General features: G+C 43.4%; 1 protein-coding gene across 3 annotated transcripts; it reads right to left on the minus strand.

Moving 5' to 3' along the window:
* Nucleotides 1–15,423: 15,423 nt before the first annotated feature.
* Nucleotides 15,424–84,383, minus strand: UACA (uveal autoantigen with coiled-coil domains and ankyrin repeats). Of its 3 annotated transcripts, none has more exons than XM_032764333.2 (19): nucleotides 84,268–84,383; nucleotides 45,338–45,471; nucleotides 42,776–42,864; nucleotides 41,878–41,942; nucleotides 40,214–40,271; nucleotides 37,924–37,994; nucleotides 37,711–37,817; nucleotides 36,242–36,423; nucleotides 35,467–35,504; nucleotides 33,904–33,972; nucleotides 32,097–32,204; nucleotides 29,554–29,586; nucleotides 28,772–28,870; nucleotides 28,507–28,537; nucleotides 27,477–27,529; nucleotides 20,723–23,434; nucleotides 19,471–19,623; nucleotides 17,757–17,822; nucleotides 15,424–16,996 (listed from the first exon to the last, which is right to left on the minus strand). In XM_032764333.2, the coding sequence occupies exons 1-19, from the start codon at nucleotides 84,325–84,327 to the stop codon at nucleotides 16,925–16,927; spliced, it is 4,200 nt and encodes a 1,399-aa protein (XP_032620224.1). In that variant the 5' UTR covers nucleotides 84,328–84,383; the 3' UTR covers nucleotides 15,424–16,924. The 3 variants fall into 3 exon arrangements, with proteins under 3 accessions (XP_032620224.1, XP_032620223.1, XP_032620225.1); XM_032764332.2 differs by having other exon boundaries at nucleotides 33,904–33,990; XM_032764334.2 differs by lacking the exon at nucleotides 84,268–84,383 and adding an exon at nucleotides 50,563–50,981 and having other exon boundaries at nucleotides 33,904–33,990.
* Nucleotides 84,384–114,760: the final 30,377 nt, after the last annotated feature.

Genomic DNA, 114,760 nt, shown 5'->3' on the forward strand with positions numbered 1-114,760 from the left:
AACGGAGGGGCCATAAGTCTTGACAGAACCAAACTGAGGTCCCAGGAAGGGGCGGGGCGTCGCACATGCGGAAAAAGACGCTCCAGCCCCTTGAGGAACCTCGAGACCATAGGGTGGGAGAAAACGGAGTAAGCTCCTTCTCCGGGATGAAAGGTCGAGATGGCGGCTAGGTGTACCCGCAAAGATGAGAGTGTGAAACCCTACTGCTTGAGATGCCAGAGGTATTCTAATATTATGGGAATAGGAACCTGCGCAGGCCTGCTGTGCTTGACACCAGCAAAAGAACCGCTTCCACTTGGACAAGTACGTAGCCCTAGTGGAGGGTTTTCTGCTGCCCAGGAGTACTCATTGCACTGGGGTGGAGCAGCATAGCTCCGAGTGTCTCAACCACGTAGGAGCCACGCCGTGAGGTGGAGGGATTGCAAGTCGGGATGGAGAAGCCTGCCGTGGTCCTGGGTTATTAGATCCTGATGGAGAGGCAGAGGAACCGGGTTGGCTATCGAGTGGTCCAGCAATGTGGCGTACCAATGCTGGCGAGGCCATGCTGGGGCGATCAGAATCACTCGAGCCCTGTCCCTGCGAAGCTTTACAAGGACCTTGTGCACCAACGGAAAGGGTGGGAAGGTGTACAGCAGGTGGGTCGACCAAGACATGAGGAAGGTGTCCGATATCGAGCCCAGGGCGAGACCCTGAAAGGAGCAGAACCTGTGACACTTCCAGTTGCTGCGGGAGGCAAAGAGGTCTATGTGGGGAAAGCCCCACTTCTGGAAGAGAGAATGAGCTATGTCCGGTCGAAGTGACCACTCGTGGGCGAGAAATGACCTGCTGAGGCGGTCTGCTAACGTGTTCTGGACCCCTGGGAGGAAGGATGCCACCAGGTCTATAGAGTGGGCTATACAGAATTCCCACAGTCGGATCACCTCCTGACAAAGGGGGAGAGAGCGGGTTCCTCCCTGTTTGTTTATGCAGTGCATCGCGCTGGTGTTGTCCATGAGCACTAGAACACAACGGCCCTGCAAGTGGTGAAGAAAGGTCTGACAAGCGAGGTGGACTGCCTGTAGCTCCCGGATGTTTGTGTGTAATGACAACTCCTGGGCGGACTAGAGGCCTTGCGTGCGACAACCCACCATGTGAGCCCCCCAGCCCAGAGATGACGCGTCCATCGTTAGGGACGTAGATGGTTGTCTGGGGTGGAACGGCATGCCTGCACACACCAGAGAAGGGTTTTGCCACCAACGGAGGGAGCATAAGACACTCTGAGGAACCGTGACGACGATGTCTATGGTGTCCCTGTGTGGGCGGTAAACGGAGGCCAGCCAGATTTGAAGGGGGCAAAGGCGGAGTTTGGCGTGCTTGGTGACGAAAGTACAGGCAGCCATATGGCTAAGGAGGCTGAGGCAGGCCCGGGCTGAGGTCGTCGGGAAGGCCTGCAGGCTCTCTATGGCGGTGACTATTGCCTGAAACTGGCTCAGCGGGAGGTAGGCCGCTGCGAGCGTGGAGTCCAGGACACCTCCGATGAATTCTATTCTTTGAGTGGGCACGAGGATGGATTTGCCCATATTGACCATCAGGCCCAAACGTTCGAAGAGTTCCATGATGACGGCTACGTGAGCGGCGACCTGGGTCTCGGAGGTCCGGCGAATAAGCCAGTCATCTAGGTAAGGGAAGACACATATGCGCCGACGATGGAGGAAGGCGGCCACCACTGCCATGCACTTTGTGAAGACACGTGGGGCAGTGGAAAGGCCGAAAGGAAGGACCGTGAATTGGAAGCGATGATTTCGCACCATAAAACGTAGGTACCGTCTGTGTGGGGGGTAAATAGAGATATGAAAGTACGCATCCTTCATGTCGAGAGCAGAGAACCAGTCCCCCGGATCCAGGGATGGGATAATAGTCCCCCAAGGAAACCATTCGGAACTTCAACTTCTTTAAGACGACGTTGAGCCTGCAGAGGTCTAGGATGGGTCGAAGACCTCCTTTCGACTTGGGAATTAAGAAGTAATGGGAATAAAACCCCCTGCCCCTGAACCCCTGTGGTACCTCCTCTATGGCTCCAATTTCGAGAAGCATATGAATCTCCTGCCAGAGGAGATGCTCGTGAGAGGGGTCCCTGAAGAGGGACGGGGAGGGTGGGGGAGGGCGAAATAAACTGCAGATGGTAACCAAACTCCACCGTACATAGGACCCAATGATCTGAGGTTAGTCGGGTCCACGCCGGGAGGAAGGAGGAGAGACGGTTGGAGAACTGGATAGAATTCCGGGAAAGGACTGGTGCTCTGCTCTCAGTCGCACTTTCAAAAGTTTTGCTTTGGTCCTGACGGTGGCTTGGCGGAACTATTATTCTGGCCTCCCTGAGAACCGGACTGTCGTCTGCGGTTCACACGACCACGCCTTCTAGTAAAGTCCTGTCGAGGTCGTGGTGGGGGGTAGGGACGTTGAGGTTGGGCTCTGAAGGACCTGCGTTGGGTCTGCGGAGTATGCATCCCCAGGGAACGCATTATGACACGGTTGTCCTCGAGGGTCTGGAGCCTAGGGTCCGTTTTCTCCGAGAAAAGGCCCTGGCCTTCAGATGGAATGTCCTGAATTGTGTGTTGCAGTTCGGGGGGTAGGCCGGAAACCTGCAACCATGAAATTCTCCGCATTGCAACTCCCGACGCCACGGTCCTGGCCGCCGAATCCGCAGCGTCGAGAGAGGCCTGCAGGGAAGTCCAGGATATCTTCTTCCCTTCCTCGAGGAGGCTCTAGAACTCTGGACAGGAGTCCAGGGGGACCAGCTCGGTGAACTTGTCCATGGACTGCCAGGTGTTAAAATTGTACCTACTGAGAAGGGCCTGCTGGTTAGCTACTCGCAACTGTAGGCCCCCTGCGGAGTATACTTTGCGTCCAAGTAGGTCCATGCGTTTAGCCTCCCGCGATTTTGGGGCGGGGGCTTGCTGGCCATGGTGCTCCCTTGCGTTCACAGACTGGACGACCAGAGAACATGGAGGAGGATGGGTATAAAGATATTCGTACCCTTTAGATGGTACCATATATTTCCTCTCCATGCCTCTGGCCGTAGGAGGGATAGATGCTGGGGATTGCCAGATCGAGTCCGCTTTAGCCTGGATGGAGCGGATAAATGGCAGGGCTACACGAGTCGGGGCATCCGAAGAGAGAATGTCCACGACCGGGTCCTCCACCTCCGGGACTTCCTCCACCTGAAGGTTGATGCTCAACGCAACACGGCAGAGAAGGTCCTGGTTGGCTCGCAGGTCAATGGGGGGCGGGCCTGAGGTTGATGTACCCGCTACCGCCTCATCCAGTGAGGACGACGACGAGAGACCCGGGACCAGCGGTTCGAGCTGTGAGTCCTGGTCCAGAGGAGGGTCGGTTTCTGCGGCGGCCTGAGGGTCCTGTGTCGCGGCTGAAGCGTCCGTATCAGCCGGAGGACAACGACTAATGGTGGCCTCTGGTGTGCAACGGACCGACACGGCGGACCGCGACGTCACTGTAGGATCGCCCTGAGCTTGGTTGTACGCCCAAGGCGTCCAGAAGGACCACTGTGGTGTTGCTCCAAGCCCTGGGACTCCGGGAGGGCACGGGCCTGGGGGTTCACATCTCCATAGAGAGCACTACCTGCTCAGGACAAACCAGATGGGTGTCTCGATGGCCAGGGCAGAGCAGATAGTCCGTGAGGTGGGTACCGGACGTCATGCCCTGCCGGGGAGCGGTACCGGAAATCATACCGGTGCCGAGACGTGGACCGCGACCTGCGACCAGCGCGGTGCCGGGAGGTTGACCAGGACCAAAAGGAGCGGCAGTGTGATCAACTCCGCCGGGAACAGTGCTGGGAGCTAGACCGTCGTGCTGAATACCGGTCCGGAGAACGCGATCTGGACCGGTGCCGCGAGTACGACCGGTGTCGAGAGGGGGATCGGTACCGGGACTGCGAGCGGCGCCTGGATCTTGACCAGCGATAAGAGCGGGAGTGGTGCCGGGATCTCGATCACGAGCGGTGCCTGCCTGCTGCCTCGATAGACGGTGGTCTGACCATGGCAGGCTTTCCCACTGATGGGAGGACCCGCACCAGCGGTGCCGGGGGTTGAGGCAGGGTGGGCTCCGTAAGAGCAATCAGTTCCCTCGCCGTTGCGAAGGTCTCCGGCGTGGTGGGAACGACAAGCTCAACCGAGGCGCGTGCCGGGGAGCTGTCATGCACCGGACTCGACAGCTCGTCTGGCCAGAATCGACGGTGCGGAGACTACCGGTGCCGTGGCAGTTGTTGGTGCCAGACGGCTCGGTTTGGCGTGCTCAGACTGCGGTGCCAAGGTTGGAGCCGCAGGAGTCTTAGGCTTTTTAGCCCTCGGGGAAAGGGAACGGTGCCGGGCCGGCTTCGGTGCCGGAGATGGTTGGTGCCGGGGTGTTCTGATGGTGCCGATGGTCTCCGGTGCCGATGAAGCACTTCTCCCCGGTGCGGACTGCACGGCACTCGGTGCCGGAGCTGGAGGGGTGAGGGCCGCCTCCATCAGGAGCTGCTTCAAGCGAGAGTCCAGCTCCTTTTTAGTCCGCGGTTTGAAGGACTTACAGATACGGCACTTGTCCGTCAGATGGGATTCCCCCAGGCACTTCAGGCAGCGATCATGGGGGTCTCCCATTGGCATCGGCCGGTGACAGGCCGAGCACTGTTGGAAACCGGGTGAGCCAGGCATGAGCCTGGGCCCCGGGAGGGGTGAGGAGGGGTAAACCCCAGCCCTCTAACTAAATACACTAACTATACTAACAACTATTACTATTTAATAACTATAACTCTAACTAGAACTATAAATACAAGAAGTAGAAGAACAGGTGGAAAGCTAGGGAAGTGGAGGTCAGCTAAGCCGCGCTCCACTGTTCCAACGACCGACACGGGCGGTAAGAAGGAACTGAGGAGCAGACGGGTCAGCAGGGGTATATATCCGGTGCCGTAGTGGCGCCACGCCAGGGGGCACCAGCCGACCCGCCGGGTGTTGCTAGGGGAAAATTCTTCCAACGAACATGCACGCGGCGCGCACACCTACTTGGAATGGATATGAGCAAGCACTCGAAGAAGAACCAAGTGTTTAATGTGCTTGGGAAAGCTATAATCCAGCGCTCCATAAGAAACTGGAGTGCAGTTCTCATTTGAGCAAGTGCTGGGTACTACCTCATGTACAGGTACGTTGGCAATTAGCCTTCTTTCATTAGTTCTACAGAAATTCAGCCCCCTATTGTATTAAACTGCAAATCGACCTTTGGCCTGACAGTAGGTAATAAATCCATTTATTTGTTCCTGAACTGTCTAAAATAACCAAGCACCTTGGTGTTAACACATTCTTGTTTCCATATTCTAATATTATTCAATGTACTGAGAGTGGTTGCTTGGTGCAAAGCACATTTACACCTGGTAGTTTCAGGTAGAACAGCAGCAGCTGTGTTTATGAAGCGAGGCTATGGAAAATCCAGCCTCATTCAGTGTACAGTATAGCTCTTGCTATAGCACTGAACGCCTACAGAAAAATCCATATTCCAAACTCCCGCATACTAAGAATTCAGTTATAGCTACAAAGCTTCATTTAAATTACTTGAGGCATTTTAAAAGCTGAGGCCCTCATTCCTTCTCACACTTGGATTCAAAACTGAGCAAAATCTACGAAGGGCCACTGCCAGGATTCATATTTCTTTAAGCAGTTATAAAATGCAACGTAGAGTCCACACCAAACAAAAGTCCCTGAGAGGAGAGAGAAGGAAGGGGAGAGGGAGAGATTTTCCATTAGACCCACTTGTGGTGGAGTGGAAGGGCTAAGCTTTTGAGCTACACAGAGCTGTTCTTCAGGTCTGGAGAAGGAAGAAGTTCTTCTTGCACTTTTAGGTGAGCGCACACATCCCAAATGCGCCTCAGGAATTAGTCTGTGTGAGGAAGCAGATATTGCACAAAATGAAACCTTTGTTTCAATTTCCTCACTCTTTTCTCGGGCAAACGGTGCCAAAATACATTGCACAGAACAGGGAAGGGGCAGACCTGAGAATGCACCTTTTAACTTCCTTTTCAACAGATCAGACTCAGATCCTCGGCTTCTCTTTCACACCACTTTACCCTGGTCTCAGTGAAGCTGCTCCTGGGTTACCGAGATCAGAATACCCCCAGATCTCACTGCCAGATGCATAATACACGGTTACTTAGACAGCAGCCCACTAATGCTCTTTATTTTTGACAGCAGCAAAAATTTGGAGATAACCTGGATTATTTAGTGCAGAAGGGAAACTGTTGGGTGAAATCCCAGCCCTACTGATGTCCCTGGCAAAACTCCCAAGCACTGCAATAGGGCCAGGATGTCACCTATTGCTATCCCATTATAAATTAGCAGCCACAGAGCAGCACTCACTTCTATTATCTTGTTAGCTATGACAAAATTCTTGAATCACCCCTGGATACAAATTGCAGCCTTGGAGATTTTAATCTATGTTTCTGGGGCATGTAAAACAGCACCAGTTTCTCTCTGCCTTGGTGCCTCCCTGCTCATCTCTCTGGGGAGATGAGCTCTGCCTCCTGTTCCTCACATTCTTCTCCGTGCTCTTCAAGAACAGGCAGTTGCAGGGGTCACCACAGACCAGCCCATCTGGCGTGCGGTTACTCAGTTCATCAGGACAACGCAGGACAGTCCCATCTCCATGAGGGCACTGTCAAGTAAAAAGCCACAAATCAGGAAACATTTCTGAAGCTCCTGGTCTCCAGAGTGTTACAACTTGCACAGTGCAATGCACTGAGCTGATGCAGGTGGATTTGTTTTGCAATGGTGTGCTTTGGCAGTGTGTATTACATACTGTTAAATACATCTCTACCCTGATATAATGCCACCTGATATAACACGAATTTGGATATAACGGGGTAAAGCTCCAGGGAAGCAGGGCTGTGCATTCCGGCGGATCAAAGCAAGTTCAATATAACACAGTTTCACCTATAACATGGTAAGATTTTTTGGCTCCCGAAGACAATGCTATATCGGGGTAGAGGTGTACCAATAAGAGAGAGGTCTTAAAATCTTTGCATTATCTCAGCATCCACTAGTTGTCGACAGGAAGTACAATATTCTGGAGGCAATTTCGTGTATGAAAAATTGAGAGCATTAGGATGATGGACAAGAAATCTTTGCAACTTCATTTTTGATGGTTGAAAAATGGACTATTCTTTCAGATATCCAGACTTATTTTTCCCACAATATTTGTGGTTGGGAATGTTCAAGGTTTCATGGCTTTGCCAAATCTGCAGCAGCTTTTCCACTTCTCCATAAGACATGCTATCCAGCAGCACATTTATAAAGTTAATAATTCAGTTAACCAGCTTCTCTACTGCTGAAAATCAGTATAACAACTCAATTGACTTCTAGTGTGTGATAGTGTAACTATTGCTGAGAATATGCCCTGTGTTGTCTGTGCACATTCATGCTCATTGCAGGAGTTTGTGGGTAAACTGTGGGGAAAAAAACAATCCCTGTTTCAAGTCATTGTCAATTTGTTCTTGTGCTAAGAGCCGATATAATTCACATTGGCCTGCTCCCAAGCAGCACTAGACTCGCTGCACAGTTTTCAAGTCTAGAGAACAATGTTCTCTTCAGGACTCAAGACATCCATTGGAAGCTTTGACATGATGCTTCACAACCCAGCTGGCCGTTTCCCGTGCCTTACCTCACAGAGATGGCTCCTTGACAAGGTACAGCTTTCAACCTGGTAATGTTGAGTCGTTCCTATGCTATTTAACGCATAAGATACCAGCCACCCTATTTTTTCTTTAGAATTCGAACAGGTTTAAAGTGGTCTATTTCTTACAATTCCCTGGGCCTCTGTGCAACCACAGGAAGACACTTTTGCTATTTTTGCTCAATTTCTGCTGCTCCTAACACTCTCATGCCTATGGAGGGCTTTTACTCCAGTTCTCCCAAACCTAGCACATTTCTCTGCCCCTCTTCCCCATTGGCGAGAGAGATTTGAGGTATTTTCCTTTCTCACCTTCCCTTGCTTCCATCACAGCTGTCCCCACATCTGGGTATTTTCTGCAGAGTCCATTGGTTTCATAGTCCAACCTGCAAATCCCTCCGCTGGCCATACATTCAGCCAGAAACAGTCCCTTTTACTGCCTCCACTGCATGACTTCCTTGGTAAGGATTCTTGCTGTCAGGTATTAGGCATAAGGTCACTACCAGCTGCCCAATAACCAAGAGGATTCTTTGCCCAAGTCTGACTACCACGAGCAGTTGCTTGCAGCGTTGTTGTAGGTGTGGTGGTCTCAGGATATTACAGAAACAAGATGGGTGAGGTGATATCTTTTATTGGACCAACTTCTGTTGGTGAGAGAAGCTTTCGAGCTATACATTGAGCTCTTCTTCAGGTCTGGGAAAGGAACTGAGAGGGTCATAGCTAAATACAAGGTGTAACAGATTGTTTGCCATATGTAGTTTACACATATTGTAAAGTGAAGTCCTATGACAGAAGATGTCAGGCCACTTCACCAAAAGAAGTCAAGGCAATAAGAGATATTACCTCACCCACCCTATCATGAACAAGTCACTGCAGGCTCAACTTAATATATGCTCAGAATATAGTTTGTGACCCTGTTTGAGATGATGTAGTTAATAGTATCCTTATCTCCAATCTCAGGCCCATGCTTAGTGACTGTTTTGCAGGATCAGGCCCTAAAGTGGGAACTTCCTTACACCTAAAAATAGTTCTCCCTCCCATCATGTTTGACCCTCCATGCACTGGGAGCTGTTTTTAAAAGATGCTTCCCTGCAGTGAAACATCCCCATTGCATTATAATGCACCTTAGCTCCATTTTGTGCAGGTAACAGTTTTTAAAATGGTCTCCATCATACTTTACAAGCATTTAAGAAAAAAACACTACTTAATGAGGTGTAAAACTAGTTATTGTGAAATAAAACTTGCTTTTTATAATGTGTGCGTGGGGGAGGGGGGAATTAAATTTTCACGCCCTATTTTCTTTTAAAACTGTGTGCCTTTCCCATCCTGAATGTCCTCCATAAACCTAAAAATAAATCCTCTTCACAGCAGAGTGTTGGCTTGGAGGCCTATGATTCCCATAATAAAAAAGCCCTGCAGCGTAATGGTCCTTAAATGCTCAGCATCTTTTACACTTAATGTAAAATCCATCAGATCTAATAGCTGTGACTAAATTATATTCTACTTTTTTTTCTATTAAAAGTTAATTTTCTGAGTTGACAGAGCAATACAAGCATTGAATTATTCAGAAAGCAACAACCTCTAACCTTTTCTGAATTCAGAGATATTCCCAAGCCAGCTATCCCCCAAAAAACCTTTTGCCTACCCACTTAAAAACAAGAGAGCCAGTATGGATAACATTATGCCAACAATCAATTATAAGCTGCATTACTTAGTGGTCTTGCTTTCACTAGTTCATGGAACAGATCACAATGCATAGCGCCCCTAAGACGCTCCCTCAGACTTCTGGGTTTCTACAGGTATGTTAGCAACAAGAAAATCAGGGACAGTGTGGGATCCTTACTGAATGGTGGAGGCAACCTAGTGACAGATGATGTGGAAAAAGCTGAAGTACTCAATGCTTTTTTTGCCTCGGTCTTCACAGACGAGGTGAGTTCCCAAACTGCTGCACTGGGCAGCACAGCATGGCGAGGAGGTGAGCAGCCTGCAGTGGTGAAAGACCAGGTTAAGGACTATTTAGAAAAGCTGGACTGGCACAAGTCCTTGGGTCCAGATCCCTCAGGGTGCTGAGGGAGTTGGCTGATGTGATTGCAGAGCCATTGGCCATTATCTTTGAAAACTCGTGGCGATCCAGGGAAGTCATGGACAATTGGAAAAAGGCAAATATAAAGCTCATCTTTAAAAAATGGAAGGATAATCTGGGGAACTACAGACTGGTCAGCCTCATCTCCATCCCTGGAAAAAATCATGGAGTAAGTCCTCAAGGAAATCATTTTGAAGCACTTGGATGAGAGGAAGGTGACTAGGAACAGCCAGCATGGATTCACCAAGGCCTAGTCAGACCTGACCAACCTGATTGCCTTCTATGATGAGATAACTGGCTCTGTGGATATGTGGAAAGTACTGGACGTGATATATCTTGACTTTAGCAAAGTTTTTGATATGGTCTCCCACATTATTCTTGCCTGCAAGTTAAATAAGTTTGGTTTGGATGAATGGACTATTAGGTGGACAGAAATCTGGCTAGATCATTGGGCTCAACGGGTAGTAATCAACGGCTCCATGTCTAGTTGGCAGCCGGTATCAAGCGGAGTGCCCCAGGGGTCAGTCCTGGGACCAGTTTTGTTCAACATCTTCATTAATGATCTGGATGATTGGATTAATTGCACCCTGAGCAAGTTTGTGGAAGACACTAAGCTGGGGTGGGGAGGTAGATATGCTGGAGGGTAGGGATAGGATACAGAATGACCTAGACAAATTGAAGGATTGGGCCAAAAGAATCTGATGAGGTTCAACAAGGACAAGCGCAGAGTCCTGCACTCAGGACAGAAGAATCCCATGCACCGCTAGAGGCTAGGGACCGACTGGCTAAGTGGCAGTTCCGCAGAAAAGGACCTGGGAATTACAGTGGATGAGAAGCTTGATATGAGTCAACAGTGTGACCTTGTTGCCAAGAAGGCTAACGGCATACTGGGCTGCATTACTAGGAGCATCGCAGCAGACCGAGGGAAGTGATTATTCCCCTCTGTTCAGCACTGGTGAAGCCACATCTGGAGTATTGAGTCCAGTTTTGGGACCCCCCCCCCCCGCTACAGGAAGGATGTGGACAAATTGGAGAGAGTCCAGTGGAGGGCAATGAAAATGATGGGGGGCTGGGGCACATGACTTATGAGGAGAGGCGGAGGGACCTGGGCTTATTTAGTCTGCAGAAGAGAAGAGTGAGGGGGGATTTGATAGCAGCCTTCAACTATCTGAAGGGGGGCTCCAAAGAGGAGGGAGCTCAGCTGTCCTCAGTGGTAGCAGATGACAGAACAAGGAGTAATGGTCTCAAGTTGCAGTGGGAGAGGTTTAGGTTGGATATTAGGAAACATCTCACTAGGAGGATGGTGAAGCACCGGAATGGGTTCCTAGGGAGGTGGTGGAATCTCCTTCCTTAGCAGTTTTTAAGGTCAGACTTGACAAATCCCTGGCTGGGATGCTTTATTTGGGGTTGGTCCTGCTTTGAGCAGGGGGTTGAACTAGATGACCTCCTGTGGTCTCTTCAAACCCTGATATTTTATGATTCTTGGGTATTTATTTGCATCTGACATTTGTGACCTTCCATTTTGCTTGAATTTATCATCAATGCTTGTTCACAAAGGCCATGAATGAAAATGTCCTTTAATTCACAGGTGATGCTGCGCTTGATTATGCGGAACACATGCATTATCACTACAGTGGGAGCCTTGCAAGTAAACAAGCCAGATTTACTCTCTACTTTTCATGAGTTACTTAAACCAAAAATCAGACAACATCCAAATGAACTGTGCTTATTTCAATAGTCCTGGGTCTGGAGAGCCCCATTTTTGGGGGTTTCCTTACAGTCAAATATTAGGATTTAAATTTTATGAAAAATTTAATTTCTTGCAGCACAGCTGTATAGTGTAATCACAAGAGAAAAGCTACATTAAAACTCAAGGGAAGACAACAGCTCAAGAGATTCTTTTGGATTACACAGCATTTGGAATTTTCACTTACTACACATTTGAAACCAAATTCAGATTTACTTTCCTTTTAACTTGAAAGAGACATGGGTGGGTGGATGGGTGCACACGGGGGTGTGTGTGTGTAAGATACGCAGCTTCAGCTACAAGAATAGCATAGCTGAAGTCAACGTATCTTATTTTGACTTACCTCACGGCATGGGATAGACAGCTGCAGCCCCTCCGTCAACTCCGCTACCGCCACTCGCCCTGGTGGAGTTCCAGAATCGATGGGAGCGCATTCAGGGATTGATGTATCGCGTCTAGACGAGACACGATATGTCCATCCCCGATAGATCGATCGCTACCTGCTGATCCGGCAGGTAGTCTGGACATACCCTCAGACTTACTACCACTTCCAGGACACTGGACATGTCTGTCTACTGTCCAGCTAGTACTGTACTGCAAGTGGGAATCACAACATTACGCACTTGGTGTTAAATGCGGCTGAAAATTTTAGCAGTGCTCATTCATTCCAAGATTCACAGTGAGTTCAAAAGTACTCCTCAGGAAGGGGCTCACCCTCTGACATGCTACTGGGGTATTATTTACACTGTACACAGGATGCATAATTGTGACCACATCAGTACAAAAAAGTCAATGGAGCTGAATTGCTATGAGATCAGAATCAGGACCAGTTAGGAACACAGCTACAATAAAGAGGGCACAGTTCAAGGCAAAAGGAGGTATTGCCCAAATCCACCCTCAACCAAGATGCTGCAGTCTAGGGAGATCAGACACTCAGGTTAAAGGGAGAATAAATTTCTTTAGGATGGAAGTGGGAGAGCTTGCCCTCTGGAATGACGGAACACTCTGATAAACTATTGTAGCTGCAACAAGAATTCCAGATTTCCTAGATCCCGTGCACTGACAATGCCTCTTTCTTGGACCAGAAAACCCACTACCAAAATTCTTAGAGAAAGCTATTCTTGTAGTATTTGTGGTCCAACAAGCATCAAAGAGTACCAGAAGTCCAGCAAGAATGCTGTTGTGATATCCCCACCCAATTGTGCAGACCCAAAAGGTTCAGATAAGCATCCAAACCTGGTTAAGTTGTTTACTTGTTTCAGATAGCACCAACTCAATGTTTATCGCTAATAATAAAGATGTGACGATACTAAAAAAAATTTCAGATTTTTATTTTCTAGCCCCAGTCCTATGGTAGGGGTTAGACATTCCTGTCACATGGCACGGAATAGCAGCTACCAATTCCCCTCAACCTGTCACAGTACATCTTCTAAAGCTGACTGTATGCAAGTTTTTCTATTTACATGTTCACAGGAAAGCTGTGGACAAATTGCAGGAAGTCCAGAGAAGAGCAACAAAAATGATTTAAAGGTCTAGAAAACATGACCTATGAGGGAAGATTGTAAAAATTGGGTTTGTTTAGTCTGAAGAAGAGAAGACAGAGCTACGTAACAGTTTTCAAGTACATAAAAGGTTGTTACAAGGACGAGGGAGAAAAATTGTTGTTCTTAACCTCTGAAGATAGGACAAGAGGCAATGGGCTTAAATTGCAGCAAGGGAGGTTTAGGTTGGACATTAGGAAAAACTTCCTAACTGTCAGAGTGGTTAAGCACTGGAATAAATTGCCTAGGGAGGTTGTGGAATCTCTGTCATTGGGGATTTTTAAGAGCAGGTTAGACAAACACGTGTCAGGGATGGTCTAGACAATACTTAGTCCTCTCGAGTGCAGGGGACCAGACTAGATGACCCCTCAAGGTCCCTTCCAGTTCTATGATTCTGTGTATGCCTTTTTCCAGACGACTCCTTTCACTTCAACCTTGACAGCTGCTGCAGCTGTCAAACCATGAACATTCCACAGTAGTGTCCCTACATGTGTTTCCTTGTCACTCCATCAGTAGAACCAACAACAATAGCAATTAAGTCGATCTTGAAAACTGGTTCACTAATATAAAAATGAGCAGTCTCACACTCATTGTGATTAATCATATTGATATCAAACAGTTCCACGTTACAAATATAAGTAGCAGGCTTAAACACTTGGTAGAAACATCAGATATTGCAAAAATTCTACAGCTCCAACTATTATGTCTGAAAGTTCATTGAACATTTCTGTCTTCTACTTTGCTGAACAAATTGCTGCTTGTCCATCTCCATACAATTTCAAGATTATATGATACTCTGATTTCTATGCTTCCATATTGCTGATACTAGAGTATACACGGACATTTCCAAGTTTCCACTGCATTGTAAATTTGAAGGGTGTGAGAGAATTAATATATTTCACTGTCATCTTAAATGTTATCTTATTTAGAAATGAAGATAGGAGTAAAAGACTCCCTCTGGAAACATCTATAGCAAGAGGGGAATCTGCTTGCTTCAGAAAAAAATGTAATGGATAGCCATTCAAAAGCTTTCAAATAACTGGCTGCAATGTGAAGTACGTAGTATGGTCAGAGATTAAATGATCAGAGAATGCATAAAGCCGATTACCGGTAAATCAGTGAAAACAGTTTCCAAATAAGGTCTGAGTAGCAAGTGTTGTAGATTAGCCGATACTCATAGTAAGGTTAACAGATAACAACTGCTGCTTGGAGGATGCTTAGCCACATAAAACCACATCATTTTTGGACCCAACTGGCAGTGTCTCTTTAAGACTCAAATGCAAGAGGTGTTTCGGTTCAGGTTGGAGATGTATTAGAAGAACTGAAGAAATGTTTTCACAATACTTGCTTATACTCCGTTCTGAGTCACTTCTGTAAAATCTCCAAAGTTCTAAGAGAAAACCATCATTTATTGCATTTAGTCACAAGATTCACTTTGCACTTCTCCCGTACTCATTTCCTTCATGGACCTGGCCGGAACAGATTATGGAAACTAATATGAAGCTAATATTTGGGGCTAGATATTGGTAGAGAGCCTTTCACGTCCAGGTCACTAGTTTCAATCCAGCCATTTTAGTAGTGCTCAGAAGTGAACACATGAAGGCTGTTCAGTTACCCACAGGAAGCGAGGCAGCAATCTTACGGGATATGTATCCATTTCACAAACTGCCCTCACAGCTGACACTTTTGTTGGCTGAAGCATCAGTAGTCCAGGAATGACTGGAGACAAACTGAACTGCTCAGTTTTGGAGGTAGAAAAGTTGGTAATCCCAGTACATGCCCTGGCAATACACACACATACACAATCTTTCCCAGTCAAAATGAAGACTAATATTCTCTTGTCCATAGACTATCGCCAATAAACCACAAGGTACTATACTGCTTTACCATTTACCAATGGACTGTTACAGTAAGATAAAACACTTTATTGATATGTAATACAAGAAAAAAATACATAAAACTTCCCCCAGTAAGGAAAAAATACAATACTAAAATAGGCCAGTATATTATTATATCAAAACAATCACATCTCTCCAACCAGAGCTTCAAGTAATGTGATTAGAAAAGAATTTCTAAAAACTAAAGTATACTTGGTGAACTCTCACATCTCACGGGACTCCAGGAAATTGAAGGAAAACAAGAGTGATCAGTTGTCATACTACAGCTAAATATATTAAACATGCATTTTCACAACAGTTTGTTTTAGAAGTGCCTGCGTCAACATCCTCTTTTCTATGTTTGGGGACTGCCATTTCAGTGATACAGCAGAAGGCCCACACTCAAGGGCAGAGAGACTAAACTCTGTTGGAAAACAAGAAGCTTAAAAGCTGCCAGGTACAGTTTGGGGGGTTTTATTTTAAACCCAGTTAGATCAAGCACTTACAGAATTTACTGTACAACCCTGAAAGGCTATTCACAGGAATACAGAGGCCGAATTCTGTTCAGTCTTGCCCTGAATCAGTGCCAGGGTGACAGCCTCTTATTTGCTAATTATGGGCAAATGCTTACTGAGAAGTGTAATGCTTGGTACTGAATGTAGTACAGAACTAGTGGGACTACTCCCAGCAGCAAGGAGCATTATATCCCATAAGTAGTATTTACAGGGTCGGACGCTACTCTGTTTATTCTGAGACACTAAAAAAACAGTAACTTTGGGGTTAGACTCTTGTTTCACTGCCATTTTCCTTGAAATATTCCCAATTTTTGTTTTTCCTTCCATAAAACGACGGTAGATATTTCTTTCTTTGGCATTATTGCACTTCCACTTAAAAAAATATGAAGCTCTGTTTTGTTTAACATGTGAATTCCAAATTAGATTTTGCTTTCTATGAATCTTACTATTTGCATCTTTCCCCATAAATAATCAAAAATGGATTATAGTACATATTTTACAGTGTTAATAAACCAGAAAAACCTCTTAAGCTTTTGCTGGAAAATGGTTGACCATTTGACTTGAACTAGATAATGTACAACTTTATCAAGTGTATTACGCAAACAATCCAGGTCCATTTTATGCATAATGAAGTTTGAAAAAGTACATAAGAATAAAAATTGGACTACTGCATTTGAGACTGACATGCTGTTCTACATTCATGATCTCCTTCCAGTCCTGCTGTTTCTTAGCCTATTGAAATCAGTGTTACAAAGCATTAATGAAAAAATATATCTTGTAAAAAAAGCATAAAAGTTAGTGTCTGATGGAAAAAACTGATTTGTACCTCTAGTAAAACACTAAGGCACTACATCTAAATTACTTAAATAAAAGAATGTAACCTGGCCAGCCAAGCTACAGTGTATACCTTGACACTATCTATCTTGTTCTGTAGCTGATCTACTGTCAATCTGCTGATCAATTTAATATGATCAAAAAGCACTCTTTTTAACCATTAAAAAAAATTCAAACAGTTACAGTACTTCAGCCACAGTCACTTTAGTTTAAGCTCACTGTCATTCACCCTTTGGGAATTAACAACAGGATCAATGTGGAGGTTTTGGATATCGGTTTATTTATTCATTCTAAGATGGTCAATCCGACATTAAAAGAATGTAACTATTATGTCATAATTTTGACTGCCAGCTTGTATGCCAATTGTAAAATAAATTCGGCACAATTTATAATCCACATATTTGAAATGTCTAGTATGATCTAAAGGAGTTGTCCTATTGGTTCTGTTTTACAAGGGGTAAATGACTTCAGTTTCCTAATGTTTTTCATATTTGGAATAATTTTTTTCTGAGGGGAGGAGGTGGTGCATTCTTTTTACAGTTACCACGCCATAATGAGATAAAGGTCATGAAGGTTAATACATCTGTAATCACAGCACTCCTATGAGATGCAGCAGCCATGCTACAGCATTAAGCATATTAACAAACAAGCCCCTGTCTCATTCGAATGATCTGGAGTAAGGCAGCTTGAACATCTTCATCCATGTGGCCCTGTACATGGGGAAAAAAAAAAAAAAAAGATTTTTTAAAAGACAGACTGCATTATTCATGACTAAAATTAAAACAAATACTCTCCCAAAATGAATGCATGGTCAATCACCATCTCACAGGTAAAACTGAATTTAATTAACCTTATTAATGACTGTGTCTGCAGAGTTAATTTCCAACTTTGCAGCACAGTGGCAAATTTCCTGTTTGAAATCACTGTTTTGATTTAGAGATGTTGCTGTTCATATCTTCTGGACTGCCTTGCAGCTTCCTGCCATTATCTACAGTACTCAGCAAGCTGAACCATGTTATTGTGACTTGCTGCAGCCAGTAATCATAGGGAAGTTTTACTGGTCTTTGCATAAATTCATATTCCCTATTCAAAAGGAACAGGAGAGTTGAAAGTTCCCAACACTCATACAACTCCTCCACTGCACTATTTGGGATAGGGATATGTATTGACAGCACTGTATTATCCCCCTTAAAGTGGGTCACCACTGTATGTTGTCTAGATGTCCATAAAAATGACAAGTAGATGAAGGCAAACACTAAATTTAACATGCTGTGCTCTTTTGCTTCTCAGTTTCCTTCTGGAGAAATACCAAGTACCCCAAAAAGCCTTTTAAAATATTTTAATGGGCATACAGGAAGCACTGACAGATATTACTCATTCACACACATTTATTTTGAAAGAATGTTTTCTAAAAAGAGACCTAACTCGTCAAAAAAGAGTAACTTCATTTTTATAGACCAGCTAACATACCTGCACAGCACTAAGAAGATGCGTCCGATAAATTGAAATTACTTCTTGGTGCTGTCTATCAGCATCCTGTATGTAGAAGGGCAGGGGAAAGAGGAGAGAAGAATGTCAGTATTTTCAACATCAATTCTTTGTATAATTACAGTTTTGCTTGTTTAAGTGTCACATGACCTTAGAATTTCAAGGTTAGTGTTTACGAAATCCTAACTGAAAAATAGAGCCTTTCAGCTTTAGCGTCAGCTTGAAGTGTTTTGCCTTGAAACAGGGCTTTCTCCACGTCAACCCAGGTTTACCAGCACCAATCTACTTGGACAAGAATAGAATTTGACTTCTGTTCAGAAGCCCCTAACCCAAGTCCCAGTTTAAACTCACTTTATCACACTACGTGGCAATGCTGCTCACAGTACCAGGAACATGATGCAATTCTATGTAGATTTACACATGTATGTAACTTTGCTCTCATGAGTAGTTCCACTGAAGTCAACAGTGCTACTACACCCATGAACAAAGATACATGTATGTATATTTATACTAAAGCCCTAGCACTTACTACCATGAACTCCTGCGAGGCTATTTACAGGACTACTCACAACAGTAAGTAGCACATTGAAATAAGCGTTTGCAGGCTTGGACACGGCACCTGGGAGGACACCTCCCAGCACAGGTACACACGCAGTAACTCCACCAGAATTAGTGAGCTAAAAATACCAGCACAGAGGCTCGTGCTAACCACTTGAGTACAATCCAGCCCAACCCTCCCGCTTGCATACTCAGGCCGCTAGCCCAACCCACCACCTTTGCCATTGCGGCCCCACTGCTGTTTCTAGCAGGTTAGCTCAAACCGAGCTAGCACATATCAGTGGTATCAGAACTAGGAAGCGCCCTCCTAGCTTCTCACAACCCTGACATTGTTAATCCCTTGGGACAGAGCCTACCACCCTGTGTGTTAGACTGCATAGAATACACTGTTGGCATGTGCAGTAGGCAACATTACTGCAGCACCTGCACACAGGACTTATTCAATGATTTTGGATTAATACTGCAGTAAGAGAACACTTCATTTGGACAGGCTTTTCCAAAAGACACTCTTACTTCCTCACGGGCACAAATTTTTTTGAGATGAGGCGACCACAGCTGCATGCAGCATTAAAGATGTGGGCATACCATGGATTTATATAGAGGCATTATGGTACTCTGTCTCTATTATTTATCCCTTTCTTAATGATTCCTAACATTCTGTTCGCTTTTTTGCCTGCCGCTGCACGAGTGGATGTTTTCAGAGAACTATCCACAATGACTCCAAGATCTCTTTCTTGAGTGCTAACAGCAATTTAGACCTCATCATTTAATAGATATAGGTGAGATGATGTTTTCCAATGTACATTACTTTGCATTTATCAACATTGAATTTCATCTGCCATTTTGTTACCCAGTCACCCAGTTTTGAGAGATCCTTTTGTAGCTCTTCATAGTCTGCCTGGGACTTAATTATATTGAAAAGTTTTGTATCATCTGCAAATTTTTCCACCTCACTGTTTACCCCTTTTTCCAGATCACATTAAACAATGCCATTCTTCTCCTCAGAGATCCTAGCTTCCTGCCCATTGTATTTCCCTGCTCCTAAACATATATTAAAGCTCATTCCACAACTTCTGACAGAAATAGTAACATGCCTTATGACTGAGCTCTGGAACAAAAGTTCTACATAAGTACTTACAGCCAGCTGCTGCTGCAGGGTTTTCACCTGGTGCTGGAGCATTTCAACTTGTTGGTTCTGTCTCTTTGAGGGAACCCCACAGGTGTATGTAAGCTGAGACAGGCCATTAAGAGCCTGCTTTAGTCGTTCTACATCATTGAGCAGCTCTGTTATCTTTAAGAGAAACACAAAGATTTTCTGAACATATTAATAGAGAATGTTACTTTGCAAGGTCAACTGAAGGTTAACAAGTGTATGAGGGCATCATCATATTGACTTCTCAATGTAGCCCATCAATCTAGGTTTACTAGAAAAGTTTGTAAGAGAAAGAGATATCTTTGACAAGATATCAGATACTGTTATTTTGCTCTTGGCTTCTTAGGATTCAGAAATCTGCAAGACATGGCCCATAGGTCAACCAGCCACTGAAAATAAGGCCCAGATTTCAAAGTAAGGCAGCCGCCTTATCTTTTTGTTGCAGGTGCAATGATTGAACACAAGCAAGACTGCCCTTAGGAAATTCATCCGTAAAGGAATCTAATTCTTCCGAGGAAGAGTGCACACAGTATACATATGTAACTACAGTATTACCCACTACTACTAGATATGAAATCCTAGTTCTTTGGATGCTATAAAGTGCATATAAACATTAATTCTGAAAGTTATAATGCTGTGCTCCTTAATCCTAGTATAACAATAATGCTTCCTGTTTTAAAACTAAAATACCTTCATTAGAAATGGTGCAGGCACAATTTGGAATCTTTAATATCATTAAGAAAATTGCAAGTCTTTTTCATCACATATTCATGATGCTTTAAATCTTCTTCCTTACATTGACTTCCCAATATCATTTGGTGTTAAACCAGCAAGCAGCAGTGTCAAAATGACAAGGCAACACACAATGGAAGCCAAGTATTTCTTCAGATTATTTAAAAAAAAAAAAAGTCTGCTAGTGGATGTAGTATGAATATTTTGAATTTGATAAGGTGCATTTAAAATCTGAAAATTCTAGTAAAACAGAAATTTGAATATTTCTGAGTTATGAATCACCACACTTCATTTACAAAAAATGGCAAAGTTTTTGGGGAATTAGATAGCACTTCACATAGCACACAAAACTGGTCCTCAGCTTTGCGAATTTGGCTCAAATTCAGATGCCTACATCTAGGCACGTAAGTGAGAGTCTGTTTAAGTAACTACATTTGAAAATTTGGCACCTTGGATCTAAACAGAGGCAGTTAATACTGTTAGATACTTGACACTTTCTCCCTACCTTGTTATCTTTTGCTTCCACTTGCTTTGCAGATTCCTGTATTCTTTTTTGCAAGTCAGTAATTGTTGTCAAAGATTTATCACATCTCTCTTTCTGGTCCTTAATTTCTTGTTCAATGCAGAAGCTTCTTGACTGCAACAATTCTTTTTCATCTTTTGCAGAAAGCTCTTCCTTTTTGGCTTGCAAAGCCTCTTCACACATTTCCTCATATTTTCTATTCAAGCTGGCCAAGTTTCCAGCTATGCTAGCAACCTGGGTCTCTAAGACACTTTTCATGGATTTATACTCCGACATATCAACTACTTCTTTGCTCTCCAGTTCAGTTAAAGCTTGTTTAGTATTTTGAATTTCACACTGGAGTTTAGAGATTTCCTCACTTTTTGCTTGGTTTTCTTCTACCTCCTTTTTCAAGCTAGTTTTGACTGCTACAATTTCTTTTTCAAATGCTTCTTTCATCTGTGCGTGTTCTGCCAAAGATATGGAGGAATTATGTAGATCTGCCAATTCCTGCTGTAGTTCTCTTACTTTTTCTAGTTCTCTGTCATAACATGCCTTCTTACTATTGAGGTCTTCTTTTAGGTCCTCTATCGTGTGGCCAAGTGTTCTCTTCAAGGCTTCAAACTGTTGCACTGGAACATAGTGACCCTGCATGCGAGTTTGCACAGCAAGGGCCTCAGAAATTTGTTTAGCACTCTCTTCTTGTAGCTTGTCTTTTTCATGTTTTATTTCTGTGTATTTTTGCAGTAATTCTCTCAACTGCTTATTCAGTTCTTCCATTTTGATGGTGAACATTTTTTCCATTTCATGTGATTTCTCAGCAAGAATGTAATTTTGTTGCAAGTCATTTTCGATAGACAAAATCCCATTCTTTAATTTCTCATTTTCCTGTTTGTATTTCTGTGTCTCCTCCTCCCATTCTCTGCATCTCTGTGCCTGTTCTACCAACTGCTTTTTTAGTTCTTTCACCGCGGCTTCAAAGTTTTGCTCTCTCTCTTCAAAGCTGGCAACTGGGGCATATTTTGACTTAATGCATTCTTGAATTGTGTCAAGTTCCTTCTTCTGGGCTTCAATTTCTGCATGCAACTGTAAGATTTCCTCTTGGCCTCTCTTATATTTAGCCAATGTCTCAGTGTTGTTGTCCTGTAACTTTTGCATGCTTTTATTTAAGGTAGACACCTCACTCTCATGATCTTTTACACTTATACACTCTGTTTGTATGTGACTCTGCAGGAGTCTCAACTTCTTTTTCAGAGTTCCATTCTCCTCATTTACTCTCATAAATTCTTGCTTTATATCTTCAGTTTTTTCCTTCAGATCTGACAATTCTCTATTAGTCTTTTCTAACGTGCTGTTCAAGACTGTTTTAATCTCCTCATGTGTTATGGCAGGTACATACTGATCATTCAGAGAGTCCCTCAGAGTTCTGTTTTCAGACACTAGTTTGGAGACTCTTGCTTGTTCAGCATCATATTTTTGATGAAGCTCAGCAAGCTGCCTTTTAAGTTCGACAATGGTGGATTTTAAGGCTGCCACTTCTTTTTCGTGCTTTTCTGGAGACAGGTACACAGCCTGGAAATGACTTACAGTCTCACTTAAACTAGTCTTTTCTACCATCAACTTCTCAGCTTGCGCTTTATTTTCATTGTACCTTTGCGTTACTTCAGCAAGTTTTTGGGTCAGACCCTCAATAGTCAGATCACTTGTTTTTTTCATTTCTTCATTCAGTTTCAAAGGCACATATTGGCTTTTAATCTCAGTTGTTAAAGTGTGTATTTGCTGCTTAAGCAGCTTGTTGTCCATGTGAACCCTTTCCACTTCCTTCTGCAATGTCTGATTCTTCGACAATTCAGAAATCGTCTTTTCCAGTTCTTCAGTTTTTCTCTCAAATCTGCCCCTCATTTGTTCATGTTCCTCTGGCCTCACATACTGAGAAAATTTAGCTTTCTGACTCTCAAGTTCCCTCTTTAAGAGCCGAAGCTCTGCCTGCAGTTTTTCATACTCTCTTTCCATCTCTACTAATTTCTTTGCTTTCTCATTCACTTCAGTTGATAATAAACTCTTCATATTTTCAAATTTCTCAACAGGTACAGAGAGGACTAACTTTGCTGCCATTTCTTTTAGCTGCCCTTGTACCTCCAAGACATTTCTCCCACTCTTCTCTCGCTCCATCTCTAACATACTGAGCTCCTTCTGCAACCTTTTGTTTTCCTCCACCAGCCTCCCCTCATCTCTCTTAAATTCCACAACTAACAATTCATTTTGCTTGATTTGGTTCCGCAGCTTGCCTACTTCTGCAGAAGCTCCTTCATATTTTGCTTTCATGTCTTTCAACTGATCCTTTAGATCTTCTGTTAACTTATTGCTTCCTGAAGCTGCTTCGTTAGTCAGGTGATCTTTCAGCACAAGAAAGTGGGTTTGCATTTGCTTTACTTTGCCTTCTGAGTCAAACATTCTTTTCTGCACATCTTTTAAAGCATCTTCCAATTGCTTTATCTGTCTGTCAGATTCCTCCTTGGTTCTTTCACACTCCGATGCCAAAGCTTTGCATTCAGCTACCTTATGAGACAGCTCGTTCTGAAGTTTGCTTATTTCTTCCTTTGCTGTGCCACAAGAGAGTCTCATGCTGTCTAGCTCACTCTTTAGAATTCCATTCTCGGAACTGGAAGATTGGCTAGATAGTGATAGTTCCAGTGGTCTCAGCATAGACTTGGTCTGCAGATCAATTGGCACAGAAATAGATATATGCTTAAGAACAGAAATTTGTTCAATTTACTCTTCATATTTTTTCATATATTACTTCTTTAACTATGCCCATCTAAAACATATAAGCTTTACCTCCATTGTATATTTCAGATTTACAAGCCGTTTATAATTTGTGAGCAGGAAAAATTAATGCAGGTAATTTAGACCAGGAGTCCAAAAGATATTTTTGGCTTATATAAACAGAACTATCAGTATTACAGAAAAACTATGCAACTTTCCTTGTAGCCATCACTCAAACATCTGAAGACGTTAGCGTATAAAATAAATGTAAGTGTACTGAATGTATGGACATTTTCCATCATTTAGAAACTGAGCCTACTCTCATAAGAGTCAGTGAAAAGATCCCCTTTGGGCTGTACCAGTGTTTCCCAAACTTGAGCCACCATTTGTTTAGGGAAAGTCCCTGGTGGGCCGGGCCGGTTTCTTTACCTGCTGCACCCACAGGTCCGGCTGATCGGGGCTCCCACTGGCCGCAGTTCGCTGCTCCAGGCCAATGGGAGCTGCCGGAAATGGCAGCCAGTACGTCCCTCAGCCCACGCCGCTTCCAGCAGCTCCCGTTGGCCTGGAGCAGTGAACCGCAGCCAGTGGGAGCTGCAATCAGCCGGACCTGCGGACACAGCAGGTAAACAAACCAGCCCAGCCCACCAGGGGTTTCCCTACACAAGCGGCGGCCCAAATTCGGGAAACACTGGGCTACACTATAAATTGAACTAGGCCCTAAAGGTGTAGTTTGTTTTAATTGGAATTCAATGGACAAATTAAACTCTTCTCAAGTTTAGCATAAAGGAGATAATCTGTGGAGAAGGGCAACTGACTGTACTTTAATGCTATGAAATGGTCTGCTCCAGTGTTGTCAAAAACTAGAAAAAAAAATTGCTTTTCGAATTGTATGCATAGATTCCAAGGTCAGAATGGACCATTGTGATCATCTGGTCCGATTTCCCATAGAACACAGGCCATAGAACTTCCCCATCCAATCTGGACTTTAAAATGGTCAGTGATGGAGAACCCACTACGACTCTTGGTTGGTAATAGTTAGTTACTCTCACTGTTAATTTTTCTAGTTTCATCTTCCAGCCATTGGATTGTGTTGTACCTTTCTCTGCCAGAGTCTAACACTATAAGGCGGATTTTCCTGATATTGATTAAATAATTAGACTTTCCCCTAGATCATCTCCAAATTTTCAACTTCATTCTTGAATAGTGGACATCAGAACTGGACACAGTATTCCAGAAGCTGGAGCATCAGTGCCACACACAGAGGTAAAATATTGTCCCTACTCCGACTTAGAAGTCTCCTGTTTATGCATCCAAGGATCACACTAGCCCTTTTGACCACAGCATTGTGCTAGGGGTTCATGTCCAGCTGATTGTCCACCACGACCCCAGAATCTTTTTCCCACGGTCACTGCCTCCCAGGATAGAGTCCCAAATCCCATAAGTATGGCCTACATGCTTTGTTCCTAGATGTCTGTATTCACATTTAGCCATATTAAAACACACACTGTACTCCACTTAGGAAGGAACAACTCGTTGCACACATACGAAACGGGAAATGCCTGCCTAGGAAGGAGTACTGCAGAAAGGGATCTGGGGGTCATATGGACCACAAACTAAATATGAGTCAAGAGTGTAACACTGTTGCAAAAAAAAGCAAACATCACTCTGGGATGAATTAGCAGGAGTGTTGTAAGCAAGACATGAGAAGTAATTCTTCTGCTCTGTCCTCTGGAACAATGGCCAAAGCATGAAGAGACATATGAATATTTAGCACATTTGGCATGTAAATATCTTGACATGCCAGGTACAACAGTGCCATGTGAATGCATTCTCACTTTCAGGTGACATTGTAAATAAGAAGCGAGCAGCATTATCTCCTGTACATGCAAACAAATTTGTTTCTCTTAGCAATTGGCTGAACAAGAAGCAGAACTGAGCGGGCTTGTAGGTGCTTATGTTTTACATTGTTTTGTTATTGAGTGCAGTTATGTTACAAAAAACCTACATTTGTAAGTTGCACTCTGGTGATAAAGAGATTGCACTACAGTACTTGTATGAGGTGAACTGAAAAATACTGTTTTTTTGTTTTATCATTTTTACAGTGCAAATATTTGTAATACAAAATAATATAAAGTGAGCAGTGTACACCTTGTATTCCGTGTTGTAACTGAAAATTATGTATTTGAAAAAGAAGAAAAACATCCACAAATATTTAATACATTTCAGTTGGTATTCTATTGTTTAACAGTGAAATTAATTGTGATTAATTTTTTAATCGTGATTAATTTGGAGTTAACTATGTAACTTAATTGCGATTAATCAGTAGCCCGACTTTCTATCTGCCATGGTGGTTAAGCAATGGAATAAATTGCATAGGGAGGTTGTGGAATCTCCATCATTGGAGATTTTTAAGAGCAGGTTAGACAAATGCCTGTCAGTAATGGTCTAGATCTGTGGTTCTTAACCTGTGCTGCACGCACCCCCTGGGAGTGCGAGATGCCCCTTCTGGGGGCACGAGACATGCCAGATTTTTTTTAGAAGGTAAATCATCGAAAACACAAAATTAAGCACAGGCACGTAAGTACAACTACTTTGTTTCATCAAACCTATGTATTTATTAACATTATACATTTTTTAATGATTACCGTAATATACAAACAAAAAGTATATCTAGGTTTAAAGGGTGTGAGAACATATTTTTTAGGTCTAAGTGATGCGAGAATATATTTTGATTTGTGATAAGGGGTGCGAGAACATCTTTTGAGAACCAAAGGGGTGCAGGCTGCAGTTAAGGTTAAGAACCACTGGTCTAGATGATAAACTTAGTCCTGCCATGAGTGCAGGGACTGGACTAGATGACCTGTCAAGATCCCCTCCAGTTCTATGATTCTATGACTGTTCACTTGAGCCCAAATTATCAGACGAACCAGATGTGTCATCTTCCTTATTTACCACTCCCCCAATTTTTCTCTCCTCTGAGAAGTTTCAGTAACAATAATATTTTCTTCCAGGTGGCTGATAAAGATGTTAAATAGTGCAGGGCCAAGACTTAATCCCTGCACGACTGTACTAGAAACACATCCACTCGGTGATTCCTCATTTACAATTACATTGAGACCTACCAGTTAGCCAGGTTTTTATCATTTCAATGTGTGCCGCATTGAGTTTGTCGTTCTAGTTTAAATCAAAATTTCATAGGGTACCATTTCATGGGGTACCAAGTCAAACACCTTACAGAAGTCTAATTATACTACAATCAACACTAGTACCTTAATCAACCATATTTTTAATCTCAAAAAAAAAATCCAGTTAGACAGGATCTATTTTCCATAACCACGTATCATCCTCCTTCAATTCTTTATCCATTCAGTCCCATATCAGCAGTATTAAACAGGCTCCATTTGAACTGAGCAACAATTTAAACAGCTATGCTATAAATTTCCTCTAGAGGGCACCAGCAGTTACAAAAACAGTTTAGTGAGATTAATTCAGTGACAGGTTTCAGAGGTAGCCGTGTTAGTCCGTATCCCTAAAAAGAACAGGAGTACTTGTGGCACCTTAGAGGCTAACAAATGTATTTGGACATAAGCTTTCGTGGGCTAAAACCCATTTTATCAGATGGAGTGGAAAATACAGTAGAAAGATATATACACTGGACCCTCGCTAGAACGTGCGCCAATGTAGCGCAAACTCGTATATAACGCAGTTGCGGCCATGGATCCCAAATTTAATCACTTCAGTTGCAATTCATTTTAACACGGTCCCTGCGTTAACACAGTACCACGCATGAATCCACATCCTGCCTTCTAGAGAGGGTCCAGTGTATATGCAGAGAACATGAAATAATTTACTGTTTATTATAGAACACATTTCTGTCGTACAACTGGACCTACTTCAAGCACTGTTTACATGCCCAGGAATACATACAGAAAGACACATCACAAATATACACACACACAATGTTAATATAGTCTCAAAAAGTAAACGTTACCTGTGATTCTGTAGCAAACACTTGACCCTGTTTAAGCAGCATATCTTCTTTCCCTAGATTACCATAGAACAAGAAACAAGATAAAAACCTCTTCTTTCAAAAAGTCATAGGACACCTTACTTCAATGGGTAGCCCCCACTGACTTGCATACAGGTTTATGACAGACCAATTTTTTTTTTTTTTTTTTTTTTTTTTTTTTTTAAACTACACAGATGTTAATGTTGTGCTCATCCAGATTAGTTGGTAATCAAACTTGAACATTAAAAGTATACCCAAACCAAAAGAGGGGTGGTGTGTGAGCTCAAAAGCTTAATACACACTAAAAAGCACTTGTAAATATGGATAGATAAGCTTGCACCAAAGCCTTTCAATCACTCACACAGAAACTCACATTTAAGAAGTATTCTACCAGCCATTCATACATAATAATTTACAAAACTAACACTGGACTTTTAATCTCTTTAAATTGGGTCAACAAATTTTTTAAAAAATAATCATTACTAAGAGCTCAGATTCTACAGCAACACACACCAATATAGATATCGAACAGAAAACCTGACTAAATCAAGAACTTAAGACAAGTGATCTTAGAAGTTGTTCGCAATCTTTGTATAGTTACAACATAACTATTCAAGTTGTCTTAATTATATTATATATATATATATATATATATATATATATTTTTTTTTTTTTATTTAAATGGGTTTAGCGATATTCACCCCTTATTATTACAGAATATGCAGGACTATCCCTGTCAGCTAGTCAGAGGATAAATGTTAGATCACTCTTTGCTGTGTTTGGGGCATGGGGAGTTAAATGAGATCTGGATATGTATTCAGGACAGGAACATCTACTCTCAAAGAATAAATTTGAGTGTACAGAAGTCAGACCTATAGGTTAATTCCAGTTACAATTGAAATTAGCATGAGACTAGAAAGAGAAAAAAGGGCAACAGTTTCACTTGAATTTTCTGAGATTGCATAATGCATTTAAAGAGAGAAATTCTAAAAATAAAATTAAACACTGTTACCAGAGTCGCTGCCAGAGCCCAGATAGTCACGCTGAAATGAAAAAAAACAGATTGCAGCAATTGACAAAAATAAAATATTCATTTTTTCTAATTTTACATATAGAATGAGATGCTAATATGGTACCTAATTTTCAGTTATAGTTTAATGGCATAAAATGACTTTCAGGACAATTATATTTTTGTTTTCAAGACTATAACTGGTATTATTGCCCCAATATTTATGAAAAAAAAATATATTTATTGCTTGAGTTGAACTACAACATACCTCATAGTGTCTAAGTTTAGATTTCAGAGCTTCAATACTTCTTAAGCTTTCTTCCTGCTGTTTTTCCTTGGCTGTTAAGAGTCTTCTCAGCTCATCTTTCTGAAGGACAAGAGATGGTTGTGTTTGAGATCAGCTATCCACCACTATATCCAGACCCACAAGCATTTAGAACACTTAAAATCCTGAGTTAAAGTTTCAGGGGATTCCCATTAGAGGTTAACATTCAGAATCCCTTGCTTTCCAATGCCATAGATTTCTCTCTGACACTAACATCTGTACATTTATTAAGTGAACATGTAAATGATGGCAGACACAAAACATCAATAACATGGCTGCATGCACCAGAAGTCTGCTGTGTTACTGAGAGTCACTATTTTAGTACTGAAAGATCTATAAAATGAGCAATATAATTCACAGATGCATTGGCATGCTTTATACAACATTCTTGTGACAAGATGTATGCTGGTGATGCCAGGAACCTAAACAAGTACAAGGCAACACTAAATGTATATCATTTTAGCTCTCATTAATCAAAAGCTATTGCCTTCACTGTACACAAGTGGAAAACATGGGAAGAACTCATATGGACAAAAATACAGCTGTGCAACTTTTGTATTAAAGGTGAATGTGTAGCATTTTAGTTTTAAAGAGGCAATCATTAAAACTGCTATCAAAATGTCAAAATAAAAGTAATATGATGAACTAAGGGAAGTATTTTACTCATGCTAAAATTAGTTAATACTAAAATTTAAGGTGGAGAGGTAAAAAATCAGTTTTCCTACCTCACTTTCAAGATCATCTGCAACCATTTGCTCCTAGAAGGCAACCAAAAATCCCACACCCCCCAAAGTCATTTCAGTTATATGTTAACAGGGGTTCATGTGTATTTGATAAAACAATCACTATATTTCAATCCAGAATGATATCTGCTACCAAGATCTTTCCCCTCCATTTTCCATATTGCTCTAATTTTTGGCAGGGAAGCACCTGCAGTCTGCCATATTCCAAATAAAAAAAAACAGGAATTAAATAATTTTGAAGTCTTAAAATGCATGCAAATTTGACAGATTGTGCTTCCAAATTGAAGTATGTATCCTTTCTTGAGTTATTTAACACATTCTCTCTTGATTTTGGCTGAAAATGAATGCTAGACAAGTTTCTCTTGGTGCTGCTGCTCAAAAGCAGTTAAAGGTTCACTTTGGGCTTGGCTACACTGGAGAGTTGCAGCACTGGTGATGGGGTTACAGCGCTGCAACTTACTCTGTGTCCACACTTGCAAGGCACAGCCAGTGCTGCAACTCCCTGGCTGCAGCGCTGGCTGTACACCTGGTCTGCTTGGGGTGTAACAATTGCAGCGCTGCTCGTCAAGTGTGGCCACCAAAAGCGCTTTTATTGGCCTCCAGGGTATTAAGAGGTATCCCAGAATTCCTGTCCACAACAAACGGAAGAATGGCTGAACTCCAAGCTCCCCGGAGCTACTTATCTAAAAAACAAACACAGCTGCTCTTTGCTCCAGCAAGCGAGCAGAGGCAGGGGAATTGCTTTGGAATGTTCACAGCTGTTTGCTTGAGGAGAAAGGGGAGTCCGTGTTGAGCAGCTGCTTATGTGGTCTGAAGGCTATTTAGGAGTGCATAATTTGCATTTAGTGAATAAGAGGGGTGGGGGAAGGGGTCAAAACTTTTAAAATGATTGAAGGTAGGTGCTGTGTATCTTCCAGTCCTCAGAACTTGCAAGGCAGGGAGCTGAGAACAGTGTCAGCTCCAAAAATCCACTCTGTCTCCCCGACACTCCCTGTCACACTTCACCCCACCCCCGTTTTGAAAAGCACGTTGCAGCCACTTGAACGCTGGGATAGCTGCCCACAATGCACCACTTCCAACAGCACTGCAAATGCTGCAAATGTGGCCACACTGCAGAGCTGGTAGCTGTCGGTGTGGCCACACTGCAGCGCTTTCCCTACACAGCTGTACGACCACAGCTGTAACTCCTAGCGCTGTACAGCTGTAAGTGTAGCCATACTCTCAGTTGTAATCATGACCATCACGTATGAACATACCAATTGATGCTTATAAACACATTAGAGCTGAGTTATGCATACACATGATGGGAGAATGTACACGCTTGATTTTTTGATTACGGCTGTTTATGTTTAAAAAGTACTTGTGAAGAAAGTGCAGAGGCAAAACCTGGCTCCCAGTAAACAAGAGGTTAACTCCAGCTTTATTTTCCTCCTCCATTTTGACAAGCTCTCAGAGTGCTGCAAAGAAAGAGGGGGATATACAATGCCTCTGGAAAGGGAGAGCTTCAGACTCACTTAGTGAGGGCTCGGGGAGTCCCAGGTTGGGAATCTTTGTTTCAATTTCTGCTGATTGAAGATTTGCGCCTGCTGAACGCTCCTGTTAATTACTACAGTTTCATGTCTGCTGAGTCACCCCCACCAGCTCTCAGTACTAAAATAGCAAAGCAATGACCTAGAAGCAATCTATTTACTAGTTAATGGATAATCACATTTGGGTTTTTTTCCAGCTGTTTTTAAATACAGAATAGAAGATACTATTAAAGGCAGAATATCTGTTTTTAGCCATGCATCTGAGATTAGTATTTGTTCTTAAAACTGTAAGATGAACCATCATGTGCTCCACAGTTCTGATTGTGATGTAAGGCTGTCGCTCATATTTAAGCATCAGTAAAACTACTTCTAACAGCAACATTTCATCACATTCTAGAAATGACCACAGTATCAAAAGGTCATCTGGTTATGGATATACTGTATTGCAGCAAAACCCAAATGACAGTGAGTCAACAAGAACAGCTCACAGGGAAGTAATAAAAAAATTACAGAGCTCAGTTGTGTATTCCCCCTCCCACCCTCCCGCTCACTGAGACAGGAATCTAAGCCACTCATTAAACTGAGAAAGTAAAATTGCTTTGTTAATCGTTTTTCAGGAAGTGAGAGTGACAGCCTTCCCACGTGCATTCCTTTCAAAACAAGCACTGGTTATTCATCAAAACATCACACTAAAATTCAAAGCAGGATTTGTTTTTTAAAGTTAAATGAAGTAATTCCGTTTCCCACAGATAGCTCTCTATAAAAGCAGAGAGGCTATTGGTTTCCTGATGGATTATTTGGTTTAAGAAAACTAGCAACCCACCAAAAAATCCCTGGCTCCTTTTTTAAATGTGCAGTTCACTGTGAATTGTTGAAATTTCCATTTCAAGACTTTAGACAAAGCCATTCTGATGTACTATGCCAACTTCAAAAGAATGGCTTCGTTATTCTAGTTAGATTGTTAGTTTTTAAACATTATACAAAATCTATTTTTACCTCATTCAGTTGTAGCTCTAATACACTGACTCTGTTTAAAAGTATTCTGTGTTCCTGTTGAATCTCTCTCAATCGGTTTTTCAAATCTTCATTTTCTGCTTCCAGTTCCTGAAACAAAGAAAATTTAGGCGTCTTAACTAATAATTATAATGGTCACTCAGAACACCAATGACTGTTTAACAAAATTCATAAAATATCTGTAGCCTCACTTTAGATAAGTTTACAGGTATAATGATTTAAAGTGCCTTCAGAGTCTCCACCACTAGAATGCTTGTCCCAGGATGGATGTGGTACAGTTTTTAATCTCTCTCTCTGTCCATACTCCAATGCTGACAGCATTTCAAGAGTTACTTTTATCTCCTGGTTGTCAACATATAAAAAACAACTTGTGCTAAAAAAAAAAGTTTGAAACCCAGCCACTGCATTTAAAGATGTAATCTAAAAGACACTTCATTGGCATGAGGCAGCATGATAGCCTTTTAACATGCTGTATGCCTGAAGCGCATCTAATGTAACCTTAATCACATCTTTTAAGCCAGAACAAATGCGTTCTGTCTTTTGTAAATAAAGTGCAATTCTACCAATTAGCATAGTACCCTTTATCAGAATGAAATACATACATGCTTTCTAAACTAAAATATGTTATTGGCCATTTAAATTTTTTATCCATTAAGAAAAGACCATTTTATAAATATTTAAAAATAAATAAATAAGGACCTATTTAAACTGACAGAAGCTAAAAGTTCAGAGTTAAGCTACCATTACAGTAACTTCTCACAATGCACATAGTAAGGTATTTTAACAGTAGAGTTGCTACAATAGGGTATGCATGATTGTCAATTTTGGGACCTATGATCTCAAGTCTTTCTGTTGTATACTAAAATATTTCATAATGGCAGCCTCAGGTTTAAATTGTCTAGTTTCCCTAGTTTAAAAAGTTATCCCTTCTATGTTATTTTACCTTTTTCAAATACTATACTGGCATACTAATAAGCTGAGGAAGGAAATGGCGTTGATTATTCTAGCAATTATAGCAAGCAAATTCATTTTCTAGTAAGACACCTACTAATATATTTTATTTTATTTCATTTCATATTTTCCTTAGTTCAGTGAAATGCTTAAAAGGTTGAAATAAAAGTTAGCTTATTACACTACCATTTATCAACATCTGAGTGCTCTTTAAAGAATCTACCTATTTTAACTAATAAAAGTCTCTGCAGAACATATTGTAAATTAGACACTACATATGACATAGGGCACAAAAGGGAGAAATAGCTCTAAAATGGCCTGCTCATAGTTATCAGGTGGAATAAGTAAGAGTATGTCTCAAATCATGAGGAAACACCAGGTAAATTTTGTAAGGCCTATTTCTTATTTTTACATTTACATTTTCTCTACAGTATACAAGAGTCAATTAAAAGCCAGTAATTCCCTCACTGTTGCCTCAGTCCTGAAAAGTAGTAGACACCTGCATCTCTCACTCTACAGGCAATACTCAACACCTAAGAGAAACAGCGTCTACATAAAGAGAAATGTTTAATAACTCAACGTTAGGCTGTGTGACTGAACTGATTAGCAGGTATTTTAAGTGGAAGACTTTTTAAAATAACTTTAGTTTTTTTTAAGACAGGCACCACACACTTGCAACATTGCATGTCAATAATGTTGAGAGCTGAAATATTGCATTCCTCTTATGGGAATAGACAATGTGATTTATAACCAAACTCTAATCTTTAATCAAACTTGTTGATTATCACATAAAATATATAAGCACAAACCCCTTCCTGCTCTTTTTATTCTGATTTACCTGCATGCTTAGCTGTTCTCTCTGATACTGCTTGAAGTTCACTTCTTGTGCATACAGCTGATTCCGTTTCTGTGACACATTAGTAACCTGTTATTTCAGCATTAAAGCATAAAATAGTAAATTTAAGCAAACTAAACTCATGCTCTTTCACTTTCTGGATACAACACGTAAGCCCAGTGTTTTCCAACTGAGATCAGTATTATACTTTGTTATATATCGCCCCCCCGCCGGGGGAGAAGGGGGGGGGTCAGCGTTATTACTAGTTCACACTTACTCTACTATGCTATATTTCGCAGAGAATAAAGATCAGATACATTTGTCAGGCAATCTAATCTACAGAGATAATTGTGGTAGCCTTATTTCAAATCCCCAAAGTAATATGCATATCATTTAAATATCAAGGCCCAGATTGTCATCGATAACCAACAAGCACTGAATGTAGCTGAAGAGGGATGTCACTTCCACAGCGGTGCCTATGTTCAATTACAGCTGCTTTGAGCCTACTCTAAACTATGCCAGCAGTCAGAGATCACCAGGCCATGCCACTTGTCTTCACCCCAGACACACTTATGAACATTAGACAAAAATGTTGTATGAGCCACTATTGTGATTTTATACCGCTGCAGCATTTCCCTTGCTAGGGAGTCTTCCATTAGCTCTCTAAACTGATTTAAGAGGTCTGAGAATCATGTTTCATATACATTCAGACTGTTAAAGAGCTAAGTTTCAAAATAACCACATACAAATTAAGAAAATCAGTACTTACGCTCGCAAAGATGCGCAGTATAATGATTTTCCATTACATGGACCATGCAATTTTAGTAAATAAAAATCAGGCTCCTGGACAACATGAAGTACTACTGAGCAAATATTTTAAAAGCGTGAGGGTAACTATGAGCAGGCATGGAAATGTTTCACACACTAGTTGTGCTATACTACTGGATTGATGGACAGCAAGTGGGGAAATATACAATAGCAACTGTTTTAAAAAGTTTAGAAAACAGTAATTTAACCAATGAATTACTTTTATTCATTTGCCCACTGGATGGAATTTAAAGCAGTGTTACAGTTTACTGCATGTTAATAAAAGTTAGAAACACCTGGGAGTCACATTCTGTATAAGCATTTCAGCATTAGCCAAAAAGGATCATTCAGATGGAACAAAAACTTAGAGAAAATATTACTGAGGATGGATTTAGAATAGAACTTTGATTCCTCCAGTGTCCTTCACAGAAGCAAAGTCATGAGCTTTGTGACAGTGCAGTAATGGTGTACACACAGCCACCAATAGCTCATATGCAGCTCAGGACAACAGAAAAGGTTTTATGGACAAAGAATTTGGCCAGAACAACAGGGATGTCCCTATTCATTCTGAGAAGTACTGTATCATAATACAGTGTTCTTTCCAGGCAGTCATCAGACATGGGCAAAAAGGACATGGGGGTCAACATCTTGCCAGAGAGAAACCTTTACAAGCATACAACACGCAGTGTCTGTAATGCTTATGAACATATGAGCTTTTGCAGTGACAGACATTTAGCATAGGAAAAAAAAAAATCTTACCTTGTATTCAGGCTGTCCTTTCTTCATAAGCTCCTTTGCTAAAAAGCAACAAAAGTTAGGTTTTTAATTTTTCTTTTTTTTAATATATATATATATATATATATATATATATATATATATATATATATATATATATATATACACACACACATATATACACACACATACACACACACTCTTAATTCAAGTTAGAAATTGATCTAACAGTGATATTAGAGGAAATATCTAATTACCAGTTTGCATTTCTGATTTGTTAACTGAAAGAATAATCAGAAATCCAAACAGTTTTACTACTGGAAAGATTGAATATTTCCCCTTTATCACTGATAATGCTATACCAATTTCAGGAGAGGTCTAAACAACTAGTCCTATTTAAAATGTATCATTTCCATTTCTGATTATTTTCCAACTGTAAAATATTTACATCATATACAGCGTTAGGTTTTGTAACATTACAATGGAGTATCCCAGGATTAGCTAAATTTAAATGTTCTCATTCTGAATAGAAGTGACAGTCTGTTCTCCAAGGTTAGCATGCCGTATACTGTGACAATATCACATCCTTATATTGAATAAACTTATTTCCAAAAAGACATTGTCCACAAAATGTTATTCAGATAATTTAAAAAAAAGAAACACATTATAATGCTTATATTAACACTATCTGCCCACTCAAGAACCAACACTCCCTGTAAGAGGAATAATAAGCAATAAAACAAAAAACCCAGAAGGAAAGAAAAGAAATCTCTCCCAAATACAGGAATGCTTTTCGTACCTTTGCTGGAATCCTCAATGGCAGTCTTTATTAGGGCCAAAATGTCAATATTGTCACCAATTCTGGCATAGTAAGAACAGTCATGACCAAGGGCATCAACCAAACTAATATCTGCACCATTTTTGAGCAAAACTTCGACTGCATCCTTGCAGCCATATTCACAGCCTAACATTAGAGCAGTCCTGGGGGCAGGGAGAAAGACCACACACAAACACCAGACATGTAAGGAGATAATTTGCAATTGGACAGCTTATTTAAAGTAGTAATCACTACTTTTTTATAAATTCAATTATAGAAGCCTGTGCTTAGAGAAAGAACCTTTCCTCAATGCATCTTCATGTAACTGGATTTTTCTATTTAACCAATACGTAAAGTATTATTTTACTAAAACCGCTGAGCTAAAATGCTTTATTCACAGAAAAATGAAAGTAAACCCAAGTCTTATTCTCCTCAAGAGACTCGTGATTTTCAAAACATAGGTTTATTATCCCATCCTTCATTTCAAGCTTTACTAAGTTCAGCACACAAGTTACAAATACCATAGAAAAAAAGGTATCAAAAGAGTCACATAAAAAACCTCAGACCAAATTCTGAAGGTGCCTGGAAACATGTAATCCCACCCAAACAAGTGCATATGCACCTTTCAAAAGTATTGTTGAAAGCTCCTATATTCTACCCAAGACAAGCCCCATGCCCACCCCTCAGCATAGTGTATTTATAATCCGACCAGAAATACCAAATACCTGGGGAAGAAGTGGCTGTGCATAAAACTCAGAGCACATATGTAAACGCATGAAGTAAAAATTACAAAAAAGTGATTTAGTAATTTTTACTCATGAGTAGGATGACCAGATAGCAAGTGTGAAAAATCGAGATGGGGGTAGGCGTAATAGGCACCTATATAAGAAAAAGCCCCAAATATCAGGATGGTCCCTATAAAACCAGGACGTCTGGTCACCCTATTTATGAGCCTTAATGGGATCTGGGTGCTTTTAAAAATGTGACCTGGGGAGGAGCAGCAGACAGGCGACACAGGACACCATGAAGGGATATGTTGTGAGGATGAATTTTCTCACAAGTGCCTGAGTTCAGAGAAGAGGTAATCCCTTTCACTTGGGTCTTTCAGCTGTCAACTCTACTTCTCTCCAGTTCACTATAAGCACCAGTTTACATTCTCCACACAAGTCAATAGTCTTTCAGCTACATAAACCAGGAATACGTACACTGAAAAATAGAAGATTATTACGGAAATTATGGACTTTGTTTGTGGAAATAGGCATTTTGTGAATGCTGTCTCATTTATATTATTTGAATTGGCTAATCAACATTTGAAGTTAAGTCTTAATTTAGTATATTTTTCAGCTGTACAGTTTAACAAGTTTATTTTACAACTTGCAAGCCTGAAAGCTGAGAGAGCCCTGTTTAAGAATACAAATACGTTGCCAACATATCCCAGTGGAATGTATTACCTGTTTTGTTTGTCTCTGGCATTCAGATCAGCTCCCCTGTCGATCAGAAGCTGACATACTGTTGGACGACACATCTGAGTGGCCAGCACTAGGGGTGTCCTCCCATCCTGGAAAACAGGAAAAATTGGGAAAGGGCACATTCTCAAAGAGGAAAAAAACAGCATTCCATTAGATTCCAAAGAGAAGGAAGGATAGCAATAACTAGTGACTTACTCCATCTTTGGCATTCACTGAGGCACCATGATCACACAGTAGCTGAATACTAGAGGAACAGTCCGACATAGCTTTGGGGAACAAAGAAAAGAAAGAGGGGTTTAAGTGTCTGAGAAGAGCCTTCCATGGAGTCCCAAGTATGCCTAGGATTCCACTTTTAAGCCTTCATCTTCCAAGCTCCACTGTGCAGCCACCATTCCTCCAGCTCAGCAGGTCCAGAAAGGAATCAAACTTGTTGCTGCCTTTTAATTTGCCACAGGAGTTGCTGAACAGCATGAGTCACTTCCCCATATACACTCCTTACCGTGAGCTAAGCACTCCTTGAACGCTGCTCATAGCCTATGGAGCTCATATTTTATTCTATGCAGGATATCAAACAAGATGCTTGTACTTTATTCTATGCAGGACATCACAGATAAATATGAATTCAGTAATTGACCATAGTGCTGTGCTTTTGAATTGACTCTAAGGAAAGTGACAGTTATATTCTTCAGCACATATCTAAAAGTTTACAGTGGAAGAAAAGTTCACCTGCAGGAACAAACATTCCTGTACTAGCAGCAGAGAATCCTGTGGCACCTTATAGACTAACAGATGTTTTGGAGCATGAGCTTTCGTGGGTGAATACCCACTTCGTAAGATGCATGTCTATACGGTGCCACAGGATTCTCTGCTGCTTTTACAGATCCAGACTAACACGGCTACCCCTCTGATACTATTCCTGTACTAAAATTCTAAACAACTGGCCTTAGCCTTATACTGGAGGTGGCATCTTAATTAGAAAGCAGTGTCATTTGTGGCAGTGTCTGTGCAAGATCCCTCCAGAATACCATAACCCAGCTTCCAGTCTCCAATACACTGTTTCTGAGGAAAGTCAAATTCAGACACACACACACACACAGAAGAGTATCAGAGGGGTACCTGTGTTAGTCTGGATCTGTACAAAAAGTGACAAAGTCCTGTGGCACCTTATAGAACAGAAGTATTGGAGCATGAGCTTTCGTGGGTGAATACCCACTTTGTCGGATGCATGTCGTGGAAATTTCCAGAGGCAAGTATAAATATGCAGGAAATTTCCACGACATGCATACGACGAAGTGGGTATTCACCCACGAAAGCTTATGCTCCAATACATCTGTAATTCTATAGGGTGCCACAGAACTCATCATCACTTTTTACAAAAAGAAGAGTGTCTTATGCTTTAGGATTCAGTGAACTTTGGTGCTATGCTCTTGAAAGCATGTGCAGTTTGCAATGAACACACAATCATAGTTCAAAATGTTAAGGAGGGGCACAGAGTTTTGCAAGGATTTAGACTGATCCAGACTAACCTAACCTATCTTATGCTATGTCTACACTACGCAGCTTTTAGCAACACAGCGATGCTGCTACAGCCGCGCTGCTAAAAGGTGCGCAGTGTAGCTGCTGTTTGTCAGCAGGAGAGCTCTCCTGCCGACAAAAGACTTCCACCCTCAACGAGGGGGTAGCATTGTTGGCAGGAGAGTGGTCCTTCCAACAAAGCACTGTCCACACCAGTACTTTTCCTTGACAACTTTTTTTTTTGTGGAGGGGAAGGGGAAACATCTCTACATGACAAAACTTTTGTTGTTCACTTGCCATTGTAGGGAAAACCTTCGCCTACTAACATCGTACACCTTGTTCAGAGCTTCGTCTTTTGCCATAATGTTAAAATTTCAGTGAAAAACTCATTTGTTGTATGCAGTTTTCTAATGTCTTTTGTTCTTGTTTCTAAACTGATTGATGATCTGTCAAAGGCACATTTTCCTCTATGAGGACAAAGTCTATGACAATTCCAAAGTTTTAAGAAGTATCAGAGGGGTAGCCGTGTTAGTCTGGATCTGTAAAAGCAACAGAGAATCCTGTGGCGTCTTATAGACTAACAGACGTTTTGGAGCAGGAGCTTTCGTGGGTGAATACCACTTCGTCAGATGCATGGAGGCACAGAGGCAGATACAGTTTTAGCTAAGAAGCAGGAGATATTTCAACCAAAGAGTTTCTCTCAAAATTTTAGGCACCTGGAAAAGAACTCATGTATGAGTGTTTCTCAACTCTATATATATTAGTGAGTGAATAAGAAGAAAAAAATCAGATAAATATTTTCTACCACAGGTTTAATAAGGTCAATTGAAGGGGAAAAAATAAACTATACCAATTTCTTCTACAGTAGATACATTATGATAGAGTATCCTTTTCAGTGAGAACCTCTTAAAATGAACTGAATAAATAGCTACATGCAGCAGTTCCTGGAATGGCAAAAAACGCTGCTTACCAGCATCATGAAGAGCAGTTCTACCATGAAGATCCAGATTTTCAGTTGGACAATTGTACTGTTAAAAGAATAATTCTTAATTACTAGATATGTATCAATTAAGATTTAGTTCCAATATTTATAATGCACAAGTCACTCAGGCTTAAAAGAACTAGAAACATTTAAACTAGGGCTATCAATTAATCGCAGTTAACTCACGTGATTAACTCACAAATTAATTGCAATTATTTGCAGTTTTAAGTGCACTGTTAAATAGAATACAGTGTTCCCTCTAATTGTTTATGTCCATGTGTGGAATGAATTTTGTTATGTGCACCAACATGGAGGTGATGTGTGACATATCACCTTCATATTGGTGCACACAATACAATTCATGTGGTGGGGCTGAGGGGTTTGGAGTGTTGGGAGGGGGCTCAGGGCTGAGGCAGAGGGTTGGGTCAGGGAGGGAGTGAGTGCTCCAGCTAGGGGTGAAGGCTCTGGGGTTGGGCCAGAAGAGAGAGAGTGAGGGCTCGGGGTGGAGCTGGGGATGAGAGGTTTGGGGTGTGAAAGGGGGCTAAGGGTTGGGGCAGAGGGCTGGAGTGCAGGGAGGAGTGAGGGCTCTGACTGGGTGTGCAGGCTCTGGGGTGAAGCTGGGGATGAGGGGTTCAGAGTGTGGGAGGGGGCTCAGGGATGGGGCAGAGCATTGGGTGCAGGGGGTGAGTGCCCCAGCTAAGGGTGAAGGCTCTGGGGTGGGGCCGGGAATGAGGGGTTTGGGGTGTGGCAGGGAGCTCAAGGCTGGGGCAGAGGGGGGAGGGGAGAGAGAGAGAGAGAAAAAAACTCCTCCCAGCCCTCTCTCAATGCAGCAGCTTGGGGACAGGCACCTCTCCCCAGCCGCAGCAGCTCTGGGCGGGCCGGGCGGGCGGGCTCCTCTCCCCTGGCTGCAGCAAGTCTGAGCAAAGGGCGGGCGTCTCTCCCCGCTGTGGCCAGTCCGTGCCGGGGGAGAGGCATCTCTCCCCGCCGCAGCCGTTAATAGGCAGCCATGCGGCTTACAGGAACTCAGGTAGAATACCAAGTGAAATTTATTAAATACTTTATGTTTTTCTACATTTTTAAATATGATTTCAATTACAAAACAGAATACGAAGTGTACAGTGCTCACTTTGTATTACTTTATTACAAATATTTGCACTGTAAAAATTATAAACAAAATAGTATTAAATTCACCTCATACAAGTACTGTAGTGCAATCTCTTTATCGTGAAAGTGCAACTTGCAAAAGTAGATTTTTTGGTTACATAACTGAACTTGAAAACAAAACAATGTAAAACTTTGCTACAAGCCCACTCAGTCCTACTTCTTATTCAGCCAATCACTAAGAAAAACAAGTCTGTTTACATTTACAGGAGATAATGCTGTCCACTTCTTATTTACAATGTCACTTGAAAGCGAGAAGAGGCATTTGCATGGTACTTCTGTAGCTAGCATTGCAAGGTATTTACATGCCAGATGTGCTAAAGGTTCATGTCACCAAAAGGAGAATTTATGGGGCAGGTGCAATGCCACAAACAATTTTATAGTTAGTTAAAAAAAATTAAAAGTAAACAGCATCTCCTGAAGAACACATACTTCCCTTTTATGTCTACATGTAAAATGTGGCACAAAGATTGATTTACTGTCTTCAATACCTGTAATAACTTTTGCAAACAAAGAGCATGTCCATATTTTGCAGCAAGATGCAACGCATTTCTCCCTATGGATTAAATACACATAAAAGCATTAAATTGGGAACTACAGTAGGACTATCAGTATGAACATGCAATAAAATATACCATGAAAACATCTCATATGTTTCCCTTGTATCCAGATACTTCACTATTCATAATGCAATATTGTAATTTATAAAGAACAAGAAATTTGACACAGATAAAATAACTAACCAGATTTTTGTTTATTTCTTCTTTTCACCATCTTCCTAGTTTTCATATGCCCCCATTTCTCACTACTAAATTCAGACCCTTGATAGAACTTCAGGGTTATGAAAATCCCATGAGATTTCCAGGTTGGTTTCTGGACGAAAAGCAATTCAGAGAAGCATCTGCATGGTTTTACATACTACTCAGAATCAAACCTTTTGAAATTCTCCCAGCACTTTTTCCAAACTCCATAAACCATGCTGTTCCCATACATATTTTAAAATTTTATGTATTAAGATTAACTTAGCTAGAATAGCTAATGTAGACTAGTCCATATTTAGAGGAGCCAGACTACTGAAAATCATTTCAAGACTCTTTTGAGTTAAACTTTTCTATTGCCTGGAAATTTGCTCAATTTGGAGAACCTAAACTATATCCAACACAGAATCAGACACTCTGAAGCCTGTACTCTATGCCATGTTTCTAGCCATGAGGAAGCAAAGAATTTCAAGCAGATATTCAACACGTGCTCAAGTCTACATCTACTTTAGCCTGTTCCATACTACAGGACAAGTTATAAGCATTTAATGTAGATTTTGTTTTGGGATAGAAATCAGACCTATGCCAAGGGTTTTTGAAAATGTCACCCTCAAATTTTAAGGAAACATACCTGCAGCATCACTGGCTACGATATCAACCCCATGTACAAGAATGGTATTCAAACAGTCCAGGTTTCCTTTTGATGCTACGACATGAAATCTAAGGGGGGAAAAAAGATACTATGCATTTCTTGGCTTAAACAGACTAGTTTTGCATGGAAGAAAGAAAAAAGGGTAACAGAGGCAGAGTTCACAATAAAAACAGTTGTACAGTGAAGTGTCACGTAGGTTAAAACCAGATTTCACTCATGCAGTTCAAGCTTGGAAAGTCTAGTGTTGTAGCATGTCCTGAACCAATTCAAGGGGGTGAGGGTGGAAGAGGAGGAAGCATCATTTCTTTCAATAAAGCCAGTACACTACTTTTATGTCTGTGGCAGAGAATGAGTACAATATTGATAAGCTTTCCCTTTCCAAATCATGATTCAAATTTACTAGGATCTAACATTAGCATAGTCACTTCCGTTTGAAATTGTAGCCGCATGGATTTCTGTTAACTTTTGTGAACATACCTTGAGGAAGGATGGTCATGCTAACTGTTGTAAGAACCAGCTCAAACTTCTCCTATCAATCCAAATTTTAAAGACGGAGGATAACTTCTGGTAAAGCGCAATTCCTCATTCTCCTCTCTCCACATAATCTAACATTTCCCTCTATATTTACTGTCTAGTTCCCCTGCTTTTCAACTGGTTGCATCTCTCATTCTGATCAACTCTAGCTCCAGTTTTACTTGTGTATTTGCTAATGCACTCTGGGATTTGAGAAGTACAGAAAAGATACAGGGTAGCATCGGGGCCCCAAAAGCAGTGCTGCTGGATCCCACTATTTTTAATGCGGAGGGGACTGCAGAAAGATAGGGTACTGCATAGGCTTGGAAATTCCCTCAAAAGTTTATTACAGATGCTTCAATCCAGAGGAGCTATTGGGTTTTGTCCACCTATTACAACCATGGTTGTAGTTCAGTTTTTCTATTTGTAACCAGCATCCCTCCTATTTCAGATAGAAGGTAGATACACAATACAATTCCAGCAGACTCTTCCATAAAATACTTATGCCCATTATTTACTCATACGTGGAATTAGTTACAAAAAGCCAGGACTGGCTCCTATGCATTGGTGCATAAATATGCTAAGAGATCACCACACCTCAAGTAGGAGTAAACCATATCAGCCTACACTCATATTTCCACTGAACCAGAGTAACTACTGGAATATAAGCGATCATGGAAAAACACAAGGAGGACAAAGAATGTCTAAGAATTAAAGAATGGATGCTTGTAAGGTACAATATCCAAAAGCCACTTGTACTTCTACTTTTTTGGTGTACCTGGCAGTTTTGATACAAGATGATTCAAGAACCTGAAATGGTTAGCGAAATCAGGCAGATGATAATATCACAGTGTAATCTTTGGCTAAGTTTGATGGCTATAGGAATGTTCCACCCAAACATGCATATTTCTTTTACCTACTACTATTACCTACCACTGCTGTTGAACAACCTAGAAATACAGTCAACACTGGTAATTTGAGACAAAATGGTTGGCAGTAATATCTGGAGAATGCTTTTCAAATCTTATTTTGAGTTTAGTTTTGAAGAGTCTAAAAATACTAACTGTAATTTCCTATAACATCCATTATGAAAAGAATTAAATTCGTAAACCCAAAACGGGTTTAGGAAACATTTTAGATGACACACACAGTAGGGATGTGTTTAGATTTAGGGGGAAGGTGTTCATTTTAAAGAAATTTAATATAAAATACTCCACATACTATTACATACAAACAAGAAAAGCCAGTTACCTATATAGATTCAGTTTGTGCAATGGGAAAGAAATAAAAGTGACAGCCAGCCACTTCTGGACTCGCTAGATCTCTTACTCTTTCTTCTGGCTTCATGGGCAGGCCTCTATCATGCCGTGGACTCCTGAATTCATGGAATCAACAGATTTCTGTTGAGTAGATTTTCCTTATCTTTCCCTAACCTCCTGCTTTCAAATCTCTTTTCAAGCCTACCTCTCGCTATACGGTAGAGTACTCCACTCTTACCTAAATCAATCCCCTACAAGCCCCTCAACCACTCACAGTGCCCAATATAACTTCCTTCAGATTATCACCATCTCAATTTTGCTACCCTAGGCTCTACTGATTTGCACCTTTTCGCCTTTCCAGTTCACACAATAGGACTTCACACATCTCTTCGAGGGACGGATGTCGATGAGAATGCATTCCTATTTCCTCAGTACTGCTAAATGAACCTCATTAACAGGAGGCTGACAGCCTTCAGAGCAATGGTATGTGGCTAGATGAAGTGCGAATTTCTATCTAGGATGGTACAGTGGGGAGCTTATTTTAGTAAAGTATGGAATTTGTGTACACTCTTCTTTTGCTTAAAATCTTCTACCTCTAATAGATATGTAATTCTGGAGCTCTAATTCTGTAATCTGCTGTTTGTTTCAGATGGGGAAGAGTAATACACAGCATCAGTAAAAATGTGATATAATGAAGAAAGATTTACAGTCTAAACAAATTTCACTATTTATGCCATCATCCTCTACTACATTCTTGGGAATTACTTACGCAGATCTCCCTTCCACATCCAGTTTAGTAGGATTGACTCCCTTTTTGGCAAGAATAGATGAAATTTTTTCCACATCTCCCCTTTCAGCTGCTTTCATCAACCGATCATCATATTTGCTCCAATCTGTATTCAGCTGCATAAAGACAGAAGTAAAAAAACCACCACCACAAATGAGTGAACTGCATAATGTGAACCCATTAAGATTAATTTTTTTTATGATGGTAATCTCATAATTTGTTCCATTCCCAGGCAAGAAATCATCATTAAATTACAGTTTAATTTGTCAGTATCTACTATAGACACAGAGCAGCATGTATACCTAAAAACCCTACCAAAAACCATGCTCCTGCACACAGTTCTCCCACTGGGGAAGGCATAAGAGAAAAACCACGACAGATATGTAAACACACTGCTTAATTCACTACGGGAAGATGCCCACATCCTACAGTGATGAGGACATTACAAGAACTATATAGAATAGAATATCACATACTTAAGAGGAAAAAGCCCCCTTAGAATTCTGTAGACTTCTCTAAAGACCCACGTGCTATGAAGTCCAGAAACAAAACAAAAAAACTTGCATTAAAAGCATAAAATCCAAGTATGGAAACAACCATAGGACATAAGGTTAAAGAAACATAACTCTGCCTCTGCCCACTGCCAACTTTCCAGCCTACATTCTACTTAAGTGCAAGATGAAGACATTTTACTAAAGGATATTTGATAAGGACAAAGTTTGCAGCCAGCAGCTATCAAAACCCTAAATTCACTTTAGGGTTTGACTCCACACACAAAGCACAGAGCCCACATCTTTGATTTCACATACACATCTAGGATATGAAATCATAACCCAATATCACTCAGCACAGTGAGGATGCAAATTGAGTAGCATTTGGACCAGTTCTTAATAGGTTAATGCCCCAGAAAAGTTAGCTTAGATTCCATGCCAAGTCTCAAATCAGGAGACTAGTTTTACATTTGAAAAATACATATAAGGGTAGTCACATAACAAGGATTTTGCAATGGCATGGAGGGGCCATATGAAAGTTTACATACCGATTGTCATCTTTATGAAGGAGTGTCACGGTATAATTCCCAAATCTGAACCTTAGCGTCCAAAATATGAGTACCAGCATAAATCCTCTAAGCTTAATTACCAGCTTAGTTCCTGTAGAGCTGCTACCAATCAGGACTTAGGGTAGAGCTCCTGATAAGCTCTGGTCTCCCCAAAACCTTCCCTGGAGACCCCCAAGACCCAGATTCCCTGAGTCTGACAACAAAGGGGAATAAACCATTCCCTTCCCCTTCCCCCTCTGTCCTTTCTCCCACCAATTCCCTGGTGAGTGCAGACTCCCTTCCCTGGAGTCTTATACAAGATAACCAAAAGATCAATTAAATTCTAAAAAAGAGGAAAACTTTAAAAGAAGGAAAAACATAAAAATTGTCTCTAATCAAGATGAAATATTACAGGGTGTTTTAGCTTATAAAAATGGATAAACAGCCTTATCCAGAAAAAATACAATTTAAAATATTTCCAGTAAACTACACATTTGCACATAAAGAAAACCAAATAAAAAGACTATACTATCTTTCTACCTTTGTACTTACAAAATTGGAATGTTTTATATCTGCTTTATCTGTGTTATATCTGCTTATTCCATGGCTAAAACTCACCACAGGATTGCCAGGAAGTGGTGCTGGTGTAAGTAGCTGCTTTTATCTTACACACTCCTTCAAGTTGTGTTTCCCAGTACACTCCTCTCCTGCACCTTGGAGAAGTAACTTATACTTGCAATATACACAACTGAATGCCCAACTGATGCAAATTACACTATTTATGGGCAACTTACACGTCCAACACACATTTACTTCAGCACCAAGATTCCCATCTGAGTTCCATTCCTTGTTCAATTTGGCCCATTAAAATAGAACACGAAGTAGTAATGGCTGAACTAAAGAACCACCAGTTACTTAACTTTCCAATTTCAAAATAAAAAGCTGATGCTGGAAACAAGCAAGAGAAGATCAGGTTCCCTGTGCAGCTCTCTCCTATTAACAGTGATATTTTAGCTTTCCTCAAGCAGTCTGGGAATGAGGAAGTTCACAGAGTTATTTCAAATTGCCTGCAGAGTACTTGGCTATGCAGATTTTGTAAAGAAGGCGAGCATTTTGGACAACAAAGTAATTCACCCACCAATATTAGTCAAACACTCATCAAAACCAAAATACACCAAAAGAGAGACACCCAACCCAAAAATTTAGAGTTTCAGCACACTTGGTCTAAAACAGAGGTCAGCAACCTATGGCACGCGAGCCACTGAGCCGATTTCTGATGGCACGCAGGGCAGGCTGGCACTCAGCCCACCACTGGCCCCTTACCAGCCGGGGTCCTGCTGGCGGTCCCACTCAGCACCCACTGCTGGCCTGGGGGAAGGAACCCCAGGTTGGTGGCGGGCTGACACCCCAGCTGGCAAGGAGCCAGCAGCCGAAACCCTGGAGTGGCGGCAGGCCAAGCTGCACAGCCCGCCACTGCTCTGAGGTTTCCACTGCCAGCTCCTGCCAGCCACAGTCCTGCTGCCAGTCCCACTCAGCACCTGCTGCTGGCCTGGGGGAAGGAACCCCAGGCTGGCAGCAGGCTGAGACCCAAGCTGGCAGAAACCAGTGGTGGAAACCCCCAGAGCAGTGGCGGGCTAAGCCACTCAGCCAGCCTCCGCTCTGGGGTTCTGGCTGCTGGCCCCTCCTTCGCAGCCTCACTTACCTTGCTTCCAGTAGGAGTTCCATGACAGGCCACCTGCCAGACAGGGTCCAGGCTTCTGGCCCTGCTCAGTCCTACCAGCTTCCAGCTCCACTCACCTCAGCTGCCCATCTGGGGTTCCAGCCGCTGACCTCCTGCCAGCCGGTTATCACCTTATAGCTCAGAAGCCTGTGTGCAGCTTAAAGTATCTAAATAGGTGCCACCAGGCACTGTAAAACTCAGCAAGGAAAAGCAAGGGCAAGGATCACACTACACTAATAAGATCTGCATTTTAATTTAATTTTAAATAAAGCTTTGAAACCCTTGTTTACTTTAGATAACAGTAGTTTGGTTATATACAGACTTACAGAGAGACCTTCTAAAAAACATTCAAATGTATTACCTGCACGCGAAGCCTTAGAGTGTATACATGAAGACTCAGCACATCACTGCTGAAAGGTTGCCGACCCCGGTCTAAAAGATCTGACATGCCAAAATATATTAGGAGTCTATCCCAATAAGTAAAACCCACTTCCATTTCTGACCTATATGCCTCCAAATCACTTTGTCCAAATTGCCCTTTTCATTCCAGAAAAATTCCACTTGGAGCTAAAATCCTGCATGCAATATTTCAGACTGATCAGTGAAGTTGCTGGCAGAAGGAGGTGAGAGGCGAAAAAAATCAGGATTGTAATGGAATGTTAGCTGCAAGTTTGGCTCCACAGAGACTAGCTTCTCTATGTAATTCACTAAAAACAACAGAGCTATTTCCAGCTCCTGCAGGTCAATACAAGTTTTAAAGTTCTTGATTTAGTGAGAACCACATTTGCTATCAAACCAGCATTCAGGAAACCTAACCAAATTTCCAAAGAAAAAGAGAGGCTGAATCATTTTTATGTTTTGGCCGATAAAAACATTGCAAACTGATATTGTTAAGGCAACATTTAAATTTATGCACTCTAAGAAATATATTTTGTTCCAGTCTTAAGTTGTTCAAAACATTAATCTATGATTTCTGGATCTTTAATCAGGAAAGCCTGGTCAGTCTTTATATGTACATGAAGGAAAACAAGAAAAAGGTATATAAAACAAGAATACATATTCGTGTAAAAAATGGGTTTTAAAAAAACAAGTTAAATCTTGGGCAGAAAAAAAAACTGTTAGAATTCTAAAAACTTTGCCTCATTAGGGAACATTGGTCTTTCCAAGTATGTTTAATAAAGTAGCACATAGATAATCCATACAAGACGACAGCTGTCTCTAGTAACCTCTTCAGCAATGCTTATGCACTATAGCAAGGTCTCATTTTGCTGTTTGAAGAAGTGACACTTATTCTGCGAATGCCTTACAGTGGAGCTGCAAACATGATTGGAACCTCTATTCTGTATCGTAATTACTAAACATCCTACCAACAACAGGTACGATTAGTACTTTAAATACCAAATAAGTAGAAGTAAACAACTGTCAAATGAAGTGTGTTTGGAATGTGTTCCACACCCTTGCTTTTGTTGTTCATTGACTTATTAAAATCTATTTTAGAATTTCTCTCCCAGTCCACCCAAATTAGCTACATTTTACTGTATTACAACATCTTTGCCTTTTTGGTGTTCCATGAAAGCCAGTCATTGCTTCCATACTAAACTCACATGTGCACTAGTCCTGGAGAGGGTAAGTTGTTTTGCTATGAAAATTGGCAGTTTTTCTTGTCACTCCAAATTTCTTTGCATGTGTAAGTTTACATACTTTAAAGACTACATATGGAGCATCCTCTTGCTGCCTGTAAATACTCTAATAGAGTAGTTTTCAAGTTGTGGTCCGTGGGCCCACAGGGGACTGCAAACTACGTCTTAAGATTTCCAAAGGGGTCAAATCTCCATTTGACTTTTTTAGGAGTCCACAAGTGAAAAAAGGCTGAAAACCACTGCTCTAATATGTTCACTGTGTTAGGTTCAAAGGGAATTCAATAAAATGTTTTGCATGCAGATAGATGCTTCAAATTGTCAAAGATCTTCAGACTTAACCTTCAAACTCTTACAGATGTAAGTGTGAACAAATTCAAACACTTCAATGAATCTCCTTTTAAAATGAGAAAAATACTCCAAATGAAACAACTATGTTATGTCGTTATACCCATAATTAAGATCTTCACAAATTTAGAATATAAGAAAAAGTTTAGTATCAAGTCCTAAGAAAACAATGTACAATATAAAGGTTAGTGATTTCTGCTCAAATTTTCAATTATGTCAATTTACTATGGTCCACTAAACCAAGTAATCATCAATTAAGAAGTGGTTCACAGCATTGTTTTTTTATTTTAGCCTTTTTATAGTAGAAACTGCCAACAAGAAACAAACACTATTATAGTGGCTACAGACATAACTGATGCTAAAAAAAAGAAGTAAGGAACAGCTTGAATATTTACAAAATTTAAACTTATGCAGACAGGGTTACTAAAAAAACTTCCATTAATAAGAAATACAAGATACCTACTGTGTTTCTAGCAGCACGGGAAAACCAACAACTCATCATAGAACTTGCAACTCCTTGTTGTCAGCAACAAATAATTTACCTCACATCAGTTACAAACTGCAGCAGTTTACAAGGCAAGCACCCAACCAGAAGTCAAAACAGGCTGCTCTAAGCAATATATTATTTGTTCTGCCCTACATTCATTTTGTTCCATCCTTCGCTTAGCTTGGATCCCCAACTATATTTTCTCCATCTTCAGGATCTTCTTCAGACTTCATAACTCTTACAAAATTAAGTCTTTTCCCTTAAAGACGGCCCAGGGACAGCCTAAGACAGGTAAAGGGGTTCCTTATTTTGCTTAGGCTGTCCCTCTCTGGCACCTCACATGAAAACCCTACATACAGCTTTTGTTTCTGCAGCCTCTGTGCTGCAGCCCAGACTGCCACAGTGACTGACTCTCAGTAATATTCCCCAGATCTGAAATATCCTGTAAACAATATGCAGACAGTCTCACATCAGCCCAGTTCTATTTTTTGATTGTCCAGTACTCGATAGCTGAGTGATAGAAAGGAATAGCTAATAATACATTTTATGCATGCTCATCCTGTGAGTAATACATTTTATGCTTATGGCTAGCAAATGAGACAAGCATGTGTTAAACTACCACCATGGTGCCACATTTTGCAGATGTGCGAACGTTCACCTTAAAGAAACAAACATGTTAGTCAAATTAACTTTTGACTGACACTATACTTAGGGTCACCGTTATCACTGTTAAACAGGATGTTACAAATAATAGCAGGAACAGACTTAGCTATTCCCCAAACACTGAAAGCTGGAATCAGCTTTATGATCATCTGACTTTAGAAAAGGTTACGACTACATAGAACACAGACTGGGTGATTCTATTTTGACAAAAATGTATCCGATTTTAATTTAGAAAAAGCACATGCCTTTGCCTTAAAAAAAAAATTCTCCTTTTACAAGTATGAATCCCCTTCTGAATACAACCAGGTTTCAGCTTACTGCTGCTGCCAGTCTGTCTCCCCAACATGTGAAATGAGAGGAGCCACAGAGGCTGTCAAGCCATTAAATAGACAGTGTAATGATTAACAGTATTGAAGATGTAGGGTCCTCTTTCACACATTTTAAATTTAACAGTGGAAATCTCCTAAACACCATATTTAGTGGACTAGGTCAACATTAAGCACAGGAGTACTTGAGGCACCTTAGAGACTAAAATTTATTTCAGCATGAGGTTTCGTGAGCTACATCTCACTTCTTCGGATGCATAGAATGGAACACATAGACAGGAGATATTTACACATACAGAGAACATGAAAAAGTGAAAGTATGCACACCAACAGGAAGAGTCTAGTCAATTGAGATGAGCTATCGTCGTCGTCAGTAGGAAAAAAAAAACTTTTGAAGTGATAATTAAGATGACCCATAGAAGGTGTGAGGAGAACTTAACATAGGGAAATAGATTCAGTTAGTGTAATGATCCAACCATTCCTAGTCAGAGGCAAGCAGATCTCTGCACTGTCTCATCCATAGGCGCGGTTCCTGGCCAATGGGAGCTATGAAGCCGGTGCTTGGGGCGGGGGCAGGTGCAGGGGCAACCAGGGGGCTCCACACACTAGGAGCCAGAGTGGGGGACATGCCACTGCCTCTGGGAGCTGTGCGGAGCCATGGCAGGCAAGGAGCCTGCCTTAACCCCGCTGCGCCGCCAACTGGACTTTTAATGGCCTGCTCAGCGGTGCTGACCAGAGCTGCCAGGGTCCCTTTTCAACCGGGCATTTCCAGTCGAAAACCAACAAGTAGCAACCCTGTGTCCCATAAGAAGAGAAACAGGGACATGGTGGCATGGAGGCAACTGCATTGGACTGGCTAGTCAGCAATGGAAGGAAATATTGCAACCACCTCATTTCCTGTTAGTTTCTAAAATGTTATTGGAACAGCCCTGCCACGGGGACATACTAATTAATTTTATCTTAGCTTATGCAGTGCCCTTCAAGGGAAGAGAGGCCTAAATAAACTGAAGGGAAAGAAGGCCAAAGAAAGTTCTGGAAGCACGAGTGAGAGCTAAGATCTCACGCTGTTCACTCTGTTCCAAAACATAGCAGAGTATAGGATGCTAATTACTGAGCTGATGTTCAACAGCTTTACAGTGACATTATGCACTTGTGGATGTTCTAATTACATAATCAGCAGGAGAGAGACCATATGACAGGGCAGTTTGATGGCAGCTGTCCATTCAGAGTAAGAGGCATCAGCGTGACAGCTCCAGAAAATGGAGGAGGACTGGGGCAGGGGTGAGGGGAATGGATGTCTACTTTCATTCTAGCGCTTTAAGATTTTTACTGCAAGTATAGTGCCCTAATGTTAGATGTACTGATACACCAATTTGGAGCAGCATGCAAGGATGGAATGCTAATATGGTGAGATCATGGTTAAAAGGATGGTAGATTTAGTATTTTGTTGTGTTTATTGTCCCTTCTCCCATGTATTATAATAAACTAAAGCATTCCAATTTAAGAGACCTGCAAAGGAATCAAGTCACAAGGGAAAAAATTTGGCCAGCCAGCACCATAGTACTAAAAGCTAACCTTAAGGGAGCTTTAAGAAAAACAACATCCATAGTGCACTTTGTGCAGCTTCCCACAAAGAGTTTTTAAAGTACGTGCCAATGGTGTCCCCGCCTTTCACTCCCCACATCCTCCCCCACTTCAAGAAACACTCCCAATACACACGCCTTATAGAAATAAAGGAGATTGTTAGGAACCAGCTGTTAGGATTTTAAAAAATAAAAATTAAACAAAACAAAAAAAAAAAAACAGCAAGGCTTCTCACTCCAGTATGTCTGATCCTTTAATGCAGCTCATGTACTTTATCCAAGTAGCTAAAATGTCTCCGCTGATGTCCAAATATTTTTAAACAACGCAGTCTTATACAAGGATCCAACATTTACTCTATAAAAAGATCTAAATAAATCAGTATGAGTGAACACCAGAGGCCTTAACTGGCTTTGACCGAAAAGATTAATTGATTTGCCTTTCTACATTTGGATTTGGTTAAATACAAAAACAAAAGTTATCTAAAGCTCTGGCATAACAATATGGTCTTTAAATGAGTAACAGCTGCCAAATCCCCGTTAGCTTTATACTTGGAAAAAAGCCTTGTTTTGAAAGGAAAAAAAAAATTATTATCTGTTCTCAAACTCAGTAAGTAAAACTCTTATTGGGAACACAGACAAGTAGAGAGTGCTTTTGAAAAATCCCACTCACCTATACTGGGGGTAGCCTCCTCCCTCATTCCAGGCATGGAAATGTCATTGATGTCAATACAAGTTTTGACTGGAATGACTTCCCTGTACACACACATTGTTTACAGCATAAGGACGCAATGAAGATCTGGAAAACATATGCCCAGGAATTCAAACAGTCTTTTGGGGGTTTGTTTGTGTGTTTAAAATCCACACGCAACAGGTATAAAATAGAAAAACAAAAATGTTTAGTTTATGTGATCTTCACTCTGCTTAGAGCTTTTGCTACTAACAGTATGTTTAAAAAAAAAAAAAAAAAAGTCTATTGCTGAACCACTCTCAAACCCTTAATATACAAAAGCAGTACATAGACTTGAAAGAGCATTTTGACTGTTCTGTTTTTACAAAAACAAGTACATGATTTTGCAGCTGCTACTACATAGCCCAAGGACATATCTATAAAGATTAAAACAAGGTGTATAATCAGCACTATCTTTTCTTCCTTTCTGCCCACAATTTCAAACCTGTAATTGCAGAGTTTAAACAGAAATTTTTCCCCCAGGGACGCAAAACATATATTTAAACTCAAAGGAGAAACATTGACATGGCAAATTGCAAGATAATGTTTTCATCCTATTTAATCTGTAAACAGGCCCTTCTGGTTTAGCTTATGGCTGGAAGTAAACAGGCTGGTTTATGAAAAACAGACAATTCAGCTTTGCATTTCACGATTAAGGCATGCATCCACAGTGTAGCAATTACTACTTCAATTCAAAATTAACTGTTTTTAGGCTGTTCTAGCACATAAACATTGCATTCTGATCCCATTTAATCACGTAAACACGAGTTCAATAGTGCCAAACACAAGTTAGTCACAAAAAAAAAAAACAGTTTACTTCAACAGAGTTCAACATTGTTTTTTGTTTTAATAGGTGATCTCAGAAAGCACAACTTTGCCAGTTAACCTTTATAAAAGTCAACTGGTCAGGGGGTAGTTGGAGCAGATAATTTTTTAGCAAGATCTTCACTCTCACTCACTCATGCCCGTCACCCCAATCGGGGTATGGGCCGCCAACCACAGATCTCCAGAGTCCTCTATCCTGGGCCATTCGCTCTAGCTGGTTCCAGGTATAGCCCATTTTTTTGCTATCAGCCTGAAGGTCGCGTCGCCAGGTGTTTCTTGGACGGCCTCTTTTCCGCTTGCCTTGGGGGTTCCACCGCAGTGCCTGTCTGGTGATGTTAGTTGGCTGCTTGCGTAGTGTATGTCCTATCCAACCCCACCTTCTCCTTCTGATTTCTTCCTCTGCTGGGGTTGACGGTCCTCTCCAAGAGGTGGACATGTTACTGATGGTGTCCTGCCAGCGGATCAGGAGCATCGCTTCTGAGGCAGCTATTAAATGAAGGTCGGATCGGATCTCTCCTGGTGGTTGTGTTTGTTGTCTCCAGGTTTCGCTCGCTATTACAGTAGGACGTGATTCACACTGGAGTTGAAACAGTTGAATTTGTGATTGCCAAGACAGCTCTCTGGAGCTCCAGAGTCTTGAGCTCGTGAGAAGGCTGCTCTTGCCTACCCAATACCATTACTTTGATGTCTGCGTCTGTGCCACCCGCTGGTGTCGATAATCTGCTCCTAGGTAGGGAGTGAAAGGACGCACTTCTCCAAGGGCTTCCATTCCAGTGTGACTGGGTCGTTGCTGGATGGAAATTAATCTGCAGGATCTTTGGTCTTCGTCCTTGTGAATTTAGGTGAGGCCAACCTGTGATGCACGTGGGCTCGCCACAGTTGTGGTTCATTCTCTGCATCCGCTCTTTACTGTGGCGAAAGGATGTGCAGATCGAAGCAACGAGTCCAGGTCATCAAGTCTGTCCACAACGTCCACTGGGATATCCATTCCGTACGCTCGTCAAAGTGGATGTCTTCATAATCCCAGCTCGATGACGATGCTCGAGGAGGGAAGGAAAGAGAGAAAAATGGAGTGTAAACAAGGCTCCTTGTCTGACTCCAGTTCGCACCTGGAAGCTAGTTAGTGATTCTGCCTCGCATGGATCTACTCTACAGTGTAATACCATCATACGAGATGATACAAAAATAAAACGATCGTGCTTAAGAGTTATCGGTGACCACTTTTGCTGAATGCCGTAGTGCTGAAGGAGCTTCCGAGGGTCTCCTCGATCCACGCTAATCGAACGCTTTCTCATAGAGTCAACAAAGTTGATTGTACACCCAACAAAAAAAAGACAAAGGGAGTTCCACTCCACAGACTGCGTCGACTAGATGCGAAGCATTGCTATCTGGTCCGATGCATGATCTGTTCAGCCGGAACCTGCGTGTTCATCTCGGTAACTGTGGAATCAACGGCATCCTTCATTCTCTCTAAGAGAAACTCATTTGAAGACCTTCCCTGCACCGACAGGAGTGTGGATTCCTCTATAATTGGCACAGTTGCTAAAGGTCTCTATTCTTGGGGATTTGATGAGATATCCCTCTTTCCAGGTCTGCCGGATCAACTACTTCCGTCCCATATCTATCAAAGACGGGGACAGCATTCCACTGGAGCATCCAGGTCATGCTTTCAGGGCTTCTGCTGGAGCATGTACAGGTCCAGCACCTTCTGTTTCTTCATCATGGTGATGAGCTTTTCTGATCTCTCTCTGGTTGCGTTTATCGCAATTAACTGGGAGGTCTTCGTTGCGCGTTTAAGTCTGGGGAATTTGGCTGGGTGCTGGTCTGTTCAAGGATTCCCCAAAGTGCTCCCGCCCACATTGCTGTTCCTCTGTTGTCATTCCTGTTATAGACTTTCCTTGTTCTCTGTCTTAACGGGACGGTCGGCTTGCGAACTTTCCGAGACAGTCGTGTAGTAATCATAGGTCATAGTTACGACTCGGTATGCTGGGCCTACTCTGTGAGCCATCCTGCTGTTGTCCTCCTATATTCCCCCGCTCCGCATCTTGACCGATCGCGTCTCATGTACTAGCTCATCCTGCCGCAGTGCGACGTCCCTGTCGCGCTCCTCCCGCCGGCCCGCGCGGCGCCCCTGGCTCGCCGCTGCCGAGCGTGCCCCTGGGCCAACTCCTTTGTCGCGTCCGTTCCGTCGGACGTGGCTTCGATGGCTCAGCCATCTGGTTGTTAGCTGTTGCGCCGCTATGCAGCTACTTAGTCCTCTCTGCTGTGTTGACTGCTGCCTTCTTCTTCTTTCTGGTCTTCCTACTTGGTCCTTTGGGGCCATCTGCCTCTCCCAGTCAGGAAAGGAGAGGGTTGGCTGGGCTAGCAAATCCACCCGTAAAAAATAATCCTGCTACAGAAAAACGCCGACAGAGACTGTTTACCCGGAAAAGAAGGGATCTTCAACTACGAAGCATCCATGATGCGGGTGGTTGAAAGCCGTGAGGACGCCTAAGGGCTGGATACCCTTCTTGCAACGGACAGGGAGTACCATAGGGCACTATGGAAGTGAGGCCATGTACGAGTCAGGAAAGACGGCGCAGGTTTTGCAGCAGAGAGAGAGCAACAACCTGACCCTATTAGGCATTAGCGAAACAAGATGACGCAAGCTGGACAGAGACGACTGTTGACAGAGAGCATGTTGTCTGTATTCCAGGACATGAAGAGAGGGACGCAACCCACACACAGGGAGCGAAGTAGGCTTCATGTCCAAGCGGCACAGAGAGCAACTGATTGGTTGGGCAAGCACATGGTCCCAGGGTCTCCAGCATCCTTCAGAACTAAAAATGAAGAGGATAAGAATGAATGTTGTTCAGTGCTACTGCCCAACTAAATGACAGCGCAAGAGGAGGACAAAGCTTATTTTTATCAACAGACTCCAGAAAATATTAGAATTCTCCAACAATAGACATCATCATCCTTAATGGAGTTTATGCCAAAATTGGACCTGACAACACAGGGATCACGAACAAGTCATGGGACACGCTCTCGGAGAGATGAGTGAGATGGAGAGAGATCTTGTTGGATTCTGTGTTGCCACTTAACCACCTGGCATAGGAATGGTATAGCATCTTTCCTCACATGCGAGACCACAAGGTACCTGGGTATCCACACAGCAGCACGACAGAAAATCAGATGACTCATGTCGCATTAAGCAGAGAAGTTCAGAAGATCCTTTGCGGACGTTAGAGTTAGAAAGAGGAGCGACACGCGTCCGACCATCACTTTAGTGGTGGCTAGATTGAGTGACAGCAGAACTGATGAGATACGTCAGACAGAAGAGTGAAAGTACAACGTCAGCCTCTGAAGGACCATAAGACCAAAGGAAGAAGTTTTGGACTGATGCTGAAGAATAAGTTTTCAGTATTACAGGATCGGTCTGAGGAAGAGGAAGACAGTGTACTAAACATATGGCAGAAAGTTAGAGAGACACTTAGGTTAGTATGCCAGGAAGTGCTTGGAATTAAGAAACACCAGCAGAAAGAGTGGATCACAGCAGAGACCTTGACCGAGCAAGACCTTCAAGTCTAAATAAACTATTAGCTTGTGATGCAAATTTTGGATTAAGTTAAAAATATACACATCTGATATTAAAATTGTAAACATTCTGAGTACATATAGGCGGGGATGTTTTGAAAGCAAACCAGTGCCAGATAAATCTACCTGGGTGTAACAATTTCCAACACTTTGTGTGTATAGACTATCTTTCATCTATAATTAACTGTTTGTAAAGGCCTTACAGACGAAGAGTGCTCTAAAAACCCATAAAGTAATTTAGATCATTACATCCAGGTAATTACAGTACTTCGCAGGAAGAGGACTCCTAGAGAAGATGACATCATTTGATGAGATTACCACAAGGAACAAGATGACCACAACCAGGTAATAGATATTTATTAAATATGTAGATTATATTTAAAGTTCTGGGTCTAATTAACCAATGTTTGTAATGGACCTTAGACCCAGAACTTAAAAGCTTGCTGCACAACTGCACGAATCTGGCAACTTTTAAGGAATCCCCATGATTTCCCTTGTCGTAAACCTGCACGTAAACCACATCCTCTACGGGTGTAGCTTGCAGTGGCACTGATTACACTGAGGCTTTACAGCGCTGTATCTTGCAGCGCTCAGGGGGGTTTTTTTTCACCCCTGAGCGCGAAAGTTGCAGCGCTGTAAAGTGCCAGTGTAGCTATACCCTTAAACTTGGCTTGTTTAACCTAACAAAAGACTGAGCAGAGATTATTACTCTCTATAAATACGTCAGAGGGATAAACACTAGTGAGAGAGAAGAGTTATTTAAGTTAAAAGCCAATTTTGGCACAAGAACAAATGGATATAAACTGGCATTTAATAAGTTTACGCTTGAAATTAGACACAGGTTTCTAACTATCGAAAAGTGGGAGCAAAAAACTTAACTTGTTTCAAGACTGAGCTTGATAAGTTTATGCAGGGTATGGTATGATGTTACCTACAACGGAATATGGCCCTTCCACAACTGATATTAACAAATGTCTCCAGTGGCTGGAGATGGGACACTAGAGGGGGACGGCTCTAGTTACTACAAAGAATTCTTTCACAGGCTTTCGGCCAGTGGGCCTCACCCTCATGCTCAGAGTCTAACTCAGTGCCATATTTTGGGGACAGGAAGGACTTTTCCCTCAGGTCAGACTGGCAGATACACTGGGGGGTTTTCAATCTTCCTCTGTAGAGTGGAGCCTGGGTCACTTGCTGGTTTAAACTGGAGTAAATGGTAAATTCTCTGTAACTTGAGGTCTTTCAATGGAGAGTTGAAAATTAGGAAACTGAATATACAATTAAATTCCACCTTGAATGGGAACCAGTAGGAACTGGTCAAAGAACTATAATAACCAACTTGTGCCTGAAGTCTTCTCCATCATTTTAAAGAAACGGAAAATTATCTAAAAATAAACTAGTGCAGACATGGTGATAAGAAATTGACATATAAACCAAATTAAAGGGTAAGAAAGAAAGTCCAGTATGATGCTTTTTGCATTATATAACAGCTTAAGTAGGTGGTAATTGGATTTTTAAGACACTTGTTTGCCAGTAGTTGAGAAAATGAAAACTATTCAGTCATCCCCTTAATCATTTACAGCTGAGAGCTGCCACTAATTTAAGCTTACTCCGCATATTACAGCTTCAGAGATAACATTCTCTCTCTCATTTCCCTGCAGCTTTGAAACATGTCCCTTCCTCTCCCCACTTTGTGCTGCTCAAGAATTCATTTACAGCATTTTTTTAATTTGATGAGGAGAGTGCAAAGATGACCAACAGTTTAAATAGCAACATTTTAAAAGAAGATGGAAAGTCTGCCCTACCAACTTTAGCAATGTCCCTTAGAATTAATGGGACCTTCAAAAAACAAACCTCCCCACTTGCTATTTCAACTAAGCAATGAATAAATGAAGGCCTGCCAGTAGAAGTCTTTGAAGGCATTCACAGTACATATGGTACCAAGAATGACGATTACTCTTGTAGTTCTGGAAAAAGAGAGACAGGATGTTAAGTTACCAGAGGTAGCAGAAAGGACACAGAGCTGCTGAGAATGTAGGGAATGACAATTACAAGGTGAGATCAACAATACAGTTAGTTATTTATAGACTATCCTTGTAGAAGGCTTAGAGCAGGGGTCTCCCACCTTTTTATGCATAAGATCACATTTTTAATTTAAAATCAACCCAGGATCTACCCCACCCCTTCCCCAAGGGCCTGTCCTTCCCCGAGGCCCTGTTCCGCTCACTCCATTCCCCCCTGCCCCCCCTCCCCCTCCTCCACCCTCACTCACTCTCACCAGGCTAGGGCAGGGGGTTGGGGTGTGGGCTCTGGGCTGGGACTAAAGGGTTTGGAGTGTGGGAGGGGGATGTCTATGGGGAGTCAGCACTGGTCCTGGGGACCTACAAGTCTCATTTTCATGAAGGACTAAGAGAGCCCGTGCCCAGGAAGCTTCCCTAACACACCAATGGAAGAGATAGTGCTGACTCAGGTCTCTGAGCCGAGTCTCAGGAAACTTAAAAACACACAGGTCTAGTGTGGTGCAACCCAAACACACCAGCCTAGTGAGTGTCAAGCAGGGGAGCTTGGCCAAGACTATGACAGAGTGCAAGGCTGATCAGACTGTGGGGTGCACCATGTGGGTGGGTCTCTTCTCTCCATTTCCCATTCCCTTCCAACAAGACTCTTCTGGTATTAGCCTATGTCATAAGTAGATAGGTAAGGTAAGGGTTAATTTTCTTTTACTGTAAAAGGGTTACAAAGGGAACCAAACACCTGACCAGAGGACCAATCAGGAAACCGGATTTTCAAAAGTAAGGGTGGGAACCTCTGGAGGTTTTGTTTTGTTTTGGTTGGCTTGTTGGTCTTTTTGTTTTCCTCGGCTGTGAGTAAACAAGCTTTTCTTCTAACTCCATCTTCTTTCAAATCTCTTCCCTAAACATCTGTGAGTACAAAAGGAACAGTAATCGGCTGTGATGTGCTTTGATTTGTATTTACATGTGTGTGTACTGCTGGACTGGTTTAAATGGGGCTCTCTTTAAATCAGACTGTTTATTCATATTTTCTATAAGCAAGAGCCTGTATTGATCTCTTAATGCAGTATTACTGTTTTGTAATTTTCTTTCTTTTATACAAATTTTCTTTTAAAACTTGTGGGAGTTTCTTTCCTAGTGAGGCAAAGGGATAGAAATTTCTGTACCAGGTATCTGTCTCCCTCATGGGAAGACAGAGAGGGGCAGGGAGCATTACATTCTGTGGTGACTTTCCTATGTTCCAGGGCAGAACAGGCCAGGGAAAGAGAGAAAGAATCAACCTGTTCTCTTGTGTTTGAGGTTTTTTCTCTAGTTACTGCTACGAGACCAGGAGGGGTGAATCTCCGGGTGTGTTAAGCTGGGACTAGCTTTGAATGCTAGCCTCGGGAGAGGTAAATAGCTCTCTTGGTTTTGCATTCAGGTTAAGTATAGCATCGCCCAGCTCACCCAGGGAAAAGGGGAGGGAGCTGGGGTGAAAATAGGGAGACCCAGGGGTCTGGCTTGGGGGTCCTCCGACGAAAGTTGGGGAGGCCAGAGAGGGGGGTCCCCCAAGGGAATTTGGGGAACCCAGGCTGATAGTAGCCTCAATACTATCTGGTGGCAGCGAAATAAGATCCAAGCTGGGTATAAGCTTGGGGGAGATTCACAGTAAACACTCAGATGTTGAACTCTAAGTCCAGATTTGAGACAGACGTTTACCACAGCCTACATTCCAGGAGACATGTGCCAGGCTTTACTCTCTCTCACTACTGTTAGAATCATTCAAAATCACCAAGTCAGAGTTCTAAGACTGAGCAAGCACATGAATCCTCATCCGCAAGGACACAAGTCAAATCTGCAAGAAAAGCTCTTTCAGACTGCCAGCTGCCTCCATGATACAGCAAAGGAGATCCCAAGAGTCCTAGATGAAAAAGTGTGGGTTTTGGACACTAAGTGAGGAAAGTGATAGCTGTGTCCATGGAGAGAAAAGCTGTCTGCTAGTTTTGATAGCTCTGCCTTGCACACAAAGGATATGTAATGGGATCTGTAACAGGCTGCTAGGTTCTATAAACATTGTTTTTCCTTTAAATCATTCCAGAAGAAAAACTACCCCTCTCTAAATAAAACTATTGTTTAAGGAAATGTGTTACAATCTTCAGAGATTGTGGCTTGCCAAGCCCATTTCCATTTGTTGTTGGGGTATTACAGCACAGGGTTTTTTGCACTGAGCAGTGCTGCTTATCTACTGGGAAACTTCCAGACATGCCAACACATACGAATTAATCGCAAGAGATGCAATTTCTAAGTAAATTAAGCTTGATTCGTGATCCCATGAGTCATGATCCTAAAGAGAAAAAAAGCAGCAGCACTATAAACAATGCCTGATGATATTCAGCAGCAAGAAGGATCTAAATTCTGAAGCAAGACCCTGTTTTCTGTAGCTCTCCAATTCAGCAGACAGATTCTGTAGCATTTTTGGGTACATTTTTTAAAATGGACATTTTATTGAGTGAAATAACAAACCACCAGAAAAGGCAGTCACTATAGTACCCAGTTATTTTGATTTCAAATTCAATTTTGTTTACTGTACCATGATCTCTTCAGTTTTCCCCCATAGATCATTGTTAACACACCACAGGTACATTGCAGAAATTGGAGTACCAGGTGGGCAAGACATAAGGGGCTTTTGGCCTTTGGGAAGAACTGTGGGAGAAGCCCATTAATCCATATTACAGAACAGAATAAGAACTATACAGAAGAGGATGTGTCTACTACAACAGTCACTGGCGAAATAATTAGCAGTGTTGACATTTGAGGTTTCAGGACTAGCTCACACCCCTTACTGCTATTGGCAACGCCATCTGCAGACTAAAGGCAACAAAACCACTCAAGACATCAGCTGCTATAGCGAATTCTGCAACAAGGGGTGAATTTTGCAGCAGGTTCCGGAACACAGAGGGTGTGGGTCACATATAAAGCACATGGACAGTGTTTCAGTCTTTTTTTTTCTTTAAATAAAGCCTTTTCTAATATCAGCTTCAAACTAAAAATCTCATCACACTCCTCCCTTTTTACAACTTGTTGCTAGTATCTATGAGAAATAAATGGTATTTGTTTACATCCTCTTACTTCCTCCTATTTGCTGGCCCAGACTTGCACGCATCAGGGGCTTGGTAGCAGCTCGTCGGCTTCTCTGCCAGCTCCTTCTGGCATAAGTTTCAGTCAGCACAGAGAACCCTTTATTTAAGGAAGATGGGCAACACCAATGCAATGAGCTGATTGTACTCAACTTTCTCATTAGACTTGATATGAAAGCCAGGTAAGTATAAATATCCAAATGCACTGTAGGTTGACATTAGTACATGTTAGTACTTGATGATATGAGTAAACAGCTGTATTTTCCATTTAAGCAAGGATTAGTTGGCATTTCTTCCCTTCCTATACTAGATGTAGCATATCATATACTCTTACCTGTCCCATTCTCTTGATCAGTTATTTAAAGCCTATAGATTGTCATTTTCACCATTGGTCCCTGTGTTTTCACCCACAGGCTATATGCATTACACTTATATAAATGTTTAAAAAAATTCTACAGCATCCAAAATAATGGAACTCTACAAAAGTACCTGCAAAATGAAAACCACTGATGTCACCTTCTCTTTCCAGTAGACAATTGGTTGGATTTGTTCTTACCAGAAGTCAGCTCACATATTGCCAAGATTGCAGCAGTTCTCAAACTGTGGGTCAGGACCCCAAAGTGAGTTGTGACCCCAGGACTGGCTCAGATTTGCTGGGGCCCAAGGCAGAAGCCAAAGCCGAAGCCTGAGGACTTCAGCTCTAGGCAGCAGTGCTCAGGTTGCAGGCCCCCTGCCTGGGGCTGAAGCCCTTTGGCTTCAGTACCCCACTCTCGGGCAATGGGGTTTGGCTCTCCCCCATCCAGGGCGGCAAGATTCAGGCAGGCTCAGGCTTCGGTCTGCACTCCTGGGGTCATGTAGTAATTTTTGTTGTCAGAAAGGGGTCATGGTGCAATGAAGTTTGCGAACCCCTGCAATATTGTATGTGAGAGGGGAAAGGGATGGAACACAAGAGAAGCAGATTATGGCAGACCTGATCTTTCAGTATCAGCAATCAGTTTATACTATGAACAGGGCAATAAACTGCATGCTTTGCAAAGGTCAGAGTACGTTTGTATATATTCACAGGCGAGTCTTTCCAGTGTCAATTTTATTCAAAGGCAGAGAAATTATAATGAAAAGTTTGGTTTAAAAAACTCTTGCATGGGCTGAAAAGATTAAAGAGGAATGGGTTGGACTGAGATTGTCATGAGAACTGACACTGGAAACAGGTTTCAAATACTCCTATTTCACCAGCTGTTCTGTCATAGTACAGAACAGTGTCAGCTAGTTCCCTTCCCTACCCCCACAATGGTAAAGAGACTCACAGGCCTGCTGCATTTTCACACCAAACTATTTTAATGAAGAATTGACATTTATAGTGGAGTTCTAGACTGGAATGTTTTAAACGTAGATCTCCACCCTGTAATTAATATTGATGAGTTAAGACATCTGCTAATGGCTAGATAAGACATGTAAGATGTTCACTATTTGTTTTTTCTTTCAGCTAAGAACTTATACATAACAGCATTCCCTGCTTGAGAGAACACTAAAGCTTCAAGGCAGACTAGTAAGAGAATGCTTACATTGGAATAAAAACCCTTCAGTTGCCCTAGATCAGTTAACGCCAGCTCACAGGCTGAAAAACTGCTGTGTAGATGTCTGGGCTCGGGCTGGGGCTCAAGCTCTGGGACCCTGAGAGGGATTCTATGTTGTTTGGGATTAATTGAAGGAGAGTAATATAATTATTAATCGAGTCCTACATCAGCCAATCAATTATCCTAACCAGAATCAATGTCAGACTGACAAGCCTATAACCGGGTCATCCCATTTACTTTTTTAAATATTGACATTAACATTAGTTTTCTTCCCATCTTCTGAGACTTCCCCAGTGTTTCAAGATTATTGAAAAAAGTGTCTTGGATACAAATTATCTGGACCCGCGGATTTAAAAAATGTTAAATAGAAGCTACTAAAGTTACATCTTCCTCAGATACAAGTGGAATTGAAAGAGCTTTCTGACCATCTGATACAACTATATCATCTGTTTTCCCCCCAAATACAGAACAGAAATATTTACGGAACACTTTCTTTTCTGCATTATTATTGATAATACTACCATTTCCATCTAAGAGTGGACCAACATCATTGTTAGGATTCTTTTTGTTCTTAATATACTTAAAACTCCTTATGGTCTTTAACTCTGCCGGCCATAGCTTTCTCCTCATAACCCCTTCTTTCCTTTATCAATTTTCTACAATTCCTAGTTTCTGATTTATAGTCACTCCAACAACTTCCATTGTCCTCCATTTGTTATAGCTGCCTCCACTTCCACTCCAAACCACGGCAGTTCTTCCACCAATATGGCCTTCTTCCTCAATTGTGGCTTTTAGGGCATCGAGCAAAGTGTTCTTAAATAACTCCCCCTTACTCATTTTTTTTTTTTTAATTAAATTCTTCCTCCCAGCTAGCTCATGATTGTTTTCAGCTTTGTGAAACTGACCATTTTAATGCAACAAATCTCTCTCTCTGAGGTCCAGATTTTATTCTGTTTGCACATTATAAAAGTGATCAAGTCACGATCACTTGTACATACGCTACCATAAATTTTTAGTTCTGTGATCAGTTCCTTAAACTGTCTAGATTTAGTGCACGACTGGACCTTGTAAGAGTCTATCTAGGGCTGTCAAGAGATCAAACAAATTAATCATGCATTCAAACAAATTAATTGCATGATTAATCGCACTGTTAAAGAATAACAGAATACCATTTATTTAAATAGTTTTGGATATTTTCTACATTTTCAAATAAATTGATTTCAGTTACAACACAGAATAAAGTGTACTGTGCTTACTTTATATTTCTTTGATTACAAGTATGTGCACTGTAAAAAAATTGTTTTTTTCGATTCCCCTAATACAAGTACTGTAGTGCGATCTCAATCTAATTTACAAATGTAGAATTATATTAAAAAACTGCACTCAAAAACAAAACAATGTAAAACTTTAGAGCCTACAAGTCCACACAGTCCTACTTGTTCAGCTAATTGCTAAAACAAACAAGTTTGTTTACATTTACAGGAGATTATCCTGGCTGCTTATTATTTACAATGTCACTCTGAAAGTGAGAACAGGCATTCGCATGGCACTGTTGTAGCTGGCACTGCAAGGTATTTACATGCCAGGTATGCTAAATATTCATATGCCCCTTCATGCTTCAGCCACCATTTGTTACATACCTTCACTCAAAAACAAAAAAGACAAACAATCTACATGTGTAAGCCGCACTTACACGATAAAGAGATTGCACCATGGTCCTTGTATGAGGTGAATTAATTTTTTAATTCACCTCATACAAGGACCATGGTGCAATCTCTTTATCGTGTAAGTGCAGCTTACAAATGTAGATTGTTTGCCATTTTTACAGTGCATATATTTGTAATAAAAAATATAAAGTGAACACTGTCAATTTGTATACTGTAAAAGCAGCAAAGAATGACATGCATCCGATGAAGTGGGTATTCACCCATGAAAGCTCATGCTCCAAAACGTCTGTTAGTCTATAAGATGCCACAGGATTCTTTGCTGCTTTTACAGATCCAGACTAACACGGCTACCCCTCTGATATTTGTATACTGTGTTGCAATTGAAATCAATGTATTTTAAAATGTAGATAAATCAAAAATATTTAATAAATTTCAATTGGTATTCTATTGTTTAACAGTGTGATTAAAAGTGTGATTAATTTTTTTATCATGATTAATTTTTCTGAATTATTCATGTGAGTTAACTGCGATTAATCTAGGTCCCTAATTATCTCTCTTCTGGATGAAAGCAGATGGGAGGCCTTTATATCCTGTAAAGAAGATCAGAGAATCAAGTCCTTCTTGGCCAGAATTACTAATACTGTTTCTCTCCTGATCTTCTGTAGCATTCTGGTGAGGAGAGAAAAAGGGAGGGAAGGCACATAATAGTCCCCTTTGGCCATCTTTGCAACAAGGCAGAACTTTGGCTCGGTGAACCCACTGGTAAGAGAATAAAATCTTGTGATTTGCGGGGAGACACATTGAGCAATAGATCTAGGACGAAATTTCTTTACCAACAGAAAAATACCTCCAGGTGTAGTTCTAATTCTGGATGATCTAACTTTGGCCTGCTGAGCCAGTCGGCAACAACATTCAATTTGCTGTGGATGGGAAGGGAACAAATTGACTGCAGATTGTCCTTACCCAAGACATCAGGAAGCGACCTTCTCTTTGAAGAACAGTAGATCACATTCCCTTTGTAGATGAATGACATGGCTGAAGTATTGTCTGTCATGACCAGCACCTGAGGTAAATCCAGATATGGGAGCAGAACATTGAGACCACACTGGATTGCCCTGAGCTCTCGCCCGTACGTGAGGTCAAGGACTGTCAAGAAATGACTGCAGAATCCTCAAGAGAGATACCTTTGTGAGGGGTGGATAAGAGATTGTTTAGGCAGGGATAAGAAGAAGCTCTGTAGTAGCCTCATGTGAGCACAAACTCCCTAAGAATATCCACATGGAGACCACTGGTCCTAGAAGAGACAGAAGCATATGAATTGGAACTCCCCTTGAAAGGTTGATTGTTTTGATAAGATTCCCCCCCTTCTCCTGTCTTTCCTGCAATAAACTATTGAGTAGATTACAATGACCAACCCCATTCAGATTGGGAATACAGAGAGCTCTAATTAACTTTCACAAAACATTGCTCTGCAGCATGCTTATTGCTCAGTGCTAGAGCGTAAAACTGACCCTAGATGAGGCTTGGATAAGGTGGTCACCCCAGGAAGGTGACAAAGACCGCTTCCTTTTGACAGCTACTAGTCACACTACCACAGCCCTGTTGCTAAACTATAGGGCAAGGACCTGTACTGGCAATGTACTCCGAGAGCAAAGCTTAGGAAGCAACTGTAAGACTGTTGAACTGGGATATGAACACAAGTATCCTTCACATCTATAGAAGTCATGCAGCCCCCTCCATTGATGGACACCTTCAAATCCGCACTAGTTGACATCTTGATTTTTGTTAAATGGATGTTTGATACTTTCAGGAAGTGCACTGTAGCTTTCTGGGCTTGTTTTAGATTGTTTAACTAGGAATAATATGGACTAAGACCTTTTCTCCTTTGAAGAGGAGGGACAGGTTCAATTGCTCCCATTAACAGGAGATCCAGAATGGCTATCTGCATACCACGACTCCTCCACCAACACAAGCTCTTAGGCATGATTTCTTTTAAAAAAAATTTGAGAGAGACCATATCTGCAATACAGCCCACCAATGTTGGCATTACTTGTAAGAGCATGCAAGTGCACTCAGGTATCAGATGACAAAATTCTTTTGTCTGATGCCCTAGGTAGTTGGCATGATGCCCTCAATAGCTTTCATGTCTGAAAGTGCAGGCTGAGGTGATGCTTGCCTAGACTTGGTTGCCGGTGAAGAGCCTGTATAGTAAGAAGGCCACTTTCAGGTAAAAAAAATTTCCTAACTAGAAATTACAAGAACTTGCCAACCAGGAAAAAAAGGCATATTCATCTTCGGTAGTGACACCAAGATCACTTTTGACTGGTGCACACCAAGTACTGTTCTGGCCTTGCAGAACGGAGGCAGAGGTATAAGAAAAATGGTGGGCCAGGATGCCCCTCACTGCCTGCCAGTTCTTCTGCATCGGAACTGCTGTCAACTTATCACTCCATAGCCAGCTGCCGGGGGAAGGAGGTGGGGGCAGTATTGAGGCAGGATAATCTGCACCAGAAGCTGGGAGCAATAACCAGGACATTAAAGCCTGACGACAACTTGGAATGACAGCCCAATAGTGAAGTCATGGCAATCTGAAGTGGCAGCTGAAGATGACAGCCTGATGTTTTCCCAGTCTTTAGGTGTGGCAGGAAATCCCTGTCCTGCTATTACACACTCCCAGGTTATATTAGGAGGTATATATAGCCATAGCTTGACTAAGGCAGCTGTAGCTCTCAAATGTAGCTCACAATACACAGTACAGTTTTCCTGAAAGTCTGTTCTCTGTGCACATGGTTTTTTGTTTCTTTAATAATTTTATTATTTTAGTTTTTAGCTCTGATTTGGAGTGTTGACCCCTAAGCAAAGAGAACTCCTATTGTGATGTATGTACGCGTAGAGGAAACAGCACACATCTCTGGCATGGTCTTTTCAACACTGAATTGCCAATGCTGCACTCTGTGAGAGTGTGCAGTTACTGAAGAATGCCTGCCCCGTTGCACTCCATAAAGATAAACGGGAATCAGATGCTGAGAATTAAACTCTGTAAATCTGCAGAATGCAGATAAAGGAAACAGATTTCACTTTGTGCCTCCTAGGGCACACACACCCTGCAATAAAAAGCCCACAGCTGCGACTCTTAGAGCCTGGGTCAATTGACAGGCTCACAGGGCTCAAACTGTGGGGGGGTGGAAAAAAAATGCAGTGTAGACATTCAGGATCAAGCTAGAGCCTGGGCTCTGAGACCCACCCCTCTCATGGGATTTCAGAGCCTGGGCTCCAGCCCCAGCCTGAACATCCACACTGCAATTTTCAACCCTGCAGCCTCAGCCTGCTGGTCACAGCTGTGCTGCAGGTCTTTTATTGCTATGTAGACATACCCTTAGAGCAGTGGTTCCCAAACTGGTGTTTGGGAAATGTTACAGGGGTTCTCGGGAAAAAATTCTCTAATGGCGGACAGAGCTGTCCCTAGGGATCCCAAGCACCACAGGGCCAGCAGCCCAGAGCCCCGGGGACTTCCAAGAGCTATGCAGATCAAAGCAGGCATATTATCACACTGAGGAGACTTAAACTTCAAGACTCCTTTTAAGAAATGGAAAGGGAGGTGGATTTTTTTTGTTGTTTTTAAAATTAAGGGCTGCTAGTATTGTTTTTAAATTATTATGAAGAACAAGTTTAAGCTTTGTGTAACGTGTTCTTTGCCTAGACTGCTCAAGACCTGAATGCTTGTGCAGGAGATACTCTTTGCGTTAGCTTCTTAAATACCTTCCTGCTGTTTCACAACTGATACTCCTTGATGAAACCTAGGAGCCTTGTCTTATAGCAGGCTTAATCAAAGTGATACAAGCTACGAAAGTGAGATCTTGGAAGAGTGTTGCTGTTTTCATAAGGTAATAAAATACTGTAATGATAAATATAGTGTGTAATAAGCATGTCTCAAAAAACAATTTTATACTTTCAAGATCACTGCTTTTATACTTTATCCTCAAGTAAGGGAGAAAATCCCTGGAAATATTCATTTTTAGGAGGGGGTTCCAGAGACTTGACATTTTAGCGAAAGGGGTTTGCGGGTTGTTAAAGTTTGGAAACCACTGCCATAAAGGAACCCTTGAGTCAGACTCTTCAGAAGATGGAAGCGATTGGGGCACCAGAACCTATGTAAAAGTGGGGGTGCTCCCAGCACTGGAACTGAGGCCCCGCACCCTGACCAGGCCAGAAGCTGGGCCATGGGAAGAGTAGCTCAGGGAGCCCGGAGGTGGAGGAGGGACCCTGGGATTACTTTTTTAAGCAGATTTTGTGCCTTGAGAAAAAGAGGGGAGTTGTGTGGGACTTGGCCCACGCTTTGTTCAGGTGAGATTCCTGGACATGGCCTGGAGGTAGGCTGATCCTAGGCCAGGGGCTCTAGTCATACAAAGGGAGTCTGTGGCCATTTTGTCGCACTGGGAGGCAAGACAGGGCTGACCCTGCTGGCAGAGAATTGCTGTGAGCTGCTGCAGAGCTGAAGGGGATGCATGCCGCAGAACAGAGCAAGGGGCTGGGTCTGAGCACAGGTTCCCAGGCTCTCTCCTTGCTCTGTCCCTGGATCCCTGTCATTAGCTCCCTGGCACCACCAGTGCAGGGGAAGGTCCAGACAGCTGCCCCATGGGGGTGTGAATGCAGGCTCTAGGGGTTAGATGGAAAGCTCCCCCGGCCCTTTGACACTGTGCTTCAACCTACGCTCCCCCACATGGGGAGGGGAGGGAGCAGCTGCGCTCATCTGTGCCAGGATGAGAGGATTTTGCTGCTGAGGTGCTGCCACTGCTTCCTGGGGGCTCTCCTGCTTGGGAAGGGAGGCTGTGAGAAACCATGCCACATCTGAGCACTTGAGGCACCAGGGTCTTCACAGATCTCCAAGGAGGCAATTAATCAGCAGGAGGCAGCGCAGGAGACATCTGATTTTCCCCCTTCTCTGCCATGCTGCATTCCACATGGTTGAACAGAGGGTGTCAGAGTACCAGCCACTGAGGAGTAAGGGAATCCTCTGGCAGGAGAGGCAGACCTTCATAGCCAGGAGATTTTAAGCCTTCTCCCTCCCCCTTCTTTAAAGTTAGTTCTCCAGCAGGGACTCTGCCTGCCTAAAGCTGGAGAGGCAGATGAAATCTGAGGATCTCAGAGGTGGAGCAACACACCTCAGCTACTGCCGATTGACAGGTTTGGTCCATCTCCCAGACTGCATAGCACAGATTAAGAGTTATTTTCAATACGTCCATCAATAGATGATACTTCAGTTATGTATTTAGAAATATATATAAAAAAAATTCCCCTCTCACCCCTATGGGTGGTATGTGTCTTCCTCAACCTCAGGTCCTCTACCAGAGGCCTGGGAGTTTGAGGGTTCTGCGCAGTATCTTAGCTGTTCCTACCACTGCACTGCGTGTATGTGTGTGTGTGTGTGTGTGTATATATATATATATATATATATATATATATATATACACACACACACACACACACACACACACACGAGTCTCAGCTACAGAATACAGACTGAATCATTTAGGCTCTGTGAAGAGAGACGTTACCAGGACTTTCAACATAGCCTGGAAGCAAACAAATATTTGTTGAATGTTTTACATAAAAATGTGAAGTGCTTATTAAGGATCAAACTGTGGCCACACCAGGGAGTAAGAGGTGTAAGGCTCTCTTGCGCCAGCTACCCATACTGCAGGGAGGAGAACAGGCTCTGCAGAGCTGTTATGTCTCCTCTACTAACCCAGAAATGGAAGGAGGGATGGAAAGTGGGCAGAGCCCCCAACATAACAGCTATGCTGGTGTGCTGTGTACTTCTCCCAGCGCCAGGTACAAGCCTGGCCAAAAGCACATCCTCATGAAGCAGACGGAAACCAGGAGGCAGAGTAGGGGGACCAAATGCTAACTGTAAAATATCAGGACTGCTGCGGGGGGGCACCTTTTTAATTGTTACACTCACCCGTCCAGGTCTTCGGCGGAGGGTCCTTCAGTTGCTGACGGTGTTCGGTGGAGGGCAATAAGTCTTGCCACCAAAGACAGAAGCACCCACTGCTGAAATGCCGCCAGAGACCATCAGCGACTCTGATGTAGCTGCGCCACTGTGGCATGTCTGGGGAAGACACTCTAGGCCGATGGGGGAGAGCTCTCCCGTTGGCATAATTACTCCACCTCCACGAGAGGCAGAAGCTGTGTCAGCAGGAGGGCATCTCCTGCCAACATAGCACTAGTTAGGTTGCTGTAACCTGCATCGTTCAGGGGGTGGCTTTTTCACACCTCTGAACGATGTACATTATATCAACATAAGCAATAGTGTAGACCTGCCCTCAGGCCTGATCTTTACTAAAAAGTTAGTGACCTATCTACATCATTCAGGGGTGTGGAAAATCCACACCCAAGTGATGTAGTTAAGCCAACCTAATCCCCGGCATAGGAAGTGCTAGACTGACTGAAAAATTCTTACATTGGCCTAGGTACTTGCCTCTTGGGGGGACAGATTACCTGCGCCAACAGGAGAACCCCTGACGTCAACACAGGTAGTGTCTACATTCAACTGCTACAGCCGTGCCATTGCAGGGTTTCAAGCATAGACAAACCTCCAGTCTGAAATGAAAATTCTCAGACAGATGTTAGGTAGTATGATTCCACATATTGAAAGAGGAGCAGTTGAAAATACTGCATAGAATTTAACAATCTGATTTTATTATTTCCCCGGTCACCAAAGGCAGCCGTGTAGTGGGTAGAGTACATACTCAAGGAGGAACTATCATGTTGTAGGGTTGGCTCTGCTACTGACTCCCTCTGTGACCCCATTCACCCACCAAGAACAGAACATCTGGGGGCAACACTTTCCTGCCTCAACTTTTGCAAGGACTACTTTGTTTATAAAAGCTCCTTATGAATGTCAACTATTATGTAATTTAGAGAAGAGTTCCAACAAACTGGAAGCACTTTGCCAATCCTAGTCAAAAAGCTCCGATAAACAATACTATGTGCTTACTGAGTAAGCATGCAGAAGAGTTACCAATGATATTTTACAATGAGTTTTTGCTTACCAGTTGATTTAATTTGTTTCTCTTCTGGAGCTCCTGAAATCCATAAGTATTTTATTAAAATAAGCACTCCCTCCACTAAGCTTCTCAATTATAATCCACCTCTAAAGATGTATTAGAATCTACAGTATTCCCTACAACATGCATATCTTGTCTAACTATGTTGCATGTTTCTGATTTAAACTAAACACTTGACTACAGGAGTCGTCTTCCTCCATTTGTGCCATCTCAAGTACCAGGACAGCACTCATGATAAATCTGTTTAATTGAATGAGAAGAGATAGAGGGTTTATTTTTTGATTGTGCAGAAGGTTAGTATATCAGCCACAACATATTACAGCAGTGTTTGTTCTTTTGTTTTAAAAAAAAATTGTCTGTTTTGACAGAAGACAACATGGTGGACCTACATTAGCCCAGCATTTCTCACATGCGGCCACGAGGGGTTTTTCTTGCAGCCACAGCCTCCTGGACCGTGGTGGGGCTGGTGGTAAAGTAGTGGCCCCTCCCTTCCCTGTTGCTACTGGATGTACCACCTTGGTGTTGGTTGCTGGGCCACCAGCAGGAGTTGGACCCTGCCCTCCTCTGGAAAGAGAACACTGGAGGAGCAGGCAGCCCATGATTTTCCCCACCTTCCCAGGGGCGGTGGGCCATGGGGCTTCAGGCTCTAGTCCCCTGCTGCTTCCCTGGCCCCCCCCCCACCCATCCCCCCCATCTCTGGCCTTCGCTGCCTCCCCTAACCCCGCATCCAGGGCTTAATTTGTCCCTAGGCTTACCAGGGCTGAGTAAGTCTGCTGTGAAAAGTGAGACTTGTATGTTTGTTAATATCACTTTTCACAACAGACTTACTAGCTAGCAGTAAATAATTACAATGATTTGGACATGTGTATGTGCATTTGTTTTTCCTAAAGCTAATTACCATATATACTCGATCATTAGCCAAATATTTTTGGTAAAAAAGTGACACATCAAAGAGCGGGCATTGTCTTATAAAATGGTCAACACCAAAATTTGATTTTAAACTCTAAGGAATCATTGAATTGAATATCTAATACATTGTTGTTTTGTTTACCTGAAGCGTCTGCAGGCATAGAGCCCCTCAGCTCCCGCGCCACTTCCTGCAGCTCCCACTGGATGGGAATGGTGAACTGCGGCCAAAGGGAGCTGAGGGGCTCCATGCCTGCAAACACACTAGGTAAACAAGACATCCAGACCTGCCAGCAGCTTATCCTGACAGGCCAAGAGCCAAAATTTGCCACCCCTGAAATAAAGGGTTAGCTTATAAAAGGGTCATACAGTTTTTGCTATTTTTACCTAACCATCTTGGGGGACCAGCTGTAATAAGCCTCTTCCCAAATCTGGACCTTAGCGTCCAAAATCTGGGAGCTTAGCATGAACCTCCAAGCTTAATTACCAGCTTGGATCTTATCTCGCTGCCACCATCCGAAATTTCCAGGGTTTTGGCCCCCTCTGGTCTCCCCAAACCTTCCCTGGAGAGACCCCCAAAGACCCGAAGCTCTGAGTCTTAACCGGAAGGGAAATACTCCACTTCCCTCCACTTCCCTCTCCCACCCAGACTTTCCTCTCTGGGCTAACTTGAGAGTATTGATGCATCTCTTTTACATCACAATACAAGAAGCCCTGTCCCCTCTCTCCACAAAGGAGACACAACTCAAACACAAGGAAACAGAGAAGATTTTCTCTCTCTTTCCCCTCCCCACCAATTCCTGGTGCTGCCGAGCTTATCCTGAGAGAAAAAATCAACAAGACTTAAAAAAGAAAACTTTATATAAAAAAGAAAGAAAAAGACATCAAATTTTATCTGTATCAAGATGACAATAATAACAGGATCAATTGCTTAAAAAAAAAAAATGAACAAACAGTATGATTCAAAAAAGATATCCAATTTGAAACATTCCAGCAAGTTACACACATGTAAATACACCCAAAACAACATAAAAGCCTGTATTGTTTTTCAACCTGTACTTACAAGTTGGAAACAGAAGATAAGACGATAGAAAGAACCTTCTCATAGCTGAGAGACAAACAAAAAGACCCAGAGTCCAAAAATTCCCTCCCTGACTTTGAAAAATCCAGTTTCCTGATTGGTCCTCTGGTTAGGTGTTTGGTTCCCTTTGTTAACCCTTTACAGGTAAAGAAACATTAACCCTTAGCTATCTGTTTATGACACCAGCTTATAAACAAACGGGCTAATGAACGAGTATATATAGTAAGTATTTTAGGGAAAAGTGTGAGAGTGGCCACCAATGGCCCCACTCTGAGGCCACCAAAAAATCTGTCCTGAGAACCCCAGCTTTAGCCTGTGTCTACCCTGAACTTTTCCTCAGGATTTCTTACCACTGCCTGCAACAATGGGAGCACTAGTGTTGAATGCTCATGAGCATGTTAATCACCATGTTTTCAACACATGCTTTCAACAAGCAGGGTTAGACAACACAAAAGGTTAAAATGCTGATGGCCAGCCCCTTACCTACACTCTAGCTTTCAAAGAGAACAGCAGCAGAAACTTGAATTTAAAAAGGCCACAGAGAACAATGTTTTGCCCAAACTAAAAACATGATTTTCAAGCATGGTTCTACCGTTTATTTTTTCACTCTACAACGGCAGAAATAAACCATGCTATAACACATTATTGTTATACCCATGTATTAAACGTAGTTATTTTTATAGTGTAGACAGGACCTCAGACAGATGCATGTCATTGCTAATTGACTAGCTAATCCAGAGGGTTACAACACACTTCAGTTCTGATAAGAATACAAGAGTGATTGCACTCAGTCATTTTACTATCAGCCGTAGATAAAGGGGAGTTCCACTCCTTACATAAAAAAATGTGGAGGAAAAATCATTTATATAATAGAGTACAGCAACGTCCTCAGAACTTGCTTTACATACATATAACTTTAGGAACATTTAGCTATCACTAACTACAGAGGTTGCTCAGACTACAGTTTAATAATGGGTTATTTGGATTAATGCACAAAAGGTACTGCTTGGAAACCTATTTTAGTACAAATAAGATGGGCTCTTTCACAAACCTAATTTCAGACAATAACCACCATAACAAAATCTTTGGCACAGACTTGAGAACTGCTCCCTCCAGGCCTCTTTCAGGATTCTGCTTATTCTGTATATTTAAATATGAAGGTGAGGAGAGAGCCATTTTTAAAATGTCAGCCTAAAACCCATCAGCCAGCAAATTTTTAAACTAACAGTCTATCCCCCAGCCCATTCATTTTGCATCATCAAAACACCATGAGCTGCTTAATGTTTTTCAGTGCATCAAAAAGCTTGTTCTAAGAATAAACATTTTAATTATACACAAAGCTTTTCATGATTTTTTTTAATAAACAAAAGTCAATCTGTACAAGCATCCAATCACTAGTTGTTCTAACTTTTCAGTTCAGCTTTCAGGAACACAGGTTTTTTTAAAACACATATGCCTGACAGAAGTATGAGAATTATTCACGATACAGTATCAATTAACTAAAACTAGGATAACAGAGAGGAGATATTTCCCATTTTAATCTAGTGAAGGATGATCAGACCTGGTTCAGTTTTGAGTACCACCTTTGGGATAAGAAACCACATCTTATAAAAGAGAATTATATTTTGCCAAGTATATGTATTACAAGCTTCACCCCTCTATTCCATTTTGGAGTAAACATGCCACAATTTCTCAGAAATTATCAGAACCAATGATCAATAACAAAACTGTAGGCACTTAATTCTTAGCAGTACATATAGTAAGATCTGTGATAGTGTTTGGACAACTGGACTAAAGGTTGACAGGAGTTTACTATATCAGATTGGACCACACATCCACTTATTCCAGTATTCTGTGTCTAGCAATGACCCATGCCTAATGATTCTGAGGAAGACCAAAAAAAGGCTCAGTGCACTAAGGCCACGTCTACACTACGGGATAATATTGAATTAGCTAAAATCGGTTTTATAAAACTGATATTATAAATTCGATTTCATGCGGCCACACTAGGCACAGTAATTCGTTGTTGTGCGTCCATGCTACCGAGCTAACGTCGATTTCTGAAGCGTTGCCATTGTGTACACTTCCGTAGAATCCCATAGTTCCGCAGTCTCCCCCGCCCCTTGGAATTCAGGTTAATCTTAATTGTCGCGGGGGTTCTGGTAAATGTCATCAGTCATTCCTTGCTCCGGAAAACATCACTGACAATCCTTTCGCGCCATTTTTCCTAGGATTGCCCTGCAGACCCTATAGCACGGCAACCATGGAGCCCGTTCAGCCTTTTTTTTTTCCGGCACCGTATGTGTACTGGATCAGCGGACAGAGAGTGATACTCCACACTACATAGCAGCATTCACTTGCTTTTGCAATGAATAGCAGAGATGGTTACCGGTCGTTCGTAACCGTACTGCGGAGTAAACTGCAATGAACGACGGTTATCTCTCCCTCTCTGTACGTCCGCTGCTATCACGAGTCTGCGCCCTGCTCAAAAATTTTTGAAAGCACAATTGGATTGATTCACTTGGGACTGAGTCAATCCCTCCCTTATGGTTATCTAAAATAGAGTCCATCCTGCCTAGATATAAGAGGCAAGTGATTAAGAACCATGTATCAGAAGCACAGCTGCTCCGTGTTCATATTCACGGGGTCCCCTTGCAACACCGCCCCATTGCTTCCTCTCCCAACTTCTGCTTACCGTAGGCAGTAGTCCCCCCACATTTGTTTCTGAAGTTATAAGAATCAGGAAAAAAGAAACAAGAATTGGAGGCAGCCCCCAGGGCTATGACGTCCAGGACAGTACGGATATCTTTTCTTCACGACTGAAGAGGGGGGGGGCTGAAGCCCCATTACTATGATGAAGATGCTTATTACCGTTGCTGTGCTATCTACTGGGAGTAACCAGGAATTCATTCCCTCATGATATTATTTGGCATTATAGGCACGGGGTTTCGAGGATGGTGGGCAGTCCTACAGCAACGTCTACCACGGGTGAGGGAGAGGGAGAGGCGGATCTGTCTTCATGCTGTAGCATCGCGTCTACCAGCAGCATTCAGTAACACTAGGGAATTAAGAAGTCAAGAATGATTTCTTTCCCTTTTCTTCATGTGGTGGGGGAGGGGAACTGAGAAGCTGTTCCCCTGAACCACGCCGACACTGTTTGAACTACAGACATTGGGGCTCAGCCAAGAATGCCAAATACTTCTCGAGACTGGGGGACTGTGGATAGCTGGAGTCCTCAGTACCCCTCCCTCCATGGATCCATTTTGAGGTTCTGGTCTCCGTTACGTTGTCACGCAGCGCTGTGTAACTTGGAGACTTTTTTCAAACGCTTTGGCATTTCGTGTTCTGTAACGGAGCTCTGATACAACAGATTTGTCTCCCCATACAGCGATCAGGTCTAGTATCTCCTGTACGGTCCATGCATGCTGGAGCTCTTTTTGGATTTGAGACTGCATCGCCACCCTTGCTGATCAGAGCTCCACGCTGGGCAAGCAGGAAATGTAATTAAAAAGTTCGCGGGGCTTTTCCTGTTTACCTGCCCGTTGCATCAGAGTCAGATTGCTGACCAGAGCGGTCAGTGGTGCACTGTGGGATACCGCCCAGAGGCCAATAACGTCGATTTCCGTCCACACTAACTGTACTCCGAATTGTTAATATCGAATTTAGCGCTACTCCTCTCGTCGGGGTGGAGTACAGAAATCGATTTAAAGAGTCCTTTATATCGATAAAGGGCGTTGTAGTGTGGACAGGTTAAATCGATTTAACGCTCTTTAAATCGATTTAAACGCGTAGTGTAGACCAGGCCTAAGACAATAGTGGAGTTACATAGCAAGGTGGGAATTTTTTTCCTGACTCCTCTAGACAAGAACACAAACAAAAAAACATACTTATCTCATTTTGGACAGCGACCAGTGTCAGTGGTCATATAATTATCCATCCACTTCTTTTTCAACATTCTATGTAGAATATAAATCTTGATCACCCTCAGTAATGAATTCTCAGACTGTGCAACGTAACAAAGTAACATTTCTTTTTGCAATATTTCTTTTTACGAGTTCTGAACATAATCAAAATTAAACTGTTTCTCCCCTCACCCCCACAAAAAAATATTTTCTCCAGTGTTACAGAATGAGTTGAAGTAATTTCTTTTTAATATGCCCTTTATTTGGAATCTCTCAGAGTCCCCTCAAATTCTTCTCCTTTAAATAACGCAGGTTATTGAAATTTCAAATCTGCAGATTTCAATAGTTTCTACTCATCTTTGATGTCCTCCGCTAGACATTCTCAGCCTCCATTAAACCTTTCAAGTGCAGCAGATAACTGGAACCAGATGTGGACTTACCACCACTCAATGGATATAATTTAAATAGTTTATCTTAAGAACATACAGGATGCTTGGACATGTTTAACTGCCATTGCACGATGTCAGTGACCTTTCCAAAGGATCTCCTACAGCTTTTCTCCCCTGAAACTCCAGAGCCCATCAGTATGCATGTGAAGGTTATGCTATTTTTGTCAACAAGCATTACTTTACATTTGTACAAGTTAAGCTGCATTTGCCATCCACACAGCCCTATTGGGCAATGTGTTTAAAGCTTCTGTTTTTAAATTCATTTTTAGGAAGTTGTCCACTCATTTCTAGCATATCAATACAGATTATTTAGAATTGACAGGCATGTGGAAGTGTTTCCAAAAATACAATGCTAAAGGGATATTTAAGTCAGCCCTGTTGAGATATTTTCAATAAATATTAGTTTTCCACCTAGAATATAGTGGCTAGGTCTCAATATATCACACTATTTTAGCCACAATATAAAGTAAGTTTTACAAGACTGAACAAAAATATTTAATGAAGCATTATAAATATATGAATTGTGGAAATAAATCTGCAACATAACATAATAGCAAAAGATAGCCTTAATGTATTGGGAAGTCATATAAACAATACTGACCAGATCTGATGCAGATAGTACAACTAATAGAAAGACAACTTAACTCTAAAGAGAAAGTTTTAGTTGCTAGTGGCTATAGTACTTCTAAACTACATGATTTAATGAAAAAAATCATTTGTCTGACAAACCTCTTCTGAAACTGCATAATAAAGTATTCAGATTCTGGCTCAGTCAACAGATGCTAAAACAATAAAAAAAATATTTACGGAGCCTATGCAAGAGATTGTCTTATTTTTCACTTTAAATACAGCAAAACTAGACTGGAGGACTGTGAGGTCAAAGCTTGCTCCATGCTTTCCATTATGAAAGACATTAAATTATTACACTAGCGCAACAACATTCCTCCTTGTTTCCTACCCACTACCCAGTCCTCCCACTTTATTTCTCCCTTTTCCCTCCCACACTAAGCTTTATGACTACCATGCTCCTCCTTATCCATACAAACTCTCCTTCCCTTCTAACCAACCTCCTCCAGCATTCAACTCATTAACAATCCCCTCGCCTTTCTTCTCAAAGTGTTGTGCACAGTCCCAGTGAGAAATATGACATGCACAAGTGCTTATATTTGTAGAGCACACTAAAATCATAAAATCTGTTTATGATGCTGTAATCACTATTAGCATATGAGAACAAGAAATCTGAATACCAGAAAAAACTTTCAATCCCAAACTTTGACAAATAAAGAAACTTGATGGAATGAACTAATACACAATCTCTTTATCACCTCTAATTCAGAGATGATTCAGCAGCCATTGCTGTTTGATACACAACTAATCTTTTTCTTTTCATTTGTTCCAAAGTGAGGATGAGTATCTTCACTGAACACCTAGTGTAACTTGCAAGAATGCAATACCTCAACAGTAACTGGACCACCCAAAGACATTTACAGCATCAGTACATGTTGGAATCTCAAGAATGTAGAATATTCAGGGCTGAATGCTGCTGTGACCACCTCTAACATGAGCAACTGACATCTATAAGGTGACATACATCTTGAGACTATTGATGAATAAGGCACTTTTCTTGATAAGAGGTGGCGGAGGGTGCACTAAGCCCTCAATTTATGTAGAATTTAGCTTTCTATTTTAAGAAGTTTCTAGACCCTACAGTTGCAAAGTTAACCTCTCAAATGTGAAACACAGCAGCACCATTCACCTGCATCTGATCTGAGACTATTCATGTGACTGAATGGGCTGCTTAAAGCTTTCCCAAGCAGCAACAGCCTCAAGAAGTTAACAAGACTGGATAACATCAGTTATTCAAAACTTTGTAGACAGCAGAGTAATTGACACTAATTCTGTCAATTTCACTCTGCTACTGCTTGAGAAAGTTATGAAAAGCACCAGAGCCATGCAGAGGCTACTTATGAAGAACTACCTTCCAAAAATATAGAAGCTGTGGGAGAATTTTCCTGGAGAAAAAGGCTCAGGAAACAAGGGGTTTGAAAAGAAGTACCTTTCTGCCTTCCAGGGGCTAGATAAGGGGGTGGGAGCTTAGAATTTATTGGACACCTACTAGACAAAATCAAAAAAAAAAAAAAAAACAAAGAGAGAGCTCCCAAGATGGATCCTGGGACAGCATCTCAGCAGGATTTCCACTATCTTCCCTCCCACAGCAGTTAGGAACAGGGCCTGGAATTCTCCAAGGCATTTCCCTTTACTTGTATTCACAGCCACCCACACAAAGTCTTTCCATAGTAAACTTACAAGCTAGAGTTTGGTATGTACCTGGTAAATATTTCGAGGTCTGATTAACTCAAAATTACACACCAAGTTAATAACAACTAGTACCCACAACACACCTCAATTTTGTGGCATACTGACACCCAGCAAAAACTCATGCTGTACACCATATCATCAGCATCTCCTCCCATCTACATTTGACAATGAATTTCATTTCTGCATGCGAACAGCCATTTCACATCACTCAGTTCCTTCTCAGAAAGTTAGTTTCTGCTCAGTCCTGATCCTCAAAGTTTCAAAATCTCAGCAAAAGCAATTTACTGTCATACACAAAAATAATCTCAACTTTACAAAAATATCTTGTTGAGGTAAATGAATCGCATTTATTTGAATTGGGAGAGTACTTGACCAAAATCCTGTATCTTCATATTTTCCCTCCAAATCAGTTACTGAATACCAATGCTGCGATTTACTAAAGCATTTCTTAACATTTAAGTATCACCATGTTAGACTTGCTCTGAAAAAGCAAAGAATACTATTGTAACAAATGACTTCTGATGACTACCAATAGACAGTGCAAGTCTATACACTGTACGCCAAGCTTAAAGACACTTCTGAACTTATTTATTTTGTAACAACGTTAAACGTGGTACTGTGATACAGAGAAGAATTAGCATTATACCAAACAGGCTTCCAGAGCACCGTTCTACAAACATGAGGGCTGTATTTCAGAGTATTTCTACGCCTCTTTCCAATAAGCCACATTTCCAAGCGTACAGTAGAACACTCTCAAACTGAGGGCTTAGTGCACCCCCCGCCACCTCTTATCAAGAAAAGTGCCTTATTCATCAATAGTCTCAAGACCTATGTCACCTTATAGATGTGACCACCTCTAACATGAGCAACCGACAGCAGCTTTCAGCCCTAAATTTCAAGTTTCTTTATTTGTCAGATAAAAACCCATTTACAGTGCACGTACGCTGTTTAAGAAACTATACAGTGATCTTTAAGAGAAGTGACAGAATACAACAGGCTGGCTCTGGAGAGCTGGGATGGATAGGGAATTCCATCACACACACCCTCACAGCCCAGCCCTCCCCGTGGTGCCCCACAACCCACACTCCTCCTGCCAAGCCCCAGCTCAGCCCTCTCCCCATTGCCCCGCAACCCCCCACACAGCCCAGTCCGCCCAACTTCCCTGCAAGTCCTCCCGTAACACCCCCACAGCCCAGCACAGCCCTCCCCCCACTGCCCCGCGACCCCCACCACGCCTGCACAGCTCCCCATGCCAAGGACCCGCCCCACTCCGTCCCTCACTGCCGCGACCCCCCCCCCACTGCCGTCCCCTCACTGGCCTGGCCGACCCCCACACACCCAGCACAGCCCCGCCCAACTGCCCTGTGAGCTCCCCATGCTCCTCCACCCAAGCCCCAGCCAGCCTCCCCCACTTGCCGCGACCCCCCCCATGCCGTCCCCTCACTTGCCCGCGACTCCCCCCCACTGCCGTCCCCTCACTGGCCTGCGACCCCCACCCACAGCCAGCACAGCCCCTCCCCAACTGCCCTGTGATCCCCCATGCTCCTCTACCCAAGCCCCAGCCAGCCTCCCCCACTGGCCCGCGACCCCTTCCCCCACTGCCGTCCCTCACTGCCCACGCCCCCCCCCCACTGCCGTCCCCTCACTGGCCTGCGATCCCACCCCCAGCCAGCACAGCCCCGCCCAACTTGCCCTGTGAGGTCCCCCTCATGCTCCTCTACCCAAGCCCAGACCACGCCTCCCCCACTGACCCCGCGCCCCCCCACTGCCGTCCCCTCCTGCCCCGCCCTCCCCCCTCACAGTCCAAGCCTCGGCCCGCGCAGCCCCCAGCCCAGGTCACGGCCCCCACGCGCGCACGGGGGGGGAGGCTCCGCCCGCCGGGACTCACCGCTCCCCCGCCCACCGACACTTCGTGCTGCTTCTTCAGCCGGGACTTGAGGCTCTTCATGGCGCGGCCGCGACTCGTTCTGCCGCCCAGCGGGACCGAGCCAGACTCGCCAGCTGCAGCGGGGCCGCCCCTCCGCCCGCCGCACCCAATCACCGGCCGCCGGCGCGGGCGCGCTCGCCAATGGGAACGGAGCTCAGAGCTCGGGGGCGGGACTTCCCCTTGGAAAAAGGGTCTGCGAGCCTCACCTGGGCGGGGGCGGGGCTGCGCACCTGGTTGCTCAGAGCCCCGCCCCCTGGGCAGCAACCGGCGCAGGGCCGAGCGCGGCCGCCAGGGGGCCCCCGCAGCAGCTCCCCAGCACTCACTGGGGTGGGGGGGCTGCTCCCTGCAGTACCTGGGGGGAGGGAGGTATAGATATATGTATAGGCCCAACAGCGCCTGCATGGGGTGCCCCAGCAGCCCCCACCCCAGAAAACCCCCTTCCAGGGGGTACATCCTAGACACCCCCACCCCAGAATTACCCTTTGTGCCTGGGGGCAGCTCTGCCAGCATCACACACCCATGGGCTGGGAACTTGGCATGGGGGGCTGGGGCATACAGGAGAGCTCAGCTCTGGTACACTCATAACCCCCCTTGCTGCCAAGGACTTTGTATGGTCAAGGAAGTCAATAAGCAGCGAGAGGCATAAAAAATGAGGGTTCTCCCTGATTCAAGGCTGATTCTTTTAAACTCGGCTTTGTGCTCTTGCAAGGCCCACTGAGGACAGCAGGAGCCTTTCCAATGACGTTCCAGGGAAGCCAATCAGGGCAAATATGAGCCATAATTTGCCTAAAATAACAAGCCGAACAACAGCACTACCACCCAAGAATCCTAAACATGATGAAAGAGAACGCTGGGTCCCCACGCACCCCCTTTACATTTAGTTCCTCAGAAACAGAATCAGGGAGGGTGTTTTGGGGCGGGTTTTTCTGGCACAGCTTTGTTCAGCATGAAGTCTATTTCACATCTCTCTCAACCCATCACGCCTGGTAGGACTGTGCCAACTATAACAATTGTGATCGATGTTCACTTTTGTAAAACCTTGGTCATACCAAATAGAAATGTGGGGTCTGGCTCAACCTGACGGTGCCCTGTTAGATAGATAGACATCACAGTGTGTGACAACCCTCACTGCTCCCAAAATCTCCCAAACCGTTTCTTAATCCATTTGAATACACCTTTTATTCTATTATTCAGATATCTTCGCAGATAGTCAATCTGTTTGTGCCAAACAAGCATTTGCTTGGCTGAAAGAGTAGGTGATTGTCTTTGGAGATACCTATACACAAATGAATTAATGTTTTACTCAACTGGATTAAAGAACACAGAGAATTATGGAAGAGTGATGCCCACACATTGGACGTTTATTGATTGTATGCTGTTTTAGGTTAGAGCAGGGGTCAGCAACCTTTCAGAAGTGGTGTGCCAGGTCATTGTTCACTCTGATTTAAGGTTTCGTGTGCCAGTAATACATTTTAACATTTTTAGAAGGTCTTTTTCTATAAGTCTATAATACATAACTAAACTATTGTTGTATGTAAAGTAAATAAGGTTTTTAAAATGTTTAAGAAGCTTAATTTAAAATTAAATTAAAATACAGAGCCCTCCAGGACCCCGGCAGCATGAGTGCCACTGCAAATCGGCTTGTGTGCCGCCTTTGGCACGCATGCCATAAGTTGCCTACCCCTGGGTTAGAAGAGTAGAATCTTCAGGAGACACACCCGACATATATAGCAGCATCCTATTCAATGAAATAAAGCTTTGTCACTTTTTTGGTAACATTATTGAAAGGCAATTCTAATGTTCATGTCTAGCCCTATCTTACAGGAATCCACTCCAGACTTTGTACAAAGTTTAAACTCCTCTTGGAACTTGAGCACTTCAGGCCAAATGGCAGATTTTCAGTCTTTGCCTTTCTTCTTAGGCACTCACAGTTTCTCCTCACCTCTGTCCCTGTCCCTTTCTTTTAGAAACCAACATTCTGTCTTTTATGGACGTCTCTAGTCCTGTGCTGCCTGAGATTGTCACAAACACAAAGACCCTGCTTTTCTTCATTGCCACTCTGTGAGTCAGCCAGCCAAAGGCACTTGTGCAATAAAAGAGCCATAGCTTTCCTTTGTACTCTTGTCTGCACAGACATTTCCCATGGCTGCTACCATCAGTCATGAGAGTCCCGGTGCTGCAAGCTACTGGCTGCTGCCAGTTATAAGCACCTCATCTCACCCTGCTCACAACACATCTACATTTGATGTGATGGTAAAAATGCCAGCTGCAACTGATAGCCCTTCTGTACTAGAGCTCCTAACGTTGCTACGTCAGTGGAGATGAAAAGATATCAACAGTAATGGAATAATGTTATGGTGATGAAGGCCACATAAGTACAGTACCTGCATAAACAGACAATGAAAAAGAGCCCCTCATGGTCACTCTTGAATCCAATCTTCCACAGCATGCAGCCTAGTCTCAAACTAGCAAAATTTCTGCCCCATGCTAAAATGCGTCAGAATAAATCAAGCAGCTTTTGAGTTGTTGTATAAAACACTTCCAAGAGGCTGCTCTGAGAAACAGATGGATTCTCAGTCCCAACCTCACAAGATTTTTAGCTTCAGAAGTGTCAGTGCTACAAAATAGCAAAAACAAAATTTATACTGACATTTAGGGCCAGGCTAGCTCTTAGGTAGGCTCCTCCCACTGACACAACTTTATTCCATTTCAGTGGAGTTACTTCTGAGTCACAGCAGCCTACAGGAGACCATGTTAAAACAAATATATAAGTACTAGGGCTGTTGTTTATAGTTAACTCACGCGTATTAACTCAAAAAAATTAATCACGATTAATCACAGTTTAAACTGCACTGTTAGACAATAGAATACCAATTGAAATGTATTAAATATTTTGGATGTTTTTCTACATTTCATATATATTGTATTCGGTGTTGTAACTGAAATCAAAGTGTATATTATTTTTATTACAAATATTTAAACTCTAAAAATGATAAACAAAAGAAAAAGTATTTTTCAATTCACCTCATACTAGTACTGTAGTGCAATCTCTTGATCATGAAAGTGCAGTTTATAAATGTCCTTTTTTTTGTTACATCACTGCACTCAAAAACAAAACAATGTAAAACTTCAGAGCCTACAAGTCCACTCAGTCCTACTTCTTGTTCAGCCAATCACTAAGACAAACAAGTTTGTTTACACTTACAGGAGATAATGCTGCCCGCTTCTTATTTGCAATGTCACCTGAAAGTGAGAACAGGCATTTGCATGGCATTTTTGTAGCTGGCACTGCAAGGTATTGATGTGCCTGATATGCTAAACATTTGTATGCCTTTTCATGCTTTCTATCTCTGCAACCTATTGAGTTATCATGCGGTGAACTCTTGCTTTCACTCTACCAGCAGGTCCATCTCTATCACCTGACACCCCGCTGCTTTGAGAAGCACTTTTAGAGCATAAGAATGGCCCTACTGGATCAGACCAAGGGTTCATCTAGCCCAGTATCCTGTCTTCCAACAGTGGCCAGTGCCTGGTGCCCCAGAGGGAATGAACAGAGCACGTAATCATCAAGTGATCCACCCTGTTGCTCATTCCCAGCATCCTGGCTAATAATCATTGATGGACCTATCCTCCACGATTTTATCTAGTTCTTTTTTTAACCCGGTTATGGTCTTGGCATTCACAACATCCTCTGGCAAGGAGTTCCACAGGTTGACTGTGCATCATGTGAAGAAATACTTCCTTTTATTTCACACGCTCTCCTCAGCCATCCCTTACAAGCTCCCATCCAGAACACAGAAAGCCATCACCCTGTCCTCCACCCAGTCCCTCCTCAGAACTCACTTCTGCTGGAATGCAGACCGTAGAGTCCAACCTGCTAATAGCTGGGCAAATGGAGAGCTGTGATCACTACCAATGGGTGGAGACCAATCGAAGATTGCACATTTGTTATCCAGTCCTCCTCACTCCATCCTCCTTGTTTTTTTCCTCCACCTGTGTCCTCTGGTCTTTCACACTGTAAGTTCTTTGGGACAGCAGCTAACACAGTGAGGCCTTTACTGCTATATAAATGATAAATAACAATCTTGTGTAACTTATGCCTTGTCTACACTAGCAAACCTACCTGCTGCTGACAACAGTTGCCAGCCATGGGAATTGCTGAGCTAGTACTGAACACTGGGTCACAGTTTTGGGGTAACTGCACTTCTAACCCCTTCGTGGCTCCCCAACTCAGGTCTCAGGCCTCTTTCTCAGGGTGAAAACTCATGTCCCTCTCCCTCCAGAGCAGGAGTTTAGTCTGCAATTCCTTTTTTAATTCACTGTCTAATAGACTGTCCCAGCAGGTCTGACTTTAGCCCAGCATCTGCAGCTCTACTCTCTCCCAGAAGCTAGGATAGGGGGACCAGTGACTACTAGCCTTCACAAAGCATCAGGCATTTATTTAAGACAAAAGCATTACAGAGAAAACACATCATAAAACAATTAGCGGTCAGCACACATGCTAGCTTAGTGAGTGTCACTCATCTGCCACATGGAGACCCTAGAAGGTTTCAAAAGACCTTCAAATCCTTCCAGCAGGATTTTGCCCTCTGTATTAAAGTTTCCACTCAATTCATGGATGAAGGGAGGGCCACTTTTGAGACTTTTCAGGCTGACTGTATACCATTCCTTCGTTGTCAGCTGTCTCTTGAACCCGGCCAAAACTAGTCTATATAATCCCACCAGGGGGTGGTACTTCTGTAGAGCGGTTTACCTGCCAGGGATTTCTTGTATTAATTAACCCCTCACTGAGTGAGTTAGTTAGTTTCTGCAGGAAGCTCTGTAATTGTAACCCTCCCCTGCTGAGCCAGCAATGCTTAGCTCATAACAATACAGAGACATGGTGGGTGAGATGATATCTTCTGGGTCTGTTGACGAGAGAGACAAGCTTTCAGTCTACAGAGAGTTCCTCGTCAGGTCTGAAAGAAGACCATTACTAACAAATTAGCATTATATCACTCCAGCTGAACAAGAGCTGCTGTGCAGTGGTGGATAATGCATGGGCCCACAAGGCCCATGCCCCCTAGAGGCCCCAGCCAATTTGAGGGGGCTCCAGGAGCTCCAGAATCTGTGTAGAAGTAGGAGGCCACTGGTGCCAGAACTGAGACCCTGCCCCCCTGCTCCTCCTCTTCCCTAAGATCCTGCCCCTAGTCTAGGGCAGAAGCCAGAGCCGAGCCATGGTAAGAGTTGCCCAGGGAGTCTGGGCCGCTGTGGGAGCCCCAGACCCTCCATGTGTCCTGGCCAGGAGGCTGGGGGGCCCGAGATCAGCCCCTGGCCTGTGTACCCGCTCCCCAGGGCACAGTGCCCAGAGCAGGTGGAGGGTCTGGGGCTCCCCACAGTGGCCCATTTACCATGTGGCTTTTACCATGGCCTGGCCAGGAGGCCGGGCCTCAGGGGAAGAGGAGGAGCAGGGGCGGGGCTAAGGGCTACTTCACCCTACCTCCTCAAAGAGGCTGACACCACTAGCAGAGACTGTGCTTCATGGCAGATGATCTTATCAGCTCCGTGGTCATGAAGCGCAGACCCTGTTGCTGACACTCCACACCTGCCCAAGGCTACTACGCCCATGTTAAAAAGTGGGTGGCACTCCTGGTCCTCCTGGGCTCCCGGAATGTGGGGGACCCCAATGTATGCCCCAGATTTACAGCCATTTTCAATACTACCGTGCCTGTGATGTTCTTAGGCACCCATTTAGGGGCCATGTTTCTCAACCATGGGTTTCTGCTCTTGAGGGAAGCACACAAGGAAATAATGACCAAGCAAACCAGGGAGTTGGGTGGCACTACGCTCACCCACTGAACCAGAAGGCTGGGAGAGGGGAAGGGTGTTAATGTGTCTAGCTGCTATAGTGACTGACCTTGGGGGGAGGAGAGGAGAAGGAGAGGGCTTCCACTCTGAGGTTACCTCTCCCCATTTCATTGTCCATGTAAACCCACCTTCCAGCCACTGGGCATGCAGAAAGAAGCACAAAGAAACACAAAGAAGGTGATGGAAATGATACATAAGAATGTCCGTACTGGGTCAGACCAAAAGTCCATCTAGCCCAGTATTCTGTCTACCGACAGTGGGCAATGCCAAGTGCCCCAAAGGGAATGAACAGAACAAGTAATCATCAAGTGATCTATTCCCAGCCCATTCCCAGCTTCTGACAAACAGATGCTAGGGACACCATCCCTGTCCATTCTGGCTAATAGCCACTGGTGGACAAATCCTTCTTTTTTGAACCCTGTTATAGTCTTGGCCTTCACAACATGCTCTGGCAAGGAGTTCCACAAGTTGACTGTATGTTGTATGAAGAAATACTTTCTTTTTGTTTGTTTTAAACCTGCTGGTCCCTAATGTGTGTGCTCCCCACACCTTTCACAGCTGATTGTTACCTACCCTTTCATTGTGCACCTCAACCACGTTCAGTTCTGTGATCTCAGATGGGTGGGAACATATTTTGATGAACATCACCACATGGATTGTGTTCACAGGCCCTTCTCCAGGACTAGCTTTGCTCAATGTTGACCTGTGGAAAGGCAAGCTATGAGCCAGCTTCCACAGAACTTTATCTGGCAAAAGCAGGGCTATGGTTTCTTATTATTATCATTACATGCATATCACTGTAGCGTCTAGAAGAAACAACCAGGAATGGAGCCGTAGTGTGGCAAGCACTGTACCTAGCCAGAACAGGAGACAGTCCCTGCCTCAAAGAGCCTCCAGAGTCCAACAGACAAAGCGGGGAAGGGGAAAGAGGCACAGAGATGGCAATTGTCTTGTCCATGGTAGGTCAGGGCTGAGAATAGAACCCAGCTCTCCTGGTTCCTGGGCCAGTGCATCATGATGTGATACTGTTCATGCTAAATAAGAAGAAAATTACCTACAAGTAAACCCCATTCTTTAGAGAACAGGATTCCCCTCCACACACACACACATCGGCTGCTGGTTTGCAAAAACTGCTGACTATCAGCAATCTGTTAAAAGAAATTTACAGTTTGTCTTTGTACAAAATTGCAGCTGATTATCTGCATGCAGCCTGCAGCCTTCTCCACAGAAAAATATGTCTTAATTCACACTCAACTCCTGGATCAGAACCAAGAATGCATTGTGGGACATGGCAGAGCCAGACCTAGAAATGGGCGCGAGTGCACTGCCCTCACAAATTGACATATCTATTAGAAAATCAACACAATTAATCAGTTTCTGGCTTCGGATACAGACAAAGGCAGAGTCCTCTGCTACCAGCAATAACACAGACCAGCTTCTGTCAGACACTGAGAGCCCTGTAACATGGGAATGCTTTCTGACTGGCTGCCACACTGGAAGCTGTTTGTGACACAGTTGTTCTCAGGCAAGAAAAACATTGATGCACTCCACTCAAGCTCCACCCACACGTAACACCAGCCTGAGATGCCCAGCACATTGGACTGTGTGCATCTGCATAACATGATCCTCCTTCTTTCTTGCATGCTCTGAGCAGAAGTTAACAGTGATGTTTATACTAGCATCAATAGGCTCCAGAATTAACAACTCTCACAGTCATTGTCTCAGGCTCTTTGTAAAGAGCATTGTGCTGGCCTCCAGCTAGTTCACATTTTGATAGTTTTCGTCACACCCATTCCAAAGATTTTAAAAAGAAGCTTAGAATCTGGAGTGCAAGATAATGGGCACCAAGGAAGAGAATCGATTTGCCAACCCTCCACAAACTGGCCAAGTTTGTTCCTCGCATTTTAAATGTTTAGTGTTCTGGATAATGCAATTTGGACTATATCTAAGCCTGATTCAACTACGCATAGCAATTGCTTCCTCTTACTATAAACCTTTGCCTGGAGACCATGATTTTGACTTCATACATCAGATGCAGGGGAATTAGTTTTTTAGCTCTTGTCCCAAGTTTACTGGGTAGTAACGCAAGCATGAGTAGGCACTGAACTACGTGATGATGGAGCGCTGGCAACCGCCAATCCACAAATACCATAGCTAATTTTATACCTGCTCTAATTCTTCCATGCTAGGAATTCAGGTCAGATATATGGTGACCTAAAATTATAGCAGGTTGCAGACATGATACTTATCATGTTAAAAGTAGAAATATGCCAATGGCTGCAATGTCCCTATCCCTTTTCCCTGGCCTATTTCAACATGGGGTTAGTGGTAACATACCAGACACAGCTACAGTGCATCTACTACTTTTTCCATTATACAGTATTTTCTTACGTTACTGATGCACTGAAATACAAACAAGACATTGCACAGGGCTTTGTAACCTGAGCTGGTGCACTCTGTGACACGCTGCATCAGAAATTTGAGGACTGCTTCTTAAAGAGCTTTGGGCTAGTTTAGGGATCAAAATACCCACACTACCTAGAGTATAAGTGTCAGCTGGATGGAACCCCAGTGCGGGCTGCTGCTCAAGTTTAGAAAGCAGGTGGCAGCTGAAAGAGACTGGAGGAAGGAGGCCAAAATCTACAGGAAAGAATCTGAAAAAGTCTGGTCAGCTAGACTCTGACTCATGTTTATTTGATTTTTTCCCATACATCTAAAAGCAGGGGACTATTGGTAAGAGCTGGAGACAGGCATATTGTGCCCTGCTCTGAAGTGTTTACTACTGCCCGTTCACTCTTCAGCTTCTCCAGCGGGGCAAACTGTGCAAAGTGCATTGAGTTGTGGGTGGTTGGGAACTGCCAAACTTAGTAAAGGCAAACTAGGCTACTGCAAAACACAGGTCTGGAGAGGGAAAAGGGATATGACCTTCTAGATAGAGCACGGAACTGGGACTCGGGACCCTTGGCTCTGACACTAACCTACAGGGTGACCTTAGGCTAGTCACTGCCCCATCCTGTGCCTCAGTTTCCTTGTCTGTAAAATGGGGATAATAATAATGACCTCCTTCTCAAGTGCTTTGAAAGCAACGAAAACAGTCAGCTGTTACTGTTTTTAAAAACTGTCTTTATTTAGCGAGTGTTAACAGGTTTACAAATCCTAAATGTAAATATCAGCGACAATACAATGATCATTACGCCAGTGAGTTTTCCTTCTAGAGGAACAGTCCACAGTACTATAATCATAAGAACATAAGAAAGGCAATACCGGGTTAGACCAAAGGTCCATCTAGCCCAGTATCCTGTCTACCGACAGTGGCCAATGCCTGATGCCCCAGAGGGAGTGAACCTAACAGGCAATGATCAAGTGATCCCTCTCCTGCTATCCATCTCCACCCTCTGACAAAGAGAGGCTAGGGACACCATTCCTTACCCATCCTGGCTAATAGCCATTTATGGACTTAAACACCATGAATTTATCCAGTTCCCTTTTAAACACTGTTATAGTCCTAGCCTTCACAACCTCCTCAGGTAAGGAGTTCCACAAGTTGACTGTGTGCTGTGTGAAGAAGAAAGTCCTTTTATTTGTTTTAAACCTGCTGCCTATTCATTTCATTTCGTGACCCCAAGTTCTTGTATCAGACCCCTAGTTCTTGGATTAATGACCCCTAGTTCTTGTCATTGGCTCTCGCCAGTTCTCAGGGTGTTTCCATGTCGCAGAGTGAGCATCTTTACACTGCAAGGTATTATTACACAGCCACTTCGCATATTTCTTCCTGTGCCCCATTCACGCCCACATGCAGGCCCTTCACCTTCACCACATCACCAGCCAAAGTCAGCCACCCACACACACCATGAGATGGGTTTAAAAAAATAATGAGAATTTAAAACCTAATAAATAAGAGCTGCTTATTATTTGCCTTCTGGAGTCTTGAGCTTTTCTTTATGCTGCTTCCAGGACACGTTTTTACGGCTTTTCTCTGGAGGGCTAGAATTTAATTTTAACAAAAAATGAATGGGGAGAGTCTGATACATCACCTGCCTCCAGGACCTTTCTGGAAAACCACCCAAATGTCATGAGACTTGTAGTAAGATGGCAGGTGAGAGCTGGCAGTACCACCTCCCTCGGGTGCGCCCGTGAACAAAGCAGCAGGTCACACACTTTCTGACAAGTTTGGGACACTCACAGTCACTGCTTCAGTTTCACAGTGAGGTGAACTCACCATGATCCACCCTTGGCTTGACCTAGGCTGTTTGGAAAAACTCCAGTGCCTTTTCCTCACCGTGTTTTTACCTTGGGATAACTTATGCGTGGGAGTGACCCTGATGTAAAAAACACACCTTATTTAGCAGGAAAGACAAGGCCTGAGAGTAAGCAACAGGTGAGCACTGCGTAGGCACCCAGCAGCCTGTGGTGGAGTCGGGTGGAAGAAGGAGGAGTTCGAACTGCCCCAGCATTTCCTCCCAAGTTTCTCCCCAAGGCTGAAGCTGTGTGTGGGACAGAGACTCCTAAGCGATGGCCAAGCTGTCTCAGCATGTTTGGGGCGGGGGTTGAGTGGCCAGCCCTGAGCCAGGGTGGTGGCAAAGTAGGACACAGAGACAGACAGGGATGGGACGGAGGCATGTTTCAGGTGAGGCCCTGAAGGTGAGACAGTCTATGGAGCGGCTTGATTGACTTAGGTATCTAGGGTGAACATAGGACTCTGCCCTTCACTCACGCTCTGAATGAGACCTGGTGTACACTGGGCCTGGTGTACACTGAGGAGTTTCTGGAGCTCCCTCACTGAGGCCTTTCCCACCACCCTGACATCTCATCCTGCTCAGAGCAGCTGCAGCAGCAGAGCGCTGGGAAAGACAGGAGACTTGCAGAAAATCCTCCATGAGGGTCCCAATTTTCCTTGGATGGCTTGAGAGCCAGGAAAGTATGTCACCTAGCAACAGTCATGCAAAGGGTAACGGATTGCTACAAATGCTTGATTTTGTTTAAGAAATAAAACATAGCGGGTTTGAATCCCCTAAAACACATCAGCTGTGTCTGGTGTTTTCTATACAGTTTCCCTAGACTTTTTGTAAAGTTGTCCATAGTTTTCTACAATGTTGGTGGGCCCTCAATGATACAACAGTACAAATAAAGTAATACAAAATGTTCTGCACTTTTCTAGTACCTGAAACTGAAGGATTGCAAAGTGCTCTGGGACCATTAGGGAACAGAGCCTTCCAACATGGCTGGGAAAACAGGTAAGTATTATCATCCTCTTCCATTTTGTAAATGGGGAAACTGAGGCAAAGTGACTAGCCCAAGGTCACCCAGGAAGGTCTGCAGTAGAGCTGGGAAGATAAGCCAGGTCTCCTGAATCCCAGCCAAGTGCTTTAACGAGACCATCCTTCCCCTGCGATTTAACGGAATTAAATGGGGAGGGAATGAGGAGCAAATCCAAACAAAGCTGCTCTCTGTCCAGAGAAGAAGTAAACGTTCGTCTCTTCTGCACTGTGTGTGTGCGGGGGGCGGGCGGGGGGGAGATGGGGGAGCTTTTCCAGATTTAGGGAGGGAATTTCAAAAGCACAAATGCCAGCCAGTTGTCTTATTGTCACGTGTGCCTTTGGAAATCTCCCTCTTCATTTTTATTTTTGATGAATTCCCACAAACTCTGCAGGGCAGGGACCATGCGTCCATGTATGCACAAGGCCTAACATAATGGGGGGTCGCTCCTGTTTCAGGCTTCATGGTGCAAATATTTAATGATAAATATAACAATAATAATGAAATATGCACCCGAATAATTTTTTGTTTTAATAACTTCTGCACCATCAGAAAAGGAAAAAAAGATCCTCAGCTATCAATTGCTGTTTATTCATAATTTAGGGAAGTCTAGATTCAAACAGGTTCATAAAATAATATTTGATAAACAATTCTTAATAATAATTTTAATGTTTCATTTTAAAGCCTCATTGAGAATTACAGCACATTGAATTCTCTGCAAAGCCATTCACACACGCACACCTCTTAATCCTGAAGTGATATTTTTTAACAGTTACTTTTCTTTTCAGTAAATGTAGATGATTAAAGATAGGTTTTTCCCTAGCTGTTTCCTAGGGTGGGAGGGTGGAAGAAATCACTGATTAGTGACAGACAGTTCAAACTGAATCCTTCTGCATCCCCACGCATGAGAGCTGGACTGGATGGGACACACTGCCATACTTCTATAAGAGAAGGCTACCATGTACCATTGCAATGGGCTGGAGCAGCTTTGTGAGCATGTTCAATGGCTAACGGGGACCCACTGTCCTAGCCGATCCTCCCCTGACATTGCTCTTGGTTATAGCCCACCAGAGGCTCACCTAAGTGGGAGCCTGAAGAAGAGCTCTGAGGAGCTGTCTTTCTTTCACCTGCAGAAATGGGTCCAATACAAGCTATCACCTGGCCCAGCTTGCCTGTGTCCTGGCACCCCCGGCTACCACAGCACTGTCAACAAAAAGTTAAAATGAACAAGAGCCACTTTGCTCCCGGAGCCCTGCACAACTCTGAAATGCAGGGGTTGTGCAGGGTGTCCATCCGCCTCTGGCATGAGCCATAAGGCACGCAAATCCCTAATGCGGCTGCAGCTTGCAGGGGAAGAGCAGTGTCTCATGGCCTGTCACTAAGGCAACGTCTCCCTTTGGGAGTCAGTGTCCACAATATTCATTTCACTATTCACCAATGCCCAAATCCTCCTACACACACCAAGTCCCACGTAGCCAGGCTTGGTACTAGCCTAGAGGAGTTGGGAACCCTCCCCCCAGGCCTCAGGATGCCAGTGAAGTCACTCCATGGCTGATCTGTCCCTCTGATGGCCCACACCATTCCTGCTTCTGTGGGCACAACGTTCCGTGGATCTGTAGAGGGGCAGATCTCCCCTCTCCATCCAGTGCACTCAGGAGCTGTCTCTGCTGCGCAGGGAGCTAGACTCTTCAAAGCACCATCTGCAGGTGCTATACAAATCCTGGCAGACCCCTCTTGCCAAGCAGAACTGCATGGGATCTATGTATACTAGGCCTTCAGTAGCCACACTGGAGGCCATGGCCCTAGAGCTTGCAGGCCCAGCCCCCAGCAACTCACTGCTGAAATCACAGGAGAGTTACAGAAAGAAAAGTCACTGTGTAGACCTTTAAGGGCCAAATTCTGTTCACTGTCCCTAGCTAGCCTCATGCCACAAAACTCTGTCCATCAGAGGTGGTCTCTGCCACTGTGGAGAGATCAGGCCAGGACTCTGCATCTTGCTCCAGGGAGCAGCTTTCTCTTCTGCCAGCCTTGCAATGCTTTGCCACAGAACAGTAAACAGGAGCAGGCTGCAATAAGAACCCGGCAGGACAGCGCTTTCCATCTTTTTCCTGCCATCTGGTGGCTACTAAGCCAATGACATGCTGGTGTGCATGTAAAATGCTAGTGAACTAATGAAGTCGTTTCTCAGATGCACCCAGCCCAGCAGCAATGGCTCTCTGCTTTCTTAGCTCACCTAATTTAATCAGATGAGGAACCGTGCGGCACATGTGATGTTTGTGGAAGGGAGGCAGAGCTGGCACAGGTGCAGGTACATACTGCATGCAGGTATGCAGGTCACTTGGGGTCAGGTTTTCAATTAGCTCCCAGGTAGGTGGGCACCTAACTAAGATCCAGATTTTCAAAAGTGCTCAGCCCCCAGCAGCTCCCTCATGGGAAGATTTTCAGAAGCTCAGAACCCAACACATCGAGTTGTTTTGAAAATCTGGACCTTTATTTTGGTGCCTACATGGGAGACAAGCTCTTAAACTTCCGTCCCTTACTCTAGCCTTGATGAATGACATTGCACTTGGAGCCACATCACATGAATCAGGAACTAGCAGTGAATTGGGGGGCAGGGGGAAGGGAGAAATTTGGGGAAGCCCCTTGTTCACAGGGCTTGCAGGGCTACAAAGAAGAATCTCTGCTGGTACTTTTTAATAAAAAGGGGACGTTTCTAGACTTTTCCTTGTGATTTAACCTTGAAAATATAAATGGGTGCAAACGAATTGCTAGGGTTGTACTGAATAAGATGGTGGGCTCCATTTCTGCAGCCCTGGGTGACCAGAAGTCCTGATTTTATAGGGACAGTCCCAATTTTTGGGTCTTTCTTATATAGGCTCCTATTACCCCCCACCCCGTCCAGATTTTTCACACTTGCTGTCTAGTCACCCTACCGCAACCAGAAGCTGCAGGGAACCTAAAGATTCCTCCAAAACACCCTCATAATGTAAATTCCCCAAACCCAGTTGATAGTGATAGGTGTTGTTTTGTAGATAAAGCTGGTTACAATGCTGGGCTCTGTTTCCATGGAGTACTTGGTGATAAAGAGGAGACAGTGGTTCCGAAACCTAATTACCCTGATTAAGCGAGAAAGCGTGGACAATAAAAGCCTCTTGTTTCTAAGGAAACGTGAAAGAATTTCCAGCTCATCTCTTCTATTCCCACACCAAATAACCAGGTTGAACTGAGCTACATGAGCGGGTGACAGATAATGAGCTGTCAGAAGCACCATCCCTGTTGAGAGAGGGATCCATTCTCACACATCTAGCAGCCATCTCTTTCACTTCTTAATCCGTTCCCTTGTGCCCCACAGGAAGCCCTCCATCGCTTGCTCCTTCTCTCTGCACAGAGGGAGGCGGGATGGGTGAGGTTAACTATTGAGCCTTTCTAAGCCATTTGCCTCTGGCTAGCTCTAGCTGCCAGGCATTCCTAGAAGTTAGAGGGCAGGTGCTGGCTACCATGTCCTTTGTGATGGAGGTCAGGTCAGAGGGCATCTCAATGAGCCAGCTCGTGCTCTGTATCAGGATAGGCTCAGTTCCCACTCCTTCTCGGGTGACAGGAAACCACCAGTGGCCCCTGGGACCATGAGCTGTTAATAACACCACACGCTGCCATCCGACTAGCAAAGCCCTAGAAACACCCTATGAGATGGCTAAGCAAAAATACTAGTGAAATCTGTACATGGATCTTCTGCGCACAAGGGGCATGTGAAATCATTCTGTAACTGCAGGGCCAGCAGTGGGATCTCATGCATCAAATGCAGCATGAGCCAAGCCAGAGGAAGCAGTAAAGATTGTGCAAAATGGAAACTGAGAGTCATACACCAAAGACTAGACAAGAACAAAAATGAAACCTGCTGCAGGCCAGAGCTGAGATAGAGCAAAGAGTCCTGTGGCACCTTATAGACTAACAGAGCTGAGACAGGAGCCAGAGACAAAGGATGGGAGTCAAGAAGCAGTTTGCACATTACGCTCAACACAGCCCTTAGTGTTCAAGAAAGTAGTTTGTGAAGCGTGGAGAGAGGCACCAGAGACTGAGTGGCCAGCGTAGTATGTCATGCTGCACTTCACTCTGCACAGATCTGGCAGGAGCCTGATGCACCTCTCTGTCTGGCATAACATGTTACATGTAATTCTTCCTGTCCACTGCATAGCCACATCCAACATCCTGCTGACATGGCTCAGGAAGGGGAGACGAGAGGAAAGATGGCTCACTGGTTCAAGGTTCCCTGCTTTGCCACCCGCTTCCTGTGTGACCGCGGTCATGTCACTTTGCCTCTCTATAAGAACAGGCAAACAACTGCAAGGAGCCGGCGCGGAATTGCAGACCCTTCACCTGCCCTCAGCCGACCAAGCTCAGTTAGATTGGCTTCCCTCTTCAGATACAGGAACAGAACCATTTTACATTCTCCTAACCAGTCCAGAGCCACCTCTGTGTCTGAAGGACTCTCATTCTTCTTCACCAAGTCTAACCAGCCTTTTCCAAACTAACTTGCAATGCTCCCTATGTGAGCCGGCTGGAAGTATTAAGGCTACTTAGCTCTGTCCTGCTGCATTGTCTCCTAAGGACCTGTAAGTGTGTGCTGTTAGGCAACTATCAGAAAGGGTGTCTCCTCTCTTCCCTGGAGGCTACCCAGACACCCCCCCGAGAGTGAAATATCCATCCCAGCGCTGCCCCTTAGGAGAGACACACCACAGCAGTGGCAGACCCAGACACTGTATTATCAGGCACCAGAAAGCACCCTCGCATTTGTTACACCCAGTGTTTGTTGGAATGAGGAATATTACACCTTATCCAGCAGCTACTAGCCAGCAATACTGGGCAGAAATCTGTCAGGAATGAATACTACTGTTGGGACTGAAACAACTTAGAACAAGCTGGCATGACCGCCAAGAAGCAGATTCTATTTTGGGCTTTTACTGATATGTTTTTCAAAAGTTTTTTCTTTAAAAGTAAGGGTTTTTAAACCCTCTAATTTTACATTTAAATAACTGTGGGTTTAACATATTTGCTTGTCCATTTACCTACCAAGATTCTAAAAACAACATCATTCAGAAGCAAACGATGCATTAAGCAATATTTTGCCCACCAGTAATGGAATATAAAATTCACTGAGCCCAAGGCAGTGGTTGCTATGGGAATCTGCAAAGATACACAGCTTCACCGAGGCAACCCCATTGTGAGCAATCTCAGTGTTTTGTTGTGGAAAGGCTGCCTAGTTTTATTCCAGAGAAAGTGAGTTAATAACATCCCTTTCGATTGCACCATGGGACCAGCTCGCTTTTCATGGAACATTCCAGGCAAAGGACGACATCTGGCTCTATGGCCTCCATCCTGCAGTTAGATCCACGGGGCTAGATCCCACCTCCCGCCCCATGCCTGGGCCATGCTCCATTAATACCAGTGTGACCCCCAGCACAGGTAGATAGATTCGTATTAGCTCCGCTGGGCCTAGCACACTAAAAATAGCAGTGTGCAGGGAGTTTGGTGTGCATGGGAGGGCATTACCTTCCCCTCCAACCCAAACCACAAGCCTCGGGCAGGGAGCCTGTGCGCGCAATGTAATGAGTTCTGCGGAGTAGACAGGAAACGCTGCTGCCAGCTTGTGCCCCTGACCAGGGCCAGCTCTACCATTTTTGCCGCCCCAAGCAAAAAAAAGAAAAACCTCTAGGACTGCTACCACCCCAAGAATGGCCAGAATGCCGCCCCTTAGCACGTGCAGCCCCAGGCACGGGCTTCCTCCACTGGTGCCTGGAGCCGGCCCTGCCCCTGACACAAGGAGTGCGAATCTTGTTTATTAACAGAGGGATTAGTCTTCAAGGTGCCACCAGACTCCTCTTTGTTTTTTTAGAGGGATTAACGGGTGATTAAGATAAGGAAGGGCTGTTAGGATGTTTCCTAAAGTTAAATGATCTGTTCCAAGCTTGATGAACTGCAAAAAAGTAAGCAGCCTTAAATGATTGAAAGTAATAGAAGATTTTTCTACAGTTATTTCAATTGCTTTATTCAAGAGGTAGTAACAAAGTTACTAATAGCTTTTTTTGAGGAGACAACTGGTTTTTTAGGCACAGAAATGCAGCAGATCTAATCTACCTGGATGTCAGTAAAGCATCTGGGAGAGCTCCAAACGAGAAATCATTAGTTCAATTGGGGAAGATACGGATTAATATGAGAACTTTTCACAGGCAAATATTTTAAACCAAACACCAACAAAATTCCACATTTTAAAGATGAGAAAAAGATTTCTGAGGTATCTCAGGTCCACTGCAGGCAGAAAAGGAAAACAAACGGGCACAGGAGCTCTGGGCAGCTCTTCCTCTTGAAAGAAAGTTGGAGGGTCAAATCTTCTAGTACTTAATCAAGTACAACTTCTATTGCCATCAGCGCCTCTACTCATAGATATTAACATCACATGTGTGGTCAGTAACTATACACTTCATCCTTAAATATCTGCACCATCTTCCCCAGAGTCACACAGCTTATCTGCATTGGCTCAGGGACTGGATTGTCTGGCAGATTCTGAACAGTGCTGAGCGCACAGATGGTGCCCGGTGAATAATACAAATCATGACAATAATCATCAACTTCATAGACTATGTGGATGCAATTTCTGTTCTTTGTTCTGGAATTGGCCTGAACACAGCTCAAACCCCAAGAATTTGATGTATAATCAATCTGATACTCACATGGCACTCTCTCATTCCTTCCTTTTCTCAAACTCAGAACAAAAAATGACAAAACAAAATAGTTTTCGGTTACAATATAAAATTGCACAGCAGGCATTGCTGTACAGCCCAGCCTGGGGCAGAATTTGCGGTTACGTGATCTTCTCTCATCTGACTCTTTCTTTCTTCATCCTTCCTGCCTCTGTGCTGCTTTTCACACTCTCAACCATGACATCCTTCCCAATTGCCTGGGACGAACTGCTGGAGTCTCAGAGAACCGGACGCCTTGGTTTTGCTCCCACGTGAGTCCTCTTTTTTTACAGCATGCAGCAGAGAAAATGGATAAGGAGCTAACCCTGAGAGAGCTGGGTTCTACTCCATCCCTATGGACTTCCTGCAGGACTTCAGGTCAGTGCCTTAGGGACAGAGTTTCAAAGGTTTTTAGGCACCCAAAGATGCAGCTAAGCATCTAGTGGGGTTTACAAAGCACTGAACCGTCTAGGCGATTTAAAATATCCCATGAGGTGCCTAAAAATGGTTGAAAAGCTGCCCTTTAGTCTGTGCCCCCCTCAGTGCCCCATCTGTACAATGGGTATAACAGATGCTCGACCTCACCAAGGGGCTGTGATGAGAGGTGCTCAGATACTATGGTGATGGGGCCAGTACCACACGTAGAGTGGGAACTTCTCTAATATCACTGCCAGCCCTTCCCTGGGGTCTGCCCACTTCTTTTCACCTACCTCCCCTCACATCTCCCTCTTTTCTGAATGTAAACTTGGCTCAGAGGCTCAGCTGTATTTCTTCTGAGTCCCCTGTGTTCTCGCTCCAACACCCCCCTACACACACACCCACAGAGGGATTCCTGTTTTACAAGTTTATCTAAAGCCTTCCAGAGCCTTAATTTAATTACCATCCCTTTCTTATCTTAGCTTCTAGACTGATTCTTACCCGCATATTTATACCTGCCTCTGGAAATTTCTACCACATGCGTCTGACGAAGTGGGTATTCACCCACAAAAGCTTTTACTCCAATACTTCTGTTAGTCTATAAGGTGCCACAGGACTGTCACTTTTTACAGATCCAGACTAACACAGCTACCCCTCTGATACTTTCTTATCTTAGTCACCCTGCCTCTGTTTGTAAACAAAACACCAACTCCCTGCCCTGCACCAACAAGCTGGGAGAAGCACCTCTCCACAGAACTCACATTAACCCTAACCCTAGCATATAGCCAGTGGCACGCTGGTCATGAATGTCATTGTGTGATCTATGTATGGGTGGTGTACACACAGTTACGTAGTGGTGCTGGAAATACCTTCTTAAAATAAATTGTGGAACCAGCTGATAATTAAGTCTGTCCTAGTGGAAGGAATGTGGATTTACCAGTTTCCAGGGATCAAGCCAACAGGCGGATGAGAAAACAGCATGGCTTGATTACAAGCCAAGAACAATGAAAGGATATTTGCCTGTAAGGTAAACAAAGCGATCACGCCAATTGAGAAAGCAAATTGACCAGAAGATGAAGAAGTGGCTTGGCACCTGCACCCCAAAGAACAAGCAACCAGGGAGAAAAACTTTTATCAAAGAATACATGTCAAAGATTTTCTGGACCATAAAAGGAAAGAGAGGCAACTCCTTCGTTATCCATCACTTTGGGAACAAAAAGACCAACACCCTCTGGTTCTGTGATTGGAGGATCCTCCTGCCTGAGGGGCTGGAGATGCCGATAGCTTGATGTAAGTGAGAAAGCTGCACAGGCAAAGACTGTAGCTTGCTAAAGTTCAAGCGAGATTTTGTTTTGTTTGTAACCAGACATGTCTCCTTCTCTTGCTCAGTATCACTTAATCTATGTTCTTTGTTAAGAAATTTATGCTTAGTTTTACTCTGAACCATCTCAGTGCTGTGTATGAAAGTAAGTGGGGTCTTCAGGTAGACTAACAGGTTGGGGTGTGCACAGTCTCTTTGGACGCAGCAGACATGGTCATTCCTGTGGCTGTTTAGTGATAAAAGCTGGATACTGCAGAGATTCGTCTCTGGGGAACTGGGGTGCACTCAACATCACTGCAAGGCAAGTTATGGCTGGCGGAGCCTCAAGGAGTTTGCTGGTGAGGTGGATGGAGTGGTGTGGCTAGGAGCTGACAAAATTTAAGCGCCAGCAAAGCTCTCTCTTGCTCAGGCAGAGAGGTAACACAGCAGCTTACGGTTCTGGCCTCTCTGAGGAGAGCATCATCACTGCTGCTTGACAGTGCTAGCCCAAGTCTGTCTCCCATGCTGGGAATCACACCTCCCAGCTGCAGTGCAAACTGAAGAGGTGCTCTGTGTAAGCTGGAAAGCTCATCTCTCTCCCCAACAGAAGTCGGTCCAGTAACAGACATTACCTTAGTCACCTTGTGTCTCTAATATCCTGGGACCAACAAAGCTACCAACACCGCACACACCGCATATGGAGCAGTGCCACACTCTTGAGTTCCATCCCCCCACCTGGGAGGCAGCATGTTCCTTCAGAGGCTCTCTGCATCTCTAATATCTCTTTTAAAGCCCTTGGACACTGAATACCCTGACCTGAGCAGGGACACACTGCCAAAAAGGTCCTTAAAAGTTATTGTAACACCTGATTTTTAATTTCCTGAGAATAGCCGTTAGCCTCGTTTACAATCAAAGAGGAGGATGCATTGCGAAATAAAAAGCATTTTTTAGATTTTTGTCATTCTGTTGCTCATCAAAAAGACCCACACACAATTATGGAATGAATGAACACAGCTTTGACATGACGATGTGCAGCAAGGAGAGCAATTGAGATTCTCCATGCAGCTTTCCTCTCTTCATTTCTATTGCCCCTCCAAGCTACTGTAGAACTTCAAAGATAAGAACACCAGAGTTAGGGACTGACCAGTCAACCAGACACCCTGGGGAACTGGAAGTAACCAACAGGCAGCAGCAGAGACCAAAAAAAGCAAATATTGTACTTTGCCTGTATTGCATCTTAATGGTAGGCACATCTGGGCTGCCCATCCACCCCCTACTCACCAAGGCATGGCATGGGGCAGTCACTTACAGGTAGGATGTTGTGAATGCTGTTTTCCCCTCTCCCTCCCCCTGGCTGGGAGGGGGACATAAGCTTACAAGCTCTGAGCCCTGGTTGCTACTGAAACCCAGCCTGGAGTATAAGCTGCAGATGCCGGAGCCTGATCTCCTTCCTGCATTCTGTGCTCTGGAGGAATGGCTCAGTTTTAAAGGGCCACAGCCTGCACTGCACGCCCACAGACACTGCGGTGCCCCCAGGTGCCTCACTCATCACCATTGCAGCCAGGGGCTAGAAACAGCTGCCTGTCCCCCTCCCTACCCACCAGGCAGCCACTGCAGAGCTGTGAGCTCCGCCCCAGGCAGTCCGCCCTGAGGAGCATCCCATTACGGCTTGTTCAGAGAGTTACGAACACCCTCCATTCCTGAGGCGTTCGTAGGTTCTGCTGTCCTGGGAAACTGGCTTGGGTTGACTCAGCTCTCTCTCTCTCGTGCGTGCACACACACACACACACACCCAGCTGTTGGGAATCTAGACTTCTCTCCCATCTATCTCTTTACTTCTCCTTGCTTACGCCCCATATCCAGAGCTATGCTCAGACTTTGAGTGTCTGAAGAAACCAGCCATTGCACAGGAAAGTGAAACTACAACCACTACCAAAGTAATATATAATAATGTCATTTTTTTAAACTAACCATGTTTTGGCTTGGTTTCTTATTCTATTCAAACATCTCCATCTAACCCTATAACTGACATGCCAACTGACTTTGGCTGAAGTTTCTGAATGTTTGAAGTAATGCTCCTCACAGATTGCTTTGAACCTAGAGACTAGGCTGGCTGCATGCAGAGAGACGGGCTTGTAGCACAGGAAAGAGAAAAATCTCAATGCCCAGTAGTGCAAGAGTTTTTACTGGCTCGCATGGAAGCATTGAGAAAGAGTGTGCAGATATTTAATAGAAAGCCAGGGAAGTTATAAAGCTTTATCAACTCTAGGGGCTTTGATTAAAAAATTGGAAACACCCACAGCTCTTCACAACCTCACTGAATAGCAGAGACTAGATCTAATGTGAGGGGGGGAAGATACATAGACACAAATCAGAGGGGTAGCTGTGTTTGTTGCTTTTTACAGATCCAGACTAAGAGTCCTGTGGCACCTTAAAGACTAACAGATGTATTGGAGCATGAGCTTTCATGGGTTCATGCATCTGACAAAGTGGGTATTCACCCACGAAAGCTCATGCTCCAATACCTCTGTTAGTCTATAAGGTGCCACAGGACTCTTTGCTGCTTTTCAAAGACACAAATGTTCATGGTGAGCCTTCCGGCCCCAGTGAGGATGTGGGTGGTCAGGAGATACCTGATCTTCCAGTTAGTCAGAGTGCAGGTGACCTGGCAACTACTGCAGCATCCATATCTCCATCTCAAATGGATGTAAACATGCACATTCCTGAAGAAAAGTATAGATCAGAGAAGAGTGTGGCGGAGGCGCAAGAAACAGCTGCTGCTAAATTTAGTTCCTTAAGTCTAGATGATCAAGGACTGTGGACCCACTTGAGCAGTAGCCTGCGGGACTTCCTTATACTGCATGGGCCACAGCAAGTGAAAAACTTCATGTTCCCCAAAGACAGTGAAAATAGAAGTTTCCATCCAAGACATTACAGGCATGAAATCACCAAAGGTGACAAAATGGAGAGGCCATGGCTTATGTACTCAAAAACCAAATGCTGCATACTGTTTTTGTTGCAAACTCTTCCAGTCTAATGTTCCAGTCACATTAGTTTCTACAGGAACAAAGGATTGGAAAAATCTGGCATGTCATGAGAAGGCAGCAAATCACCAGAGAGCATTCCATAGGTGGAAAGAGCTTGAGATGAGACTAAGGTTAAAGGCCACCATAGATGATCAGCATCAAGAGAAGATTGCATCAGAGTATCTTTATTGGCAAAATGTTCTGAAAAGGTTCGTTGCCATTGTGAGAATGCTTGCTACCCAAAACCTAGCACTGCGTGACACTTCAGGTCAGCTGTATGTGCCAAACAATGGAAACTTCCTTAAAATTGTGGAGCTGAGGGCTGAGTTTGATGCTGTACTCCAGGAGCATCTAAGAAGAGTCACCACCCAAGAAATGTACATAGACCACTACCTTGGAAAAACAATTCAAAATGAGATCACACAGTTACTGGCAACAAAAGTCAAACAGAAGATTGTGGCAGATCCAAAGTCAGCAAGATATTACTCTGTTATTCTGGACTGCACACCTGACATCAGCCATATAGAACAAATGATTTTAATGGTGCATTTTGTAACAACAACAGAACCTAGTGAAAATGTCCCTGCAATGGTGATTGTCAGAGAGCATTTTCTAGAATTTATTGACATTGATGATACTACAGGAGCTGATAGGACAAATATGCTGCTTAAAAAGCTGGAAGATACGGGAATTGCGATAGCTGACATGAGAAGTCAAGGCTACGATAATGGCGCCAACATGAGAGGAATGAACAGGAGTGCAGACACGGATCTGAGAGTTAAACCCTAGAGATTTTTTCATCCTATGCAGTTCTCATTCATTGAACTTGGTGGTCAGTGATGCAGCATCAACTTCTAGTGAGGCTGCTGAATTTTTTTAATGTAATTCAAAGCATCTATGTATTTTTCTCTGCATTAACTCATCGATGGCAAATTTTGAAGCAACATCTGGGAACAACCTCTCTGACACTGGAACTACTGAGTGCCATATGATGGGAAAGTTGAGTGGAGGTGATAAAGCCTAATAAACATCAAACTGGGAAGACAGATGATGCCATAATTGCCATTATGGAGGATAATGCTATGACAGGAACTGTTTGTGGGAGAACAGTGGCAGAGGGAAATGGAATCACCAGAAACGTACGTAACTTCAGATTTCTGTGTGGCTTAGTGTTGTGGCATGACATACTGTTTGAAATAAATGTTGTAAGCAAGAGACTCCGAGGTGTTGACCTTGATATGTCTGGAGCAATGGAACAAATGGACAAAGCAAAGTCATATCTATAGTCTTACCAGTTAGATGAGCGATTTCAAAACGTTCTGAAAAGTGCACAGAAGTTGGCAGAGGAACTTCACACTGAAGCTATTTTCCCACCCATTCAAGAATACAAGAGTCACTGAAGAAGAAGACATTTTGATTACGAGGCATGGGATAATCCCATAAGAGACCTCAAACAACAATTCAGAGCTGAATTCTTTAACCAGGTGCTAGATTGTGCAAGACAGTCAGTTGGAGAACATTTCACGCAGCTCAAGGAATACAGCGGTATATTTGGGATGGTGTATGATATTCCAAAACTCCTCTCTATACCTGAAGACCTACACCAGCAATGCAGGGCACTAGAGACAGTGTTGACACATGATGACGTGTGATGTGAATGCAACCATCTCAATAGAGCATGAGCTGGCCCAGGCTGTGGACCTTCAGGAAGCAGTTCAAATCTTTGCAACCAAGAAGGCACGGAAAGCACCACTTTGATTATTCAAACAGATAAAAATGCCAGTGTTTACTATGCAAACAAGAAAAGTTACATTTGCTGTTCAGGCGTTTGAAAGTTAAATGTTACTTACAATTTTTGAACAAGGCCTTTTAAGTTGTTAGTTCTCCTTTATTGGGGTAGGAAGCAGAGCAGCACCATGAGAGGAGTAGAACAGGGAAAAGGCAGAATTGAAACCTTGCAAAGTTTTGGCCCAAGCGAGGGGACATGAGGGCATCATTTGAGCTCCCCACCTCAGGTGCTAAAATGTTGTGGGCCGGCCCTGCTTGGGACCTGCTCAAAGTTAGGGCTCAAAGTTGCATTTCTGAAGAGAAACCAATGGGACTATTGCATGCACGTTGAGGAGAACTGAGATTTGGTTTGGAGCCTGGTCTGCAGAAATACACCTGTTGCTTACAACATCAGCACTCAGAGAACAGGAGTGGCCTTGTTCTGACTGCACTAACTGTGATGGGGCAAGGCCAGATGGCTACAGTAAAGTACTGAGAAACAGGTATGTTAGCCCCAGGCTAAACAAATCCCTAGTACCCTGGTAACCAAATGGCAGTTGCTCCAGGTTAATCAAGGCACCTGGAGCCAATTAAGATCTTTCTAGAAGGCAGTAGAGATAGCTAGTTTAATTAGAACACCTGCAGCCAATCAAGGCAGGCTAATCAGGGCACCTGGCTTTAAAAAGGAGCTCACTCCAGTCAGGCAGGGAGGAGCCAGAGGAGAAGGAGCGTGTGTGAGGAGCTGGGAGCAAGAAGGCAAGGAGCTGAGAGTGAGAGAGTATACTGCTGGAGGATTGAGGAGGACAAGCATTGTCAGACACCAGGAGGAAGGTCCTGTGGTGAGGATAAAGAAGGTGTTTGGAGGAGGCCATGGGGAAGTAGCCCAGGGAGTTGTAGCTGTCATGCAGCTGTTACAGGAGGCACTATAGACAGCTGCGATCCACAGGGCCCTGGGCTGGAACCCGGAGTAGAGGGCGGGCCTGGGTTCCCCCCAAACCTCCCAACTCCTGATCAGACACAAGAGGAGCTGACCCAGACTGTGGGTTCCACAAGAGGGGAAGATCACTGAGGTGAACAAATCCGCCAATAAGCGCCAATAAGCGCAGGAGGAACTTTGTCACATAACATGCTTCTTGGGTCAGGCACATTAGCAGCATTTCTCATATACAATTCACTAGCCAATTCATTTCATGTTAGTCATTAACATGAATAGGCAAGACTAGGTTTAGAATAATTGTCATATGGCACCAGAGCGCATCCAAAGCCCACTGAAGTCAATAAAAAGACTCTCATAGATTTTGATGGACTTTGGGCAAGTCCCTAGTAGGGTTTCCATGGTATGGCTTCTATTTCTTTATTCTCAGGGTTATGCTTCTTATCTCTCCACATGCAGGAAATACCCGCCTCCAGCCCCAGGTGACTGAGCTCAGTGGGCTCAAAATTGTGTCCCTCCAATTCATCCCTTCCCTAGCAATTTTTAACTCAATTTGCATCTTTAATTAAAGGTGCTGGACTGTTGGCTTCTGTAGACAACAGGTGTACCCTTAAGTGGCGTTGTTGTGCTTGTTGACAGTTATCAGACGGGAGTCTAGAAATCTGTTTGCCACAGAAAAACGCAGAAGTTGCTTTTTGACAGAGAATCTTTAGTTTTTATATTTTGTGAAAAATTAACACATACATTTTACTGAAAGTACCAGGGTCACTTATTCAAGGTGTGCAACCTGCCCCTCTTGTGGCTGAGTTTTCAATGCACTGTAAATTTACAAGCTAAATATACTCCAATATACTGCTTTTGGTGTACAGAGGTTACTCAATGGTGCATAGGGGTTTGTGTTTTGATGCATCTCAAATTTCACCTCAGCCTCCAGACGCAAGTAATTAAAGTTATGAAAAGTTGCTGAAAACTTTAAAAGTCCCCCTAAAGTCCATGTCACTGAGTTTGGCAAGGACAAATTTCACATTGATGGTAACATGCTGTTGTGTACTGTGTGCAGCAAGGCTGGAGATGACATTCAGAGGCCAACAATTGTAGAACATACAGAAAGCGCTAAACAAACTGAATGAAAAGAAACTAAAACAAGAGGCTGATAGAGCAGAACCATCGACAACAGCAAAGAAACAATGGACCGTGACTGGATCATTCTATGAACTATATTTTATTATAATGGATGGTACTGGTAGGCTTTGAACTTGCTTAAAAATTGTAAATATATGAATAAAACATTGTGATCAACTGACACCTATATACATTGTGGCTAGAGAAACTAAAATTCAGTGTTTCATTTTAATTGTGGATTTTTATGTTGTTTTTTTAATCAGAAAATTTTGGGGGCAGGTTATCATGGAAAACTAGGATCCCTGGTTATCAGCCAAGAGATGTCACTTATTCTACAGTATAGCTGGACAAAGACATGCACTAATTATTATTATTAATAAAAGAAAAGCAACAATTCCTTTTTGGCAGGCAATGGCCAAAAGCGTGTGAGTCTCTTAACACCCAGCTAAGCTGCAAAGGCAACATGCCGGGGAAGCCACAAAGGGAAGCAAAGAAGCTAACACAAGCCCAACACCACATACAAATCATCAGACAAGCCATGCACCCGGAGCACCAGTAGAGAGGAAACAAAAGAACTTCAGCCTCACCCACAAGGATGCCATGGTACACGAAGGGCAAGAAAGGCCAGATCAGCCCCCTGGGAACATCAGCAGCTCCAATCAGTCATCAGAGAGTGAGCGATGGGTGACAAACGAGGCAGCTGTTCCATGGCATTCCCACTGGGGGCACAGAACGATGGAAGTTCAGTGACCAGCCCGCTGGCTCCAGGGAAGCAGAGCTCTGTGGAATAGGACAATATGGAGAGGGCAGAGGAATAATTAGATTTCATACACAACCTTATTCGTTATGGCGTTTGGGAACTGAACCAGCATAACACAATGAGGAGTAAAAATAAAGCGGGGCTGCACCCAGCCCCACCGAAGGCAGGAAATCACCATCAGATTACAGTGAAGGAAGGAAAAAGGTGAAACAATGTTTGGGGCAGGATATTACCGCTGCCTGTGCCAACAGAGAGAGAACGTGTTAACCCTGTGCTGGGATGTGGTCACACCTATGGGTCAGGGTGGTTGCAGGGTCTGTCACAGAAAAGGAACAGTTTGGGTCATCCTGGAAACAGAGGGTGTTTTAACCAACTAACCAAATCTCTTCAGCGACCTTCAGCCCATCAGCTGCCTTATGCCACACACAAACACTTGCCCCAGTGGGGGAGCCTGGGTCTTCTCAGCTTTGGCATCTTTCAACACCTGAAGGCCCCTCTTGGCTAGCACAGGGGTTGGCCAATTCTGGGGTATTCTGAAAACTATATTAATATTGTAAGCTTCCACTTTAAATGTTGGGGAGGGGTATCCCGGTCCTGCTTGCAGGCGAGGGCCTCCGCAGAGAAGTTAACAGCCAGCCAGCTCAGAGTAAGGTGGGATGAGTTGTACCTGTCTGTTTTAATGAGCAGCCTGCTTTGTCTCTTTTGGGGGGGGGTGTTGTTGCTCTGAATTCTGAGAAATAAAGTTGTGTTACGTTGCATCCTCCCAGCCAGAGGATGTGATGTTTTATCTAATTTCTCCATATGCAGGCTGTGAACATAAGAAATTTGAGCTCCAATTGCCCCCCCAGCCCTCCGACAGCCAATGTAATGCTTATTGCTCCTGCCAGATCGGCAGCATTAGAAATCAAAGCCCTTCTTCTCACTCCTCTCCTACTGATGCCTCTCAAGTCCTAGCTGGAGGGGAGGTGATCATTCAGTCAAAAGGGACAATTGGCCCCGGAACATTGCTCACAGCAGGAGAAGGAGTGTGTGTAAATTTGGCCTCGAATCCAGAGGTCTTTATCTCCTATGCTGTCCCCAAGACCATGGCACTCAGGGAGCCAACTCTACAGCTGTACAAATCTGCTCCGCTAGCTCTCTGCGGAACAGGCCCAGTATTTTCAGCAGATTTATAAGCAATAGGCCAGCTCCAATCATTTCCCCCAATTAACACAGTCCAATGGCACAACTGACCCAGAAGGGCTCAAATCAAGTTTTCAAATGGCCTAAATAACTAATTCACAACACTCAGCTGCCCTGGGCAGACAGACACTCGCCCAGCAGCCTGGCCTGTGAGGCAAGTACTGTTATCCAGACCTCGCAGAGGGGGAAGCGGAGGCCAAGGGGGGCCGGACGTCCCCCAGGCCACACAGTGAGTCGATGCTGGAGCTGGGATTAGCACACAAGAGCGAACATGTGGAAACAAGCACATTTACTTCTGCTTACTGCAGCCACAACACGAGGATGGCCATTGTTTAGCATGACGGAGTGACACCATGGCTCAGCAGTCACCAGTGCCTGGCTCAGGGCTCCAGTCAGGTGTAAAAAACCTGCTGAAAGCCATTTGTGCTCACAATGGACCCCACTGTCGGTCAGAAGGATGAGCTCATCCTACATACCAGGGCCGTGCGGCCACTCCCTGTGCTCTAGCCAGCTCAGGCTTTGCTGATCGAGAAGGGCAAATTGTGTCAGAGTGACCCAGAAGTGAGGGGCTCACCGGGAAGGGCAAATTGTGTCAGAGTGACCCAGAAGTGAGGGGCTGACAACAAAAGAGGGAGTGAAGACAGCCAAGATAACAACAGGCTTCTCCTGATACAGATATCACAGCCACTTGCTCTACCTGTTGGGGAAGGGAATCTGACTTGTGGAAGGACAGCTGACAGCCAAGGAAGGTCCAGGGGGTCAAAGCATGGGACCGAGAGTCAGGATTGGATGCTAGGTTTTGCCACTAACTTGTGTACGCTTAGGCATGTCAGTTTCCCCAGGTATAAAATGGGGATGATACAACACTACTTGCCTACCTTGTAGCAGGGGTTGTGAGCCCCAGGCTTGGCAGGTTGTCATAAATATAAAGGGAATGGTAACAACCTTTATGTCTGCAGTAACAAAATCTCTCCTGGCTAGAGGTACAGAATCATTTACCCGTAAGGGGTTAATCAGTTCAATTAACTTAACTGGCACCTGACCAGAAGGACCAATGGGGAAAGAAGATACTTTCAAATCTGGGGGGCAGGGGGGAAGGTTTTGTAGGGCCTCTCTTTGTTAGTGACCTCTTGGGACAGAGAGAGAGGGATCAAGCAGGTAAACCTGCTCCTAAAAAGATACATGAAATGATACATATAAAGTTACAGAAATTGTAAGTAAAGGCAAGGAAATGCATTAGATTATCTTTTGTTTTAGCTTGTGAATTTTCCCTATGCTAAGAGGTTGTTTTATTCCTGTTTTTTGTAACTGTGAAGTTGAGTCCGAGTGGCCAGCTGGGGATTGCTCTGGCACAGGGGAAAGTGTTAAGAAGAGACAGGAGAGGCTGGAGCACCACTGATGCTCAGTTGTTGCAATGACCCCGTGGGAGAAAAAATCCTTCTGATTTCAATTCCCCAAGTGGGAGGTGGGAGAGGGGATGCCCATTCTGCTCCCAGTCTGCAAGTTTCGCTGCTTGGAAATGTGTGTTGTGTTCTCATGCTGTGATCAAGGCTTATCCATGTTTTAACTGGCTTGTAAATCGATTTCCGTCTCTGGGATCACACAGGCCGAGGGCAGCGAGCACACTGACGCAATAGCCGAGAATGGCTCTGCTGTCCATGGGTCACTGTCCTTTCCTTCCAGGGGAATCTGCCAAGTATTACTTCACATGCCTCTGGTCCCATGAGCAGATGTTGACCTACAACAGCGCTGTGTGGGAGAGGATCCAGTAAGTGACGCTATGGGAATAGAAACTACCATTTTATAGTGTTGTCGGTGCACCGTTTCCACTTGGATGGTGACCTACAATCTACTGATTTTGCTAAGAATGCCTAGACGTTGACACACCCCAGGCTTGAAGAAAGGCAAGGCTGCCCCTCTGTCATAAAGCATAATTCCTAATTCTGAACCTTAGAGTCCAAAATGTGGGTGCCTGCATGAAACCTGCAAGCTTAATTACCAGCTTGGATCTGATAGCGCTGCCACCAGCCAAAAATTCCAGTGTTTGGTTCACTCTGGTCCTCCCAAAACCTTCCCTGGGGGACCCCAAGACTCAGATGCCCTGAGTCT

The sequence above is a fragment of the Chelonoidis abingdonii genome, chromosome 9, assembly GCF_003597395.2.
Source record: "Chelonoidis abingdonii isolate Lonesome George chromosome 9, CheloAbing_2.0, whole genome shotgun sequence".
In the NCBI taxonomy this organism is placed as follows: domain Eukaryota; kingdom Metazoa; phylum Chordata; order Testudines; family Testudinidae; genus Chelonoidis; species Chelonoidis abingdonii.

Coding starts and splice junctions, on each gene's coding strand:
- UACA (XM_032764332.2), bottom strand. CDS start 84,327: ATGAAGAGCCTCAAGTCCCGGCTGAAGAAGCAGCACGAAGTGTCGGTG. Junction 36,424..37,710: donor GCCAGAGACAAACAAAACAG/GTAATACATTCC, acceptor CCCTGCCCCCAG/GACTGCTCTAATGTTAGGCT. Junction 28,871..29,553: donor CAGATGATCTTGAAAGTGAG/GTAGGAAAACTG, acceptor CTTGTCCTTCAG/AAAGATGAGCTGAGAAGACT.